The following is a 130707-nucleotide window of genomic DNA, read 5'->3' as shown; positions in this document are numbered from 1 at the left end:
TGTGTCTTTACATTTTAAAAGAAATGTTCTCATTAATTTCATTAATTACAGTCTAGTGGCCATTACAGGAACTGCACAAGGCAACTCCACATCAAGTTTGTATATTTTCAAACACGTTTTTGAATCTGCCCACCGAGATTTTAACCCATACAAGTATTATTGCCGGTGGAGAAAAAAAAGTGTGTATAGGTGAAAGTCTCTGCTCTCAGCCGGAGCTGAGGACAACACTGTAGCTACCAGTGAAAACACCACGACTCACTCCTTATGTTCAACAGAGCTCTATACCTTTCAGCAAGCAAACATTTTTTCCAGCATCTGCTGTGACGATACATACTCCATAAAGCATTTTACATAAACATGAACAAAGGGTGATCTGTCCACTGGACTGGTGACTCCCCTGCTGGGATGTATACTGTATATGTGTAGCCTGTTTTTTCTAGGGAAGATTTGCTGAGCATCTTCTTCTGCAACAATCTACTTTAGTTAGAAAGTTTCACACCTGAGAGCTGCCCAGTACAACCAGTAGCCATTAGGCAGCTCTCAACTGACTAACGTGTCTTGTTGGCTGTGATGTGATCCACTCACTTCTACTGCCCAGACTGTCCCAGCAGGGAACTGAACCGACAACCCACACCCTTTTCGGTCAAAACCAGTCTTTGAGGATTTCTGCCGCCCGACTTTAATATTCAACAACAGGGAAAATGCCAAAAGAGATGAGACAGACACATGTCCCTGCTGCTTGTTACTCAATCAGGACACAAAAAATGGATGGCCATGTGATCTAGTATACAATCTGTAAGTTAACCATTAAAGTCACATAAAACTGCAAGAAAAGCTGCAAAAGCAATTATGCAGGGAAATTTATTTGCTGTCTGAAGGCGGGGAACACAACAAACAGGATGCAGATACGTTTGATGAGGAGACTATTAAAAACGCCCATGCTGTGTGAGGGGTGCGTTGTCAAAACCAATGAGCTGTGAACATCAGGAGGAGCACACACACTCATCCACCACTAATGTTATAATAGAGTTCCTACCTACAGGCACACTGAATGGATGAGCTGTTGAGCTGTTTATTTACCCTTTGAATAATTTGTCGCTTCATATCGCCCAAAGCACATATTTATGGAGCCCCAAAGAGTTCAATATTAAATAAATACACACATTAAGAAATAATATTATGAGTGTGAGAACTGTGTGAAATATTTAAATGAACCAATAGATTGTGAAATTATTTAAGAAATCATGAAAACTCAGTGTCATTCTCTTAAGAAAGCAAGATCGACATTTGGTAGCAATTAAAGGCAGTTACCTCCTGCAATGTCAACGTAATTCTGACTCAACTAAGAGGCTGCTGCCGTAAATAAAAACAGCACACAGACACAGTGAGCTCACCCCTCCTTTTATTTAGCTTAACAAGATAGTGTGGTTGCTCATTCTTCAAAAAGACAGATCCATTGTGTCACACAAACAGAAACAAATCACGTGGTTCATTTTTATTACCAGTAGAGACAGGTGGTTTGTTGTGCTTTTGCTAAATGTTTGTTCCATCTACTGTTTCAACTGGATCACACTCTCACATGAGGAGGTTAATAAATGTCTCACTCTCTTTGTGCTACATGATCTGTGGCACAAGAGGCATAAAAGGAACTGGGCAATGACGTCCGTTGCATGTACTAAACAAGTGTGTGTTTCAGGCCACTTTTTGAAAAATATCTTCGTCATGTGTAGAATCCCAAGCCGAGAACATACAGTAGTCAGAGACGATTTGTATGTTATGTAGATAAATAGGAATCAGTATGTGTTACAGTTAATTTTGCAGACATATTATTTGGCAAACAAACAGAGAAGAATGCCTTTAGTGGTGAAAAGTCTTTGTCGCTGTGTTTTTGGATTCCTCTGGCACAACAGGAGGGTAAAAAATACCTAAATGATGTTATTGGCTGGACAGACAGAAGGGATTCTGTCATTTAAAAAAAACATACCAAACATGTACACGACACACACTTCCGTGTAGTTTGGGTGACTTTGAGGAAAATGCTGCTGAAGTGGTCAATCTGGGAGAGTAAACCGCAAAGCCCAGATAGCATGAATTACCTGGAGAACAGCTCCATCTAGTGGCCTCTTTGTGTTACTATAACTCCTACCAGAAAGCCATGATCACAAGCTTGTGTTCAGCTACTGTAATATCCAGTGTCAACACGGTGATGTCAATGCCAAGGAGGACAACTGGGTACTTGTATCTGCTCCTTTCTGTGTTAGAGGTCAACAATAGACATTTCGTACACATTTTATTTTTATTTAGAAATAAAATTTATTTTCATTTCTAATTTGTTTTCACTCATCCCAAGTTCGACTGTTGCTGTTGTTTTTTCACACATCAAGTTAATGCTGTAATCCGGCCTTACATGTTTTTTGTTCTTAAGTTGAAATCATACGACTACCTAACACACTGATTCCACGTTGTTTCATCCAAACTCAGATCATATTATGTGGAGACACTTGTTGTACATTTAAAACTTTTGTAGATTTTTAACATTCTTTTTAGCTCCAGAACTTCACATTCTCGAAAATATCAAGCAGCAACAGTCACAGCTAGCTGCAAGTGTCAACGTTCTGATGACGAGAGCGGGAACCACCCCTCCGCACTCTCGTGAAATGCCTGAAGAGTTCCAGTTTCCTCTGGACAGCATTGAGGCAGTGGAGGAGTTTGACAATTGGATTCAGAATCCAGAAAATGCACCAAGAAAGCAGAATGCTGTAAGCATTTGCATTTTGGGGATAGCATTTGATAACATATCAGTTGTAGTAGACACATATTCACTTTTCTTTGTTTTGAGGTCCCCCACCCCCCACTCTTTTTGCCTAGGTTTCTGCATTGTCATCTGTTGAGGGTCAAGACACAAAGAATGAGAGTCACATGGACTGACTGTCCTGGCACGCCTCTCCTCCTGCAGCGCTTTTATGGGTCTGTGTTTGTCTGTAGCTGTCCCAGCTCTGCAGGAGCAACAGACACAGAAATATCGCAGCACGCCATCTGGTGGTTCACCGCGCCAACAACCGTGTCTGCCTTCCTGTCCAAAGTCTTCAGTCCTGAGGCTGGTCACAGGGTCATAGAGCACTAGGAACCCACCAACAGCTGGGGGTCTCCTCAATTTTACAGAAATTTAAATTGGAGGTGGAGCCACTATTTTGAGAACATTTGATCTGTGATTGGTTTGCCATGTTCAGTTGGCAAAATGGTTAAACCTAAATTTTAACATCTGCTATGAATTTAAACAAGAGAGTATTTTGCCATTTTATCTTGTTCCAAACCAAAAAAAAAGTCCTATTTAAGCATGATTGAAGGGAATTCTTGTATCCTTATACTTTGTCCTGTACTTATTACTTATCAATTGTCAACAATAATTGACTTTCTACTTACAGACCAAATGTGCTTTTTTTTTTTTTACAAAGAGTTTACAAAAAATCTGGAGCACCTTTGGACCAGATGAGAAGACTAACTCATGAATCTGTGCCAGCAGGTGGCCGTGTCAGGTATGGATCTGCAGTATGGACTCATGGCGCTAAGGTAACGTTAGGCTATAAACGAACTACACCACGGTCGCATGACTTCAGCGTCACCACCACTAAGCTTCCAACTTGTAATTTGAATTAGATTTTTTTCAATGAAAGCCTTTCCTCTTAGCATGACCTGATCTAGCTAGTGGTCATGGCTGTAAATCGCTGTAATTTATGTAAAACCTTAATCTGTAAAGTAACTAGTAACTACACTATATCTGTTGCCAGTGCAGGAGAATCTTTTTCCTGAAGGCAAACTGAGTGAGATGAAGTAACATCGCTGCTCACCTGAACTCATCATACAGAGATAAAACATAAACAAGCATCTTATTAGGAGCAGATTAAAGAAACATTATGATTTTGTTTCAGCACTGACAGAATGTGAAGTTATATCACAACAGGTCACCAATCAAACATCTCACTACTCTGTTTTGTTGATGCTTATTGTTTAGTAGTTATTGAGTAGTAAAACCTCAATGGAAAAATATTCTTATGCAAGTAAAAGTCCTTGATTCAAAATTATGTACATTTATAAAGGTATTATCAGAAAAATACACTTACAGTATCAAAAGTAAAAGTATTCATTATGCACAATAATCCCATATATACGGTGCTCAGCTGTGAATAGGAGACTTGGTGCACACTGACATTGAGAAATCTGTTGATGTTGATTTGAGGTGAATATGTACAGCTGTTGTACAGTGATGAGAGAGAGAAGCAGAAATTTGAATTTGAACATTTTTATTGATTGTTATTACATTTAATATATTATGAAACCAATTTGCTTCTGAGTGACCATTTGCTGCATGGTTTTGAGGAATGTGGGGGGAAACCGGAGCACCCGGAGTAAACCCACGCCACCAAAGTAGGCAACACACAAACTCAGAAAGGCTCAGGACCGGGAATCGAACCCTCGCCTTCTAGCTATGAGGTCACACTCCTGAGGTGGCCCCCAGAGCTCAAGTCCTGCTCCACATCTAGGTAATGTGGATGTGAGGCAGGACTTGAGCTCTCTGTTGGATTCATCTTGAAGGAAAAAAGAAACCCCAGACAATTTTTTCCTTCAAGATGAATAAATATATATATAATATAAAATTGTATTGTTACATTTTATATTATATATATATTGAATTCCACCTAAATAACACAAACCCTAGTTCTGTCTAAAGGGTGCAGTGAAGGGCTTTGAGATGACTGCCCAGGTAGGAGAAGAACCTGCAGGTGGCGCTACGCTTCTTTGGTGGTGTCATCAGGTGATTTTTGAATGAGGACGCAATACATTCTTCAATTACTGTTTTCTCTGATTTCATGGAAGCCAGCACGGTCTCTGCACAGCCCCACTTCTTGCATAGGTCCTTGAAAACAGCCTTGTCGAGGTTTTTAAAAGTGGCTGGGGTGATATGAAAATCTTCACCCTCGACTTCGGCCCATATTTTTTCCAACAAGCGTTTTACGATGGTATCCGCCTTTCCCAAGGTGCAGTTCACCTTTGCTTTGTTGAAGGTCCGCGAAACTAGCTTCTCCACAAGTATCCTCACATACATTTTGTTTATATCTCCCTGTCCTGGTGCATCCTGCACAGGTTCAGACACTGGACCAGTTGCCGAAGGTACACTCTTCTCGGTGACCTCTGGTAACTGTGTCGGTGCCGCTGACTCCGTATCCTGTATGGCGAGCGTCACCTTGTCACTGTGGGTGTCAGCCTGGGTGTTCAGCCACCACCTCATCAGTCCCAGGAAACGCCACACTTTGCCCTGTATGTCACTATAAATGGTAGCACGTGACTCAGCAACGTCTACTGTCTTGCAAGATGCCTTCCTTCCATTTGGTTCTGGGGTAATCTCAGGCGTCATCTCATCGGTGATGTGATTGTAGAGGAGATCACAAAGATCTTTTGTAAATACCACGACTATACCGCTGGAAATATCTTTTTCCAAATTAAGAAACATGCAATCCTTTCCACCTTGTTGTTTCTTACCCTCCTCTTTCGGAAACACAGAGTCAACACCGGCAGCTAGCGACTGCATTGACTGTCTGCTTTCAACTTTGGTGTTGTGGCAGAATTTGGTCTTCAGTTGTGCCACGATGCGATGTATTGATGTTTTGGCAAAGCTCTTTGCAAAAAAGGTCTTTATCTTGTCCCCTACTGCTTTCAAAGTCAGTTGGCTCTTCTGTTCTGGTTTTGGGCTTGTAGCATCTCTCTCTTCTGAACTCTTAACAGCATCAGTAATGGACGCAGCGATGTCACCTGCAATCATTTTAATCTCCAGGGAGATGTCAGATTGCAGCAACTCATACTCAGAGTCTGTCATGTCATCTAAATGAGGTTCTATGATTTTACGGACCTCTTCGCTAATTATTTTCTGGACAGCTTTAGTTGTTGCACTCGTAAAGCTGTTCTCTGAGCCTCCTGAGACCTTCTCTGGGGTTTCTGGTTCCACAGATGTGGTTGTTGGCTGACAGCGGTCATCACTGTCTGTCACCTTCGGATCTTCCATCTCTAGTTGTCCGTCAATGTCCCCCTGTATGGGGGTAGTCTCACTTTCCCTCTGCCTACGTGGTCGAAGTATGCACAAATCTTTCATCTTGCCTATGAATGCTTTTAACATTTTGCAGGCATGACAAACCATGATATTAAGTCTGTGCGGGGGAGTGATGCGCGGAGTCATCACAGGCTCCAGAGTGTCAGCACTAGCGCAGAGGGCAGAGTTCACACTTTCAGCAACTTCTTTACTGATTAAGCGCGTCAAGCGTTCTGTGCTGACACATTGGACTTGGTCTTTAACGTCCAGAACCTGAGCAAAACTCTGAGGAAGGGTGTCGCCCAGACTGGACAGAACACACTCCTCAGACATGATTGTATGTATGCTCTTCAGAGCCTTCAACAAGGAATTTGACACTAATGCTATTAAGTCTAAAATCAACTCTGCCAACATAACTTTTGTGGCATCATCAGGAGTACCTATTTTCAATGTATTCCACTGTTCCTCTGTCAACCTTTTAAAAAAGGATTTAATCAGTGGGCGAACGGTTTCTACTCCAACCTCTGGTATCTCCTCTGTCTGTGAACTTACTGTTCTATCCATGGTGACTGTTTTATCTGTATTATGATCGATTATATCCGATGCTTGGCTTAGTTTTCACGTACTGTGAGCTTAACACTTGCAGAAATGAAGACTAAAAGATGAATGCCGGAATGAATGTTCTATTTATATGCTTCTGTATGATTACTTGATTCATACATCAATGGCATTCTAGAACCTGGCATCAAAGATCATTGACTGTCTTCTAAACCCCGCCCCCAAACAGCAGCTGTAGCCTAGCAACCGTTGCTAGGCAGCCAGTTTTCAAATCAACACACTGGCTACTTCTGATAAAATATCACAGAGACAGCTGTCTTTCTAGCTGCAATTAAGCAGAAAAGGAATCGCTTGTTTTGTCTTCTTATGTGTGGAATCCAAGAATAACTGCAACATGCAGTCCTGTCTCCAGTTTTGGTTTTCTCCTCCTCTTGTAGAGAAACATAGCCAATGGCTTCTTGGTCTCAGGACACACCTGCTAATTGATGAAGTGCCAGAGACATGTAAGAGGCTGACAATTAACTGAACATACGCATACTACAGTAACAAAGGAGAACCCCAAGTCTTAAAAATGGCTCTTTAGATTCACCATGTTTCCTTAATTTATCTCAGAATCAGTGAAAGGAGTATTTTAACTTTTTATATGATAACTGCTGTTAATAATCAAGACTTGTAAGGTCACATGTGAACACCATCTGTGTGTGTGTGTTTGTGTAGTTAACCTTTGTAATGTTGGTTTGTGTCAGCAGAGTACAAGCAGCTGGCAGAGGGCCTCTGGTACCTAACTGAACACACTCCATTTCAAGATGCTGGGGCTGTGGAAGATTTCTATATTTAGCAGAATCAAAGAGTGCCTTTTTCCTTTAATGTTTTAAGTCTGAAAATACTATTGTGTTGTCAGGGGGGAAATTACACATATAGCCTAATCCTAAAAATAAGATCCTTTCAAAACCACTGGGTCAGCCTAAAAGCAGAATTCTTCTATTGGAGACTCAAAGCTTTCTGACAGTGTGTATACCTTGGTACTATTTTACTCATATTGTGTAGCCCACCTTATTCAGAAGATGTAGGACTTCTCAAACAGTTTATGTAACATTTTGCTGGCTGATTATTATTTATATTTTTAGTATTTATTTAGTATTTTTAGTATTTATGACCTGTGCTAATGCAATGCTTGTCCCGAGGGGCTAACACATAAATTAAATTTTTTTAAAAATACAGTATAAAAATAAATAAAAACTATAACTTATAATTGCAGTGCCATACAAGTAAATAATATCCAAATGAAAGTAAACATAATCACACAACTACATGTGTGATCATCAAAAAACAGTTTCATCCTGGATTTAAAATGATCCCAGTTATGATCCAGTTTGAGTTGTGTGGACGCAGAGTTCCACATATTGATCTCTGTACAGATTGGTGTAGTTCATGAGGGATCACACTTAGGAATAGGCTCCCATATGTTGTGGTACTTTTCAGGTCAGTTGCCTGCGATCTACCACTTTCCACCTAATGATGCCGCTGACAGACCCACATGCTCCCCTGTGGTTCTCCAAAAATTGTAAGTAGTTCATGTTTGCTGTGTCTCATTAATGGTGAAATAAACACCTGCTTAGTCTGCGGTTGGGGGTTGATGAGGGACAGGTGATGCTACATGTGAGAATGAGGAGCAGTTGTGCAGGAGGGCGTGGTGATCACCCTGGAAAAGGCGGGAAAGACTAAGTAATGTGAAGAGAGTCAATGACTGGAAAGTTTCATTAAAAGAGTACTCCGATTTAGCATTGCACTATAGTCAGACTCACGATGGACAGGTTAAAAACAGGAGCAAAATCAATGCAGCAGAACAGATATAACGTATTTTTGATTCCATTCTTCTTCCTTGTCAAAACCTGCTGCCTACATTCCCCACAATGCAACTTGACTGCAGACAGCTCGGGTGCGTTATGCTAGTAACGGCTAATGTAGCCTCAAGCCGCTAGCCTCAAGGAGAGATGAGGAGCGGGCTTCAGAGGTCTGGTAAGCTCACCAACTGCCGCCGACTCAAGTGACATTGTCAGGACATTTATCACATTTCGTGCAGCTCCCTCTGGAGCCACAAAAGGCTCCGATCCTGAGACTACTGGTAGATACTTGTTTCAATCATCAACCTGCACTGTCTGTATGTTAAAAGCTCACTGAGTAGCTAAACAATTTAAAGTTTGAAGAGTGGCGCTAGCAGGAAGAGAGGAGGATATTTTAGTCAGGCTGACAGTTTCTGCCTGTTTATGTCCGAATGGCTTATTTAGACAAAAACAAACCAGGCAGTTTTTTCATTTAATAGCTGTGTTCAGTGGACAAAGCAAGCCGTTTTAAACCACAAATTGATTGTTCTAAGCTGTCTGTCAAAAAATGACATTCCTCAGGGGGAAAAAAACATAGAAGGAAAAACTAAATTTTAATTGCACCAGCTTTAATATTGAAATTTTAGTCAAGACTCACATTCAATATTGGGCTTTCACTGACGTTGTTTTATGAGATACAAAGGGCAGTGATTATTTTGATACATAGATACATCCCTAAATGAAACCTTGAAAAGCATCACATTGTTTGTGAGTAAATGTCAGGATGTTTGATTTCAGGTTTTATCAAGCAGTTCTTCATGAAACCAAGCAATCGGAAAAAACCTGATGCCATCCTTGGTCCCTGTAACATGTGTTCAACTCCAGCAACATGACACTGAAACTGACTTTGAATTGACCTCTTTCCAACCTCAACCCCTGAAGTCCTCTGATTTCCTCTGTGTACTGTAGTCAGAGGTCATGGCTTTAGTTCCTGTTTGGTGGTATGTGTGGGTGGGGCCAGTTCCTAGACTGGAAGTAGCCCCTGAGCCCTTCCAGGTCCACGGGAGGGAAGTAGGCCCCGATGCGTTTTCTCAGCCACCACCTCCCCTGCGCTGCGCTGGCGCTGCCCGGCTGGCTGAACTTGTACCTGAAATGTTCCCCTCGAACCCACCTGAGAAGGAGGAGGACACGGAAAGGAGTGTAGTCGCATGAAACAAAGACATTTCAAATCTCAGCATCTTGTCTCCAAAAGCCTAAATCAGCCAGATGTGATGCACTTCACAACTCTTTGTCATGGTTTTGGAACAGTTCATGTACTATATACAGACAGAAGTTCAGGTTAATCACAGCTTTTTTAATTGTTAATAACGTTCACTAGCAGTCAAATTTTTTTTCTCTTCTCCACTGACGAGATTGCAGACAGCTGAGATCATGAGTGAAATCATGTGCATATAAACTCTTCTAATCTAATTATTAGATTAATAATTAATTAGTGTTATATATTATCCTAACAAACGCATTGTGAGACACCACACAACCTCTACATATTTCAGTTTTTGTATTTTAGTGAAAGAAAGCCATTATGTGCTCATTGGTTCACCAGAGGGGGCTATAGCACAGTGAATAATTATTCAGAGGAGTATGGGGTTGTCATTTGATTGAGCTCTGCCAACACACATTTAATGACTCGATCATTAAAAAGGACAAATATGTTCTATTTCAGGACACAAAAGCTGAAAACAAAATGTAGAGAGGAATTTTTTTAAGTTAAAGATAGGAGCGTTTTGGTGAGGTAGGTGCCGACATAAAGCGTTTTATGCTAGTAAAAGTTCATCATACACTAAGATGCACTGCCCGGACCTTTGCTGCGACTGCGTGCTCTGTGTTTACCTGGGAGTTTCTCTGCCTTGGAAGGGGTTTTGGTCGAGCAGGGAGAGGACAGTGCTGTCATTGGACAGCAGTCGTCCTGCTATGTGGATCACCCACTCACTCTGCTCGTAGGTCTGTGTGAAAACATGGAGACGGGGTGTTGGAAACGAATAAAAAAAATGAGAGAAAGAAAAGGAGAAAAAAAAATAACACAGACAGAGACGTAAATGTGGAGGATTTACAGAGGCAGAGAGACACAGAAAAGGAGAAAAAATGTGAAGTGTAGTAAGAGGCTCTGAGACAGAATAATAAAGACTAAGGCAAAGAGACAAGAGTGTGTGTGGCATAAAAAGGGAACAGGTATGCAGACAATGAGACAAGAAGGGCAAGTGAACACCAAAGGACTGACAGAGAGACAGACTATACCAAAAGTCATCCTATTTAATCGAGGTAAGTAAATGGAAATACTGCCTCCTAGTGCCCAGACACAGTAGGTGAATACTTGCGGCATTAAACAGCACACAACTAATGTTTGGCACACAAGCCCTAAAAATGAAGTGGTTTCTGCTGATAAACCAGCTACAAGGGGGGCAGCAGTGAATTCTTACACCATTTACTGCGTAAATGTATTTGTGTATTTGTGTTTTAGCCTAGTTAACTTCATATTATCTAAAGTGACAGATGAATGAAGATCTTCCACCTAAAGATACTGAAACTAAATCAGTTTTGGCACCAATATCAGGCAAATCCTATATCCACACACAAAAATTCAGTTATGGTGAAGTCAAGTTAACATGTGTCTAGGCTGGTAGTGTACTTCACACCATACATCATCTCCTGCTGTTGTTGAGTATCTCACCTGGAAGGCAGCAAACCACATGAGCCAGTCCAGCCGGTAGTGGTACGGTGATATGAGGCACGGTCGTCTGTAAACGTCCCCTGGCTTACACAGGAACTGGTACTCCTCCCAAACCGCCTCGGGGTCCTTGGGATCCTGATTTAGAGTGCCCTGGAAAATCACCTCGGTACGCTCCTTGGTAATGCTGGACAGAGAGGGAGGTGTGTGTGTGTGTTGGGGGGGGCGTTAAGGTATTGTGTGTACGATGATTTGTAAAACACGACCAAATGTTCTGTTCACCTAAATCAGAAAAAACAGATTAAATGTTTAAAAATATGATTTATTATGTTTTTTTAGTATGAAATTTCCTCTTTGTGTTGCTATTCTTCCACTGCAGCTCAGCAAGGAAACACTGTCTGGCAAAGGGAATATGGTGATAAAAATACTGTAACTTTGGAAGACACCCACTCGATTGAATTGAACTCAGACTGCTGAAGCCCCATATCAGCTTATGTTGAACTTTGGAATGCACTTTTACTCTGAACGAGGACTCGAGGACTGTGGATTTTGTCCCCCATCACTTACACTGACATCACTTTGGGAAGGGACCTCCTCACAGCCAGGAAGGATTACAGTGACCAATAACTTTTTCAATGTACATATGGACATGTGAGTATTGTTTTAAGATAGACTTTAAAGAAAAAATAAAAAGTGAACCTGTCCCTTTAAGTGCATTTTGAACATCTTAAGACCTTAAATTTAGGCATCATGTTTTTATGGATCCACAGATACCTAGCCTGTACTGTACCTGCCAAAGGCCCCGTAGGTGTTGACAATGCGCAGTGGGTCGAAGGAGGTGTTCATCACCTGCCTGGAACTAAACAGGTTCATCACCACGGGAATGCTCAGGTAGCCAATCAGAACGCCCAAAGAAATGTTCACCACCCGACGTATAAACATACCTGTACACACACACACATAATTAGAAAGAGTAGAATGGCATGAAAAGCAGCACAGCAGTGGAAAACTACTACATCAGTCTTCATTATGGGTTAATTTTTTGACTAAAAGGGATGTGGTTTTTTGTTTTGTTTTTAACGACTAAACAAACAGAACCCTGGACCAGCTTCGATCAGATCTATCTATCCATCCGTTACACACTCCATCTAGACACTGCTCTTAGCCAAATTTGATGAAATTAGAGGGAGAAACACAGTAATTTGCTCTTGTTTGGCTTAAAGGAGCTGCGTTTGTTTACTGGTTACATTTTGTTGACTTTTAGAGGAATTATGCACCTCACGGCTCCATTCCAGGATTTCAAAATGAAAGTGAGTGGCCCAGGGAAAAACTGTAATTACAGCTTAAATCAAGCTAACATATTTCTTAGTGTCTGGACTAGAAGGGGAGTCACCATTTGCGGGGGGTGACATGTTTACCAGTTCATATGTGTGTACAGAGTTAGTGCTATTAAGCGTGTAAGTGTATGTGTGTATATGTGTGTGTGATGACTTTAACACTTCCTCAGTGGAAAAGGTTTGACCTGTTAGATCATGGGGCGGCTGGTATTGACAAATGTTGGCTGAGTCCACATCAGTTCCTTCCTACCTGTGTCTGCCTGCTTATCCCACGCATGTTAAAGACATCAACATAAGCCAACTAAACCTTTTCACACTAAGACAGACTTTCTGGGTCTGTTCAAATGATTAAAACATGCTCACACTCCAGGTAGAAGCCAATTTCATATTCAACATCCCATAATAAAGCAAAGACACTAATGGGTCCGATGAGACCAATTAGAGAAGGGCCACTCTTGCTTTTACCACATTTGAACCAGTCTGTATTGTAAAAATGTAAGCGACATCACATTAAATTCCAATAAACCATATGTCATACTTTCCCCAGCCACTCAGCTGTCCAAGTGCTAATCCCTTTTCTTCCCATAATTCCCTCTCCAATATGACCAGACCCACTACTTACCGAGGCCAGTTGTACCCATTAGCGAGAGTCTCTGGACTCACTGTGTGTATTAAAGTTTAATTCCAAAAAGAGATAACAACCATTTGAAATTAAAAAAAAAAGAGTGAAAAAAGGTCAAAAACACTAGGTGAACATATATATTATATTGCAATACCACAGAGAGTGTATATGACCATGACTCATGACGACTTGTAAGTTTTTCTGATTCACAAAGGATCTTATCTTACCACTAGGAGTCCTCTTAAATGGCGCTAAAGGTTCCTAGCTAAAAGTTTCCTCTTGAGATCTATTCAGAAAGCCGCTGAGAGACATTTTCGGTAAGGAACTGAGAGAACTTCTGACCTGAGAGAAGGGCCGGGGTTGACCCCGTGACATCATGTTTCAGGAATTAAACTACTTGATATGCCTACAGTGATTGGTTGACAGGTCTGCATTAGTGAATGTGAACTAAAATATTCATCAATACACAGGAGCACAAGGAACAACTTCAATTTAGATAGACTTCATTAAAAATACTTTATATATTTTATAAACCCTCAAAGAGTTCATACATGAAAAAAATAAAATATCACCTTTATTATATCTGGCATCAAATACCATCAGCATGTGATATTTTTTCCAGCGGACAAGTAGCAGAGAGTTGTTTCGACTTGAGCCGGCTGAATCGTTAAATAGCTGCCATCAAAATATGGCTTTAAAAGTTCATTATTGATGTATTTTTACAAAACACTAACATGATGAGACGCATTACCTTCAGCACAGCATAGGCCTCTAACATCTCTCAGACTCAGGAGCCACTTTTAGTGCTGAAATGCTTTGTGAATTACTCTTAGACGCTGAAAACTAAGGAGTTCTAAAGTTAGGACCGACAAGCTCTTTATTTTTAGGAGTTTCTCCTAACTCAGCAAGATAGCTACTTTTAGGATTTTTTGTGAATACAGCCTCATAAATACCTTTGGTGGGTTTGGGGGTGCGTCCAGCTGCATCCTCATTCTGTACCTCGAGCACTGCCTTCTTGGCTCCACATCCAGAGTGAAACAGAAAGCCCAGCGATGCATCGTCAAAACAGGCCAGGCTGGGGACAATGGTCAGCCAGTTAAGGAAACTGAGGTTCCCGCTCACTATCAGAACCACCTATAGCACAAGAGAGAAAAGACACACAGGTGGTACAGAAAATGTTATCATTAAACAAGTGCTGGACTGTTTGTATTCCATCACTTTAGTAAAATGAGGCATTTAAACCAACATGTGGACGGTGAGTACTGATTTAGTTTGAGCCAGGGTAAATTGACATACAGTAATGTGAGCTCTGACATCCACTGCACATGATTTACAGTGAACATTAACACAGAATAAAACAGATAAAACAAATAACAATATTCTGACTGGTCTCTACTAAACGGAGTCAAATTTAACTCCTGCCTCACTCACATTACTGCCTGTACTGTGTTTCACTTAGTGTTGCTGTCCAGTGAAAACCATGTGTCTCTGAATTTTTGGAATTTTGAATGCAGCAGCGGCCCTTTGCTGCGTGTCATCCCCTGTCTCTCTCCTGTCTTTCTTCGGCTGTTCCTATTAGGTGAAGGCAAAAAAAAATATCTTTATAAAAAAACAAAAATAACAACCCCCCTTTTGAGAAACAATGTCCTGTCCTATTGCCGTTTTTATTGGAACTACTTTCTTCTTCTTTCCAAAGAAAACTGCTGTGTGTTCTGTGGATTATATATTATTTAATGTTCAATTTTATTTAATACATTATTTCATTATCATTTATAGTACTATTATTGTTCTGTGGATATCTCAAAACCTGGGTAAATAAAACCAAAACTATCTGCATGGCTACCTACCACAGGTGAGTGAGAACATGTAATGCTATGACTGGTCCAAAACCAATTCTACAACTAAGACGTCCAGGCTGCTTGAAGCATCCGATCAACATGGTGGCACCACGACAGCCAGAAGAGAAAAACTCTCAAGTGTGAGTCATCATCAGGTCCTGTGAGTTGGTAAACAGTGAGACTTACCTGGAACAGGATCTGGATTGCTCCGTTGACTTTGCACATCCGCCTGCCCAAGAAGGTGAAGAACGGGAAGATGAGCTCGATGAGGTGGTTGGACAACGTCTCGAAGCGATGAAACCACCACGGAGAGCGATGCATGTAGTAGGACATGGGGTTAGGAACTGGCTGGGTCTGGGAAGAGATGGAGGGGCAGAGAGTGAAAAGGAGAACAGACAGAGGTGGAAATGTGAAACCCAGACTTAAACCCAGTCTGGTGATGACAGAGACAGTGATTTGTGGCAGCAAACATGTCAGAAAAGAGGGGTAATCCAATCATGATCTTTAAAAAAATAGATTTTTGTTCCATGAATTTGTGCATTAACAAGTTTAATACGTGTACAACACATTTCTAAACATAGACTTCTTCTACTGCTTAAAATGCAGCTGCTTTACTTTGGCGCTAAATTCTTGTTTGTAGAGAGAGTGATTTATGGTGCCACACCTTGGGGGGGAAACATTTCCATGTCTAAATAAAGATGGAACTTTATTCAAATGAAGGCAACCCCACCTACACACAAAAAAAATAACACTCAGAGGGTTCATACAGAGCTATGCAGTGTTTGTATATGCATGATCAAGTGTGTGTGTGTGTGTGTATGAGGTGGTCACATGCAAACCGTGTAATAGCTGAACATGCAAACAGTGTCAGGTGAGGTGGTGAAAAGTTAATATAGCACAAAAATAGGTGGGTTGAAAAAAGACACTGCCACACTAGTCTGTACTCTTGTTTTTATGGAATGGAAGGGGAAAAAATGGGGTTATTTAACCTGTAGCTTACCAAAATACCTGGAAATCCAAAGAGCCTGCAACCTCAGACAACCAAACAACCCCACCTGGCAAGCAAACTAGCTGCATTACAACAAACAGACCGAAGCAAACAAAACACCAACTATGCCGAAACACACCCACACAGCCCCCTGAGAGTCAGGACAGGAGGAGATCTGCAGTTCCTCTGCAGGTTTGAAAGAGAGCAGTGTGTCAGAGGGGGTTAATAAGGCTTCACCTGGCGCCAGTGGCTTCCGGTACTGTGTGTGTTTGTGTGTGTATGTAAAGGTACAATACCCCTAAGGCTGTTGACAGTTGAGGTTAAAGCCGTTCAGGGAAGCTGACCCAGCATGGAATAATATCATATCATATCCATATTGTAATATAATTTGTCAAGTGACAACACGTTTTCTAATACACTCCATTTAATTACATTTTAAACAGCCCAATATGCCTGTCAGCATGTAACTAGAAGAATCCCCTTTGCAAGCATTTATTTCTCCCATTTCAGGGTTTAAATCTGGGTTTAGTCAAAACAAGACTATAATAAAAAAAACAATAATAATAATAATAATAATAATAATAAACTTTATTTATATATTTTTCAAAAACAAAGTTACAAAGTGCTTTACATGGTAGAACCAGGATTAAAACATTTCAGGACTGAGGCAAATAAAATCAGGCAATCAAAATAATACAGCAATACAATGAAATAAAACAAAAGACTAGGTAGCTTTTGTTAGCGACTGTGGCCACACACAGCAAGTCCAGGATAATGGTAAATGTAGTGTAACAGTTAGTGAACTAACGTAGTTCAATTCAATTCAATTGTATTTATATAGCGCCAATTCATAACAGAAGTTATCTCATTGCACTTTTCCTATAGAGCAGGTCTAGATCATACTCTTTATAATATTATTTACAGAGACCCAACAAATCCCACCATGAGCAAGCATTTGGCGACAGTGGCAAGGAAAAACTTCCTTTAAGAGGCAGAAACCTTGGACCGAACCAGACTCAAAGACTCTACTACTTTGTAGTGTCAGTTACACAATATCTATCTAAAGTTTGCTAACATTAGCAGACATTAGCTAGCCACCTCAAGCTAGTGGTCATACCAGACCAAGTACGTAAGCCTGTAGCTGCAAAAACCCCTGTGTGTATTGAACTGCTCAGTCTTACCTCTCTCATCAACCTCGTTTCCGGCTGCAGCAGGAAGCTGTTTCCAGCTAAAAAAGCTCTGATAAACCTACTGTACACTACCTGCCCAGCACCAAACAGCACACAGCTTAACTTAGAGACTAGCTGGTGAACAAAATGGAGCATTTAGCAGCTAAAGAGCCAAATATTTCCCTCAGGAGTTGGTGAAAAGCAAAACAGAGCTATAAGGAGAGTGAATATTTGACTTACGTTTGTCAGGTGGACAGACAAACGACTCCAAATAAATGCTAATGTTGCTATGTGTCTGCTGAATGTGTAATTAGGCAAATGTTTGCTAGTTTGTCCACACAAAACCTTCTAGACACCTACGGTTATATAAAAATAGAACAGAAAAGCACAAGGAAACAATGAAGGACCGCATAGAAAGAATTGATTTCAACCGTAGAGGGCACACACACAAGCATAAGTAAGACCGTCACAAGATACAGATATATATAAACCACAGTTGAGTAAATTTGAAGCCACACCATGCTGGTTTACATGTGAGCTGACATTTTGATGTTACAGATGATACTCCTCGTTAAAGTTCATCAAGTACACGTGCTGCCACTGTAGAAGGTCCACATTTTCCTTCAATTTTGTTTAACTACTGCTGTTGCTCCTGTGCTCCATTTCAAATAAGAAACGGTATAAGCAATATAATTAAGTCTTTGCTCCTTTTAGACATTGGATTTTGGAATCAATGCATCGGTGAACTGCTCAATCAGATTTTGCTTTTGTGTAAATTGTCACTGGTTCAATGTACCCCAGAGTTTCCTTTACCACTGCATAATTATAGTGGGTCACTCTGCCTTTAAGAATTACAGTCATTTAGCCTGGTTTCAGAGAGGAGTTTTAATGTCATCTGCTGTTTGCTATTTTTACCTTCAGAAGAAGAAATGTATTTATTCTACTGACTTTGATGATCCCCCCCACTTTTCCTTCAGCGCCACCATAAGGCTGCAAATGTTGACTGTCGCTGTTTGGTGATCCTAAGACGTTTTTTCTAGCACCACCATGAGGCTGACATTTTTATTTTTATTGACATATCTCGACAACTATTGGCTAGATCGCCGTAAAATTTAGTGCAGACATTCATGGTCCCCAGAGGATCATTTGTAAAAACTTTGATCCCCTGACCTTTCATCTAGCGTTTATGACCAAATACCTGCAAAACTGGACATTCCCATCAGCCACAGCTGTGTTTACTGCTAATTAACACTGCAAATGTTGGCATGCCATCACACTAAATTAAGATGGTAAAAATTTGACCTGCTAAACATTAACATGCTAGCATCATCATTGTGTGCATGTTAGCATAGCTCAAAGTACCACTGTGCTTAAGTACAGCCTCACAGAGACACTAGCATTGCTGTAGACTCTTTTTATTTTCGGTCTGAACGTGGCCCAACACTGCAGAGCCTTAGAAAATGTTTGCGGAAATTATCTGGAACGTTTCTGTAGAATTCATGGCCTAAAGCAAGGCTTATAATCCCTTAAAACAAAAGTACTGTACTCACTAACATAATCTACATAATGCAAAGTGGGGAATCTTCACAGATGAGTGGTTCAACCAAAGAATGATTTCCCTGTTCAGCGTGTCTCATTTGATTAATTATCAGAGAGGACAGACACTCTGAAACTGTTTAATATTTTACAAGAAACAGAGATAATAAATTAGAGTAGTGGATAAAATATCCTGTTCCATATTTCGGCTTACCACCCCCTGGGTTGACAATCACTGGCTTAGTGATTTCCATGGCATTAGTAATGCTAAAACTGTTCTAATACTGGGAACTGTAAATTCGGGGGATAAATTAAAGTAGATTTACAATGCAATGTAACAGAAAACCAAATAAAAATTTAAAAAAAACAATTTTTCAAAATGAAAAATGAAAAACCTAACAGCTACAGTTCACATATGAGGTATATCATTCCTGATTCACTTCTGAACTCTAACGGTGCATTATAGTCTATTCTCCATCCCCATTGTATTTCAGACTGAGTGAGTATCTATATTGTATTATTAAAATGTGTGTGAGCATCATCTCCAGTCATCCAGTCCCATAGGAGCCAGTGTATTCCTGTCTATGTTAATTACAGAAGACGGCCCTCCTCCCTCTGCGGCTTGGTAACACAGAGCAGTGTGGGTCAGAGCGGTTGAGCGTCCCACAGGGGAAAAACAAACATAGGATTTGCACAACCTCACGATCTGTATAAGAGGCTGATTTATTGAATCCCCATGACAGCAGTGACTGTAATGTGTTGCCCTGGTGTGGTTAGCCTGATGTGAGTTCATTGCCGTCTTGTCATCATTCAGGAGACAAAGCCAAGGCACAATGTTTTTGTATATCTGGATCAGTCTTTGACGTTCAGATAGTCAAAGAAACAGGCCTTTGGGAAATTTAGAAACTAGCGTTTCAGAGAATGATTTAGGCTTTTTCTTAAATTATGCTGGCCATCCGCCCGCAGGAATAATTCAAAATAACACTGCGTTGCAACAAGTGTCATCTTAACTGGTGGTGCTCAGGGCTCATTGCTGTGGTGTTTTCTGCACTGCACTTCCCAGAAGTCAGCAAACAGCCTTGGGATTTTATGTTGAGAAGTTTTCCTTTGTCATTCATGATAACCACCCTGTTTCACTGTTGTTACGTCTGGAGACGTCAAAAGCTTCATTTATCATGCACAAGCAGATTTTTCCCATGAAAGAACAACCAAGTCCCGAGTGTTCTGCACCGAAAACGTGAAAGCTTTCATGAACTAAGTATATCTTAAAGCTGCTCTAATTAATATTTGTATATTATCAATTAGTTGGATGACTATGTTTATTGTGAAAGGTGTTACTCGTAGTGATGAACCCAAAGAAAATTATGACACAACTCAGCAGTTCCTCTCAGCTCTGGAGCATTTTAACATCTTTTAGCTCATGAGATTGTAAAGCCCCCTGAGGAAAATTTGTGATTGGTGATATTGGGCTATATAAATAAAATTGACTTGACTAATCAGTGTAATTTCCAGCAGCAACAGGTTGCTGATTTCAGCAAAAAAGCTTTGATAAACCCACTCTACACTAACTGCCTAACTGCTAAGTCAGTGACTAGCTAATGAATATAGTTCTCCAGCTTCTCAAATGTGAGGATTTCTGATTTTCTCTGTTTTATATCATTCAAAATTGAATATCTTTGGGTTTTGGACTGTTGGTCAGACAAAACAAAGAATATGTCTCTAAAAAACTAAAATGAGCATATATCACTGTTTTCTTTCTAGAAAAAAACTTTAAAATCGATAAATTAATCGATGAAAACTATCAAAAGTTGCAGCCCTTGTGCAAAAGATGGTTTCCTTTTCCGTGGAAAGCAGGGAAGTAGTAGTAAGTAATGGACTGCTTGATAACTTTTCCTTGTTGCATCAGACTTTTCATATGAAATTTGAAGTCTGAATTCATGAAAGCTTTAAAAAGAGAGCTGAAAAAACTCCAAATGTCAAGGAAGACAGAAAGCAAAGCTCAGCGGCTGATGAAAAGGTTAGTCAGTTTAATCAACTTATACTGTAGATGCAGAGCAGGAGATCGAGAATGATGCTGCTTTATGTGCTGTAACAGGCTAACTCAGTAGCATAACAGCGCAGGGAAACACAATGCACTGGAAACGCACGCACGCACGCACGCACACACACACACACACACACACAGTGCACTAAATACATTCTGTACACACACCTCGTAGTGGTAGTCCATGCAGGTGAGGTCTCTCCAGCATTTGTCGCCTCTGATTTTAATGAGACCCTGAAAAAGACAGAAAACATGCAAACCTGTTACAGAATTATGATGCACACTTGCACTGTACTCAACAAGCAGTGCTGCTGTAAATCAGGTCAAATAAGCAACCATCAACAGCCCATTACAAAATCTGATTACAGACCGTGGTCATTTGAAACCCATATTTAGCAGAAACGGCCCAAAAGGAATAAAACCTGATTAGGATTTACCCTCGTCCAGGTGCATGCATGAATGGAACACATTTTGTCAAAAGCACATGAATGCAAGAAATGTTTCACTAGTAAAAAGAGATATAACTCTTGTTTAAAGAGAGAAGAGGAGTGATCATTTGTAGATAATAATCTAATCCATATAGATAACCACATCAAAGATGAACAGATTAAGTCCCTTTGGAGTAAACGAGAGGGATGGAGAAAACAAGGGAAAAAAGAGATGGAATGAGCATGATGATGGCATAAGAGGACATAAGAAACAAGAAGGCTGTGTCTGAAATCACTCCCTATTTACTACGTAGTGCACCATATTTACTGTGCACCTTTTTTTTTGTGTGTGTAAATGTGTGTAAATTTCTCCACTACAAAGTGCCCTCAAAATTAAAACAATGGAATGAAAGAAGTAGTGTTCAAGGTCTGTGTACTTTGTGCTAACAATCCCACATTGAAATGAATTGCATTGTACAAGTGTAAAAATAGCAGTCGTGCAACACTACACCTGTGAACGATGACACAAAATGATGATGATTCATTAGTGTCCGAAATCTCAATTTACTGCTCACTATGAACTAAATGACTGAGTGTCTAGATAGATAGATAGATAGATAGATAGATAGATAGATAGATAGATAGATAGATAGATAGATAGATAGATAGATAGATAGATAGATAGATAGATAGATAGATAGATAGATAGATAGATAGATAGATAGATAGATAGATAGATGAAGTGATGAACGAGTAAATGAGGGAGTGATTTTGGACACAGCCTAAGACTTGGTCCAGGGGACCTGTGATGAAGGTCAGGGCCAATTCATGTGCAACTGAAACTATTTATCAGTCACCATTCTTGTATTTATAAATTATACATAATCTAATAACAGATAAACAAATATGATTCTGCTAATGCTAAATGTCTGCTCGTTCTCTCGTCAGTAACAGCTGACAGATGTGTAGCTCTGTGTCCCACTAACAGAGAGCTACACATACAAATTGCCAATAAGCAAATGAGGAAGTACTCTGCTCTAGAACACACAAGGCTGGCATTACTTGGTGATAATTATGCACTTTTTTGCCCATCTTTGATTGAAAGCAAGCACTCTCTCGAGTTGTCCAAAGGCATTTTGGGAAATGAAGGAAATCACTAACAGAGATAAATGAGGCAGGTAATAAAAAAATACTATTCTAACATTTATCACAAAACTAGCTCACAGAATGCATTGGGTATCACAAAGCATTTTAAAAAGACTAAAAGCGTCTGAGAGAGGATTTTCCCCAGAGAAATAGGGAATAAAACTCAAGCTTGACCAGAAACAGTGAGAAAAATGTGGCCTCTGCTCCAAGCCTGTTTTTCACCAAATGAACTAAGTAAATACTGCGCTATCCAGGACACGAGACTGTCAATATTGACACATCAGCCCGCCATGTGGTTGGCATGGAATGTGGAATAAATCGGCCGCTAACCTCTCTAACCAGATTTAGAAAAAACAGGACATTTCATTTTGATTATGAGCTTGGCTGCTGGCTGCAGCTGCTGGCTGTTGATGATGATGAGATGATGTGGCCGAAGACGTTGCTGATAATCCAATTCAGTCATGAGATCCTGAAATGTCATTAATTACAACCCGTTATACAGACCTCTGACATTAACAGAGCAGTCTGCCAGTCTGAGAGTTTTAACGAATACTTTTCTACGCTATTTCAATACTTTCAAAATGTACATAAACTCCAAAGACATCGCAATGGTTTGCTAGAAAGATGTAATTTGTGGATAAGTTCCTACTCTTTCAAAAGAAGTGGAAAACTGGTGGGTTCTCCGTCACTAAAAGAGACCATGAAAAATTCTGGCAGCATGTAATACCAATAAGTCATAGTGAGAAGTGACTCGACTTGCTAAAAAAGGAACTTCTAAAACAGCTGAGGTAAAGACCACAAGTTCTGTCTTCCAGGTACACTGAAACTGACAAAAATGCATATGACATGAGGTAAACCACACCATTTCAACGTAAGAGACAGGCAAAGCAAAGGTTTGCTCTGGATCCCAACAATGAAAACAGAGTTTAAAAAAGAAAGCAACAGGAACCATGGTGGCAGCACCATAGCGGGGCCTCATTGCTCTTGGATTCACTACTTTGACAGACACGGTTATGGCATTTTTCCAGCAGATCCTCCATTCAAAAGAATTCATATCAACCCATACTGTATATTCAACTAAATATTTCTTGGGATATAAACCACTCATTGTCAAAAGTAAAGTAATACGTAACTTATATCCTGTTTTTAACTAAAAGAGAAACAAAAGCACTACCAGTTCCTCTCACCTTTAAATATATGTCAGTGAATTGGTCATAATCTGCTTCCTTTAAGAACAACCTGTGTTACCTCAACACAACCAGCAGAAAATTTACTGTTTCTAGTGTAAAATTTAGATACAGATAAGATTGTTGCTGCTTAAAGCTGTGATAAACTCAATGTACGCTACCTATCCAGCACTAAACAGCAGTTAGCGACTAGCTGATGAGCGTAGTGGAGCATTAGCTTCTACACAGACGGATATTTTCAACAGGAGTTAGTGGAGAGTCAAACAGAGCTAAAAGGAGAGTGAATATTGGACTTCAATTCATCAGGCGGACAGAAACATGACTCCAAATGAATGCTAATGTTGCTCCATGTCTGCTGGATGTGTAAATAAGCAGAACATGTTCCCATATCATTTTAGAAGGTGATAATATGTCAGGGTTGTGTTTACAGCTTGTTTCTGCTGCCCCCGCGTGGCCGACAAATGACTTAATGTAGGTTGTAATTGTTACTTCATATTAAATGTAATCAATTCTTTTATAAAGTGGCTCCAGGTTTAGGAAGCCAAGTCAGGTTTTTAGGGTCCCCACGGTCATGGAAAACCTGGAAACACTAACCACGTCCTGGACCTATCTCTGTATTAGATGAACAAAGATTAAAATAATATTTGTCTTCTTATGTAAAAAAAACTAGCATACAAACTCATTTCCTAAAATGTTTTTTTTAAAGCAGGTGTTTTCTCTTGGTCCCAGCAAATGCAATGCAATCAGAAAACAGCTAGCATGTGAAGATGGGTGATCTATTATCAATTAAAAAAAATACTTCTACATTGATATTTTGTTTGGGCCTTACTGGAAACCATTAATCTGCTGTAGCACCAAGCCACATTGACTAGACTGAGCCGTCAGAGCTGAGGCACCTGTAAACGAGCACTCTTAAATGTATCACCCTGACACAGTAATCAAACAATATAACCAGATCATACAGGGCTATGACTAAACTGAGGTCCACTGAAACCTCAAGCTAATTTATTTGTAAGGAAAAGAAAAGGATAAATGACTATAAGGCTGCATATCAATAAGCACTAAAAACTACTGCTTTTTAATCTCTGCCCTTATATAAACATGGCTAATTGTATTTCAGAGTATTTACTGTATTTCACAGTTTATGAGCCAACATGGTCCTATCAGATCACATTAGCTGATTACGCACACAGGCTGCTGATGTAAACAAGCTGCTGCAGCGCAAATCAAGAGGCACACTAGCTACTTAATGTCCCAACATAATTTTGATGATATATTAAACATATCCAGCTATGCTAATGAGGACACTAATAAATAGTCTATTAATTTGTACATATATTCTATGTCAACACTCTTGATGACATATCATCTGACAATTCTTTCATTTTTGCAGCCATATGTTGGAACTGATTGTGTTTGGGCAACCTGCTGTGCCATTGCTGTGTGTGTGTGTGTGTGTGTGTGTGTGTGTGTGTGTGTGTGTGTGTGTGTGTTGGAAGTTCTGTTTGTTCTAGTGAGCCAGTTACATCCCACATGAGGTTCTGCTTTATCTAGCTTAGCAGATTCTGTTCTTATCAAAAGGTAACCAAGGAGACATATTTGATCTCTCTTTTAATCTTCAACAGACAGAAAAAGGGGCATCACTTTACATCACGGATTAAAGCATGTAAACAGTGTAAACAGCGTGTGACAATTTGGGACATATCTTAGTCATGCTGGGCTCATACACTCTCTTCCACTCATTTCCTACAACTGAGGGGCCCTTTGAAGTGTGTGCTAAGCCATGTCGTCCTCTATGTAGTGTATTTGAGAGAACATCATAGCCTCTGTGACAGTTTGTTTCCTTTGTTTATTGTTTGACGTCTGGATTTGATTTCCTTACAAAATAGCATGTGAATGCTAAATTGTGGATGTCAGACATTCTTACCAGCACTCAAATGCAGCATTGTTATAAAATTACAAAAAAATGAAAATCTCATTGTGAAAATCCCAGATGTGGATTATCACCAAAATCTAATCAGCTGATCCAGTTGAATCAGGGTAACACCAACACCTTCTGCTAATGCCACTGGAGGAAATTAACCCATTCAAAAATAAAAATTAAACACAAGCAGAACTTACACAGTAATGCAATATCTATTCAACAATGAAGTATAATGTTGGGTTTAACAATTATCGATTATTCAATTAGTCACAGATTCATTTTCTGTCGACCAAACAGTTGATGGATTACTGCTGCCCAGCAGATAGAGAAGTAACCTAACCTATTAAGTGTTAATGTCTACTTGAATTTCTAAGCTTCTAACTAAATAAATACACCAGATACATGCATTAATACATATACTCGTGGTGTCAAGAGTTCTGTGATGAATATTTCTGTTAAAAATACTGTCATGGGCCAAAAATTATAAACTTACTCAAAAATCATTAAATTCGTAATTTTTGTTCTTTTGTTCTTCTACCCCTTGGAACATACCATAATTTAATGGTAAAATTACATTTCTGCCATCAACAATTCTGTAACAATTTGTGCAGAAGAGTCGTTTTCAAATAGATGCTATCTAACTTTGCAGCAAAACTGAAACGTGACTTTACATATTGCTGAATGAAATGAGGTCTTTACAGTCAAACAGGGCTGAGGTGGTTCCCCTGGTGTTTCAGCTCTCTTCATGGTTCTAATAGGAAAAACCCAGCTGGATTTGTGGTAACTGCAGTAACTGGCAGATAAAACCGAGCCGGTGGTCTAAAATTCACCATGGAAACTGTCAAACAACCAGACATGTTGTTTAGCCAACCATATATTTGGGTTGGATTTCCAAATACTGGCAGTGTTTTATAGCAAAGCACTGCTCCAAAAGTAGCGATCTAAAATCAGGAGGACAAACACTGGAATATCCCAGGGAATTATACTGTTGCAAAATGGTTTTATTTCTCCATGTTGGCTTGCTGGATGTATTCAGGTGTGTGTATGTACTGTACATGCCTTTCTGCTTGAATTTACAACATCTGCTTCCTCCTAGAGAGGAATATCAGTGTCTGTGCAGGATCTCCTGACAGGAAATGTGGTAGTCAAGGTTCTGGTGGCAGTGAATGGGTTTTAGGAATAAGACGTTCTGAGTAAACTCCAGTCAATTTGTTTTTATTGTGTTTGACAAGTTAAACAGCCACTACGTTACAAGCAAGAAGTTACAAGCAAAAATTCAATCAAAAATGATCTCGTTGCTATTTTTTGGTGTTTCTGTCAAAACAGTTCTCTAGTTTCGGTGGCCAGAGGCATGCAGCAAGCCCGCCCATGTATTTATAAAGTGTTTTACTCACAGCTCCCAGCATGATGCGAACAATGAGCCATCTGAAGGTCCAGATGCAGATAAGGGAGGGGGGACAGTGGCTGGGGACCTGGGACAGAGTCCACATCGGACACAGGAAAATGGCCAGAAACCCTGTCTCCAACAGCTGACTCTCCCAACCTGGACACATAAAAATATAATTTGTAAAAAGTGTTTCTCCAAGCTAAGAGACAATGTACCACAGAAGAGCAAACGGTGCTTAATGCTATAAGCTGCACACAGTACTCTCAAGCTAAACCACAGACAGTCCGCCGTGCTTTAAAGGACACCAAATTGTTGTTTGGATCTGTGCGGTCAAGGTGATGGTTTTTAATGAGTGGCTGCATGTTTAAAAAAATAGAATGGAACTTGGCCAGAAATAAGAGAGCTATTTATAATAGTCAAAATGGAGGGGCCTATGGTGTTAAATCCTTCTTTCAGGATCCAGTGAGGAGGGTTTTAAATTGGCGACAACTTTGCTTAGGTGGGAGGAGGAGATAGGGTGACAATTATTTAGCGTAGCTGTGTGCACTGGTGAAATTACTACATGGGCACCTCTGGCACATGCTTGAGTTCAGATAGTAAATATCTTACTGACAAAAAAAATTAAGATAACTATCACAGCTCAGTTGGAATATGTTACCGCTGTCATTGTCAGTGGGGTTTATTCAGGCACTTAATGTGTTGACGAGAACCCTTGGTTGTGTTTTGCTACCAAATCTGAAAAATATCGTGTTCTTGCGGACTTAACAGCCTCTTTAACTTAAGTCAGTAGGTTTCATCTTCTGGGGACCATGAAATTCTGTGCAAAATTTCATGGTATGGTGAAAAGCTGCAGAGTAAGAAAGTAAGGACATTGTGTGGAGATTGTTTATCAAAAGTGAATATGATCAATAATATCGCAAGATATACCTTTATAAATGTAATTATGGAGTTTTTTTAATTCTTATAAAAGGGACTAAACAATGTCTGCCAGGCATGCTATTCCAAACACTAATGCCCCTAGCAGCAACAACTCATGGTCTCTGGTTTGTAGTCTAGACTTGGGAACCATTGGAGGAGCTTAGTCTGCAGACTTAAAGCTGCACTGTCAGCTACAGGGTGATAATAGGTCCAAAGGAAAATAGGGAGCGAGAGAGAACGACAGTGAGAGTGAGAGAAAAATCAAAAAATGTTTTTAAAAAAGAGAAATGGAAGCCACAACTCCCAACCACAGACATTGGCCTGGCGTCTCTGACTACAAAGTGTCATTAACCAATCACAGAGCTGCCACTGACCTCGCCACTTATCTGGGCCGGAGCCCTACATGCAACCTCCTATTTAAACTTTCTTATTTCTTTCCTTTCGGTCCTCCCTCTTTACTATTACATTCATGGCAGTTTACTGGGTTCACCAAGTAAGGAGGCAATGTACTGTACATCAGTAAATCATAATTCTGTCAGTGACTGTGTTTTAACCCAAAAACTGGCTGTAAACTATGTGGGAAACAAGCATGAGAAAGCTGGTAGTGAGACTCAGAAGCATGAGCGTAAAAGTAGATTTATGTATGTATGTATGGTTATGATCCATGACTCTACAGATGTGTCAAAAGAGGTCAGTGTCACACAAGTTTGGTTTGTGAGACTTTACCAAGTTGGTTTCACTGAAAACAAACTTAAATGACATCCAAACCTGAGTGTCTCACATAAAAGCTTTGCCTCAAATTCACTTCTTCTATTTGATGTGGAGGAACAAAGGAAGCAGTCCCGGATTTTGTGTTAAGGTTGAAAACTGTGAGGGATTTGGTGTGGGCCTTGGAGTTCACTTACCGAAGGAGTACCTAGAAAGAGAGAAAACAAAAAGGATACTGCAGTATAAACAATTTGATGCATTCTTTAACATTTAAACTAAGGGTATAAAAAGAAAGCTAAGTTGACAAATTTGAAGATTCTATAATTTTTTTAAAGCTGCAATAATTTATTTTTGCCTCTCGGGGGCAGCAGAACAAACATTTTATACACACACATGGTTTACCAACACAGTTGTTATGGTAAACCAGTCCACTCAAGAATATTCTCATTTATTTATAGCAATTAAGGCAACTTATTATGCTACTTTCGATATGATGTATGTTCACAATTTCTAGCAAATTCAGTGTGGACAGAAGACTCCGACAAGGGTGTGCGTAGTCACCTTTTAATATTTCTGGTCAGGATATCAATGCAAAGCTGAGGTCTTAAGAGTGTCTGGTATGAATAAACATTTTGACGCATTTCTTGATAGACTAAACTACGGGACTAAAATGAAATAGCTTGAATGAACTAAATTTGACAAAACTGGAGATTCTTTTCTTTATTTACAGCTGCAATAATTAATCATTTTTGGCCACTTGGAGACAGAGAAACAGCCTAAAACGCCTATTTACACATCCAGCAGACACAGAGACAAAATTATCATTAATTTGGAGTCGTGTCTCTGGCCACCTGATGAATGTAAGTCCAAAATTCACTCTCCTTTTAGCTCTGTTTTTGGTCTCCACCAACTCCAGCTCTTCAGCTGCTAAATGCTATGCTACTATGTCCACCAGCTAGTTGCTAACTTTGTCTGTTTTTGGTGCTGGGCAATTAGTGGACAGCGGGCCAGGAAACCAAAAGAATGATCCCAAATGATCCTAAAATTCTCCTCGGGTGATAATGCTCTGTGGGTTCGTAAAAACGAGCAATGCCTTTCCCTTTTGTTAATGTATAAAATATTGATTAGTGGAGCTTTAAAAGAAACACTATGATATAAGGCAATAAAAGCACAAAATGTAAAGATAGTATGGAGAAACTGAATCTGATCCTTTTATTTTGCAAAACTGTATACATCGGGTTCTTGTAATACAGTTTGTCATTTACATATAATGTAAGTATTTATGTATGTGTATATCCCAGACTCACCACAGCTGTCCCACGCTGACCAGGGAGTGGTAAAGCACCCACAGTGTAACCATGATCACCATATTGGCCATTCCCGTCACTAGGACAAATGCAGACAGTGCCATGCCCCCCAGGGCAATGCCATCCAGGTTGGCATCCATGTCGCTCCAGTCTAACAACCAGAGGATGGAGGGTGTGTACGCGAAGGCGGCCATGCCTATCTTTCCCCCCACATAGCGCTTAACGCTGTTGAGGTAGCTCTTGCAGGGCATTAGTCCGTGCTCGCCTATCAGCTGCTTGTTCTGGTTGTAAGCAACGCTGAATGCCACAACTAGAGAAGAGAGAGGAGACAAAAGGGGAGAAAGGCACAAACACAAATATGATTCAGTGCTCATTTGCTCAATGCACACTTTATTTTAAATTAAAAGTGACATAAAAAAGTGGATATTGTATCTTTTCCCCTTACTTTGTAAGGTCTTTTTTGCATCAGCAAGTAAGGGGGATTTTAATTAACAATACCACGAGTGTGACATAAGTCTTCTCAAGAATATCCTCACTTATAAATTTAAACGAAGTAAGAGGTGTGTTCACATTTTCTGCACTAAGTCAACATGTTCAGCCAGGGCAGAGGACTCCTACAAGGTGGTCAGGATATCAAGGCAAAGCTGAGGTCTGAGGAGTGTCCAATTTGGAGAAATTAAGCTGCTGCTGGGGTGTGACTTCTGATTGTGCACTGTAACAGTTTGCTGCTGAGTGAGTGAGTCCGATGTGTGGTTGGGTGGAAGATGAGCTACAGCAAGTCTGAAATCATGGCTCTACCAATGCAAAAACGTACACTGTTCCATCTAGGTCATGGAAACAGAAAGCTGAGATTAGGTTCCTGAACAGGTTGGATAGAGTCAATGTAAGTGAAGTTCATTTACATTGAGAGTTGAGGTGGTTTGCCCACAAAGGTAAGACACCTCCAGGCAGCCTATTTTATAGGTGCCTCTGGCATTACTGACTGGGAGGAGACCCCGGGACAAACCTAGGACACTGTGGAGGGATTGCATCTTCCAGCTGGCCAGGGAGCACAGGAATACCCGAAGAGACGGTATCACAGAACTGAGACTGCCCTGCTCAAGGTTACCAATGGCCTTTTAATGGCTGCTGCTGATGGCATGTGCTCAGTCCTTGTACTCCTGGACCTTAGCGCAGCCTTTGACACAATCACAGCATCCTGTGGGGTGGGGATATCGGGCACAGCCTTAGAATGCTCGCACCATGAATAGTACACTATAACTGTGAAATTGGTCATTCTGCTTCCTAATGAGTACTTTTACTTTTGATAATCTTAGTATATTCAGCTGCCAAGAGTTCTGTACTTCTACTGAAGTAAACATTTGAATGCAGGGTTTTTACACTGAGGTAGCCAATTACTGCTGCCCCTAAATAAAGATCTCAATACTGCAAAAACATTTAATTGCGAAAGCTAATCAGATCAGATCAGAAATACTTTATTGATCCCCGAGGGGAAACTCTTTTGTTACAGCAGCTCACTGTCACCTCAGTGCACACAGGGATAGAAGTACTAAGCAAAAAAATATAATACACTATAATACAGGTCAGATAAATTAAGTACCAAGTGGGTATAAGTATAAAATTAAAATAAGTGTGAAGTACAGAGTGGATTACCGGTTGATGATAAGTATGTACGGTATAATACTTATATTTATTATACATATTAAATGGTGCATTGTTTTCCTGTCATTGCAGAACATGGATACACGCAAATCTTCCACCAGTGAGTTACACCAACTTAAAAGGCAAAAAGTCAACGTTAAGGCTAACAATTAGCCACATTTTCAACACTAGGACACTAAAAAGAGAATATGAACAAGAAAGCTGCCCTTTCAGACGTCGCCGCAGCTAGCTATGAACACAGTCCTGACTCGTGAGTGGCGAGGACTCGCTGAGAATGAAAACCTGACCTGTAAATGTCAACAAGCTTACAGTAAATAAAGGCGACGGAGCGCAGCAGCACGATACGAGTGAGCCAGTAAGTCCCAGTCCGTAACGACTGAAGGCTCTTTTCTTTCTCGGTGTCTTTGCTGGCGTCTGCTCCATTTTCTTCACTGCTGTCAGCACACTTTGTCTCTGTCTTACTTCTGTCGGCACGTCTTTTCCTCACAGAGCTTTCCGAACCGTCTCCGGTGGCCGCCATGTTGACAGACTTCACGGCCACGTGACTAAACAGACGCGGAAGTGCATTAAAATAATAATAATAATTATTATTATTATTATTATTATTAAAGTGTTTGGAATGAAGATAATAGCTGAATAAATAAGATAAAGAATAAAAGAATAATTGAAAAACAAATGTGAAATGTTATCTCTAACTTGGGGATATAGGTCTAATTATAATTATTGTTATTATTATAACAAGGAAAAACGTGGACAGTGGTGGAACAGGTTTTCAGATCTGTGTATCAAAACTAAAAAACACTCATTAGAGAATGCAGAATGGCCCCTTTGTGCAGTGTAATATTATATTATTGGATTATTATTACTACATCTGCATTAATGTGTAAGCAGCATTTTAATGTGTAACTTGCCCAAGGTGGATCTAATTTGAAGTACTTTTTCGGCAGTTTAGTGTGAGCTCATCTTTTGTAGGCTTATATTAAAAATCAAAATAGTCACTAGCGTCAGATAAATAGGAGTAGAAAAGTATATAATTTGTCTCTGAAATGTTGTGAAGTAGAAATAATAATATTAATAATAATAATAATAAGTTTATTTATGTAACATTTCAAGAAAAAGCGTCACAAAGTGCTTCACAACAAAAAAAAAAGCAAATAAACGTTACTAAAGTAGCATCATATTGAAATACTCAAGTATTTCGTTTCTGCCTCTGAACTTGGACAAATCAAATCCAACAGGTCTAACTTTTATTGGGCAGACTACTATTGACTATTAACAATTCTCTGCCTCCTCCTGCTTCTTTTTGCCAAAGTAGGAGGAACTCTGCTTGTAACACTTTGCAAAAGCCAATAGGAAACGAGAGGTGGAGAAATGCAAGTAGGCCTAGTTAGTTAAAAGTTAAAGTGCTAAAAAGAAAATAGAGGCTGGTCAAACTTTGCCTGGCTGTGGAGGGGGATATGGAAAAGAATGTCAAGTTCGAAACAAGAAATTTTGGATTTTACTTGATTTCTGGGTGAAACAGTCTTCCTACAGAGGCGTGCGCATTTACGCACTTGAAGAGTTGTTTGGGAATCTGGGCGACACGAGATCTAGCAACTTTTAATCCGCCAAGAATGACAGAAAAGAACAAGTCCTTGACGGACCATCCGCGCAGTCCGGCGGGCAGCGACAGCTCCATGTCTCAGCATGGATCGGATTCAGAGTCCCCGACCTCTCCAGCAGGGTCCGACGCGCAGGAGGCAGCGCGTCCGCCCGGGAATACGCGCAAACCGGAGAGCAGCGTGGAGGATGAGCGCTTCCCCGCCTGCATCCGTGACGCCGTGTCTCAAGTGCTCAAAGGTTATGACTGGTCGCTGGTACCGATGCCTTCTCAAGGGGAGAGAGGGCTTAAGAGCAAACCTCACGTGAAACGGCCGATGAACGCGTTCATGGTTTGGGCGCAGGCAGCGCGGAAGAAACTGGCGGACCAGTACCCTCATCTGCACAACGCTGAGCTCAGCAAGACTCTGGGCAGACTGTGGCGGTGGGTACCGGAGCTCACCTAGAGAGTCTTAACTTCAAACAATGAGCAGTTAGTATCGCATGCACCTAAATCTGAGGACAGTTTGTGTTTCCAAGCCCAAATCCTGGTCTCTCCGCAGTGAATTTCATTCCAAAATGAGAATTTTAGCTTTTTGAAAATGTGACAATTATTCTGATACAATTACAGCTGACCACCAATAAAACATTATTACTGAAGTTATTAAGCATAAATACAAGTAAAAAGATTGACCTAATAGTAAAAAGTGATGCAGAATTAGAAGGCATACAGAGGAGAGGGTTAATAGTGGGTTTTCTGCATGTGCAATACTAAGACATTGTTAAATAAACGGCCAAGTTATAGAAATAGCCTAACTCTTATATACTCAGCTAACTGGTGTTTCACTGTCAGTGGAGCCACAGCTGGTCAATTTCTAAGGCAGTCTAATTCAATTTAAAAGGCAGCCAGTGATGGAGGAAGTATTCAGATCCTTTACTAAGGAAAAGTTAAATTATTGCGATATAAAAATACTCCATTACAAGTTAAAGTCCTGCACTGTCACTTAAGTAAAAGTATGTGAGTATTATTAGCAACATGTACTTAAAATATCAAAACTAACAGTACAGAAGATAGCCCCTGTGTGTTGTACTGTATTACATTGTCGGATTATTATCACTGTGCAAATAGCACTTTACTGTTGTCGAGCTGGGACTAATTCTAACCATTTTATACACTGTTGGGTGGTTTAACTGTAACAGTGCATCATATTTTTTTTTAGCTCATTATATGTTTTGTGTGTAAAGCCTTAATCTGTAAAGTTTAGCTGTCAGATAGTGGAGTAAAAAGTACAATATCCTTCTGAATTGTAGCGGAGTAGAAGTATAAAGAAGCACAGCATGGAAATACTTGGGTAAAGTACAAGTACCTCAAATGTGTACTTAAGTACAGGACTTGAGTAAATGTACTTAGTTGCTTTCCACCACAGCATGAGGCAAAACATTATTCTTACAGTGAAATTATTAACCCTTAAATGCATACCTCGGGTCTTTAGCGAGCCAGCACTGTATTACACCCTGTCTAATTCATTCATTTCATTCAATTAAGCACTCAACTCCCTGGTATTCCTCAAAACATTTATTTTAGCAATGCTCTGGTGTCAAAATGAAAAAAAGCATAGTTTTTCTAATGTTTTTCCCTAAAAAGTTAATTGGGTCGCTAGAGAGGCGAGGTATGTAAGAGTGTTACAGTTTTTATTCATGCAAGGGATAGCAGCTAAGGTTGTGTTTAACTGTTTGGCCTCATTAAGGCACCGTTTTCTGTGGTGGAGTGGTGCGCACCACCATGTTGCAGTGACCACAAGCAAGCACTGTGCTGACTAATTTGGGTTTGGTGGGTCAATGAGACGTTGCAGTAGCCTATGTGTAAGATAGTACAATAAACATGAAATATAACAGGCCACTCTGAAATTTTTAGAGAATACTAAGACTTTTTAAAAAATTCTGAACACAGAACATATGGCAACATGTGTATCCATTTTGGAATTAACATATATTGTACAGCCAATGTGCTTGCTGGTATTTAAAAGGACCGTCATTGATCCAACAGCTCTATCCCCTCTTCCTCAGACTTCTCTCTGAAGCAGAGAAGCGTCCCTTCATTGAAGAGGCCGAGAGGCTGAGGCTGCAGCACAAGAAAGACTACCCAGACTACAAGTACCAGCCTCGGAGACGCAAGAGCACCAAACCGGGACAGGGGGACTGTAAACCTGGACTGGTCCAGCAGCAGCATCAGCAGGGCTTGTATAGGACAGAACCAGGGGTGGCCAGGCTGGCTTGTGCAGGGGAAGTGCACCATCATTACCATCCAGACAGGACAGGTGAGATGATACCATCCAGATCTTCAGTTTTAATACACTTAAAAGCATGTATTGCAATTAGCCTCTTTTACCTTTTTTGCTTCAACATGGAAATACTGATTGGTGTTTCCTTGCTTTTGGTTTTCAGGTCAGTCTCATGGACCTCCAACACCACCCACTACCCCTAAAACCGACCCTCACATGGGGAACAAACATGAGGGCCACCGGCCTGCGGACAGCAGCACCGGCTCTGTTCCTCCTGCCAGCCGTCAGAACATTGACTTCAGTAACGTGGACATCTCAGAGCTGAGCACTGACGTCATCAGCAGCATCGACGGATTCGACGTCCACGAGTTCGACCAGTACCTCCCGCCCAACAGCTACGGCTCCACTGTTCTAACCCCACCAGATACCAGCCACGGACATAACAGCCCTTCTGGATCCTTCATCCTACCCAGCATCCACTCTCACTCCCAAAGCATTCCCACTTGGACACCCAAAAGTGGGACTTCCACTGGAATGCCACCATCCTCTTCCAGTCGTGTCACGCCTGGGCTCCACCAGGACACTATCCAAAAACCTCAGATTAAAATTGAACAGCTTAGCCCGGGTCACTACAGCAGCTCCTCCACTCCTCCACCACCACAACCTGAGTACACCTCCCTTGGTTCCGGGGTCTGCCCGTCCTCCACAAACCAATCTGACTACACTGACCTTCAAAGCTCCAGTTTCTACAGCGCCTTCTCTGGGTACCCTGCCAGTCTGTATCAATACCCGTACTTTCACTCCTCTCGCAGGCCTTATGCCACACCGCTTATCAACAGCTTGGCCTTGGGACCGCCTCCGCACAGTCCTCCCTCTGGCTGGGAGCAGCCTATCTACACAACACTCACCAGGCCTTGAAATGGAGGAAACCCCCTCAAAAGTTTGGCCATATGGTCAAAAACTTTAATGACTACTCAGACTGGAACAGAACATTGGCTTACTTTTATGACTTATAAGACAATGTTTGGAGATTTGATGACTTAAGAGTTAATTCGTAAGGTTTTGACCAGTATGGACTTCTCAAGGACACTGATGATATCTGTTGGCCAAAGCTTCAAATGGCGTATGTTGTGCATCAGTATATTGTTAGATTTGTTCATTTTCATGGAAAACATTTTTTAAGATTAACAAAGATTCAGTGTTTTGACTCTTAAAGGTAAAAAAAGTATAAAAAAAGGACTGAGAAATTACATTTAAACTTGTATTGGACGCTAAAATGTTCCATTAAAACTCCACACTAATGAAATGTTGGTATGTGAGTAGCACCTATTTAAGACAGAGAGTTTCAGGTTTAATAGCAGTTTTTCCACTCTTAATCTGGCTGAGTAAAATAGTTTCTTTACCTTCACCTTCACATCGATGGGTTCCAAAGTCAACTGTGTTGCATTTTCATTAAAACTGAAGGTATTTAATTTTTTTCCTTTTATAGGGCAGCATTAAGGGAAGGCTCTACATTATTATGTAAGGATTTTTCAGCCAGCAATAAACAGTGTGTTTTGAACCATAGGGAGAGAGAGATTGTCTCTGTCTTCTTCAGCCTGATAAAAAAAAGATTGTGTCTGTTAAAGCAATAGTTTGAAATTTTGGCGAATACACTTTTTCGCTTTTTTGCAGAGGGTTAGATGAGAAAATTGATACCACTCTCATGTCTATGAAGCTGCAGCCAGCAGACTGTTAGCTTAGCTTAGCATAAAGACTAGAAGCAGGGGGAAACAGCTAACCTGGCTCTCAGTCCAGAAGTAACAAAACCCACCTACCAGCTAATCAATTATAGTCTTAAGTCGTTTAAGTTGATATGGTGAACTTGTTAGCAAAGAGTTGCTTGTTACACATCCAACAGTTACAGAGCAACGTTATCATTCATTTGGAGTCATGTTTCTGGACACCTGATGAAGTTCAGTATTCACTCTCTTTTAGCTTTGTTTTTGGTCTCTACCAACTCCTGAGGGAATATGTGGCTCTTGCTCCACTATGTTCACCAGCTAGTTGCTAACTGTGTCTGTCTGCTGTTTGGTGCTGAGCAGGTGGTGTACAATCAGCTTTTAGAGCTTTTTCATTGAAAACAGCTGCCTGAAGCAGCTGAAATCGAGCTATGAGAGCGGTGAGAGTGAACCAAAACACTTAACGTTGCAGGTTGGAAAGCTAAACAACATCAGGTGATAATTCTCTGTAGGTTCATCACTACGAGCCAGACTAGCTGTTTCCCTTGTTTCCAGTTGTTATGCTAGCTAATCAAAACCATCTCCTGGCTGAAAGCTTCATATTTAATGGACAGATTTGAGAGTGGTGTCAATCATGTCATTTAACTCTGGGCATGAATGCAAATAAGTGTATTTCCAAAAATGTCAAACTACTCAGAATGACATATTTACATAAATCTGAGTCCTCTCGGAGGGTAAAATGGAACTCATGTACAACCGCTTGAGCACTTTATCATCTTGCAATTACTATGTGACTTAGTGTTCAAAATGTATCACTTCTGTATCTAGGAGAAACAGCATCAAAATGTCACATACTGTGACTATGTGTGGTTTAACCACCCCAGTTATTTCACAATACATTTCTCACACATTTAGGTGACATTAGGTGCACAGTCGCACCTTGTCGGACCAACTATAGAATAATGTGAAAACTCTAGATCACAACATTACAGGACGCTAAAAGAAAGGAATGTAAGTGTCAGCGTCACAGCACTCAGCTGACACGATAGATTCAAATCTGGTATCACAGAGGCCATTTTCTCCCTCTTGCTCTTACTGCTGACCTGTTCCTCTCTGCTTCATTTCCAGTTTGTTTCCAGTCCAACAGCTGTTTCTGCTGGGTTTCCTGTGAGGAGATTAGCTAATTTCACAGTCCCAGCTCTGGCTGGAGTGTCGGCTGCAGGCCCTGATGGACAGGACAGCTGGATTGGGTTTTCCAGACACTAAATAACTACAAGACATGCTCCATTGACTTATGACACAGAAAAAGGCTTTGACTTATTGACATGAATCAAGTCTGACTTTAATGTGCTTTTAAAATTAGCATTAAAAAGTCCCACACTCAAAGAACTCTAAACTCATAAGAACATGTAATCCCCAAATGCTTAGAACATAAAAATAACCAAAAACTACTATGTACTGAAGCAGCAGCTTTACATTTAATAAATGTTTGCTACACGTGCCAGCACCTCACTGAGCATATTATCTTCAGGACAAACATGGTGGCTGCTGAGTCGAGGTCCCACCCGTTTTTAAACACTTCCTGTGTGGGTACAACCTGCCCGCTGCAGCTCAGTGGCTCGCTGTCTGAGCAGTTTACCATGACAACCTGGTTGCCAACGACAACAAGACGGCCAGACAGAAGCAACATTGATTTACCTATAATTCCATAAAGCCCTGGAGCCAGTGTGTGTATGTGGAAGCTTGTGTAAGAGTGGCGAGATCATCAGGTGACATTTACACCACCAAACCAGTTTACACTTTGTCCTGCTGTGAGTGTGCAACTTTACACATGGTGATCTCCTTTTACAAGTGACTGATGACCGCCATCTACTGTATTATAAAATAAGTAAACAGTATAAGGCCTTTACAGTACAAATAGGAAAATACGGAACTACTTGTGCAATTACCTCCATACATATGGGTGGCAAATTAAAGGAAAAACCATCACAAAAGTGTCTTTGTAAGGTGTTGGGGCACCATGTGTCTGCAGAACAGCTTCAGCGTTCCTTGGCATAGATTCTTCAAGTCTCTGGAACTCTACTGAATGGATGAACACCAATCCTCCAAAACATATTACCTCATTCGATGTTTTAATGATGGTGGTGAAGCTCACTGTCTAACACGTTGCTCCAAAATCTCCCATAGGTGTTCAGTGGGGTTGAGATCTAGTGAATCTGAAAGTATACAGCACCTCCAAAGCTCATTAATTAACACGTCTTGTTTCTTTAATCTGTAAACAAACAGAAATGTAGATATTATAGGTTGTGGTTTGAAGGAGTTTCTAACTTCTGTAAAGAACCAGGGTAGCTTTTCCCCCATGCATCCAGTCTTTATGCAAAGCTAAGCTAATCACCTCCTGGCACAAACTTTATACTTACAGTGTGCACATCAAAATCTGTTTACAGGTCTTGGGTAGTACTACAGCATATGTGAAAAAAGTTAGCCTTTTGTGGCTCCAGAGGAAGCTGTGTGAAAGCTGATAAATTGCCTCATGTGATGTCACTTGAGTCGGCGTCAGTTGAGAATGAAGACTACGAGTTTAAAAATGAAAAAAATATGGGGGTGTGGAGTTGGAAAGAAGTGAGCTTACCAGACGTCTGTAGCCCGCTCATCTCTGCTTGAGGCTAGCAGCTCGAGGCTACAGTTCATTAGCCACTACTAGCATAACATAAATCTCTGAACGAAATGTTGGTGGTTGAGTTGCATTGTGGGTAATGTAGGTGCCAGGTTTTGACAGTGAAGAAGACTGCGCCGAATAAACGATAACTCTGGTTCTGCTGCATCGATTTTGATCGGCTTTTGTTTTTATTGTCCCTCGTATGTCCGACAATGTTATAGGAGAGCAATGCTAAATCAGTGTAGTACTCTGTTAATGCACAGACATGAGAGTGGTATCTACTGCTCATCTAACCTTGGGCATGAAAGTGAAGTGTTTCCCAAAATGTCTGCATCACTTTTGTCCAGTGAAATAAATCTCAAAACTCTGATTCTGGTGATTTTAATCTCTTCTTTCTGGTTCAAGGATGACATGTTCCTCTATGGCAGTGGTTCTCAAACTTTTTCTGTCACAACAGCCTTCAGAAGCCGAAAAAGGTTCATGGCCCCCCACCTCTGCAAATGTGGATTTAATTTTTATCAGTCATCCGGGTGACTGAAATAAACAAAAGATTCAGGTTAGCAAAACAGCCTTGACACCATCAGAGCACTTTTGCTGTTTATGTCACCAGATGAATCAATCATATTCATGCAACTTAAGGTCTGTTCAACATCCACGCCCCCCAAGATTGAGAACCACTGCTCTTTGGGATGACAAAATGTTACCTTCCTTTCATGAGCATTTCACCATATGAAGATTTCACCTTACAGAGACAATATGTGATCTCCATTATAAAATTAACAGAACAGCTCCATCTGTTGGATAAATGGATGTAACTGCACATTCATAATAGCAATGCCTTTAAAGTACACATGCTCAAAAAGAATGGGACGTTTACCGTGTCTTAGAAGGATAATTCTGGTTTATTTCAACTTGGGTGTTCGTTTTATAGTTAACCAAATTAATTGCTGGGATCTGGGAATGTCATCACTAAATCAAAGTCTGACAAGGCAAGAAACACAAGGCTAACCCGGGGGTTTGGTTAAAATTAAATTAAGTGTTTGTGTTTTGTGCATTGTTTGTGCTATAAATGCTGTGGTATGTTAGCCTGGGAACCAGACGATTCTGCCGAGCTCATGTTTCATTTGCTCTGGCAGATAGGTCTGGCTCCTCTCCCATTCAAACAGATTTCCACCCGGCCTGGAAAGTATGAAAATAAGACCCAAGTTGTGATAAACCAGAATAATCCTTTAATCAACCTACCTTGAGTTTAAGAGCATCAGATTTGTACAGTATGTAGTACTAAAAGGAGACACAGACATACTGAAATGTCTTAAACACTGAGGACAAATCAAACGCTGTCACTTGATTTCAGGTTCATCTGTATTAATGTTAAGATTTTTATAATGAAACAAACTATCACTGTGATTTCAGGGTCAACACAACGTGTCTTTAAAACAAGATGCAAAATGTAAATAAAACAGCTGTAGAAGTGTTATATAAATTACAATCCTGTCACATTACAATCCTTTAAAGCAGCAATAACTGTCTATAATGACTCATTATGTTCAACAGTACAAATAAATAAGAGAACAGCTGTCAGATTGAGGTTTTAAAAGAACCCTGTCTGGATGCAGATCAGCCACCTCCAGCTACGTTAACAGCGACGGTGATCACTGAGAGTTTGTGTGTTTTTATGCATATTTGTTGTTAACAGCACTTTGTAGGTTCAGGTTTAAACAGGGTTTCAGTGCCAGAGGTTCAACCTCACAGCGTCCTCAACGAAAACATCACAATTCCACACACACAGTAAGCCACTGTCATCAAAACTGTACATTCAATAAATTAGCAATGCATTGTCTTTGTTAAGCAACCAGTGAAATGACTCTAGATTACATAATTACATTAGATTACAGGTAGAATGAACCATTCACAAGGTGAAATCCGAGAAAGGGGAGGTTGTTGCAGGAAAAGGGTCCACATGGCTGAGGAAAGGAAGGATGATAATGTATAGCACAAGGTTGGTAGGCGCAATAGTGATGACATCATCTACCCTTTGGCCTCTGATTACCAACGTTTCGCCCCATGATGGGCCTTTAGTCCCATTAGAGTTCAAGTTTTCTTCACATAGATAGACTTGAGTCCCTCCATCTCTTTCTCTTCTTTTCTTCATCATCTCCCCCCCGCCCAAAATCCCCCAACCCCACCCCACCACCTCCAGCCATGATCTGTGGTCACACATTGGGATTGTCTCTGATCTAAATGAGACTGGGCCGGTCTAGCTGAGTTGAGGCTTCCTGCAGTCTTCAAGGCTTGTGTTTAAAATGGGCCTCCACTGCAAAGAGACACAAAAAGGTTAAGTTATAGAAAACAATAGACAAATAGTTCTGCTTTAATATAATACGGTTTCAAACAATATGTGTTGTTTGATGACCAACACTAATGCTTTAGAATTAAAGCTGCAAAGAGCCAGTATTTTGTGTTAAGAGTCAAAGTCGTCTCAAAGTATAATACACATTCCCACACTTTATTTCCTCCAAAATAATTTGACAAACATTACATTATCACAACTAATAATAACTTTTATATATCATTTATATAGCACACGTAATTCAAACAGATGCCATTCAAGATGCTTTACAAGAGATTCATTTAAAGGTATCCTGTGAAGTTTTTTGTGAATAAAGTTACATTTACAAACTTTGTTTCTCACCAAAATGCATTAATGTGTATCTTAATTGAGGCCTAATACTATGCATATCCTTCCACAATTTTTTTTTTCCAGAGCTGATTTTTGAAAGACTCTGAAACAAGTTGTTTACATTAATGCTTGCTGATAACAGTCTTATTCTTTCTTGCCTTTGATGGTGCATTGCTACATTTCTTGGCACGTTATCCCCACTATCATCAAAATAGCATGAAACCACTGGAAGGACTGTGTATCGTGTCAACTGCGTGCATGCATGCATGGTTGAAAAAAAGAAAACAAAAACTTTGATTGGTTTGAATTGTGTGAAACACTGGGTAAAGTCATGGTAGCTGTTTTCACAAAGTTATCGTTGTTTAACTGTTAAAATCACAAATGTTTCTATTTCTAACATCCAGTGCTGTAGTGGATGCAGATTTCCCTTGGAATATGGACATTTATTTTTTAACAGCTGATAACCAGCTTCCCATGTCACTGGGTAAAGTCAAAAAGCTGTGGAAGAAACCGCCCAGCTGCCAGTAAAACACTGTTAGCAGAGGATGGTTTGATGCATCGACCTCTGGGGTAGACACAGTAAAATCCTGACAGAATAGAGAACTAGAGACAAAAACTGTGACATAGTGCCAAAATGTGAGCCAGTTGATAACCAGCTTTGTGATACCGGTTATCCAGGATAACAAAGGTTACGCTCAGGGAAGTCAGGTAACTCAAAGAGAGAAAGACTAAATTGAAGTCGCTTCGTGATACAGGGTGGAGGACGAGGATCATTAACTATGCTAATAGATTACGCTGCTAATCCATTCAGAGTGACTACAGACGTGGTTTTACCCACGTCATTGTGTCAGTCGCAAAGCGGTGGAAGAGACCGCCCAGTTGCGAGTAAAACACTGTTAGCAGAGGATGGTTTCGATCCATCGACCTCTGGGTTATGGGCCCAGCACGCTTCCGCTGCGCCACTCTGCTGTAAATCACCCCAGATGGGACTCGAACCCACAATCCCTGGCTTAGGAGGCCAGTGCCTTATCCATTAGGCCACTGGGGCTTCACGTCCCGTACGTTGGCCAGTTCTGAGGAAACCCAGTGACGTCCACTATGACGCAACACTATGGGAAGCACAATGTTGGGTATTATACAACATAACAATGGCAGGGTAGATCACCATGGTAACCTATGCTGCATTGCTAACCTGCTCCAGATCACCTTCAAAGTATTAGAGCAGAGCCAGCTGATAACCAGCTTCCCATGTCACTGGGTAAAGTCAAAAAGCCGTGGAAGAAACCGCCCAGCTGCCAGTAAAACACTGTTAGCAGAGGATGGTTTCGATGCATCGACCTCTGGGGTAGACACAGTAAAATCCTGACAGAATAGAGAACTAGAGACAAAAACTGTGACATAGTGCCAAAATGTGTCCAGAAGAACAGCGAAAAACTACAACTATAACAAACAACCGTTTCTGAAGAAATCTTTAGCGTGCTGACTTTAGCTCAAAGATGGTACTTCAAAACATTCCTGAAGTAAGCGCACTAATGACTAGGACACTGGCACAAGTTGTTCAACCATGTCCTGAAAACCCAGAGTTAACAGAACCAGAGCAGGTCACTTCAAAGTATTAGGTCAAAACCTGTTAGAATCCCGACCACTGACCAATCACATCACTGGAAAGTCATCATTAGTACCCGCGCTGCTGCTGCGCTTGTAGTTTTGTCATGGTTGCTGTTTTCACAAAGTTATCGTTGTTTAACTGTTAAAATCACAAATGTTTCTATTTCTAACATCCAGTGCTGTAGTGGATGCAGATTTCCCTTGGAATATGGACATTTATTTTTTTAACAGCTGATAACCAGCTTCCCATGTCACTGGGTAAAGTCAAAAAGCTGTGGAAGAAACCGCCCAGCTGCCAGTAAAACACTGTTAGCAGAGGATGGTTTCGATGCATCGACCTCTGGGGTAGACACAGTAAAATCCTGACAGAATAGAGAACTAGAGACAAAAACTGTGACATAGTGCCAAAATGTGAGCCAGTTGATAACCAGCTTTGTGATACCGGTTATCCAGGATAACAAAGGTTACGCTCAGGGAAGTCAGGTAACTCAAAGAGAGAAAGACTAAATTGAAGTTGCTTCGTGATACAGGGTGGAGGACGAGGATCATTAACTATGCTAATAGATTACGCTGCTAATCCATTCAGAGTGACATTCAACTGTGACATAGTGCCAAAATGTGTCCAGAAGAACAGCGAAAAACTACAACTATAACAAACAACCGTTTCTGAAGAAATCTTTAGCGTGCTGACTTTAGCTCAAAGATGGTACTTCAAAACATTCCTGAAGTAAGCGCACTAATGACTAGGACACTGGCACAAGTTGTTCAACCATGTCCTGAAAACCCAGAGTTAACAGAACCAGAGCAGGTCACTTCAAAGTATTAGGTCAAAACCTGTTAGAATCCCGACCACTGACCAATCACATCACTGGAAAGTCATCATTAGTACCCGCGCTGCTGCTGCGCTTGTAGTTTTGTCATGGTAGCTGTTTTCACAAAGTTATCGTTGTTTAACTGTTAAAATCACAAATGTTTCTAAAAATCACAAATGTTCAAGAGGCCAGTGCCTTATCCATTAGGCCACTGGGGCTTCACGCCCCACACGTTGGCCAGTTCTGAGGAAACCCAGTGACGTCCACTATGACGCAACACTATGGGAAGCACAATGTTGGGTATTATACAACATAACAATCGTTGTTTAACTGTTAAAATCACAAATGTTTCTATTTCTAACATCCAGTGCTGTAGTGGATGCAGATTTCCCTTGGAATATGGACATTTATTTTTTTAACTAGAGAACTAGAGACAAAAACTGTGACATAGTGCCAAAATGTGAGCCAGTTGATAACCAGCTTTGTGATACCGGTTATCCAGGATAATAGATATACGCTGCTAATCCATTCAGAGTGACTACTACTCCATTCAGAGTGGTTTTACCCACGTCATTGTGTCAGTCGCAAAGCAGTGGAAGAGACCGCCCAGTTGCGAGTAAAACACTGTTAGCAGAGGATGGTTTCGATCCATCGACCTCTGGGTTATGGGCCCAGCACGCTTCCGCTGCGCCACTCTGCTGTAAATCACCCCAGATGGGACTCGAACCCACAATCCCTGGCTTAGGAGGCCAGTGCCTTATCCATTAGGCCACTGGGGCTTCACGTCCCATACGTTGGCCAGTTCTGAGGAAACCCAGTGACGTCCACTATGACGCAACACTATGGGAAGCACAATGTTGGGTATTATACAACATAACAATGGCAGGGGTAGATCACCATGGTAACCTATGCTGCATTGCTAACCTGCTCCAGATCACCTTCAAAGTATTAGAGCAGAGCCAGCTGATAACCAGCTTCCCATGTCACTGGGTAAAGTCAAAAAGCTGTGGAAGAAACCGCCCAGCTGCCAGTAAAACACTGTTAGCAGAGGATGGTTTCGATGCATCGACCTCTGGGGTAGACACAGTAAAATCCTGACAGAATAGAGAACTAGAGACAAAAACTGTGACATAGTGCCAAAATGTGAGCCAGTTGATAACCAGCTTTGTGATACCGGTTATCCAGGATAACAAAGGTTACGCTCAGGGAAGTCAGGTAACTCAAAGAGAGAAAGACTAAATTGAAGTTGCTTCGTGATACAGGGTGGAGGACGAGGATCATTAACTATGCTAATAGATTACGCTGCTAATCCATTCAGAGTGACTACAGACGTGGTTTTACCCACGTCATTGTGTCAGTCGCAAAGCGGTGGAAGAGACCGCCCAGCTGCCAGTAAAACACTGTTAGCAGAGGATGGTTTCGATGCATCGACCTCTGGGGTAGACACAGTAAAATCCTGACAGAATAGAGAACTAGAGACAAAAACTGTGACATAGTGCCAAAATGTGAGCCAGTTGATAACCAGCTTTGTGATACCGGTTATCCAGGATAACAAAGGTTACGCTCAGGGAAGTCAGGTAACTCAAAGAGAGAAAGACTAAATTGAAGTTGCTTCGTGATACAGGGTGGAGGACGAGGATCATTAACTATGCTAATAGATTACGCTGCTAATCCATTCAGAGTGACATTCAACTGTGACATAGTGCCAAAATGTGTCCAGAAGAACAGCGAAAAACTACAACTATAACAAACAACCGTTTCTGAAGAAATCTTTAGCGTGCTGACTTTAGCTCAAAGATGGTACTTCAAAACATTCCTGAAGTAAGCGCACTAATGACTAGGACACTGGCACAAGTTGTTCAACCATGTCCTGAAAACCCAGAGTTAACAGAACCAGAGCAGGTCACTTCAAAGTATTAGGTCAAAACCTGTTAGAATCCCGACCACTGACCAATCACATCACTGGAAAGTCATCATTAGTACCAGCGCTGCTGCTGCGCTTTGTAGTTTTGTCATGGTAGCTGTTTTCACAAAGTTATCGTTGTTTAACTGTTAAAATCACAAATGTTTCTAAAAATCACAAATGTTCAAGAGGCCAGTGCCTTATCCATTAGGCCACTGGGGCTTCACGTCCCGCACGTTGGCCAGTTCTGAGGAAACCCAGTGACGCCCACTATGACGCAACACTATGGGAAGCACAATGTTGGGTATTATACAACATAACAATCGTTGTTTAACTGTTAAAATCACAAATGTTTCTATTTCTAACATCCAGTGCTGTAGTGGATGCAGATTTCCCCCTGGAATATGGACATTTATTTTTTTAACTAGAGAACTAGAGACAAAAACTGTGACATAGTGCCAAAATGTGAGCCAGTTGATAACCAGCTTTGTGATAGCGGTTATCCAGGATAATAGATATACGCTCCATTCAGAGTGGTTTTACCCACGTCATTGTGTTAGTCGCAAAGCGGTGGAAGAGACCGCCCAGTTGCGAGTAAAACACTGTTAGCAGAGGATGGTTTCGATCCATCGACCTCTGGGTTATGGGCCCAGCACGCTTCCGCTGCGCCACTCTGCTGTAAATCACCCCAGATGGGACTCGAACCCACAATCCCTGGCTTAGGAGGCCAGTGCCTTATCCATTAGGCCACTGGGGCTTCACGTCCCGTACGTTGGCCAGTTCTGAGGAAACCCAGTGACGTCCACTATGACGCAACACTATGGGAAGCACAATGTTGGGTATTATACAACATAACAATGGCAGGGTAGATCACCATGGTAACCTATGCTGCATTGCTAACCTGCTCCAGATCACCTTCAAAGTATTAGAGCAGAGCCAGCTGATAACCAGCTTCCCATGTCACTGGGTAAAGTCAAAAAGCCGTGGAAGAAACCGCCCAGCTGCCAGTAAAACACTGTTAGCAGAGGATGGTTTCGATGCATCGACCTCTGGGGTAGACACAGTAAAATCCTGACAGAATAGAGAACTAGAGACAAAAACTGTGACATAGCGCCAAAATGTGTCCAGAAGAACAGCGAAAAACTACAACTATAACAAACAACCGTTTCTGAAGAAATCTTTAGCGTGCTGACTTTAGCTCAAAGATGGTACTTCAAAACATTCCTGAAGTAAGCGCACTAATGACTAGGACACTGGCACAAGTTGTTCAACCATGTCCTGAAAACCCAGAGTTAACAGAACCAGAGCAGGTCACTTCAAAGTATTAGGTCAAAACCTGTTAGAATCCCGACCACTGACCAATCACATCACTGGAAAGTCATCATTAGTACAGCGCGCTGCTGCTGCGCTTTGTAGTTTTGTCATGGTAGCTGTTTTCACAAAGTTATCGTTGTTTAACTGTTAAAATCACAAATGTTTCTAAAAATCACAAATGTTCAAGAGGCCAGTGCCTTATCCATTAGGCCACTGGGGCTTCACGTCCCGTACGTTGGCCAGTTCTGAGGAAACCCAGTGACGTCCACTATGACGCAACACTATGGGAAGCACAATGTTGGGTATTATACAACATAACAATCGTTGTTTAACTGTTAAAATCACAAATGTTTCTATTTCTAACATCCAGTGCTGTAGTGGATGCAGATTTCCCTTGGAATATGGACATTTATTTTTTTAACTAGAGAACTAGAGACAAAAACTGTGACATAGTGCCAAAATGTGAGCCAGTTGATAACCAGCTTTGTGATACCGGTTATCCAGGATAATAGATATACGCTGCTAATCCATTCAGAGTGACTACTACTCCATTCAGAGTGGTTTTACCCACGTCATTGTGTCAGTCGCAAAGCGGTGGAAGAGACCGCCCAGTTGCGAGTAAAACACTGTTAGCAGAGGATGGTTTCGATCCATCGACCTCTGGGTTATGGGCCCAGCACGCTTCCGCTGCGCCACTCTGCTGTAAATCACCCCAGATGGGACTCGAACCCACAATCCCTGGCTTAGGAGGCCAGTGCCTTATCCATTAGGCCACTGGGGCTTCACGTCCCGTGCACGTTGGCCAGTTCTGAGGAAACCCAGTGACGTCCACTATGACGCAACACTATGGGAAGCACAATGTTGGGTATTATACAACATAACAATGGCAGGGTAGATCACCATGGTAACCTATGCTGCATGGCTAACCTGCTCCAGAGCAGATCACCTTCAAAGTATTAGAGCAGAGCCAGCTGATAACCAGCTTCCCATGTCACTGGGTAAAGTCAAAAGCTGTGGAAGAAACCGCCCAGCTGCCAGTAAAACACTGTTAGCAGAGGATGGTTTCGATGCATCGACCTCTGGGGTAGACACAGTAAAATCCTGACAGAATAGAGAACTAGAGACAAAAACTGTGACATAGTGCCAAATGTGAGCCAGTTGATAACCAGCTTTGTGATACCGGTTATCCAGGATAACAAAGGTTACGCTCAGGGAAGTCAGGTAACTCAAAGAGAGAAAGACTAAATTGAAGTCGCTTCGTGATACAGGGTGGAGGACGAGGATCATTAACTATGCTAATAGATTACGCTGCTAATCCATTCAGAGTGACTACAGACGTGGTTTTACCCACGTCATTGTGTCAGTCGCAAAGCGGTGGAAGAGACCGCCCAGTTGCGAGTAAAACACTGTTAGCAGAGGATGGTTTCGATCCATCGACCTCTGGGTTATGGGCCCAGCACGCTTCCGCTGCGCCACTCTGCTGTAAATCACCCCAGATGGGACTCGAACCCACAATCCCTGGCTTAGGAGGCCAGTGCCTTATCCATTAGGCCACTGGGGCTTCACGTCCCGTCACGTTGGCCAGTTCTGAGGAAACCCAGTGACGTCCACTATGACGCAACACTATGGGAAGCACAATGTTGGGTATTATACAACATAACAATGGCAGGGGTAGATCACCATGGTAACCTATGCTGCATTGCTAACCTGCTCCAGATCACCTTCAAAGTATTAGAGCAGAGCCAGCTGATAACCAGCTTCCCATGTCACTGGGTAAAGTCAAAAAGCCGTGGAAGAAACCGCCCAGCTGCCAGTAAAACACTGTTAGCAGAGGATGGTTTCGATGCATCGACCTCTGGGGTAGACACAGTAAAATCCTGACAGAATAGAGAACTAGACACAAAAACTGTGACATAGTGCCAAAATGTGAGCCAGTTGATAACCAGCTTTGTGATACCGGTTATCCAGGATAACAAAGGTTACGCTCAGGAAGTCAGGTAACTCAAAGAGAGAAAGACTAAATTGAAGTTGCTTCGTGATACAGGGTGGAGGACGAGGATCATTAACTATGCTAATAGATTACGCTGCTAATCCATTCAGAGTGACATTCAACTGTGACATAGTGCCAAAATGTGTCCAGAAGAACAGCGAAAAACTACAACTATAACAAACAACCGTTTCTGAAGAAATCTTTAGCGTGCTGACTTTAGCTCAAAGATGGTACTTCAAAACATTCCTGAAGTAAGCGCACTAATGACTAGGACACTGGCACAAGTTGTTCAACCATGTCCTGAAAACCCAGAGTTAACAGAACCAGAGCAGGTCACTTCAAAGTATTAGGTCAAAACCTGTTAGAATCCCGACCACTGACCAATCACATCACTGGAAAGTCATCATTAGTACCCGCGCTGCTGCTGCGCTTTGTAGTTTTGTCATGGTAGCTGTTTTCACAAAGTTATCGTTGTTTAACTGTTAAAATCACAAATGTTTCTAAAAATCACAAATGTTCAAGAGGCCAGTGCCTTATCCATTAGGCCACTGGGGCTTCACGTCCCGTACGTTGGCCAGTTCTGAGGAAACCCAGTGACGTCCACTATGACGCAACACTATGGGAAGCACAATGTTGGGTATTATACAACATAACAATCGTTGTTTAACTGTTAAAATCACAAATGTTTCTATTTCTAACATCCAGTGCTGTAGTGGATGCAGATTTCCCTTGGAATATGGACATTTATTTTTTTAACTAGAGAACTAGAGACAAAAACTGTGACATAGTGCCAAAATGTGAGCCAGTTGATAACCAGCTTTGTGATACCGGTTATCCAGGATAATAGATATACGCTCCATTCAGAGTGGTTTTACCCACGTCATTGTGTTAGTCGCAAAGCGGTGGAAGAGACCGCCCAGTTGCGAGTAAAACACTGTTAGCAGAGGATGGTTTCGATCCATCGACCTCTGGGTTATGGGCCCAGCACGCTTCCGCTGCGCCACTCTGCTGTAAATCACCCCAGATGGGACTCGAACCCACAATCCCTGGCTTAGGAGGCCAGTGCCTTATCCATTAGGCCACTGGGGCTTCACGTCCCGTACGTTGGCCAGTTCTGAGGAAACCCAGTGACGTCCACTATGACGCAACACTATGGGAAGCACAATGTTGGGTATTATACAACATAACAATGGCAGGGGTAGATCACCATGGTAACCTATGCTGCATTGCTAACCTGCTCCAGATCACCTTCAAAGTATTAGAGCAGAGCCAGCTGATAACCAGCTTCCCATGTCACTGGGTAAAGTCAAAAAGCCGTGGAAGAAACCGCCCAGCTGCCAGTAAAACACTGTTAGCAGAGGATGGTTTCGATGCATCGACCTCTGGGGTAGACACAGTAAAATCCTGACAGAATAGAGAACTAGAGACAAAAACTGTGACATAGCGCCAAAATGTGTCCAGAAGAACAGCGAAAAACTACAACTATAACAAACAACCGTTTCTGAAGAAATCTTTAGCGTGCTGACTTTAGCTCAAAGATGGTACTTCAAAACATTCCTGAAGTAAGCGCACTAATGACTAGGACACTGGCACAAGTTGTTCAACCATGTCCTGAAAACCCAGAGTTAACAGAACCAGAGCAGGTCACTTCAAAGTATTAGGTCAAAACCTGTTAGAATCCCGACCACTGACCAATCACATCACTGGAAAGTCATCATTAGTACCCGCGCTGCTGCTGCGCTTTGTAGTTTTGTCATGGTAGCTGTTTTCACAAAGTTATCGTTGTTTAACTGTTAAAATCACAAATGTTTCTAAAAATCACAAATGTTCAAGAGGCCAGTGCCTTATCCATTAGGCCACTGGGGCTTCACGTCCCCGCACGTTGGCCAGTTCTGAGGAAACCCAGTGACGTCCACTATGACGCAACACTATGGGAAGCACAATGTTGGGTATTATACAACATAACAATCGTTGTTTAACTGTTAAAATCACAAATGTTTCTATTTCTAACATCCAGTGCTGTAGTGGATGCAGATTTCCCTTGGAATATGGACATTTATTTTTTTAACTAGAGAACTAGAGACAAAAACTGTGACATAGTGCCAAAATGTGAGCCAGTTGATAACCAGCTTTGTGATACCGGTTATCCAGGATAATAGATATACGCTGCTAATCCATTCAGAGTGACTACTACTCCATTCAGAGTGGTTTTACCCACGTCATTGTGTCAGTCGCAAAGCGGTGGAAGAGACCGCCCAGTTGCGAGTAAAACACTGTTAGCAGAGGATGGTTTCGATCCATCGACCTCTGGGTTATGGGCCCAGCACGCTTCGCTGCGCCACTCTGCTGTAAATCACCCCAGATGGGACTCGAACCCACAATCCCTGGCTTAGGAGGCCAGTGCCTTATCCATTAGGCCACTGGGGCTTCACGTCCCGTACGTTGGCCAGTTCTGAGGAAACCCAGTGACGTCCACTATGACGCAACACTATGGGAAGCACAATGTTGGGTATTATACAACATAACAATGGCAGGGGTAGATCACCATGGTAACCTATGCTGCATGGCTAACCTGCTCCAGAGCAGATCACCTTCAAAGTATTAGAGCAGAGCCAGCTGATAACCAGCTTCCCATGTCACTGGGTAAAGTCAAAAAGCCGTGGAAGAAACCGCCCAGCTGCCTCGCAGTAAAACACTGTTAGCAGAGGATGGTTTCGATGCATCGACCTCTGGGGTAGACACAGTAAAATCCTGACAGAATAGAGAACTAGAGACAAAAACTGTGACATAGTGCCAAAATGTGAGCCAGTTGATAACCAGCTTTGTGATACCGGTTATCCAGGATAACAAAGGTTACGCTCAGGGAAGTCAGGTAACTCAAAGAGAGAAAGACTAAATTGAAGTCGCCGTGATACAGGGTGGAGGATGAGGATCATTAACTATGCTAATAGATTACGCTGCTAATCCATTCAGAGTGACTACAGACGTGGTTTTACCCACGTCATTGTGTCAGTCGCAAAGCGGTGTGGAAGAGACCGCCCAGTTGCGAGTAAAACACTGTTAGCAGAGGATGGTTTCGATCCATCGACCTCTGGGTTATGGGCCCAGCACGCTTCGCTGCGCCACTCTGCTGTAAATCACCCCAGATGGGACTCGAACCCACAATCCCTGGCTTAGGAGGCCAGTGCCTTATCCATTAGGCCACTGGGGCTTCACGTCCCGCACGTTGGCCAGTTCTGAGGAAACCCAGTGACGTCCACTATGACGCAACACTATGGGAAGCACAATGTTGGGTATTATACAACATAACAATGGCAGGGTAGATCACCATGGTAACCTATGCTGCATTGCTAACCTGCTCCAGATCACCTTCAAAGTATTAGAGCAGAGCCAGCTGATAACCAGCTTCCCATGTCACTGGGTAAAGTCAAAAAGCCGTGGAAGAAACCGCCCAGCTGCCAGTAAAACACTGTTAGCAGAGGATGGTTTCGATGCATCGACCTCTGGGGTAGACACAGTAAAATCCTGACAGAATAGAGAACTAGACACAAAAACTGTGACATAGTGCCAAAATGTGAGCCAGTTGATAACCAGCTTTGTGATACCGGTTATCCAGGATAACAAAGGTTACGCTCAGGGAAGTCAGGTAACTCAAAGAGAGAAAGACTAAATTGAAGTTGCTTCGTGATACAGGGTGGAGGACGAGGATCATTAACTATGCTAATAGATTACGCTGCTAATCCATTCAGAGTGACATTCAACTGTGACATAGTGCCAAAATGTGTCCAGAAGAACAGCGAAAAACTACAACTATAACAAACAACCGTTTCTGAAGAAATCTTTAGCGTGCTGACTTTAGCTCAAAGATGGTACTTCAAAACATTCCTGAAGTAAGCGCACTAATGACTAGGACACTGGCACAAGTTGTTCAACCATGTCCTGAAAACCCAGAGTTAACAGAACCAGAGCAGGTCACTTCAAAGTATTAGGTCAAAACCTGTTAGAATCCCGACCACTGACCAATCACATCACTGGAAAGTCATCATTAGTACCCCGCGCTGCTGCTGCGCTTTGTAGTTTTGTCATGGTAGCTGTTTTCACAAAGTTATCGTTGTTTAACTGTTAAAATCACAAATGTTTCTAAAAATCACAAATGTTCAAGAGGCCAGTGCCTTATCCATTAGGCCACTGGGGCTTCACGTCCCGTGACGTTGGCCAGTTCTGAGGAAACCCAGTGACGCCCACTATGACGCAACACTATGGGAAGCACAATGTTGGGTATTATACAACATAACAATCGTTGTTTAACTGTTAAAATCACAAATGTTTCTATTTCTAACATCCAGTGCTGTAGTGGATGCAGATTTCCCTTGGAATATGGACATTTATTTTTTAACTAGAGAACTAGAGACAAAAACTGTGACATAGTGCCAAAATGTGAGCCAGTTGATAACCAGCTTTGTGATACCGGTTATCCAGGATAATAGATATACGCTGCTAATCCATTCAGAGTGACTACTACTCCATTCAGAGTGGTTTTACCCACGTCATTGTGTCAGTCGCAAAGCGGTGGAAGAGACCGCCCAGTTGCGAGTAAAACACTGTTAGCAGAGGATGGTTTCGATCCATCGACCTCTGGGTTATGGGCCCAGCACGCTTCCGCTGCGCCACTCTGCTGTAAATCACCCCAGATGGGACTCGAACCCACAATCCCTGGCTTAGGAGGCCAGTGCCTTATCCATTAGGCCACTGGGGCTTCACGTCCCGTACGTTGGCCAGTTCTGAGGAAACCCAGTGACGTCCACTATGACGCAACACTATGGGAAGCACAATGTTGGGTATTATACAACATAACAAAGGCAGGGGTAGATCACCATGGTAACCTATGCTGCATGGCTAACCTGCTCCAGAGCAGATCACCTTCAAAGTATTAGAGCAGAGCCAGCTGATAACCAGCTTCCCATGTCACTGGGTAAAGTCAAAAAGCTGTGGAAGAAACCGCCCAGCTGCCAGTAAAACACTGTTAGCAGAGGATGGTTTCGATGCATCGACCTCTGGGGTAGACACAGTAAAATCCTGACAGAATAGAGAACTAGAGACAAAAACTGTGACATAGTGCCAAAATGTGAGCCAGTTGATAACCAGCTTTGTGATACCGGTTATCCAGGATAACAAAGGTTACGCTCAGGGAAGTCAGGTAACTCAAAGAGAGAAAGACTAAATTGAAGTCGCTTCGTGATACAGGGTGGAGGACGAGGATCATTAACTATGCTAATAGATTACGCTGCTAATCCATTCAGAGTGACTACGGACGTGGTTTTACCCACGTCATTGTGTCAGTCGCAAAGCGGTGGAAGAGACCGCCCAGTTGCGAGTAAAACACTGTTAGCAGAGGATGGTTTCGATCCATCGACCTCTGGGTTATGGGCCCAGCACGCTTCCGCTGCGCCACTCTGCTGTAAATCACCCCAGATGGGACTCGAACCCACAATCCCTGGCTTAGGAGGCCAGTGCCTTATCCATTAGGCCACTGGGGCTTCACGTCCCCGCACGTTGGCCAGTTCTGAGGAAACCCAGTGACGTCCACTATGACGCAACACTATGGGAAGCACAATGTTGGGTATTATACAACATAACAATGGCAGGGGTAGATCACCATGGTAACCTATGCTGCATTGCTAACCTGCTCCAGATCACCTTCAAAGTATTAGAGCAGAGCCAGCTGATAACCAGCTTCCCATGTCACTGGGTAAAGTCAAAAGCCGTGGAAGAAACCGCCCAGCTGCCAGTAAAACACTGTTAGCAGAGGATGGTTTCGATGCATCGACCTCTGGGGTAGACACAGTAAAATCCTGACAGAATAGAGAACTAGACACAAAAACTGTGACATAGTGCCAAAATGTGAGCCAGTTGATAACCAGCTTTGTGATACCGGTTATCCAGGATAACAAAGGTTACGCTCAGGAAGTCAGGTAACTCAAAGAGAGAAAGACTAAATTGAAGTTGCTTCGTGATACAGGGTGGAGGACGAGGATCATTAACTATGCTAATAGATTACGCTGCTAATCCATTCAGAGTGACATTCAACTGTGACATAGTGCCAAAATGTGTCCAGAAGAACAGCGAAAAACTACAACTATAACAAACAACCGTTTCTGAAGAAATCTTTAGCGTGCTGACTTTAGCTCAAAGATGGTACTTCAAAACATTCCTGAAGTAAGCGCACTAATGACTAGGACACTGGCACAAGTTGTTCAACCATGTCCTGAAAACCCAGAGTTAACAGAACCAGAGCAGGTCACTTCAAAGTATTAGGTCAAAACCTGTTAGAATCCCGACCACTGACCAATCACATCACTGGAAAGTCATCATTAGTACCCGCGCTGCTGCTGCGCTTGTAGTTTTGTCATGGTAGCTGTTTTCACAAAGTTATCGTTGTTTAACTGTTAAAATCACAAATGTTTCTAAAAATCACAAATGTTCAAGAGGCCAGTGCCTTATCCATTAGGCCACTGGGGCTTCACGTCCCGTACGTTGGCCAGTTCTGAGGAAACCCAGTGACGTCCACTATGACGCAACACTATGGGAAGCACAATGTTGGGTATTATACAACATAACAATCGTTGTTTAACTGTTAAAATCACAGATGTTTCTATTTCTAACATCCAGTGCTGTAGTGGATGCAGATTTCCCTTGGAATATGGACATTTATTTTTTTAACTAGAGAACTAGAGACAAAAACTGTGACATAGTGCCAAAATGTGAGCCAGTTGATAACCAGCTTTGTGATACCGGTTATCCAGGATAATAGATATACGCTCCATTCAGAGTGGTTTTACCCACGTCATTGTGTTAGTCGCAAAGCGGTGGAAGAGACCGCCCAGTTGCGAGTAAAACACTGTTAGCAGAGGATGGTTTCGATCCATCGACCTCTGGGTTATGGGCCCAGCACGCCTTCCGCTGCGCCACTCTGCTGTAAATCACCCCAGATGGGACTCGAACCCACAATCCCTGGCTTAGGAGGCCAGTGCCTTATCCATTAGGCCACTGGGGCTTCACGTCCCGTACGTTGGCCAGTTCTGAGGAAACCCAGTGACGTCCACTATGACGCAACACTATGGGAAGCACAATGTTGGGTATTATACAACATAACAATGGCAGGGGTAGATCACCATGGTAACCTATGCTGCATTGCTAACCTGCTCCAGATCACCTTCAAAGTATTAGAGCAGAGCCAGCTGATAACCAGCTTCCCATGTCACTGGGTAAAGTCAAAAAGCCGTGGAAGAAACCGCCCAGCTGCCAGTAAAACACTGTTAGCAGAGGATGGTTTCGATGCATCGACCTCTGGGGTAGACACAGTAAAATCCTGACAGAATAGAGAACTAGAGACAAAAACTGTGACATAGCGCCAAAATGTGTCCAGAAGAACAGCGAAAAACTACAACTATAACAAACAACCGTTTCTGAAGAAATCTTTAGCGTGCTGACTTTAGCTCAAAGATGGTACTTCAAAACATTCCTGAAGTAAGCGCACTAATGACTAGGACACTGGCACAAGTTGTTCAACCATGTCCTGAAAACCCAGAGTTAACAGAACCAGAGCAGGTCACTTCAAAGTATTAGGTCAAAACCTGTTAGAATCCCGACCACTGACCAATCACATCACTGGAAAGTCATCATTAGTACCCCGCGCTGCTGCTGCGCTTGTAGTTTTGTCATGGTAGCTGTTTTCACAAAGTTATCGTTGTTTAACTGTTAAAATCACAAATGTTTCTATTTCTAACATCCAGTGCTGTAGTGGATGCAGATTTCCCTTGGAATATGGACATTTATTTTTTTAACAGCTGATAACCAGCTTCCCATGTCACTGGGTAAAGTCAAAAAGCCGTGGAAGAAACCGCCCAGCTGCCAGTAAAACACTGTTAGCAGAGGATGGTTTCGATGCATCGACCTCTGGGGTAGACACAGTAAAATCCTGACAGAATAGAGAACTAGACACAAAAACTGTGACATAGTGCCAAAATGTGAGCCAGTTGATAACCAGCTTTGTGATACCGGTTATCCAGGATAACAAAGGTTACGCTCAGGAAGTCAGGTAACTCAAAGAGAGAAAGACTAAATTGAAGTTGCTTCGTGATACAGGGTGGAGGACGAGGATCATTAACTATGCTAATAGATTACGCTGCTAATCCATTCAGAGTGACATTCAACTGTGACATAGTGCCAAAATGTGTCCAGAAGAACAGCGAAAAACTACAACTATAACAAACAACCGTTTCTGAAGAAATCTTTAGTGTGCTGACTTTAGCTCAAAGATGGTACTTCAAAACATTCCTGAAGTAAGCGCACTAATGACTAGGACACTGGCACAAGTTGTTCAACCATGTCCTGAAAACCCAGAGTTAACAGAACCAGAGCAGGTCACTTCAAAGTATTAGGTCAAAACCTGTTAGAATCCCGACCACTGACCAATCACATCACTGGAAAGTCATCATTAGTACCGCGCTGCTGCTGCGCTTGCTGTGTAGTTTTGTCATGGTAGCTGTTTTCACAAAGTTATCGTTGTTTAACTGTTAAAATCACAAATGTTTCTAAAAATCACAAATGTTCAAGAGGCCAGTGCCTTATCCATTAGGCCACTGGGGCTTCACGTCCCGTACGTTGGCCAGTTCTGAGGAAACCCAGTGACGTCCACTATGACGCAACACTATGGGAAGCACAATGTTGGGTATTATACAACATAACAATCGTTGTTTAACTGTTAAAATCACAAATGTTTCTATTTCTAACATCCAGTGCTGTAGTGGATGCAGATTTCCCTTGGAATATGGACATTTATTTTTTTAACAGCTGATAACCAGCTTCCCATGTCACTGGGTAAAGTCAAAAAGCCGTGGAAGAAACCGCCCAGCTGCCAGTAAAACACTGTTAGCAGAGGATGGTTTCGATGCATCGACCTCTGGGGTAGACACAGTAATGTGAGAGTCTTTTTGTCAGCGACACGAGTCATAACACATGTAGTCATAATCATACTTGCAGCAGAATCAGTACAACGTAATCAATCGAATCACATTAGAAGCTATTGACTAGATGGCATCACTCTAATATCTGTACAAGAATGACAAAGTATCAGTCAGCTACTGCTAGACAGCTTACGAGTACCTACGATAGTGTAAATCAGGTCAATCGACGAACTCAGAACTACATGTGATGCATAATCGAGACTGATCATGAATCAGTAATTCAGATACATACATGTACTACATACAAGTTCATAACAGCAATAATACGGAACCTTGTCATGACGAAGCTAAGCCTCAGTAGCAACTCACTGAATACAGCTGACACTGACAATCCATGCCTAATCTGACAGTACCATCAGAGTAAGATGGTAATATCGAAATGACATCAAAGTAACTACATGTACTGACCAGTCACATGAGCTATATAGCATGGACATGAGTAAAGTCAGTTAAACAGTACAATCAGGACAGTACACTGTGTAATACGGAAGCTGATCAGTAAGCTGAAGTAACAAAGACTATGATATAGTAATGCATTTAGTGAAGTATAGAATTAGCTAATGCACGAAATAGTTAGCATGTACAGTATCAGTAAGTGAAACTGTAAGCCAGCATATCAGTCTAGACGTCGTGCTAACATACATATCGAATCTACAGTGAACAGTCAGTCAGCTAGTATAACATGACGACGTGACCTGCAGCAGTCATGGACAATGAGTCACATGACTACGATATAAATCATGAACACATAAATGTAATCTACATCGTACAAATAGCAGAGCAACGATGTCTGTCATGAATATCTGAAGCATTAGCAAGAACTGTCAGTATATAATCATGTACGTAACGCAGTAGATCAGAGAACCATGCAACAGCAATGTAACAGGTTAAAGATCAATCTAGAAACTACACTCGATACATTCAAGTATATAAGTGCAAGAAGTGACATCTAATAAAAGTTATAATTCCGGTATTATTTTGTAATAAAATTCAGACCAACAACAGCTCATAAAAACATCTTAACAGAGTACTATAATAGTCACTTTAACGTTAAGCAACATACTAATACATAAATACATAAGGTAGATCAAAACTTGAAATGCATGTTGCAAAGTTGGATCACAGTGAGTTGACAACCAAACTGCAGAAAACACAATAAAGCAGGTGTGTATCATCCTCGGGGTATCCAATATAAGATAAATCAGAATGTCAAGTCAAGGGAGACAGTATATACATAGAACGTTCATATCAAAGTTAAATGTAGTTGAAACAGTAGAAATCAATATCAATGTGCATATGTGAATATAACTAAAAAATGTAATATTTAACGTGTACTTAAACGGTAAGTAAAATTCCGAAAAATAATCTACAACACTTATGAAAAATCTACTTGGCATATGCACACAGACGTCAAAAAATAAAGTAACCATTAAAATGTACATGTTAACATGCAAAAACATTCCTGAAGTAAGCGCACTAATGACTAGGACACTGGCACAAGTTGTTCAACCATGTCCTGAAAACCCAGAGTTAAAAGAACCAGAGCAGGTCACTTCAAAGTATTAGGTCAAAACCTGTTAGAATCCCGACCACTGACCAATCACATCACTGGAAAGTCATCATTAGTACCCGCGCTGCTGCTGCGCTTGTAGTTTTGTCATGGTAGCTGTTTTCACAAAGTTATCGTTGTTTAACTGTTAAAATCACAAATGTTTCTATTTCTAACATCCAGTGCTGTGGTGGATGCAGATTTCCCTTGGAATATGGACAGTGAAGCCCAGGAACACGTTTTCACATCACTGGAAAGTCGTCATTAGTACCCGCGCTGCTGCTGCGCTTGTAGTTTTGTCATGGTAGCTGTTTTCACAAAGTTATCGTTGTTTAACTGTTAAAATCACAAATGTTTCTATTTCTAACATCCAGTGCTGTAGTGGATGCAGATTTCCCTTGGAATATGGACATTTATTTTTTTAACAGCTGATAACCAGCTTCCCATGTCACTGGGTAAAGTCAAAAAGCCGTGGAAGAAACCGCCCAGCTGCCAGTAAAACACTGTTAGCAGAGGATGGTTTCGATGCATCGACCTCTGGGGTAGACACAGTAAAATCCTGACAGAATAGAGAACTAGAGACAAAAACTGTGACATAGTGCCAAAATGTGAGCCAGTTGATAACCAGCTTTGTGATACCGGTTATCCAGGATAACAAAGGTTACGCTCAGGGAAGTCAGGTAACTCAAAGAGAGAAAGACTAAATTGAAGTTGCTTCGTGATACAGGGTGGAGGACGAGGATCATTAACTATGGTTGGATTACGCTGCTAATCCATTCAGAGTGACTACAGATGTGGTTTTACCTATGTCATTGTGTCAGTCGCAAAAAGCCGTGGAAGAAACTGCCCAGTTGCAAATAAATCCCTTCAGTATTCAAACTTTTGGAATTTTCCGAACCTGCATATTCTTGCGGCCTCATTGGTCGATTGATGACCCTCTGGAAGGCAGCTATCCAATCCCGCTGCTCGGCCTCAGTCTCACAGGCAAATAGGAACTTCCTGTCTGGCGTTACGATGGTGATACCGTTGTTCCAGTGGTAGCCCTGTGTGGAGGGGGGCAAGCCGGCCAGAACAGTGTAGCTGTTCTCCTTACTGCCAATGAACACCTCACCACGGGCGTAGGCATCCTGGGAGACAGAATAAGAGAGAGAGGAAGTCTTGTGAACAGTGATCAGTCAGAACAATAGGAAAGGTCATGAGCGCACAGGTCTCTTCTTACCAGAGGATCTTTGAAGTACATGAGTCTCCTGTCATCCATAGTAAACCACCTCTTCTTGAAGCCCTCTGTGTGCTGTGGTAGAGCAAGAGAAACAATTCAATTTTGAAGAAAAAAAAAACAAAAGGGAGTCAGTGACTTGTCATAATAGGTCTACAGGGTGTCTGCAAGAGTCAACAAACTGAATCCGTACCTTTTTGTTAGGTTAGGTAAGAATTAAACCTAAGAACGCTTGGCCACTAAAATGAGCATTAAAATAAAATAAAGACATAAAGGCTTTAGCTAGCATATAATATACTAGCTATAGTATATAGTATACTATATAGCAATGGTTACCAAACTGGGGGTTGGTCACAAGATAAATCTGAGGGGTTATGATAAACAATGTATCTGATATAATTTGGAATTTTTTTGTGACTAATGCCTTTGTGCATTTTCTTGTGAAATATCAGATTGTTTTACGTTTATAGGCCTCAACTACTCACATTAATTTATCTAAAATTATTCAAATAAAGACGGAGAAATCACTCAATGCAATGTGTTGAGGGGTTGCAAGTAGACATTGCTTCATTTTAAGTGATCACAAGGCAAAAAGAGTTGGAAACCATTGTACTATACTTAACCTGCAGACACTTTGGTCGGATTTGGGCAAATGTAACTGTAACTGATTTCACTTTAGAGGGATGGTAAGATCCAGTGAGTATAACCACATCACAAACCTTTGGACCTGTTTTCTCCATAAAGCCTTCCTTCATGAAGTTTCGGGTCAGTTTGGGCACCAGCTGGAGAAGACAAGACAATAGAGAATCCCATGAAATAAAAGCATGAATGTAATATTAATAATAATACTTGTCACATAAAGTACTACAATTAAGATTACTTTTACTAGTTTTTTTTCAATTTGAAGTGACAAAAAAATTCAAAGGTCAACCCCTAAAAGTCATATGTCTTACAGCAACTGAATAATTCATAAAATCTGGTGACAATCAATAGCTGCACTACACACAAACACTGAAAATTGCATAATTCCTGATGTTACATTCTTGGTTTAAGAATGCATCGTGATAGACACCTTTGACAATAATTTTCTCGACAACAAGCTCCATAACAGTGTGTTGTGTGATTAAATCAGTCATCCTCACCTCCTCGTCACTTGCTCCAGGGAAGGCCACCTGTAGGTAGTGGAACCTGGCCGCTCTGATAGCATTGAACCAGTCGACCATCTCCTGTAAAAAACAAACACCCTCAGTGACAACATGTCCTGCTGGAATTCACACAGTATCTATTCACAGTATGTATTTCGGGTTCTGATAGAATAATGTGGTGTTTGAACAGTTTTTTCTCTCATGCCAGTGAAGGTATCTTTACACAGTAAGGTGCAGTCAAAGGCATCTGCGCTGTGTGGATGCTGCAGTGCTGTCGATAACTCCCTCATAGAATAAGAGTGACAGTGACACTGAATGAACCCAATGAACTCTTTCTGTCACAGCCTTCAGTAACAGCACTCAGCCAGCAGAGGGAGCAGCGCTATTTCTGTCTCAGGGTCCACTCACTCTCCTGAATGACTATTAGTAGCTGCCTCTTTCTTCTAGATAATCTTCTCATTTCTGATGGACTCTCTCTCTCTCTCTCTCTCTCTCTTTCTGGAGAGACGGAGAGCGCGCGCGCACACACACACACACACACACACACACACACACACACACACATAGAGGTGAGAGTTGGCGAGAGTTTAAATGGAAAATCAGGGCAAAGTCCGATAGTTCTCGTAATAGTCCTACAGTTTCCTTGAAAGGAAATTATTTTTAGGAAGGTTCCTGGAAACGACTGTCATTTGGTGATACTTAAAGGAAATGTTTATGAATTACAGTTGCTGGTGTAACCTGCTTTAAGTCAGTTGAACATGCAAAAATGTAAAATGATTCTACAGGCAGGTATAAAATTCAGCAAATACAGAGAATAAAGTTTACAATAATAAATGGTTAATTATCTAGATTTACATGGATCTCTGTCAGTTTTTTTCCAGTCAAGAGGATTCAAGCACTTGTTTAAAGAAAAGTCTCTATAAATGAATAACTGTTTATAAAATCTACTATGCAATTAATATTAATTCCTTGCTCTTTCTTAAAAACTAAAATAAATTACTGGGTACTTATTGTATTGGCTCAAAACAGCTGTCTCTATTTCCTTAGTACCAAATTACATAGTTTCTTCCACGAAAATTCATAGGAAATTATATGGAAATTATGGGACCCATAAAATGAAATGTTACCATAGCATTTATGAATAATTTCCTAAAGGTCTGCTGTTGACCTTACGAACTAAACAACATAAAATACTTTAACCACTGCTTTACTATAGATACAAGGATAAAACAAAGAATAAAAGATGGATTTATCTGTATTTCAGTCAGCGAACTCATGTGGAATAGATTCATATGTGAATGTAGAATCGTTGACATTTGGTGTCTAAGCTCTGACCTCATGGCTCCCCACAAAGAAGCACCATGGTCAGTACAGCAGGGAGTGGGGAGTGACGATAATATCCCCCCTGCCACCTTTGAATTAACGCTAAAAGTCAGCACTTTACCCTCATAATCATTGTCTCTGAGCGAAAACAACACAAAATGTGTCACTATCCAAATGCTTTCTGACTGAACTATAGCTACTGAAGCCACTGATACTACAAATGAGTACAGAAAAAAGCCCAAAGGAAATGAATTGAAGGGACACTTCCAAGTCCAAGTGTGTTTAGTAAAGCAGACAGCATGCATATTATACTACTAAGCCTGTATTAGTGCCCTATATTACTGTAATATAAGACTTCACATGAAGCATTGCATTGCAGGAAACACTTAAGAATTTTTTTTTTTAAAGAGCAATGTATGCATTAATAGAATTCATGTGTGCAAATAAGTGTTTGACAGTGTACCTTAGCATCACTGTGGTAGACAAAGATGTTCCTTGTGCTGTTGTCTTTCAGGTAGGTGATCTGCAGGCCGCAGGGGTTGCCAATTTTGGCCGGTTGGAAGGTGGCATTTAGGGTCTCAATTTTCATCACCGCTTTGGGATCCCTGGCCTTGGTGGAGGAAGACATGAACAACAAATTGGACATAGTCAAGGTCTCATATTCCTGAGTATTGCTGGCTTTTACCAAAGTGAAATGTTACTATGGTAAACCCTTTAAAATCAGCTGCATCATCTTGCTTACATCCTGCTTGTTGAAGTATTTTAGCGCTCCCTCCCTCTCCGACAGGATGAACTTTCGGCTGAGAAACTGACCGTTGTCTCTTCCTCGTTTCCATAGAAACCCCTCTCTGTACCCTGGGCAGAGAGAAGAAAAAAAAAGTGTGTGTGGTGGGAGGCTGGTATCAAAAAGCCATCAGAGCAGATGAGAGATTAAACGGAGGAGGCATATATATCAGTAATGGTGAGATGTTGTAACTGGTTGGTGTAAGACGATACTTCAGTTAAGCAGAAATCAAAGATCGTTTAAAATCTCATTTAGATGAGGAGGAAAGAAAAGGAGACGGAGAGAGAGAAAACATAACATCCAAGAGGCAAACAGACAGAGGGAAGGAGGGAAGGATTTAGAAGGAAATACAGCATGAGACAGCACACAGAGAGATTTTGTTGTCTCTGTACCAAAGAACATCCTTTTGATCCTTAATGATATGCTGTTCTATTTATAGCCTGTAAAGTCTTCTTCTTCTTAAGTCTATTTTGGTAAAACGGTCCGTCTACACTGCCTACATTTCTCTCTTTTCTCCTCTATTTTGGTCATGCTGTGAAGTGTTTTCTTTTTAATCTGAATCTATTTTTGTGGCTTAATGGGAGGAAGGTGTCTAAGCATAATCAGGTGGCACTCCAAAGGAAGGGCTCATTTACATTTCAGCCATTTGACTGATGATGTTATCCAGAGTGTTTTATATTGAGCACCAGTTTTGGAATAAACTTACACTGAAAATGACAAGTAAGGGATGAAAGAGGAGTTAGTTTGCCTTGCATGATTACATAGAAATGTACAGAATAAAATGAATTCAATAATAACATTTAGAAGAAAGATTTCTCATGTGTATAAAAGGGGAAGAAAGGGATTAGAGGGGAGATCAATTAAGTAACAGGATATTAAAGGGTTGGTTCACCCAAAATACAACACCTTAAGTGGTATCCAACCATGTTGATAGTTTTTGTTTCATTTTCTCAGGTTTTGAGACATCTGCTTCTTTGTTAACAGACCTGACTATTTTGTACAGTTTTTTTTAGGTACTATTTCTATGGTGGAAAGTAGCTCTACTGAAAACTATTCACTGTGAGGTCCATGGATTATCCATCCAGTAATTCGGATATTGTTCCAGGAAAGATATATATACATTTTTTTAATATACATTTTCAATGCTGTGAGTACCACAAACAAAACTGTATTCACCTCCATTGTATTGGTGTGAAGGCAGAAATCTCACAGACAGATTTCTCAAAACCTGGACAAATAAAACAAAAACTCCTGTATTTGCAAGGCTAATTACCACTAACTAGGACTTAACACAGTATTACTTTTTTATGTTCTTGCCACTTGGGGGTATCAGAACAAGCTGTAAACACACTGACATGTTATAACCTTGTAAAGCTAGCATGTTAGCAAACAGTTGCCTATTTACACATACAGCAGACACATAGCAACATTAGCATTTATTTGAAGTTGTGTCTCTGGCCACTTGGTGAATGTAAGTCCTTTTTAGCTCTCTTTTAACTCCTGAGGGCGATTTATGGCCTTTTAGCTGCTAAATGCTTTGCTGTGTTCACCAGATAATCGCTAACTTTGTCTGTGTGCTGTTTGGTGCTGGGCAGGTAGTGCACAGTGGATTTATCTGAGGTTTCTTCGCTGAAAACACCGGCCTGCCGCAGCTAGAATGAGAGACACTAATGAGAGCAGTGAGAGTCAATCAAAACAGTTAACTGTGGGCCCTAAAACCAAAACAATAAGCTAAAAGACATTAAAGTGCTCTGTAGGGTTAATGGGAACTGCAGAGTTAGGTGATAATTCTCTAAGTTTGTCACTAAGAGCGACCCCTTTGACATGTAGTCATTTGAACCATTGTTAATAAGAAAATATTTATTAGTGCAGCTTTAAAGTAAAATTATGTTTGCTCAGTGCTCGTTGATACAACGTGAGTTTGTACTGATGGACCTCCTAAGCAGTCTACAGGGCTGATGTGGTTAAAGAGCATCAAAAGCCAAAATCTCCTGTACAGTATGTACATAATATTCCTTGTATCACAATTTAATCCTTCACATGCCTAATTTTCATGTTCATACACAACTTCTTCACCCTTCTGCTCTCTTTCACATTCTCCTTATTCAATGCCCCCTGCCATTGATTACCTCTCTTCTGTCTTTGTGTCCTCTGTACTCATTCTGCTCCATCTTTGTGTGTGTGTGTGTGTGTCTTTGTGGCTGCGACTTTCTGACATGAAACATTCACCTACACTGGCATTACCTCATCGATCAATAGACCTCCTTGTCCCCACCCTCGCCTCCTTCCCTGACACTCTTTTTCTTCCTCCTATCCTTTGCATACTGGATCAATAATAACGTCGGCCGCTGTGGAGGCCAGGTTACTGCCAATAGTCAATTTCAGCCAACACACACACACCACACATATACAGCAGGTAAAATAAGTATTGAACACGTCATCATTTTTCTCAGTAAATATATTTCTAAAGGTGCTAAAGGTGCATGAAATTTTCACCAGATGTTGGTAACAACCCATGCAATCCACACATGCAAAGAAATCTAACCATAGATGTCTGTAGATTATGTATAATATTGTTAAATGACACAGGGAAAAAGTTCAATACTTATTTTACCTGCTGTATATATGCAGATGTCATGCAATGAGAGCATGAATGCACGACTGGAGATTGAATGACTCATATTGTTACACTCCGTGTGCATGTGTGTGCGCGTATGGTTCTCTACTGTAACAATAAACGGATGAAGTCACTGCAAGCCAATCACAAAGCTCCATCTTCAACAAGACATGAAACGTATATGAGTAGACACACATGTCCCCTACACACAAATACTGTGCACTCATCCTCCCCCCTTCCCACACACACACTCGAAACCAACCAAATACACACTGTTTTAATGTCAGCTCTATTCACAGGCAGTGACAATTGTGCCCCTGCTTAAATATAACGGAAGTGGTTTCAATCAATCAATCCAACTTTATTTATATAGCACCTTTCAGACAAATCGAATGCAATATGCAATGCAGTATGCAAAATGTATAATGAAAACACTGCTATGTGCTAGCAATGTTTTTAGCATAAAAACTGAACTGCCCAGTTGCCCACATATTGGTGGAAGTTGCAGTTTTTTAGTAATAAGGCAAGTGGTGGAGATGAAAGGATGAGTGAGGATATTTTGCTGGTCTTCACTCGATAAGGTTAGCTTAGACTTCAGTGTCGCAGAGGTGTTTTTAAGGCTTTCTCTGAATGCTGAGCATTAACATGACATTTTAACATTTTTCTTTCAAAGCTGCCTTTCACATTTTGGGAAATAGATCTATTCTCTTTATTGCCCAGAGTTAGATGAGAAGATTGATACCACTCTATCCAGTCAATATGAAGCTACATCCATGAGATGGTTAGCTTACCTTTGCTAAGCATGAAGACTGAAAGCAGGGGGATACAGCTAGCCTGGCACTGGACCATATTTTGGCCGGGGACAGTGACTTCCTGGAGTCTTGTCATCACTGTGATGTTTCAAGGCAACCAGCGGAGACTCCAAGAAGTCACTGCCCCACTCAAAAAATAGTTCAACACATAACCCCCCATATAACCACAACTTTTTAACACTTCTGTGTTTACAAGGATTCAATGTAGAAGATATTATGTTAATTAGTGAGCTTTAGTGGTGCTGGTAGGCACTGTCCCCTGGCTGTAGCTTCATATTTACCGTACAAACATGAGAGTGGAATCTTCTCGTCTAGCTCTCGGCAAAGAAAGTGAATACGTGTATTTACAAAAATGGCAAACTATTTCTTTAATAGTGTTTTTTACATAGCTGAGACCAAGTATGTCTATGTACAGGTCATCACTAAACATTCAAGTTGTGTGGCCATGTCTTATTTCAGTCAGAGGGGGTACTAATCAGTTTAAGCGTGAAAAACAATCAGCTTGGATGAGGGTCTTCACAAGCATAACACAAACATGTCAGCATGCACGCACCTGCAGAGTAAGGCTCCTGTTTTTCGATAAACTCAAACTCATTCCTCTCGTACTTGGCTCTGATCCACTGCTCTCTCAGCAGCCTGGAGACATGGAAAAACACACCAGTTAGTTTTCACATCACTTACATATTCTCTAACTGCCCTGATCTACACACATACAGTATGAAACCTTTTCTACATGGTATGACTTTTCACTACACAAAAATAATAATACAGCATCAATAAACATTTATATTTTGACCTACAGTAAGTACCCTGACCAAATAGTAGTTGTGAGTGTATCAATTTCATTTGTACCATTTGTAGAAGTACAAATGCACTTTTGACCACAGACTGATGATGACCATGAGCAAGTCTCAGCTGCTGGTAGTCTAAATAAAAAAAACACAATTTATTGCAATTTTTGTAAGCAACTACAAAGAACATGTGACGATTAAATCACACCTAATTATGTATACATATAAGAATGTATTGATTTATTAGCTTATCTATATAAAGGAATAGAGAAACACACGTTTTCGCTTTCTTACCAAGAGTTAGATGAGAAGATCAATCCCCCTGTTTCCAGTCTTTACGCTAAGCTAAGCTAAGCTAAGCTATCCTTATACTGTATTTACTGGACAGATATGAGAGTGGTAAACAGCTAGCCCGGCTCTGTCCAAATGTGGCCAGGGGCAATAACTTCCTGAAGTCTTGTCGCCACCGTGAGGCAACCAACAGAGACTCCAGGAAGTTACTGCTCCTGGCCAAGAATTAGTCTGGCACATGATTCCCTTGTAAAACCACAAAGGGTAGGTTTTTGTATGGATTAAACAATATATAACGGGCTAATTAGTGGGTTTTAGCAGTGCTTTTGATGGATGTTTTTACCTTTGAACAGCGTCAGGCTAGCTATTTCAAACTGTTTCCAGTCTTTAGGCTAGGCTAAGCTAAGTGGCTGCTGGCTGTAACTTCATATTTAACACACACATATGTGAGTGGTATCGATCTTCTCATCAACTCTCAGCCAGAAAGCAAAAAAGTGTATTTCCAAAAATGATGAACTATTAAAATTACAGTGGCAGAGCATTAAACATGCTTTTTTAATTTTGAACACTATTCCTGTTGTTACTTTAAGTTTCTTACCTAACCTTGATTAAAATGAATAATGGAATAGCCCATTAGCTTATGTTCTACAACACTCACATATACTGTGTGTATCGCATTGAAACATAAAGCATTCAGTGTCGAACACGATCACGCCTTTGTTTCTGCAGTTTCTACCAAAAGCTTTATATAAAGGAAGCAATCTCAAGTTTAGACTTTATTCCTCTTCTGTGTGAGGAGAAACAAATGGCAACAGTCAGCACATCACCATGCCAACAATCTCTCTCATCGTGTTTCCTTCTCTACCTTTCTCAACCTTTCAGTCCCCCCTTCAGGCTCCAAACTGCTTTCATCCTCTCCTTCTCTCCTTTCTCCCTTTATTTGTTCCTCTTCTTTCTTGAGTTGAAATAAAACAGCCGTTCTATCAGCATCAAGAGGTAAGATGTCGTACTCTTTTTCTTCGAATGACACCTTCTATAGTGACACTGAATCTTAAACACTAAACCCTGTGGTTCTCAGGGGAATAGAGTGAGTGAACACAGATACCATGGCACAGACACTGAGAAAGTCCCTTCTCTCTCATCTGAGCTTTCTCTCGCTCTACCTTTCATAGTGTCTATTTTAATCAAATTCTGTTGGAGGGAGGCAGACACAGAGAGAGATGGATGGACAAGCCTAAAATGTCCAAGACAAACAGAAGTGTCACTAACTCAGCTTATAAAACCAAGTATGAAGTAGGAAAAGGTAGAAAAGAAGAAAAAATTGAAGTATTCTCTGAGATTCAAAAATATATGTTTGCTGGTACAAACAAACATATTCAAATGTATGCTTACAGAACTTTGATGTTGTCAAAAAAGCTGAAGCTTAATTAATCCACGGTGATTCATAGTTCTAAAACAACACAAATAGGAAGAGGAAGTGATATTTAAGTGATATTGGCCTACACAGTCAGAGGTGTGAAACAGTGTACTATATTCATTTACAGTAACAACGTCCCACTGCACAACATGGTGTTTGCATCACTTTAACACTTCTTAGCATGCAGTGTAACTGCCTCTGCATTCAGCATTTTCTTATCACATTCAGTTGCAGGCAGTGTGGGTAGAGGACTGTGGAGCTCAACAAGGCCCAGGAACCAAACCTCCAAGTGAATGATAATTTTGCTCTGTGTGTGCTGGATGTGTAATCAGGCAACTGTTTGAGAACACGTCCGCCAAAAATTATAATTTCCGCATGTTGGTAAAGTAAAGACAATAAACAAAGTTAAAGATGAATTTGATTGCATTATTTATTTTTTATTTTCAAATTTTACATATATATATACAGTGGTGTGAAAAAGTGTTTGCCCCCTTCCTGATTTCTTATATTTTTGCATGTTTGTCACACTTAAATGTTTCAGATCATCAAACTAATTTAAATATTATAATATTATAGTCAAAGATAACACGAGTAAACACAAAATGCAGTTTTTAAATAAAGGTTGTTATTATTAAGGGAAAACAAAATTCAAACCTACATGGCCCTCTGTGAAATAGTGATTGCCCCCTAAACCTAATAACTGGTTGGGCCACCCTTAGCAGCAACAACTGCAATCAAGCGTTTGCGATAACTTGTAATCAGTCTTTCACAGCGCTGTGGAGGAATTTTGGCCCAATCATCTTTGCAGAATTGTTGTAATTCAGCCACATTGGAGGGTTTTCGAGCATGAACTGCCTTTTAAGGTCATGCCACAGCATCTCAATAGGATTCAGGTCAGGACTTTGACTGAAACATTTAAGTGGGACAAACATGCAAAAAAATAAGAAATCAGGAAGGGGGCAAACACTTTTTCACACCACTGAATATTGCGATAATATCGTTATTGTGAATTATTTTGGCAACGATAATCGTGTAGTAAAAATTTGATGTCGTGACAGCCCTAATATAAATAAAATAAAGTCAGAAAAATCAACAACTTCAACAAACAAACAACAAATTCAGCAAATTATAAAAGTCAACTCACTATCATGAAATTTATTTTCATAGTTTTACGTACTTTTGGAGCACCACTCCCATCCCATTTGCCACTCAGACAAGTTGTGAAGTGGTGGTCTGGTAAAATGCTTTTTGAGCCGCAGGGGATTTTTGTTGCAGTACCGTGGGTTGATCACTGGAACAAACTGGCAGCAAGACTGAGACAACGCCATAGTCAGCTGTCTTGCAACTATGCTCTATAGACCTTTTTCACAGCAGACATTTTGACTAGTCAGAGTAGGAAAAGCACAGTTGTTACTTATAATATTAACAATGGCTTTGTTCTATTCAGCCATCATTCATTTTATTATTTACACCTGTGCTCATACCATGAAATACATGGTAAAATGTCTTCCATGAAAAAGGCAGTCATGCAGCCTAGCTGTAGCCAGCTAGCTCCTGTTAGCCATAACGCCCAAAAAGGACACACCACTCTCTATATTTTTTACTATTTATAAAGGAGGTAACAGTTGTCAAAATATAACTTGAAAGTCACCTCTGCTATTTTGGTCAATAAAGGTTATATTACACAATAACACACAAACACTGACCTTTAACACTAAGTGATATCGGTGCCATTATGGAAGTTCAGTAGAGAACTGCCAAAATATTTAATAACCATGGGGGAAAAAAGGAGATAGTTGTGAAGTGAATACTGTTATGAGGTAGGTTTGGCACTAAATTGATTGTACTATAAGTTACTATCTCTAACACTAGTCTGTGCTTCAAAATACTAGTAGTACGGGGAGTCAGCTCAGATAGCCTAAGCAAAGTGTTGTCTGTTAGCTCACTAGCAAGTAGGCTGATTCAGTTAGCACATATTTTCTCTTTTCAGACAACAGACATAAACTGCTTGTATAAAAATCATACTGGGACTGAGTTACATATGATACAGGGCTGCACCTCCAGTAGGCTATTTGTGTTTTGAAAGTCACAACTGAAAGAACTGAGTACTTACTTGCAGTCAGTGTGTGTTGGTCTGTAGTAGAAAGCAGGAACCTTCTGCTCATATTTGGCCTTGGCTGCATTGTTTCCCATAGCAGCCATCAACTGAGAGGGAGACAGGACAACACAACCTGGTCATCTAAATACTGTTCACAGTTGAATATTCATTTCAATAGAATAGATAGAACAGATCCAAATAACAGCAGCCATGACATTTCAAGGAAATAAGACCTAGAGATGACAACAAAACTACAATGGGAAAAAGAAAATAACATTAAACTTTAAATGAGACAACAACAGCTGAAAATCTTATGTATGACAGAACTTCTTCAGTTGACAATGAGGCCCCGGCATTGCTATGGGATTAATTTGCCTTCTGCCCTCGTTCCCTCAATTGTGCGTTTCATCCAAGGATAATCCCTGAGTCCAATCCAGCTGGCTGAATCCCTCAACACGCCTCTCTTATCCTCTGAGGGGCTCTTGAAGGGATGCAGCACTGTGTCGTTTTATTGTGACAGTCAATAAAATTCAACCGAATCACGGAAATTAACGTGACATAACTGCTGCCAAAATGTGATGCATTTGACACCTCGGAAGTGACATTTAGAACATGATATCAGTATCATCAATGCAAAAGATCTGGAACATTTTGCATAACCACCTCTGCTCAGTATCCATTTTATTAGGTATGCCTTCCCTTTATGTAAAGTGCTCACTATTCCAGTCAGTGAGTTGCAAGCATCTGCATAGCATGACATTCAGTTACTGTTCAATAAAATAACCAAATCTTCATGATAACATGATTTACATGGCAACAGCAAATGAGACCACATAAGTCTGATTTTTGGCAACTGTGCACAATTGGTTAAGCTCTCCCTACCATACAATGACATGGTTTTGCTTGCTAATTTATAATGTCACATTTTCTCTCTATTAACTTCTCATAGCTGTGAACCCAACATTTCCACAAAATCAAATCAATTAAAATGACTGCTACCCAAATATGTCATTAACAGATCCTCTGGACCTCATTTAAGAAGCCTCAGGTGCTCAGTGGTGCAAGAAACAAGACTAAATACAGGCATTAATGGCATCATTTCACTGGATTACTTTGTTTTCCAAATAAAAACAAGACAATCAATTCTGCTTTCACAGTTGACAGTAAAGTTGGGGATTGTCTGTCTGTAATTTAGGAATTGGTTTCCCTGCGATTACACCTGTGTACCACTAGGCGGTTGTTGGTGTGCAAGTCAGGGGTGGTTCTAAATGTACACACATTCTTAAGCAAATCAGATGTTGTGTGTCGAAGTGAGTATATGCATGGTTTAAGCACAAAAGCTTGATAAATGAGGTCCTTGATTTTAAGGTTTTTTTTGTGTTTAAAGTATATACCATCTTTTCAGAAATGTACCCTTGACTGATTTTTTGTTTTATTATTTTATTGTTCTTAGTTTGTCTGATAATACCCTTTCAACACTTGTCATTTTATATTGTTTTTACTTCTCGAAACTGCTCCTTTCCAGGCTACTTAAGGCTCTAAATTGCTTTCACAAGCCATAAAGCTATTCTTCAGAATAAAATGCTTATTTATTTTAAGAAAAGTTCATCTCAAGATAGTTCCAAGGACTTGACAATGACTTTCCTTCGGTCTTCACATCCCAGAGACCTTTGGGATGAGAGGGAAATATCAGAAATACCAGTAGGAGCTTAGGGGCGTTATCACTGTAAGTCAACATGAAGAAAGACCCCTGTGGGACATTTGTGGCACCTTGTTAAACTCAAGACAATCCTATCCAGTATTAGCTAGGTGCGGCTAATAAAGTGAATATCGTTGTGGCTGTTAGACAAAAGTGGCTCCTCGGATTGTGGCTGTTTTATTGGAGTGGGACCATGACAGCTCCAGAAGTCTCAACAATAAACTCTAGCATCTCAAAATCACCCCTAAACTCTCCCAGTACTGCAATTACAGAAGATTTAACACAGACAACACAAAGCGCTCACTACCCTTTTTTCCTACACTGCAATCAAATCCAGTCATCCAATCATCTAATACTCTTACTTGCAATTTGCCTCATACCATCTCCCCACGCTCCACTGAAGTCAAATCCCCATTACATCCCAATTATTATCTACTCACACCTCCAACCTCCCGTTTTTCCTCATGACTCATATCAGCATCACCTCCCCCAAAGGCCTTTTTGTCACCCAGTGGTGGTGTTAAAGCACTGACATGGTCCATTCAAGGGACAACTTCACTCTTTGCTCAGCAGAGCAAAAGCACATATTTGACTATTTCTTACAAATGACAACCTCAAACTATGCATTTCTGTGTTTACAATTTTGCACAGAACTCAGAAAAGTGTAAACAGTCTCACTAATGGAATAATACTTTATTGATCGCTGTGAGGAAATGATCGGGGTCAGGGTCTTGCACAAGGACTAAAGATGTCTTGAGACGCTGGTATCACAGCCAATCAAAGCATTTTTTTTAACTGACTGATATTGGCTATATTAAGCCAGATAAAACTCTGATCCTTTGTTTCTGTTGTAACCTACTGTTCTCTCCCATCACTGACCTACAAGTACAGTGCAAAAAATAAACAGCAGCCAGCAGTTTGAGTTAATGAGACCTGCACCTACAGAATGTGTCAGCAAGCAGAGCTGCTTCGGGTTTCAAAAATCCATCACGTCGCCTTTCTTTCAGTGACATGTTTCCTTCATCCTGCTTTATTTTCTGTCATATTGTTATGAAAATGCCCCCTGACTGGGTTGTTTCATAGCAACAAAAAAATAATAGTACAGTTTTAGACTCTGTAGTTACCATGGGCTCAATATTAATATTTTTTGTCTGCATTGTATGCACATTCATACCATTCACATACTAATTATGCAAACTAAATGCAGTTTATGTCATTATATTTGGCCTCATGCAAGAACCACTTGTGTGAATGGATTTGTTCTTAAAGGAATAGTTCGACATTTTGGGAAATACGCTTATTCACATGTTGAGAGTTAAATGAGAAGATCGATACCAGTAACCTCCTGGAGTCTCTGCTGGTTGCCTGGCAACTGGTCTAACCCAAGAAATAATAAAATCACATGTCGTTTTTACACACTTTTTTGTACGGATTAAACAAATGAGATACAACGTGTCAATTAGTGAGCTTTACCTCTAAAGGTGGTAGGCAGATTTTGTTACCATTGCACAGAGCTAGGCTTGCTATTTCTAATCTTTATGCTAAGCTAAGCTAACAGGCTGCTGGCTGTAGCTTTATACTTACCAAACAGATATGAGAGTGGTATCAATCTTTTCATCTAATTTTTTTAGCAAGAAAGTGAGTTCAGCATACTTCCCAGAAATGTCCATCTATTCCTTTAAGTGGAATGTGCGAGTGATTTAAGAAAAGGTGACGCATTCACCAATTTTCTTGTGCTTAACATTTTCTCTTAGGTGTGAATGAAAATCCTGAGTGGTCCAGGTCTGTCTCCAGGTCAAAACCACTTTTAACTAGAGAATTAATGCCTTAATCTGAGCTGGAGTTGATATATGTTACTAAAAATAAAATAAATAAGTATAATAAACTTAATGCAAAGTTAATACTTGTTCGCCATACCATCATATGATTTTATTGACAAATTTCAGCACAGCAACTTATACAGTTCAGTTGTTAGGAAAATTCTCTCACTCCATCAGCTGCTACGGTGTTTCTCTGCATGTCACTGTCCAGGCGATCCTCTGTTGCACCTACTGTATTATATTCTCTACTCCTTCTCCATCTCTCCATTATTTTTTAGCATCTAAGGTGGGTAAAGTCAAATATCAAATGTCAGCAGTCCACTGAGAGAAGGGGGAAGTGCTGTTTTATTTAGGATGCATACACGTTTTTGATATATTTCAGTGGGGATTTTGCAATGCGAGTACGATCTGTGTTTGCTGTTACTGCCCTACCTCCACCTCGCTGGCATCCCACGTGTCCTGGACAGACTTGACCCGGCTGATGTGGGGGATGCTCCGGTGAAGGAGCGAGCAGGCCTGGCAAACAAACACACCCAAAGTCAGCGACGCCCAGTCTGGCTCTGCAGGAGGGAGAGAGAGAGAGAGAGAGAGAGAGAGAACGAAAGAGAGGGAGGGAGAGCCGGGAGAGATGACGTAGGGAGAACAAGCACGGAGGTGAAAGGAGGGGAAGTGAGTTTGGGGAGAAAGAGAGAAGGGAGGAAATGAAATTGGGCAAAGCAGTGCAGGAGGGTGACAGAGAGTGGTGGTAGAGATAGAGGAGAGATAAAGGAGGAGGGGTGAGAAAATCTCCATAAAAGTCATAAAAGCGCTGCAACAAAGAGAACACCAGCTTAAGGTTCAGGCAATAAATACTGAAAGTGCTGATGCTGGCGCTGTTAAGAGGTAATAGGAGCAAAGTAAATGAAGCAAATATTACAAGGGACTCTGGTTGAGTGTGTCCCCGCTCATAAAGGAGAGCAGGCCAGCAAAATACGATTGTGGGGAAATCCTATTTAGCTTACTGACAGGAAACAGACCGCCTGAGATCTGATCAGAACTCAGCCGAGGTAGTTATGAGGTTAGTTACATCACCAGACTCCAAAATACGCAAACATCCATGCACACACGTAAAAAGACATGCTCACATTTGTATGCCCATGCAATATTTTATACTTTAAAAAGACAAGACAAACAGAAAAGAACAAAAACACACATCCTGGCATGCATGCACACACACACACAAACCTGTGCATCATCTCTAAACAGACCATATGCTGCTTTTTGCCAACATGAGCATCTGACTGAACACACACACTTCGACTACAGCGCTAGAAAAACTAACAGCCTCATCAGCAGTCAGACAGAATGTGCAAAAAAGGTTTAAAAAAAAAAAGAAGAAGAAGTTTTTCTCTCTGCATCGTGATTCAGCAGCAGCATCCGTGGGTGTTCGGCAAAGGTACATTTGAGTCACTGTATCACACGTAGACTTTGATTCTGTCCATGCAAATGAAGTTGTCAAAGTCGGAAATGCTGTGTGCCAGAGACGGTGACAAAGTGTAGTGTCAGAAAATGAGGGAGAGAGAGAGATGAACATGCAGTTTTGCACTGAAGGCAGAAATAATCTGATTGGTGGAAATTTAAGCTCAGTGCTAGTGCTACTAGTGCTGAAACTATTTGTCAATTAGTCGATTAATAGCGCTGTGGCTCTAGGGATGGCAATATCAGTCGGTCAGTCAGTCCACCACTTTGGTCCAGACTGAAATATCTCAACAACTATTGGATGGATTGCCACGAAATTTGGTAGAAGCTTACTGACTTTGGTGATCTCCTGACTTTTCCTCTAATACCACCAGCAGGTCAAAGTTTTCATTTATCCAGTGAAATATCTACAAGATGGATGGCACAAAATGTGGTACACACATTCATGTTCCACTCAGAATTAAATGTAATCATTTTGGTGATCCCCTGACGTTTCATCTAGCACCATAATCAGGTCAAAATGTTATTTTTTCCAAAACGTTGGTTTAATTCCTTAATGAATCCCATCAGCCTCAGCTGTACTTTGTGTTTAGTGCTAATTAGCATATGTTAGCATGCTAACATGCTAAGCTAAGATGGTAAACATGGTAAATATTATACCTGCTAAGCATCAGCATCTTAGCATTATCACTGTGAGCATGTTAGCATGCTGAAATTAGCAAGCAGCTCAAAGCACCACCTAAGTGCAGCCTCACAGAGCTGCTAGCGTCACTATTAGACTCTTACGGCCGAAATAAAATGGGGCACGGACGCAACGTGACACGTCTGCCGCAGCACGCAGAGCGCATCCAGTATAATCAACTGAAGCTGCTACACTGGCCACGGAAGCTGCGTGCACCCGCGCTGCTCATCTCTACTTTTACACGGCTGGTCTATTTTTTTTTTCTCTACGCGTGGCTTTGCAGCCCTCCAACAGGTAAAAACTACATAGAACTGTGTAAAAAAAACTGTGTTTAACTCTGTTTAAAAAGGATTAAAATAAATACCACATTGTACCAGAGGCAATGCAACGCAGCAGTGCAACCTTGCCGGTGTTTTTACACTTCACATTAAAATAAATCAATCAAATTCTAAGGATTTTCACTTGGCAAAACTCTATATGCACACAGTGAAGCTGGCACGCAACCACACGCTCCAAAGACAGAGTCTGTGTAGCAGGAAAAAACCCACTCCGCCCCGCCTACATAACAGAAACTAGAAATTTAAGCTACTCTGTGTCACATAAGCCCTGCCCTCAGGAAGGAATCTGCCTGAGTATCTGTTAATAGCTAGTTTCACCTGAAACTGACCTAATAGTTCCCAAGATGGCCCAGTAATCAGTAATCAGGCCTATTGTTTTCTGGCTGCATCTACTTCATCACTGTTAAGTACCTGATTAGCATGTGATTGGCGTGACCAAGGTGATAATACACTCTGATAGACTTTGGGCAGATTGAATCTCAGACCACCATTTCTGTTCAAAGAGGGGTTCTCTTTTTTCACAAAAATGGCTTCCTTGACACCCCGTTCAAACCAACTCTTCTCTCTACTTAGAATCTTCACCTCGCGAATGACTGCACCTTGAGAATGACTTCCGGATGGGAGCCGAAACGTCTTGATTCTGAAAACAGTGTCCAGATGACTACGACTGAAACCTTTTCTACGATAGAACACTCCTGGACGAATGAGGGACTACATCGTCATAAACAGCTAATATAAACATTTTTGATAAGGATCCCTTTAATGTGGTTATTTAAGAGTTGTGACAAATATATGTACTTTTACAGTTGAGAATTAAACTCTAAACAATACCTCAAACAGATCTTTGGCACTTCTGCCGATATACAGTACTGTATAAGCCAATGTAACTTTGATAAGCTAAAATCAGCCTATAACATCAGCCAGGGCATTAGTCAGGCTCTGTTCATGATGTTGGAATATGTGTGTGTATATTGTACGACGTATGTGCACACGTGTTAACATGCAAAGCGTGTGCGTGGCCACGAGCGACTGGGAGTACCATGTCCTCAACGGGCAACACTCCAAAGTCACCACATTCTCTCTCCATCTCACTCTCTCTCTTCCATTTCTCACACAAGGAGGCCCTCAGCGTGGTGCACCGCAGCCATGTGAACACACACACACATGCACACACAGTGAGAGTGTGTAGTACTCAAGGGAGTCGTATGGGAGCCAGCGGAGAAACAGAAGGGGGGGGGAGAGAAGCAAAAAAACCCAAAACACTATTCTTGCATTTCTCTGTCCTCTTGAGGCTGGAGAAAGCATGGATGGAGATGCCACAGAGCCTGAGCAGCAGAGGAGAGGTGATGGAGGAGGAGAGGTAGGAGGGATACAGTAGGAAGGGAAGGAAGGAAGAGTGGGGATTCTTTATCATGCAGAGAGATGATGTGAGCTCCCTGAGTGTGTTGCTGGCATCTACGATAATCTCCCTTCGATTTATCTCTTTTAACCCATGGCGAATGATGAAGTAGGCAATATTTTTTTATAAATGTCAACTCATCTTTTAATCATTCTGGATTGTGATCGAGCAACAAAGCACTAGAGACGGCGCTTTGATGCGAAGAAATCAAACCTCCTGCTTTTTTAAAAATCCGTTACATGTCCTTTTTGCCAGCAACACACGCGCAAATACACGCCTACACTGCTGACACACAAACACACAACCAGCCACTCGGCGGTGAGGTCATCGCTGTCTGAGTCAGGCCTTACAGAGAAGCAGACAGCACTCACAGAGATTACTGTGGCCGCATGACTAACTAACCACACACACACACAGACACACACGCACAGGGCTTCTTCCTCTACATGTACGTGGAAGATGTTTCTCAACAGGATTACTGTGAGCAGCCGATGCACAGCGAATGTCGTAGCGAACAGGAGGTGGAAAACTCCTGATGTAGTGTGACTCTGCTGTTTTGTTTTGTTTTCTTCACAGTGCTTATGCTGTTTGAGGCGTGTTTGTTAAAGAGCTGCAGCACCTTGGCTCTGTCTCCGAGGAATTGTTGAGAGAAAAGTCAAGTTTTGCAGGAGTTACGGGGCTCGTTTGGTGGAGAGACAACAGAGCTTGCTTGATTCGACTGCACACAGTTGAAGAAAGAAGTGCCTGTGGCGCTACTGCAGGGCAGATGCACGAGAAATGAATGCGGGGGCATTTATACAATGGCAGCCCCTGTGCCCGGGAGCATTCGCAGGCACTTTTCTGCATCTGCAGCAGTTAATTTTGTGTGTCTGGACGTATACACATCAGTCTGTCAGTGGCTGCCTCATGGTGGGGGTTAATGACTAGACAGCTGAGGTTGTGACCCTCTCATGTCTCAGCTAAACCCCTGAGGCACTAGCACAGGCTTTTATTTGTACAGCAGTAGTTACAGTCTTAGATTTGGCTTAACTTGTGATTGACTTCAGCCTTTGTAAAAAAAAAAAAAAAAAGGCTTTTATAAGAAAATCATCAAGGTTTTCTTCATTTCTAAAGGCTGACTTTTAATGATAGAATGTATTTGCAAGAGCGAACATTAAATAGAGTATACACATCAAGGAATCCACTTGAATCTGTTGAGTTGAATCTGAGAATTGTGTCTGTGTATAGCTGCATTTTGGAGAGAAATCGGTAATCATCACTGAGTGTGCTAGTGACATGTGTTCATGCTTTCCTCCTGATTCCCATTCAAACACTTGAAATGTCTCTTTAACTCTCTTGTATTTTATCTTGCACCCTGACACAGACCCTGCTGTCTGCCACTGTACAGACTTACATTTCCTTTTCTTTTTTTTTGCATATTATGCCTGTAACCACTGACCCCAAACAGCATGTTGTTTGTTGAGTGTCATTTAAAAAAAAAAGGTTTGTAAAGCAAAGCCACACTCCCTTTCTTTGATACATTAAGTATATTTGAATAATAAATCATTTGAGTCCTATCATACAGTCTCCAAGAGTGTAGTATGCTTAAATGGAGCATTGCATTAGTTTAGGCAGAGCACTGAAGTCGCGCTTGCATTAGCTGATTGGCATCAGCTGCTTCATGCTTTACCCTCAGTGGCTCATTCATCAGCTGCTTGGCTACCAGCTGACTAAAGTCATATTCATAGAGGTGTACAGCACAGTCATTATAAGCTACTACTCTCGTCCTCCCATCCCCCTGTAGTAGAAGGCAGAGGTATGATCACAGCATCGTGTTTAAGGTGTTACAGGCTGTGATTCCTACATTATTTATGTCCTAAAAAAGCTCTAAGAAAAGGGAAGACGCCTGTAGCATACTGCTAACTCTTGCAGGCGCTGGTTCAGTGAAAGGAGCAACCGGAAGTCGCACCCAGGATTCACGGAAGGTATCACAGGGATAGGAATAAAGTGGACAGCAATGGTATAAAATGCTAGCTTTAAGCATGACGTGTATCTGTCCATTTACCGCATGGGGAGGTCACAAAGGTTGAATGCTGCAGGTGTGCTCTGGCTGGGAGACGTATGCCTACAAATGAAAGTTTACATAGAATTTTCTTAATAAATGGCATATGAAAAAACCTAAACCATATGTGTAAAGGTAGGACCCTCAGAATAAAAAGCCTCAGTTTTCACAGCAAACACATTACCAATGCTTTAATTGGCTAGGGCTATATCTCACTTATTCACACCAGTTTTTATCATGACACTGAGTTGCAACGAGAAATGCAGAGAAGTTTTTGTTTTCTCCAACTTTCCCTAAAAAAAACCAACCCATTGAAAAATAGTCTGGAAAGCCATGAGCGGGCTGCCATAGGAGTCTAAACCCCCTCCTATCTCATCATAGTTCCTGCTGTTTTTGCTGTTCAACAAACACCTTCCTCACACCTCAGAGGCCTGCTGAGGCTTCTCTCTGGGGGGGGAATAACTCGTTTGTGTGTCCTTAGCGAAGGGCAGAAGCACAGCGCTGCTGAGCTACAGAGGACCCTGCCGTATAAGCTCCCAGCTCAGCCTCGCAGCGGTCTCATCTGAGCAGAGAAAAGATAGGAGGGGAAAAGGTAAGGAAGGGCAGAGTAAGAATGACTAAGCATAAAAAATGCACACGCAGTGCTGCCGCTTTTTCAGACCAATTACAGCAGGATTTCTGTCTGCTTAGTGGATGCTGTATTTGTGATGGGGAGATCAGACAGGGGTGAGGGAGGACTGCCAGGTCACTGTTGTGTTTACTCTGTCAGCCTGCAAATACAATAGAGGGATTTCATGTGATATATTGGAGGTCCTCAGCTTTCCATTGCTTTTCTAGCTATGCAAAACGTCTGTGATGCTTTTGACTGGGAAGTAAACATTTTATAATTGATGTATCTGACTGAATTTGGGCTGTGTGGCAGCGAAGTTACGTTCTGTCGCCTCTAACTTTCACTCATGGAACTGGAATCGACTGCTGGTTAACAGGTGGTGTCTATGGGCTGCAATTAAATCATTATTTCATACTCGTTCAGTTGTATGACACTAGAAACAGAAGAATATGTAAAAGGGAACAACTAAATTGTGAATTCAGTCGTATTACAACACAGTATACAGTAGGTGACCACAGAGAACTGGAGGGTACTGAAAGTAAATTTAAATGCCAATATAGTCGATCACACAGCTTTTCTCATTAAACTGTATTTATATTGATTTAGTCAGATGATGTCGTGATCATAAAATAACAGTTTGGTCAGCCAGTCTCTCCTTTCCAGATGTTGGCTGTGAAGCGCAGTTTGGTTGTTGAAGAAAAAGAGACTGAGCCGTTTTTCTGTTGTTCAGGTATTTCACTGTGGGTGGAGTTCTTTATGAAAACGACCTGGAAAGGCTCACAGGAAAACCGAGTTTTACAAATTAGAGGGTTTAATGTAGGTGTAGTCTTAGTAGTCTTTTAGTAGAGACAGGACTACGGCTGTGGTTCCAAACCTTTTGCTTGTAAAACCTTAATACAAAGCCATGAAACAGGTTGCATGTCTATGAGTTGTGAGCGCCTCAAAAAGAGGCAAATAAAAGTATAAAGTATAATACATAGTATGTAATAATAGTATGAAAAAAGCAAAGGTACAGGGGGAAAAAAACATAGTTTTGTCTGGAAGAATTTAGTTTTTTCTCTGTTTGCGACGCCGTTAATCATCTATAGACCCAGAACAGTTGACTTGTATACAGACATTTTATGGTGTTTTTATATTATATTGGCCAATAAAGCTGATTCGGATTCTGATTTAGCAATCATTTGCACACAGTCACTTTAAATAATGAACCTCCATGATTTGATTAACAAAGTAGGGCAGTAACTGATTACATGTAATTTGGGTAATGTAATCAGATTACAAGCAACAGTAACTGGCATTAGCCTCAATTAAAGGCAACTAGAAGACTTGTATAAACTGACATTTGGAAATGCCCAATAAATAAGTAATCCAAGAGTAAGTGAAAAGACATGACAATGCTAACATCCATTATTTATCAATCATTTATCTAGTTGGCTTATCTATCAGCCTAGGGTATATATCTATAGGGCTACACTACCTGTTACATCCTACTTAACTATCCTCCTTACGTCCTCAGTATTAGCTCACATCGACTCCAGTACACTACATGTCTGTTTTCTTTGCTCTGTTGAGATGATTTGTGGTGTTTTGAGCTGTAATGAAACTGTGATGTTTTTCTGAAAAAGCCACTGAGATAAGATCCCGTCCCCATCTGGGAAGGAGCCGCCGAACCAGCATCAATAATTCATATCTTGACCATTATGAGATATGAATTATGAGCCTGGGAATGCCTGATCTGGTAGCAAAGGAGGGGGAGAAAGATAACGGTTTGGCTGATGGATGGCTATCCTAACGCTTTTCATCTGTGCTGTTCGAATGCAAAATATGGGAAAAAAAGCAGTTGTTGGATTCAACCAAAGTTACACTGCTGACCACTAAGTAGCATCACTAGCAGCTGTGTTTGAAGTGCCTTGTTCGAGGGAATCTCAGCACTTGTTGAGGGATAACAGAGCATATATGTGTCACTTCACCAGCTGAGATTTTCCTAACTGTGATCAATCAGTCACCCTGCAATTACCAGCTTCTCTGACTATTCGGCAACTGCTGCACAACAAAGAACATCTGTACAAACTTCGCTTCACTAAGGCTAAATTTGATTATGTAATGATTGCGAAGGTGAATGTGGCATATCTGCCACGCAAAACTCAGCAGGGGAACAATCAGAGCCAATGTTTCCTCCCGGCATTATGAATCATTGCCAAACTGTTTGGGGAAACTACATCAAAAAATGTATCCCAAGGGTCAAATAAGGCTACATGTGTATCAGTAATTGTGCCAATTTTCCCGAAACAAGACTAAGAGCCTGCATGCCTGTGAGGCTGTACTTGCACAGTAGTGGCTAATTAGCACTAAAAACAAAGTACAGCTGAGGCTGATGGGAATGTAATTAGGTTTGCAGGTATTTTTTTTTTTTTTTTGACCTGATGATGCAGTAGAGCAAACATGAAGGGATTACAATTCATCCTGTCGGGAAGATGAATATCTGTACCAAAGTTCATAGCAATCCATCCAATTGTTGTGGAGACACTTCACTCGTCAGTCATTAGGATTCATCCTCTGGGAACCATGAATGTCAATATTTTGTGCCAAGCCATGATGTAGACGTTGAGATATTTCACAGGATAGGTAAAAACATTAACCTACACGTGGCCCTAGAGGAAAAGTGAGGGGATCACCAAAGTCAGCGGGAATCATGAACGTCTTTAACAGATTTCATGGCAATCCATCCAGTAGCTGTTGAGATATTTCAGCCTGGACCAAAGTGGCGGACAGACTGACCGACAGACTGACATCGCCGTCGCTAGAGCTATGCATGGCTGAAAATCAGCAGATAAAACCATGCTTTAGACAGAGCGTTTACACCAGATTACGTACAAGCTTTTATGAGCTAGCTATAGGCTGGGTGGCGTTATGTAAGTTGGTGGTACTGAAATGCAAAAGGCCACATAAGAATTTCAGATACTTTAAAGTCAACACACACATACAACACCAACCCCAACGAGAGCCATTTCTCTGCTTATATCACTGCAAGATAACACCCTCTGGTCAAAATGAAAGCCCTCTTCAAGTGTCCACCGCTCAGACAAAGCTATCTAAATTTGCAAGAGCGCCTCTCTGGCTCCAAAAGCTGCTCCACTACAGCCAGTCCTCAGAGGAGCCGTATCCAGGGCCAAGGAACAGGCATCCTGAGCGGGCTGGCCTCCAAACACTGGGCGTACAGCCCGTACTGGAGCCTCTGTGGCCACTCACTGGTTTGCTGCCATTTCAGTGAGAGGAAAGGAGGGGGAGGAGGAAGAGAGCGGCTTAAAGGGGGAATGCATGGGGAGAGGATGGAGAGGGAGAGGATGGAGAGATGAAGAAAGGGATGAGGCTGCTTCATAGAGAATAACAGGTGAAACGAGTGCCGCCTAAATGGAGAAACAAACATGTGAGGCAAAAAAAAAACGCACACACCAGTAATTACTGAGCAAGCTGTGTGGAGGTTGCTGACAGTGGAGAACATGAGGACACCACACCAGCACACACACACACACACACACACACATCAGTAACAACAGTAATAGCTATGGAGGGGACAGTTGACATGTCTTTACACCCTCACACACCATGACAGCCACACACAGGAGTGTTTTATGTGTTTATGGCTCAGACAAAGTCCAGAGTACAGTCTGTTAGGCCTTATTATAGCCTACCTGCAAAAAAGGGTGTATTCAGGTGCATGTGTCCTGCCAGGCCTTTGCCATCTGGACCCAATTCACTCAGACTTGTTGGGTTTTGAAGCACCCCTTGGCTCGTTTCCCCACCTCGTGCACAGCAGTTTACGGTAGACTACATGCACTGCCTGCACCAGAAACCCGGCTTACCTGGATTGCCGCAGTCCGCGCACGTTTCGTTGCCCGGTCTCGCCAGCACGTCTTGCAGGAGCCGGTTGTTCCCCTCCGGTTCTAGCGCCATGGTGAGTTTATCCGTCCAGCCTCGCCGCGGTGGGAAGAAGCCTGCCCAAGAACATCCGACAGACACGCAGACGGACTGCCCGGTCACCTGTCACCTCCAATCTGAAGTGGAGAAGAGAGACTGGACGGTCCGAGCCGATGCTAGAGGAAACCTCTCTCTCTCTCTCTCTCTCTCTCTCTCTCTCTCCCTCTCTATCTCCCTCTCTCTCTCCCTCCCTCTCTCTCTCTCTCTGATAGCTCTGTTACCGAGTCTCACTGCATAACAATCAAGCCTATATGTTACCATCACCACCTCCTCCTCCTCCACCCTCGCTGTCTTCTCTCCCCTCCATATATTTTATGAAAGTGAGACATCCAGCGGTGGACAACCAGAACACATTTAATTGCGCATCGTGCTAAAACTTCTAAGTGGTGTTAATTTGTAGGCCGTAGCCTGGACCAAAACATATCAGTAGTGTAATATTGTTCTTGTATGTTGTTGTTTTTGTTATTTTCCTGCATTACTACTTTTATTTTGTGCTTTTCAACTATAGGGTTGCATTTCACAGTAAGCATTTTCATAATATGATATTCCCAGAGTATTATATTATATAGTATTATATTAGGTTATATTGTGCATATATAAAGAACAAAATGAAACCCGACTGAACTGTTGCGATGCATTTTTGATGGCGATTTGTGGTTTCTTTGTAAAATTATTGGGATTTAATCGCTAATCCCATCGATCATCAATGCGATTCAATCGACTACTAATGTCTGTTCGCGAAACAAAAACGTCATATTTACGCGACAGCAGGGTCACCACGGTGGCTGTTGCTGTTGTTTTCGTATTGCACAGAGGAGTCCCAGATTTTTTAAAACAGGCCCTTTAACCTGAGACAAACATGTCCACTGCTATGAACTTCGGGTCGAAGACTTTTAAACCCCGGCCTCCTGACAAAGGCTCGTTCCCTCTGGATCATTTCGGTAAGATAACACACACACGGTGGAATAACACTGTAGTTTACACGCATTCTGAGCTCACGACACACCGCCTGTATGTTTCGCGACATTTATATGTTCGAGTTATTTATTTTTTTAACTTTGTGAGTTGAAGCAGGGGCAGACACTGCAGTCTGCTGTCTCTGGAAACATCCCGCTGTTCTTCGACGAGAGAATACAGGACAACTAAGGACACTGAGCGATAAAAACTGACCCTCTCGACTTCCTGTAGCTCGCTACATCTAGAGAAATTAACGCGATTTCTTATTGGTTCAGTCCGTTCGAATTGGTGGTATTTTATACTTTTATATGTTCGTGCAAAATAATGTGTGTTCGATGCAGGGAGACAAACCTTGACAGGAAACACGTCAGAAATCTTTTGTATCATGCAGCAGACAGAATATATATTTTTCATCCAGATGGTTCGAAGAGTGTTTGAGGATTCTGGAAATACCAGAACAGCAGGACGTGTTTTTATTGTTTGGAAAAACGGATGCTCAGCTCTGTGACTCGACATGCTACTGTTTCCTAACTTGACAACCTGTGTGAAGTCACACATAGTCCAACAAACTACAACTGTCAATTGCATCTCCCAAAGGACTCCCAACACTGCTCCTGTTATTACATTAAGTAAAGCACAATATTAGGAGCTCGAAGTGGGTCAGACTGACTCGGGTGTGTCTTCGTCTTGTGTGGTTACAACCAAGATAATACCAATAATAGAACAAATTAGTATCATATACACGTAGGGAATAATCAATGACCATTGCAATAGTAACAAATACATTGGACATTTTCAAATATATGACAAGCTGTGACAGATCTGAGCATAAACCTCTGTGGCTGGTTTTGCCTTATTATAATTTCAGGAGAGTGTAAAGCCTTCAAGGAGACGTTTATGAAATGCCTAAGAGACAACAGCTTCGACAACTCCAAGTGCCGACTGCAGTCCAAAGGCTACCTGGAGTGCCGCATGGACCAGTAAGAAACGTGATTTAAAAACTCAGCCTACACTTCTCATGATCCTTACATCTGGTGACCTGTAGATGTACTTTTAAACAAGAATTGTCATTTTTCATCAGCGCTGCTGGATCATTTCCTCGTTATCTTGTGTTTTCCAGTCAGCTGATGGCCAAGGAGCCTCTGGAGAAACTGGGATTCAAGGACCTGATGGATCCTCCTCCCAGCCAGGCAGACAGAGAAACTAAACCCTGACAACACAAGTCCCCCAGAAGCATATGTGAGTGTGAAGCTGAGGAGAATGGCCTCAAGGACTTTCAGAATGCGGGCCTGCAAGAGGACATTATGGTTTGCATTGTGGCCTTAGTTTGAGGTTACAGAGTACAAACTAATTTATCAACCCTTCGTGTACATAACATAAAATGTATAATATATGGAGATGCTGTTTTGGCACGTCAATAAATCTTTTTTATTAAAGTAAATGGCGTGTGTAAATTGACTTTAGATTGATTTATTGTTCTCAGCTGCTGGAAGCTCAACACTAAGCATGCATTTGCTTTTCTTATTTTGAAGGATTGAGAGAGTAGATGCAGTAGGGCTCTAGCTCCTGAGGAACAGCGACCTGAAACACTGAATCACTATGAAGCAGTTGTGTTGCAAATGTGTTCATTATTTCAAAGCAGTTTATAGTCAAATGGCGACATCTGCTGGCCAATTATTGGTATTGCATTTCACTTTTATTATTTTGTTCATCAAAGACAGTGAAATGAAAATTACATTTTCTTGTCGTAAAACGTTACAATATTTTTGATGACTCATCTTGAACTCGGAGGCGTTTACTAACCCGCCTATCATATAAATAACTCCAGGACACCACACAGGATCTTCCAATGACTTGAAAGGTCCAAGGTCTCAGGACTGTGTGTGTGTGTGGACTCAAAATAAACCACAATGCCTGTGTTGTAATGTAATGAAGGAACATGGCACCCAGTGCAACGGTGTGTCTCACTTACGTGTTTTAAATAATTTAAACAGTAACGTCAGAGCTCTACAGCACAGAGGCGTATGCCATTTCAGGTTTTGGCTGCACAGAAAATACTTGTTAGTAGGATCAATTCACTGTTGGTTTAGGTCTTTTCATGGGATTTACTCATCATAAGAAAAATATAGAATATCACCAGACCTATGCTTCAAGGCATGATACAGCAAAAAAGACTTTGAAAATGTTAAAACTGCTAGTAAATTAAGGGTCTAGACATTTATTTTTCTAATCATTAAGGCTTTATTATATTTTTCTTCATGTGAAAATCCTGCGCAGATTTGCAAGGTTTGTGTAAATGTATGTCTATGTACCAATGGCACCAAGACTGCATATGTAAGACTTGGTCAAAATTCTTATTTTAGTTTAAAGAGTCCTACAAAGACATAGTTAATATTGTTAATATTGTATATGTATTAAAAACAAAGTAAACAGACAATTTAGTTGAAAATTAAAAATCTGAGTTGTAAAGTAAGAATTTTAAAGCAAAAACCATGTGTAAATGTGAGGATTTCGGCTTGGAGGATCATGATGCATCATCTTCATCTTCATTTTGGCTCTCAGAGGCGGTAAATCCCTCATCCCACAAATCCCTCTGTGGAGAAAAACAAGTTAGGTTCATCTGTGGAAAATTAAAGGTCCCACGTCAAAGGAATTCACATTTCCCCATTCAAGGCTGCGGAACAAGCTGTAAACACAAAATTGTTAGATCATTATTGTAACGTTGTTGTGGTGAATATGTTAGCAAACAGGTGCCTATTTACACATCCAGCAGACATTTCATTTAGCATTCATTTTGAGTTGTGTTTCTGGATCCCTCATTCACTCTCCTTTTAGCTCTGTTTTGGTCTCACACTCCGGAGGAAAATATTGCACTCTTTAGCTGCTGAATGCTCAGCTATGTTGTCTGTGTGCTGTTTGGGCAGGTAATGTACTGTGAGTTTATCTGCTGTTTTCTCTGAAAACAGCAGCTGCGGCTGGAAACAAGGTTGATGAGAGCGCTGAGACTAAACCAAAACAGTTAAGTTACGGGCCAGAAAACCAAAACAATGAGCTAAAAGAAGCTATAAAGCTCTGCAGAGCTGAGGGGAACTGTACAGCGAGGTGATAATTCTCTCTCAAAACATGAGTTCATCACAATGATTTGATCGATTGTTAATGTAAAATGCAGCTTTAAGTTTATGCTACTTAACCTAAAAAGTTTAGGCAGCTATAAACTGCTTCATATTCATAGTTAATGTTAAAAGAAACCAACTTCTCTTTAATCTGTTTAAATAACAGTTGCTGCAGTGTTTGTGCCGAAGCTCTCTCTCCTTCACGTTATTCCTGGTTTGTCTGCTCATGATTAGCTTTGCATGACACGTTGTCTGACACGCCACACCCCGAACACAGACAAAGAATGAGGCTTGTGTTAGAGTTAATCGGTAGTGGAAGAAGTACTCAGATCTTGTACTTAAGTAAAAGTAGAAATACCGCAGTGTAAAAAATACACGGTTACAAGTGAAAGTCCTGCATTCAAAGTCTTACTTAAGTAAAAGTACAAAAATATTAGCATCAAAATATACTTAAAGTACAAAAAGTAAAATACTCATTATGCAGAATGGCCCTTTTCACTGGATTGTAATTAGTGATGCATTAATGTGCAAATGTCACCAGTGTTGTAGCTGGTAAAGGTGGGGCTAATTTCAACTACTTTATATACTGCTGGGTAGCTTAATCCATAATCTGAATCTGAATATGCAAGGTAACTAGGAACTAATGTCAAATAAATGTAGCGCAGTAAAAAGTACAATATTGGCTTCAAAATGTATGGGAGTAGAAGTATAAAGAAGCATAAAATGGAAATACTCATGTAAAGTACAAGTACCTCAAAAATGTACTTAAGTACAGTAACTTGCTTGAGTAAATGTACTTAGTCACATTCCACCACTGAAGTTAATACTTTTCCTTACACAATTGTATTTTACAATGTGGAAATGTGGTTTCATTCTGTTCAAAGCAGGAAACAATGGGTTCTTCAGTGTGGGCCTTTAAGGCTGTCATACAGCAGGGGGAATGATAGGCCCTGGACCGCTGGGCGTCAGCCTGGGACACTGAGGATGCCCTAAAATGCAGCACAAACACACAGACTAACATTAGTTACATTACTGAGACTGCATGAGGGAAAATATCCGTCAAGTGGAGGCAGAAACGTTTTGGTTTAGTGGATCAAAGTTTTTCAGAACCCAACTCTGGAAAGTGATTGAAAAGTGTTGCATTGCAGGAGGAACAGCGGTGATGAATTACTTCAAAGTTCAAATCAGTTTTCATGATATGTTTGCATTTTTGACTACCCCAGTACATCCCCATGCACTAGTGTGTTCAGACAGAAACTGAAGCAAAGTTTCACCTTGTGTTTATTTGCGTGAATTTGACCACTGGGCCGTGTTTATTTGCCCCAAGCGATAGACATTAACTCTATTTCAGCTCACCAGAAGGTCAGGTTTGTACTTATATTTCCCTCCAGTCTCTCTTCTTTTTTCCTCACATCTCTCTACATTTATGAAGCAGATTCGTAAAGCCCAGGATAAGCACAAGCTGAAATATTTTCAACTCACACAGACACGTCTTCGCATCACACTCTTCCAAAAGTCCAACGGCCAAGTACACCTGTACTTAGGCACAGCGGGGCTTTAAGCTGAATGCTAATGTCAGAATGCTAAGATGCTCAAAGTGACAATGTTTACATGCTGATGTTTAGCAGGTATAATGTTTACCATGTTTAACACCTCAGTTTAGAGTGTTAGCGTGCTAACATTTGCTAATTAACACTAAACACAAAGTACAGCTGAGGCTGATGGGAATGTTATTAGTTTTGCGGTATTTGTAGTAAAGTAAAGCTTTAGACAAATTGAAATTTTGACCTGATGATGGCGCTGGATGTAAAGATAAGGATCCAAAAAAGTAATTACAATTCATCCTGTGGGGGGGGGCATGAACGTGTGGACAAATTTCATGGCAATCCGTCCAATAGTGGTTGAGACATTTCACTCAAACCCACAAATGTAAAACTCATGGCGGCTCTGAAGGAAAAGTCAGGGGAGCACCCAAGTCATTAGGATTCATCCTCTGCGGACCATGAATATCTATAGCAAATTTAATGGCAATCCATCCAATATATTGTATTGATGTTGATATTTCACTAAAAAACAAAAATGACAACCTCATGATGGGGCTAGAGGAAAAGCCATAGCTTTACCAAACTCAGTAGTCGTCCTCTCCTGGGGATCTTAAATGTATGTACAACATTTCATGGCAGTCCATCCCATAGTTGTTGAGATATTGCTGTCTGGACCAAAATGGTGGCCTGACCGACATTGCCATCTCTAGAGCCACGCTGCTAATAAAAAGCAAATATGGACATTGTGAAAAGGATGCAACGTGGTAGTTTATTGAATTGGCTGTCTCTCAACGCTCAGATGTCACTCAAAAACTGGAAGTATTTTTCTTTGCAGATTTTCAAGGCTCCATGTCCTCTGATACAAACTGTAAATACAGTATATCATGCACCAACGGCACCAAGACAACAATGTTCAAAACTATCTTTATTAGGTTAGAAGACAATACAGATTCTTACAAAGACATTACTAACATCTTTAAATGTGCACAAACAGAGAAAATTGATAATTTGATTTAAATTATTAGAAAGAAAGAATGAAAAGAAAACAGTGTCAGTGTAAAGATTTCTGCAGAGGATGTCATGAGGCATCATCGTCATCTTGGCTGTTGAAGGACTTTCACAGGATTTTGCAAATTATTCCTTTCTGTGGAGAGAAACAGGAATTTAAATGTCCTCCATTTAATCTGCAAAATAAAACTTTCAAAAATTCAGAGTTCCTAGTTGGGAGGTTGGGTATGTTCTCTTTAACCGCACCTCATAATATGTTATTATCATTAAAAGTATTGTCCTTGGGCAGAGAAAACATGAATATAAAACCACAAAAAACATCACAAGCAAGATTCCCTTGATACGTTTCTTTCAGCTTTAAATTTCAGTGTAAGAGCGTGTTCTCTAGACTTACTTTCTCTAACTTCCGGAGTCTTTCAGGGAGCCAGCTGGCAGTTGGGTCCACACAAAACTGTTTGTCACTCTCAGTGATAAAACTATAGGGTGGAAAAGACAGATAAGAGACCAAAAATTTAAAAACAAAAAAACTTTTTTTTTTTTTTTCATATATAACTAATGTGCCCTAAGCTGTAAAAACAGCTACAGTAGCATTAAAAGAATGGTAGGACATTTTGGGAAACATGTACATTAACAGAAATAGAAACAACATTTTGCGATTTTAGGGGAAGTTAGGCAGTGTCACAATTGTTGAAGAACAACACGGTGACGACAAAACTTTGGGATGTCGATGCTCTGGTGTCGTTCGTCAAGAAATTGTTACAGCGCGTAACTCCCCGTAAACACCTCGACTTGGTGTTTTTCCATTTTGATTTTTGTATGGTTTAAACAAATGAGATATAACATGAGCATCAGAGGTGCTGGAAGTTTGCCCTTGCCACTGTCGCCACGGTGCTTGCTCTTGCTGGGTCTCTGTAAATAATATTATAAAGAGTACAGGAAAAGTGCAATGAGATAACTTCTGTTATAAACTGGCACTATATAAATAAAATTGAAACTGAATGTAATAAGTTACTGGATAATACAGATGTTTTATTTGGTTTGTGCCAAAGGTCCAGACGGCTGCTTTCTCCACATTATTGCTGGTTTGTCTGCTCCTGATTAGCTTTGCAGTGGCCACTATCTGACACACCACAACACGAACGCAGACAGAAAATGAAGCTTGTGTGTGAGCTTTTACTTACATGTATGCGTGTACTTTACAATTACCAAATCTGTCCTCCTTCTGTTCAAAGCATTTACAGACAGTTTCCTCAATGTGGGCCATTGAGACTTTCACACAGCAGGAGGGAGCGACTGGCATTAACATCGGGGTTTTCTGCGTGGCATTCTGAAGTTGCCCTACAATGGAAAACACATAGACAGTAATAGACTTGGAGTGATTAAGACTCCCATCAGCTGTGTTTACTGCAGCAGTTTGTTTTGAATTCAATGTGTTCTTTAACACAGTAATACAGTATTTGCCATGTCACTTAGACTTGTATTCAAAGCCACACTCACCTTGTACAGGAAGGAAAAGCAGCACGGTTACACACATAACAGACATTTCAAAGATAATGGAGAAATGCATCCTGGGTCCGCGATCGACAGTGTGTCCTCTGCACAGTAGAGATCTGGTGATAGTAAATGTTGGTGTCTGATTCTGAACACAAACTGCTCCAACACTCGTCAGTCACAGAGGAGGCTCTGACTTCCCAGAGGAAAAATCTTTGGTACAAATGCAGCCAATATGAGGAGACACCCCCCCTCTCAGTGCTCATTCTACAGAAAGAGCAACACCAGATGTGACACCCTGTGACTGGTTGTTCCTCCCTAATACTTGAATAATAATGTAATATATTTGAATCACTGACAGACAAAAATGTGTTTTACAGTTCAAACCATTAACTTTATTGTCAAGCCATAAGTTGAACCACACACAGCCAGCTATACAAAATAAGATTTGTGGAAAAAAAAACAAAAAAAAAACCAAAAAAACACACACACACAAAGTTGAGCAGGTTGCATCAGTCCACCGTTGAGGAGAACAAGGGGACTCCCGCTTGCAAAACTAAAACCACAATTGTCTGGATTAGATGATCACAGTGTGACACATAACAATCAGGTGGAAAAGATGAACAGAAATTCCTGACACATCAGTAATTCTCGTAATAACCCTCTGACCTCTATGTACAGACAATGTAATAATGACTGTCATTTTCAGACTTCGGTTGAAGCAGACACATACTGTTAACTGGTATTGCAGATATTGTGACTCACTTGTATAGCTGCCTGTGTATTTGATTTACTGTAACAAATGAAGAGGAGGGTTACAGAAGAGATGGTTTTAAAACACAGTACTGATTTAAACCTAAATTATGACCAGTAGCACCATTTAAAATCTGTAACTCATTAATAATAACTGATTACACTGGACAGCGCTAAAAATGGATTTCAGAGAACATTGATTGCCATATTGAACTGTAGGATTATTTTAAAGTCATTAGGCAACTTACTGGTTCAGTGATGAGAACACAGACACTACAATCAATCATGTGATCTATGCTAACGTGACGTAAATATATGATGGCAGGTGACTGTAACACATTTAAGTGCATTTCCATTCACCTGTTTTTATGCACATGTTCAATTTGCGCATATGAAAACATATGTAACGCCCAAATTTTGAAAAAGGTCAAAATATCGCAAAAAAGTTTTTACGTTTGGCTGAGACGTATTGATAAAAGCAAAATGCGATAAAGTCCAACGGAAACAGATTTAGTGGCTTAATCATGACGTACATTAAGAATGAGACTTAAACATCCACTAAAATAGTGGCAGACGAAAACATCCGATCTGTCTGGACCGATAAGGAGACTATAGCCTTCCTCAAATGAACATGAAACAAACATAAATATGTATTTCTATCATGTTTTCTACATCGTGTTTTCGTTTATTTGCCGTTTAACTGCTACTCTTTTAATTGCCTCAGCTCGTTGCGCCCTCTTCTTCTGCAATGGTTTAATGGAACCGGACTAGAGAATTAGCTGTTTATCTCGATGAACCAACTCCTGATATTCGCAACAGTAGCAGATGGATATGTGCATTCATTCTTTGCTGATTATCTGGGAATTTGTTTACATACATTAGGATTGAAACTTGGCAACTGTCTATGGGGTTTATTACATGGCTTCTGGAGCAATACATTTTTTAAGAATTAAATATCGACTCCATATTAGTGTTGCAGCCAAATGGCCTGGGTGTACATGAAACACAGATGCATCCTAAACATGAGTGGACCAATAGCAGTGCCAAAGCAGTTTTTCGGTTGCCAGTTTCCTGAAGTCATAACCTTAATTATTCTCAACAAAGAACCTCTACCCCTCATTGAAAGTGGGTGTAGGAAGTTTCAGAACTGCATTGTGTAGTAAAGTAGGAAAGGTTGTGAAACTTCATATTCATCCACTACACAGTAATGTCTCCATTACTTTCACTTTCTTATGGCAACATGTAAAATAGTTCTAGCTAGTTACAAACAGTCATTTGCTATGATTTTAAATCAGTTTCCACCACAAAACTGCTATAGTCACATAGTGTTTAGGAGAACTTACCATTTAGCTTTAGAGCTGCTTTAGCTCATTTCCTCAGTTTTAACATAATGCTCTTGTCTTGTTTAATATCGTGCATGCTATAATGTTAACATAAAACATAATAATTCACTCAGGGATACAGTAAAGATTTTGGTGTCTATGTTCTCATCACTCAAGTGCTGTGTTAATATTTCTTTCACGTTTGTTTGGTCACACTGATGATCACAAGGACACAGCAGAGGAGCAGATCCACTGGGGAGGGGGAGGGGCGTCTTCATCACTAGCGGGAGGAGTTGGAACTAGAGCGCGACCGGTGACGGCGGCGGCCGGGCGATCGAGACCTGCGACGTACTGGAGAGCGTCGCCGTGGAGACCGAGACCTAGAAGAGAAAGAAAGAACGAAAGCAAGATTGAGTAAGAAAAAAAGGCAGAAAAAGAGTGACGGTGAAAGACAGAAAATGATCAGAAAATCAAGAGTAAAAAACAAAAACAAAAATAGCTATGGCGTTCAAATATATATATATATCTATAATATAGAAAATGTGTAAGAGACTGTAGTGCAGAATAAAGTATCAGGCATAATCTGCATTATTTGTTTCCCAAACCAAGCATTGCTGCACCATTTCCAGCACCGGTACTCGTCACATGCTGCTTACCTTCTCCTCATTCGAGGTGGAGTACGTCGCCACATTGGTGGTGGAGGAGGCATCCTGCGGGGAGGGGACAGCCTGCGGGGGGGAGGGCGCACTGTGGGAGTCAGCACAGCTGTGACTGTGATCTCCTGACCGTCGATCTGACCTGAAAGAAAAAAAAGCCCAGGCAATCAAGGATATTGAATAAGGTTTGGCATTGTAACATAATTAAAAACGAGTACATTAATTTGAGACATTAGTATAAGTGCCACAAACATGCTCATCACTGAGCAGTCTGTCAGCCTCAAGTCTCATCTACATTGCATTATACAATCATGCATCCATCTTATTAATCGCGCTAACACAATATGGCTGTTAAGCAATCTGTTCCACGTTCATGTTCCTCCACATCCTCTTACCTCCGTCCATGTGTTTCAGGGCCTTCTCTGCCTCCTCGGGTGTCTCAAACTCCACGTAGGCGTAGCCTTTGGACAGGTGAGGGTGGACGCGGTTCATGGGCATGTCAATCATCTTGATCTTACCATAGGTGGAGAAGATCTCCTGAATGTGTTCCTTCAAGAAGGTACAACGGAGAGCATTTTGAAATTTACCACTACATCTAGACACATTTATATGAAGGGGGGATCCTTATTCTGTCTCTTTTTACTGTAAGTGGAATACATTTCAGCTACTAGTATAATGGGAATTTATACCATATGAGAACAGCTTCAGGTAGATTTCCAGTGTAAAGCCAAACTTCAAACCTTTTCAATTTCATACACTAAATTCAAATACTATAATGGGGAAATAATGGGGAAGTGAGGTTACTGCAAGCAATGAAAGCATCTTATTCAAAGTATTACCTTAATTTCGGGTATTGTTTTTTTGTAACAAGTCGTCATTGTTCAAGATATGCGGAGCAAGATTTTGGGCTGCCAAGACAAAACAGGCTTTGAGGGCATAAAAGACTGCTCATAGTGTATTCTGACACAATGTCATAATCTTATTCTGGACTGGTCAGTTACTGGTGGTGCACTGTCATTTTCAAATATTCTAGTCAAATCTGCACTACAAACAATCTCCTAGCAAAACTGCAAACAGTTCTGTGCTGTGCCTGAGAAGTTGGTCTATTACTTTTCATTATGTTAAATATACTTTACATGTTATGATGTTCCTGAATATATGTGATCCCAACATAATAATAATTTAAAAAAAAAAGTGGAGGTATATAGTGTGGTTAAACATTCACCTTGATGACATTTCTAGTCAGCCGGCCCAGGTAGACCTTGGTGGGTTTGGGTGTGGGGCTCCTACGTCGTCTGTCCCTGTCATCCTTCTTTGCTGATTTTGACCTAGAGTGACATTTGCATTTTAGTTTTTATATTTTAGTCCTGAATGAGTGGACTAGTGTTCCATGAGTGCGGTGTAAGAGATTCAGACATTCCTCAGTTATACATAAAAAATAAGATTCACTGCTTGCTTAATTTAATACAAAATTTCGCAGTGACTTCCGTACTTTGAGCGTGAGCGTCGTCTGTTGTTGTGGCGCTGGCGGCTGGGGCTCGGCGAGGAGGATGAGGAGGAGGACGATGAGGAGCGGGAGCTCGATGAGCCCGAGTGGCTGGAGGCAGAGGAGCTGGAGCCACTGGAGGAGCCTGAGCTGGAGCCTGAGCTGCTGCTGGAGCTGGAGCTGGACCTAAACAAGAGCAGATTTTAGGATGGAAAGAAGAGGCTGAACCAGTTTGTAGCGTGAACTTGTAACTGTTTATCTTCCACTACCCAAAGTAAATGAGAAGGATAAACACTCCTGTGACTATGTCAAAGTCAGAACATACAACACAGTACAGAGCAGCTGGATATTGACAAACAGAGAACAATTGTTGCAATTGCTTAACATTTCCTTTTCATCCAATGAAAAATGTATCGATATGCAGGGGACAGGGAACAAGGAAGTTGGAACATGACAGCATGTAGTGTTATTTTATGAGAGCGGCCTCTGACCTGCTGCTCCCACTGGAAGCATTGCGTCGCGTGCGGTTCTTGTCTCTGCCCCGGCCTTTGTCAGCTCCTTCTTTCGAGGCTCCTGACTTCTCCTTACCTCGCTGTTTACTCTTGTCATCCTCCTTCCTCTTTGTTGGGGAAGGCGCCCTGTTGGAGGAGAAGAAAGCATTTAAAAGTCAGGATTTAAGGCACTGGACGACACTTTTACAGTTTTTACACTTTTACAACATGGAAAAATAGATGTGTAGTTATCTATTGTATCTGCTGTTTGCAAACAGTAACATCAAAACTTCCAAACTGACTGTTGACTAGGTAAACTTGCATGTTGCTATCTAAGATATAAATACATAGGTATCTGTGTGCGATAGTGATAATGCAAAAATACCAGCATTTATGAAGTGAGCAATAAATAAAATGTCAGATGTACATTTTTTGGGTTTAATTTTTTTAAATGATCGTGTATGAAGACTGTCACTGAAGAAGACTCATTTCAGTGTCCACTGAAACTGAAAATAACTAATCCATAACTAAAAATAAAAAGGAGAGATGAAACGAAAATCACTTCGCACTGAAAATACACTGCTGTCATAACTTATTTCGACTATACAGCTATACATTTTATTCAAGTGGTTCCTCAACACACAAATGATGTGAGTGACTACAGTCGATCCATTTGGAGCGGCATAAATACGTTTAAAGAGTAATATTAACGTTAGTTAGCTCGCACACTTGCCCTTGTTAGCATTAGCTAGTGAGCTAATATTGGCTTATTGTGTTGTGCTGATATTTAAATACGTGTTTAAAAACAAGATACTGTACTTATTACGACTCCAACGTTATTGCGTTGCTATTTATTGGTCATACATAGATATTTTTCAGTTAAGAAACGCTAATGAAAATGGTAGCGTTTACTTACATCTTTCCAACTTGCGACAATAATGGTCGCACAGAGATGACGTAATGTTTTAGCTTGACGTAAACCAATCATCTGCCTGTGCGTACACAGGCGGAGACATGCGGTAGAATTGGACATCTTATTCCCTTAGCCAGGGCTGCCAGGGTGATTTTTCCTATTTCGGCTAGTTAGGTAGAAGCTTAATGATAATAGTTGAACGCAGAGACACTGTAGCAGTGTACAATTATATTACCTTTCGAACTTTTCTGTTGGCTTAGGACGACCATGTGATGCAGTTTGCTTGGTTGTTGTGGCTGCTGGGTCAATGAAGCAAAATTCATGAATGGCAGGCATTTGCCTGACAGTTTAAACTAAGGAAATTACTAATACGGAAGTGAAAACGGTTTTAACAGTATAATATCATTTTACCTTCTTTTCAAAGCAAGGACATTAGCGTGGTTACAGAAGACCAAAGACACATATGCCATATTTTATGAAACGAGAAAGTTATCTCTTTAGCTAAATCTAGCTAGAGCTAACTGTAGTGTTTAGTAAGGATTTAAGTGCTGTAGGACACAGAGGGAAGGACACACACTTTGCTTTTCCTCTGGGACAGCTGGGCTTCAAATGAACTCCACAGACGATACTGAGCCAGAAGAAACCAGCAAACCCTCAGGAAGTGCCCTGACCCTTGCTTTGACTGTATGCTCTGCTGCCATTGGAGGCACCTTCCAGTATGGCTACAACATCTCAATCATCAACGCTCCTACCAGCTACATCCAGGGCTTCATTAATGATACCTACATGGAGCGCTGGGGGATCGGCTTGGACACCCCTCAGGTGACCCTAGTGTGGACTCTTATCGTGTCAGCCTTCTCACTGGGCGGTTTGCTAGGAGCCCTGCTAGCAGGGCCTCTGGCAGTCTGCTTTGGTAGGAAGAACTCGCTGCTTCTGAACAATTCCTTCCTGTTTGCTGGTGCTGTGATTGTGCTAACGTGCAGGGTGGCGAAATCATTTGAGATGATCATCTTTGCTCGCTTTCTGGTGGGGGTGAACTCAGGAGTCAGCATGAACGTCCAGCCTATGTACTTTGGGGAAAGCGCCCCCAAACACCTTCGAGGTGCTGTGGCTTTTTCTTCTGCTGTTTTCACTGCATTTGGGATCTTCTTGGGTCAGGTTGTGGGACTCACTGGGCTGCTGGGCACAGAGCCTCTTTGGCCCTACTTACTAGCTAGTAACGCTTTGCCGGGGTTGATCCAGCTCCTTACCTTACCCTGGTTCCCCGAAAGCCCCAGATACCTTCTCATTGACCGGGGAGACCAGGAAGCATGTGTCCGGGCGCTTGGAAGGCTTCGTGGTGGGGAGGCTCCTGTCTTGGAGATGGAGGAGATGCTTCAGGAGCAGCAGCAGCAAGAATCCACAGCCTTAAAATCTGGATCTGCAGCTTCTGCCCAGACACCCTGTTCCCTGTTTAAGGATCCTGACCTACGATCCCAGCTCAGAACAGTCATGGCTGCCAGTAGTGCTATGATGCTCTGCGGCAATGACTCCATCTACTTCTATGCGTCCTACATCTTTCTCAAAGCAGGGATCCCTCCAGAGAAAATCCAGTACGTCACCATCGGCACGGGGGCATCTGAGCTAACTGCTTCTATACTGAGCAATCTTCTGATTGAACGTGTGGGCCGCAGGTACCTTCTCGTGGTAGGGTACAGTCTCATGTCTTGCTGGTCTGTAGTCTTCACTGTAACTCTCACCCTCCAGAGCCGTGGGGTGGCTGGGATGCCCTACCTCAGCATGGCATGTGTGTTCGCCTACATCCTCAGCTTCGGTTTGGGCCCAGCAGGGGTGACGGGGATCTTACCAGCTGAGATCTTTGACCAGGCGGCTCGGCCGGCAGCGTACATGGTCGCTGGCTCGCTTATGTGGATCAACCTGTTCTTGGTGGGAATGCTGTTCCCCTTCATCGTCAGCAGCCTGGGGAACTTCTGCTTCCTTCCGTTCTTGGCCGTGTGTTTGGTGTCCGCTGTGTTTTTGGGGCTCACCTTACCAGAGACTAAGGGTAAGACGCTGGCTGAGATTACTGCAGAGTTTGATCGAATGAATGGAGTGAAGGAGAGGCCAGACATGCAGGTGGATGAGCCCATTAAGGAGCACTACCAGCCTGCTCCTTCACTACCCTAACGCAAGATCCTGACCCTGACCATAAGAATGGGGACTGAAATTTGGCATCGTCCAGTACAAGTGGAAATTAAACAGGCACTGCCTTTGTGGCCTCTTTATGTGCTTTCAGTGTTAGATAGATTACTCCATAGGTGAATCCAAGGCGTTGTCATCAGTGCCGAACAGTGATGATCTTTTGTCTACAAGAAGGCTCTCTCGTAGCATAACTGTAAGCTGATTATGAAGTTGCCTTTCCGCATGCTGCATACAAATGTCCACTTAATCTCCAGTGACGGTAGAATACTGGGAGGACTACTGTGCAACACTTTTAAATCTGTCCCATTTCCCTTTCATTCAGTACACCCTGCTTAATCAGAAAAAAAAGCAGTGTTTTTGGCATTACCATTATCAGTTGAAGAGAAACATTCCCAGATCTTCAGAAAACAATTCACTTTTATTAACTCAATCAGCTGTTTTTGCTTATCGTTATTCTATTTATTTATTTTTTATCATAAACATGACCTAATGCCACAGTTTTGATTATTTTGAATTACTGTACCTTTATGGATTTAAGATAAGACTTTACTGATCCCAGAGGCAGTCAAGTACAGCAGCGCAAGAAAGAGTCTGAAGAGGTGGTTAACAGATAAAAAGCGTGTACTCTTCCTGACTGAAGCGTGGTTTAGCCCTTCAGTGTGAGACCTGTGCTAAGTTCACGTGTTAAACCCTAATGTGTGGTTCCAATATCAAGGAAGCAGTCAAGGGGATCATTTTCCTCAAATGTAGCCGCGTAACTCGAATTCATATCCGCTCAAACTCTCTGAAGGTTTGACAATAATAGAGGTGTTTGCAGTGGAGTGGGTAATCATTTGTATTGCATGTAAGGATTACCCACAATAATTCAACACCTCTGCACTGGATAGATAACAGTGCTTGTTTATTGTGTAATCTGATTATATTCTCTGTTTCGTTGACATGTCTATCCAGTCTGGTGACCCATGCTTGGGCACATTTTCCTGTTCAGTGATCCAAGTGGGACTCTGGCAGGTTTAGTGTTTAATTTCACGGAAAAAACAAGCTTCTGTCATTTATTTATTTATTTTTGTTATTTATGCATCAACTGGACTGTATGTATATTAGTTGGACTCCCACCAAAGGTATCTTTCCTACAAGTGCTACTAACAGCATGATTCGATGATTAATCACCATTTGAAAAGTTTACTGTGTGTACTCGTGCACTGAATTAATGACTGCAGCTCTCCAACACAGCCAGTAGATGTCGTCATTGTCATTGTCCCTGGCTTGCCCTCCTTTCTGTATAATATCAAACTGAGTCATAGGTGTAACACCCAGGCGAAGATGACGCTTTTAAATTTCAACAGCTGTCAGCTCACAGCCCTTGAAAGCCTTCTGTCAAAGCCTCTGTATGTTCCCTTTTCAGATTATTTCTTGGAGTGAATCAAGAGACAGCAGATATTTATTATTTTATATTTATATTTATTTGCTGAAGATAACATTTAAAAAAAAAAAAAAAATCCAAATAACCCTCTTATTCCCTGAAAACATCTCTTTTCTTGCTGGATTTCAGGTAAAACTGTTATGTAGCATGTCAAAGGTGCTGTGCACTGACTGAATGAAGTATTGTTATTGTGTGACGCTGTTTTTCCAGAGCATGTTAAGACAATCCTTGATGATATAAGGCTTCTGTAAAAATCTCACTGTATGATGCTCAGGCCTTATTTTTTAGGTAATTAATGTATATTTTGCACATTGCAATTATTTATTCAATGAGAAATACTGTATGTACAACAATAAAAAAAATAAAAAAAAGTGCTGACCAACACCAACATCTTTGTGATTTGGTTAGTTTGACTGATTGCTTGTCTGATCCAACTACTTTCTTAATTGCATTTAATCACATTACTTTGGCTCCCTTCGCCCCTCTGCACTTTAATCCAACTGCTCCTGCCCACTCCTATTAAAACTGTTGGCGTAATATTGTTTATTTATGGAAGTGCTGTTTGAGGACATCTCACTCCAAAGTAGGGGTAAGGTTTAAGTGTGCAGTTTCATTGGACTCTATTACATCATTTCAGCATAATTGAGTAATGTCTCCTGGCCTTGAACTGCAAATAGATGACAGAAAGATGGGATTTATATTTAAGTGTGTGCATCCGACAAGTAGGTTTTGTGTGTGTGTATGAGAGAGAACTGCTGTAAAAACACTAGAAATCCAAGTTGGAACTGTTACTGTTAAGATCACAACAGGAAACAGAATTTTTCTGCTCTTGCTCGTCTTCAATTTGGCCTCCAAAATCCATTGGCCTTTTCGAGAAAAGCAAACTAAACTGCTAAAAATAACATTTCTGTTAAAGTGCTAGAGCGATTTAGAGATAAAGGCGTCAAAAGAGATTCTCTACTAGCAAAAGCAGCTTACGTATGTTACACTTCAGAGATACAGAAAGTCTATTCCTAAGAGACGGACGAGACAAAGATGGTAGGATGTTCAAACACATTCATCGGCACTATTTAAATTTAAAAGACAAAGTGGTGTGTTTTGGGGGCTGGCTAATGATTTCAGGGATTTTGTATGTTAATCAGAGTTTAGGGCTATAGTCAAAGACCTCTGAAGGACATCCAGGGTTTCAAATACAGTGAACACAATGACTCACATTAACTGGGGGAAAGACAGCATTTTAATTTCTTTGGGTATGGGAAAACTTTGAACCCAGTGGCGGAGTGGGTCTCACTTTCAGGAATAGTTGGACATTGTGGGAAATCCAGTTATTCGCTTTCTTTTGGAGTTATCAGAATCAGAATCAGAAATACTTTATTGATCCCCGAGGGGAAACTCTTACGTTAAAGCTGCTCACTATCATGTCAAAGCACATTATAGTGCAATAATGAGTACTGTCAAGTTAAGTGTAGCTTATTAAGAGGATTTTGAGACGGTGGATATTGCACAGCAGCAAAAGAAGTATGAATAAATATCAATAAATAGGGAATTTTAAACTGAAAACAGAGTATATTGCACAGGAGTATTAAACAGAGAATATTGCACAATTATTTCAAGTATTGCAGTGATGTTAATGATCCAGTGTCCATTTTAGTGACTTAGGCTCATACAGACTGACACTTAGAGGGGAGAGTTAAAGAGTTTGATGGCCACAGGCAGGAAGGACTTCCTGTGGCGCTCTGTGGTGCATTTTGGGGGGATGAGTCTTTCGCTGAAGGTACTCCTTTGTTTGACCAGCATGTCATGGAGTGGGTGGGAGACACTGTCCAAGATGGCATGTAGTTTGGCCAGCATCCTCCTCTCTGACACCACTGACTGAGAGTCCAGCTCCACCAGTTTGTTGAGCCTGTTAGCGTCCGCTACCCTTAACCTGCTGCCCCAGCATGCAACAGCATACAGGATAGCACTGGCCACCACAGACTCATAAAACATCCTCAGCGTTGGGTGTAGATGCGGTTCAGCAGGAAGATGATGGCGTCCTCAACTCCCAGCCGGGGCTGGTAGGCGAACTGAAGGGGGTCCAGGAGGGGTCTGACCATGGGCCGCAGCTGTTCCAGCACCAGTCTCTCCAGGGTCTTCATTATGTGGGAGGTCAGTGCCACCGGTCTGTAGTCCTTGGAGCCACTGGGACGCGGCGTCTTCGGCACAGGAACGAGGCAAGATGTCTTCCACAGAACAGGGACCCTTTGAAGACTCAGGCTCAGGTTGAAGACATGTTGAAGGACTCCACATAGCTGGGGGGCACAGGCTTTTAGCACCCCGTGGCAAACGGCATCAGGGCCTGCAGCCTTGTTTGAGTGGAGTTTCATCAGCTGTCCTCTCACCTGGTCAGCAGTCAGGCACACAGCAGAGGTTACAAGTTAGATGAGAAGATCGATACCACTCTCATTGTTGTCCGTTCAATATGAAGCTACAGCAGACGGTTAGCTTATCCTAGCATAAAGACTAAAAATGAATGTAGAGACAGTGTGAGCACCCAGGGTCTGTCAGCTGAGCTTGCAGCAAGGCTCAGTATTGTCAGTGCTGGCTTAAAATGGTAGCAGTCCACTGGGATTTTACCAAATCCATCTAATTGCCACTCCGCCACTGTCTAAGCCAATACTCTACAAAAAAACTGTGCCTCTTTGAATGTCACTTCCTATCAGTGAACTTAACTGATCCAGAAATCAGTATCCAAAGTTCCTCTAAGACTTGACAAAAATTGGAAAAGTAGTGTTCAAGATATGACATTAGAGGTTTAAATTTGGACATTTAATAGGACATTGGCCTAGGCTCTGTCATTTCTTTTAAATGGATGAATGGTTTTGTCATAGTGTTGGAGATGGCAGACGATACTGTATTATGTTTGAGAGACAGCTCGATCTGAGTTTCATACATTTTTACATGAAAGAGGTACGTCACATTCAGCTTTTTAAATGTACTCTTAGCGCACCTGTTCAAGGATGTGCACCTGTTCATTTCTCTCTGCTCTGAACCTTTATGGTACCAAGTGGTGCTTCAGTGTCTTTGGTCTTTTCCAGGAGAAAGTGGGCTCAGAGAAGTGGTTGGTAAAAGGAAGGAAAGGGTGTGTTTCAGCCTGCTGCGTTTGTTTACATCTTCCTCCTCGACTGAAGAGTGCTGGTTTCCTTAGGCAACCAGAAGTGAAGTGCAGGAAATACTTGAGGAGTTAAGAGCCTTACCTTTAATTGCACTTCCTGTTGGTTTCTATGAAGACATGAGAAGATATAGCCAAGCACTTCAGAAACTATAAAGCAAGGAAATTGAGCTGTAACATGATTTCATGGGCCCAAAAGAAGAAGAAGAAACCTGCAGAAAGACAGAAAACAATATCAGATGCTTTTGTGTCACCGCCTTTTGAGTGTTGTGTATGTGCCTACACACGTATGCCATGGACAAGAATAGTTTGTATAATAAAAGCTGTCTAAGAGGTGTAGACTCTGTATGCCCCTTTGCAACAAAACAGGCTGATGATGCTATTATGGAGCAGACAGCGGGTCACAGTGGACCTGCCAGAGAGCCTCACCATCATCACCACTCACCATCATCACCACTGTCTTCGACGCAGGCTGACCTGTACAGTACTTCCGATATGAGCAGATAGCATGGAGAAATGGAGTCGTTATTACTGTTTGAGCTTTTGTCTTGGGAAGAGGGAAACAGGGAGAGATGCGCACTTTGGCGTCATATTTATTAAACAGGGCTGAGAACACACAACACTGTAGCAGACCATCAGCCTTTTATTAAAAACTGGACATGGTTCGGTCAGCGATGTCCACCTCATGTATGATGGACAACCTCTAATTTATTACACTTTTATTGTATAACAATTTCCATGAGTGTGTTATTACTTTAATTGTCAGTGTATCCTTGATCTGAAGGCTGAGATTTAGTGCCATATGATGGTGTGCTATTGCCTTTCCAGCATGATAAAAGATACTTATGCATTTTTATGATGGACAAGTCTGAAGGTTTGAAGGGAAAATACACCCTGAAAAAGAATTTCATCATTTAAAGGAAAAACTCAACAGGAAATGTGTTTGATTTCTGTCCAAGAGTGAAATAAGAAGATAGAAATCAATCTCATGTCTGTGCTTTAAAGCTGAACTAAAAAAAATGTAATAACAATGGATAAAATAATTAAGTGAAATGTAAAAGGGGGCGCTTGTAGTGACAAACCCACTGAGAATTATCACCTGCCGCTGCAGTTTCTCTCAGCTCTACGGAGCGTTTTAGCCTCTTTCAGCTCATGTTTTTGGTTTTATGTTTTTTTATGGGTGTAGTGTTTTGGTTCACTCTCACAGCATTATTCAACTTTTAAGCTGCAGCTGTTTTCAGTAAAAAAGACTAAAAATGAAAATATAAACCACTGTACTACCTGCACAGCACCCAACGGCAGACAGACAAAGTTAGCAGCTAAATAGCCAGAGATTTTCCTCAGGAGTTAATGGGAACCCATACAGAGTGAGGAAAGTAAATGTTGGACTTACATTTGTTAGTTGGGCAGAATAAATGCTAATGTTGCTTTGTGTCTGCTAGGATGTGTAACTAGCAAGTTTTGCTAATATGTCTAATATGTCATAACAAGTGTATTGGCAGCTATGCCTTTTCACTTTTGGACAGAGCCATGATAGCTGTTTCCTCCTGCTTCCCGTCTTTATGCTAAGCTAGGCTAACTACATCTTGACTCCAGCCCCGTAGTGAATGCACAGACGGAGTTTGACAGAGATCGTCTAATTTCAGTCTCGGTAAGAAACCAAATAAGCATATTTCCCAGAATGCTGAGCTATTCCTTTAATCACTAAGACAACCTAGGGAGCTAATTTTGTCCATTAATAAAAACGTAAAGAAATGTGGATTTGAAAACCATCCAACAATGCAACCCAAAATTATTATCATTCCAAAATATACAATGTGAGTTGGACAAGTGTTGTAGGGGTGGGGATTCTGTAAGGTGTGGCTCTGCTGCTCTTCTATTGGTCAGTCACATCCTGCCTTAAACATGAAAAGTATTGTGCAGATTGTTAATCAGGTAGTCCTGACAATAATGCAAATTGAGTTTGTGCCTATAAACATTTATAAAATAAAATATAATGAATCTCACAAAAGTAGTTCAATTGTTAAGATAAAATCATGACATATTTGGTATATTGACAAATTCTTTTGCAGTCGGTGGCAAACGACAGAGGTCCATCCTGTAAAGGCACCACAAAGAGCTGCCATGGAAGCAGTTCTACTTGTTGTTCCAGTATAGCCCTGTGCATCAGGTGGAAATACCCGAACAATTCAAATATATATATACATCTGGAGTCCACTAGAAGCTAACATCTATTATTTGAGCTAGATAACACACCTGGTGCTTTCTTTAACACCCATCCACTCTGTAAATTTACCATTTTGGAGTGCCAAGCTGAGAGTAGCTTGTGAACTGTAGCGCAATCATCAAATAAAAGCAACACAGAGAGTCACAGAGGGACAAGATTTGGGCTGTAGATTGTGAAAAATATTTCAACCAGTACTGTGTGCTACCTCAATCAGTTCTCACACTCAGTTGCTGAGTGTGAGACAAGGGGTTATGTTACAGTCCAACACATTGCATACTTTAGATAAAAATATGAAATGAATATCCTCCTCTCAATATACAGCATAGAATAGTTTTTTACCTTGATGAGCCACATGATTTTTTCAATTATTTATTTGTTCAATCATTTATTTATAGTCTTGCTTTAACTTAATAAAATATACAACATATCTTTGATGAGACCAATTAAGATTTTAACCTACAAGTATGTGTCTTGATTGTGAATGTTAAATCCGATTTTTCCCCTACCACTCAGCCTTTTTTGGAAGCATTACTTATTTTAACTGTTGTAGTGGTGGGACGGTGTAGTCCCTCTACATTTAAGCTACTCTGTGTATCTTAAATTTCTCAGACCATTTTCTCAATTGAGAATGACTTCCGGATGGGACCCGAAACGTCTTGATTCTGAAAACAGTGTCCAGATGACTACGACTGAAACTTTTTCTACGATGTTGTAGTGGTGCTATATGCTGCTTCCTGATTGTGTGTGTGTGTGTGTGTGTGAGAGAGAGAGAAAGCATAGCATTATGTCAAACGATTGCTAGTTAATAACCTTGATAGCTACAGACTACAATAATTATCTGCAGTTCTTTGATGTTAACGTTAGCTTTTTTAGAGTTAAGATAGCCTAACCCACAAGGTACGTAATGTAATGTCAATGCTAGCATTAGCTCTAAAATAGCGCACTGTAAACAAAATGCCCACATTTAGCTCATGGGTCTTTAGGAAAAAAAGAAAACTGCTACATAACATGTTTTTACTGAACTGTAAAACAACAAAACAAAAACCTGTGATATGTTTTTTTTTATATATAAAAAGTCTGTTTGACTGGCAGAGTGAGTATCTTTGTTTTAAGTGTCAGTTCCTTTAATAATGTAGTACGCTGGGCTGCCATGAGTGCAGATTTAGAGTGGTTTTAAAACTGACTGGAGCTATGTTTGAGATGTCTTGATGAATGCTTTTAGTGGACACCTGCCAGCCAATCAGAAGCAAGTGTTTTCCATGGCCATAGTATAATACAGACGTACAAATGTGAATTCTGTTCTAGGGGGAATTTTCCACCCTGAATTGAAAGCCACACTGCTATTTGGCTCCATCTAGTGGCAACAGGACTTTTGTGAATGTTCGAAGACTTCATCACCCACAAACCATGAAACATCAGGTCAACACACATTAAACCAAATTTTTTTTTCTCAGCAGCTGGCGGGTTGCAGTTTAAAAATATTTTTGCATCAGGTCCAGTTGTTGTGAAGTCCAGCAGCAGCAAGATAAGCATTTTGCTGCGGAGTTTTGAGTCGTAGCTTCCTGTGAGGACTGGCGAGATCCTCCCGATTGCTGTTGTAATGTGTGATTTAGACCGATACACTTTGACACAAAATCTTGCTTAGCACAGCTTCTCCTTAAATACCAACAACTACTATCAATACCTTTCATGACATTTTTTATTGTGTATAAATCTGTGAGAGAAAATATTTGACAACATATTATTTATTTATTATTTATAAAAAATCAGTGCTGCTTTATCAAATAAGTATGCGTAAAGTTTGACACTTCACATCACCACCACAAAACTGCCTGTGTGTGTGTGTGTGTGTGTGTGTGTGTGTGTAAGTGAGAGAGAGAGAGAGAGTTAGACTTTCATCAACAGCTCTCTTCCCTCATGGCCCTGATTTGTGTATCGGACATCTGTGTTGTCAGCAGGTATCACTCAGGAACTTTAAGGAAAATGTAATCTTATTTAACCAGAACATCGATTTCCTGATGGCCTTATTGACCTCTGATAAGAATAAGATAAAAACAGATCAATAGTGGAAGAGAAAATGAAGATGAAGGAGGAAATAGACTGACACAAAACCCCATAAAAAGGCCATTTTCTGAAATGTCACCTGTAGATGAATACTTTGGAGGGCCATCAGGTAAATCAATGCTTACTCACTCTCACAACATGACTGACACCCAGGGGAGGTCCATGGCATTTCAGGGGACATGACTGATATTGTTCAGCCATGGGAAGGACAGTTACAGCAGGAATGCAGCTTCTAGGACAGCCCCTCCTGCGGGTTCCTCTGGATATCATGACAGGATGATGGAGAAAAATCGCCTCATCTCTCGCCCTCATCATCCCTCACCGGGAGAGAATGCATTTAGCAATGAATGGGAGCCACTGCCAATATAATGAGGCACCTGGCAAGCACTCCAACAGCAGATTTACAACCAATTTAGCCATAGCTGTCATCAGCCCAACATAATGGAGAGTTGGTTGGCTGTACAGAGTGAGAAAGTTGTTGGCTAAGTGGCCCAAATGTGTTTTTCTCTGTTTTGGTATTGTAAATGCGGAGAGGTGATATTTTGCATTTACACTTTTTTGTCATGTAGCTGATGTTCTAAACCAGAACCCTGTAGCAAAAAAGCTTCAGCCCCTGAGGAGCTACGTTAGCATTAATGATGGTTGCGTCCAGTTACCTAACTTAATGTTGTAGTTCCCTTAAACAATGTAACGTTATAACGAAGGCCTGGGGCTAGTACAAGTTTATGCAGGGCAAGTTGATTGACCAGTCACTGGTCCATCATTTGTTTTCAGCAAGAAAACCTTTCAACTAATGTCAGGTCAACACTACGCTAACACTAACACTAGCTAACGTCAACTTTTACTGTAGCTGTCTAATGTCGAGCGCTGTGGGTTTTAATAGCATCCCTACAATGTATTGTACTCTTTGATTGGATTAAAATGTAAATATTTACCTAATATCTTATAGTGTAAGGATGATAGAAATGTCATTGTTCAGTAAGTGTTGCAATATATAGCCCCTATAATTATTAAATGATGGGGGAAAAAGGGTTATTTAAATGTTTTGGCTGCCGGGCCAGTGGAAATATACAAGGGGCCAGAAAAACTCTGATCTACTGGCCAAGTGGGCCAGTGGGGAAAAAATGTTGGACACTGAGTGGACACTTTGATGACAAGCTAAATGTTACCTAAAGCTAGCTAACCATATCCTTAGAATACCATAGATAACGTTACATGAAACACCACCGCACAACCTAAATCTATAGCTAATGTATAGCTAGTTATATGTTGCAAAATGAATTCATTACTTTATCACGAAAGATTCATCACTTGACATGACTGAGTCTGTCTGAGTCTCACTCCACTCGACCATGAAATATGCAGGCTGTGCAACGAAATGGCAACCACTGGAATGTAATGGAAGGGGGGAGGGGGAGTGCGTCATCTAGTGGCTAAATGTTATCAGTGTTATCAATAGCACCTTTAAATATTCCTACATGGGATGAGCAAATTATATGAAAAATTTGCTTTCTTAGTTTATGAAAAAAGTACATGGCTTTTATAGGACAGTGACGATATAGGAAAAGGGTATTGAGATTTAGTACAGACAAGCTGTAAATGAATTAATTTAGGCTACAGTACAACGGCATTTTTCAATGTGAAGCCTCAATCTAGGTTTTGCCAGAAGGATTTTTTGTAATCTGCTTTTCTGTGGCCTTCACCGTCAACATTTCCATAACAGAAATTGATCCACGATGAGGAATAAATTGGATGTTTGGTTGTTCATTTATAATTTAATACAGAACCTCGGCAGCCGAACTATCCCTAACCCTATCTATTTCATCTGTTAGTCTCTACCAGCTGCGATACAGAGGAGTTACTCTTCAGCATCCTGGCAGTCTCACGACTGCAAAGGAGACCAAGGTATAACATTTGTGTGTATTGTAATTTGGCTCCAGTTATTGGGTTATTGACCTGATGTTTTAAGTTTCTTTCTTCCTGCTAAAACTGCCTTCTCCTAAATAACCCTTTTTCGCACATCAGTGCAGTCTAGGCCCAAATGACTAACAGTGTCTGAAACCTTTCAAAATTGGAGGCGCTGCATTTGACAGTTTTTTTACCCTCTTATTTCTTGTTGATGGCGAGAGAGACAGACAGACAGAGGGAGAGAAACAGAAAGTGTGCACATGCCTGGGAAGCAAGAGAGAGGGAGCGTGCATATGGACAGAAGAAGAAGACAAGTAATGGAAGTAAAAGACTTCAAGTCACCACCTCTAATAACAAACACTTAGAGATACGAAATTAAACTCACCACTTAGCCTTGTGAGAAATTTGAGTTTCTTCACAACTAATGTGTCATGAAGTGCATTTCCATCCACCTGTTTTAAACACCCGAGTAGAAATGCTGCAAATTCAAGAAAAGTCGAAATATCACAAAAACCAAAAGGTTTTTACGCTTGGCTGAGGTGGCAAAGTTGAGCAAGATTGATTTTTTCACGTCTGTTTCTCTCTTCCTTATTTTGTGCTGACGTACCAGAAGACTTGCTGTGAGGATAAATAGTTTCAGATTGAACTCTCTACCCAGAATTCCACTAAAACGTTTAAATAAACTTTTTTCACCATGAGTACATTGATGATTGTAGCCTGGATGTCAAATTGCTGTCTTGCTGCGTGTATCTATAATTGTCTTATAAATGAAATAATCAAATCTATGCAAAACATCTAACCAGAAATAAATGAAATGCGTAGGAGCATGCAAAATAGTTAATCACTGCTCATTGAGAGTGACAGAAAATAGTATTTTTTTACAGGGCATTTTGGTTTCTATGTAATACTGAGTGTCTTGGAGAGGGAGAAAGAAATAGTTGTGATTAGTTTTCTAGCTGTACTGGCTCACTGCTCAGCTCCTCTTAATTTTCATTGATTGAAATATGCAGAGGAGAAGGCAGGTGGCTTGTTAAAAGTTACAGTGGCTGACAAACTTTTATTACTTGTTATGAACTGCTACTGAGGTAATAATAGTACAAAAGCTGTTTTCAACACTCCCAAGTTTTTGGGTGTGTTTTGGAATAACATGGTGTTTCGCCCTTATTTTGGCTTGCCGGTCTGGCAGTCTATGATGTGGACAAGCAAGCTAGCCAAGCGTGCATAATAGAGGCAGGGAGCACAGACTGCAGAGATTCCTTTTATTTTTTTATTCACACCAGCTAGCCACAACGCTCTTAAGTCAGTGGAGATGGTTGTGGATTACTGGAAGAACCCAGCCCCACCCGCCCCCATCACCCTGTGTGACTCCCCTGTTGACACTGTGGAGTCCTTCCGCTTCCTGGGCACCATCATCACCCAGGACCTCAAGTCACCAAGAAGGCCCAGCAGAGGATGTACTTCCTGCGGCAGCTGAAGAAATTCAACCTGCCGAAGACAACAATGGTGCACTTCTACACCGCCATCATTGAGTCCCTCCTCACCTCCTCCCTCACCATCTGGTATGCTGCTGCCACTGCCAAGGACAAGGACAGACTGCAGCGTACTTTATCATTCGCTCTGCAGAGAAGGTGATTGGCTGTAATCTACCTTCCCTCCAGGACCTGTACGCCTCCAGGACTCTGAGGTGCGCAGGAAAGATTGTGGCTGACCCCCTCCCACCCCGGACACCAACTGTTTCTGCGGTCCTCAAAACCTCACGCCACAAAAACTTTCTTTCCGTCTACAACTGGCCTCATCAACAAGGCCCGGGACCCCCACTGACAATGACTCTTATACCCACCCAACCCCCCACTTATAGTACAGCATACTCATACTGTAAACTTTCCCATGTAAATATTTTGCACATCCCTGCACAAACTGTATATTGTACACATTCTTTATTATTTTCTTAGAATATTCTTTATATTCTTTATTATCTTATTGTTAATTTTATATTTTATATGTATGATTCTTGACCTGCAGTACTTGCTTCATATTTCATGTTTATTGTTTTGCACCAAAATATCAAAGCAAATTCCTTGTACGTGTGTGTTAACCTACTTGGCAATAAAGCTGATTCTGTGGTACATAAACTAGTAAAAAAATGTTTTGTGTGAAAACCTTGTATCTCCTAAATGCGAACTTTTCAGGAAATAGACCTCATTTCACACACTCTTTTTTTCAATTCAGTGGGTTATAAACATAAAGTGTTTTTTCAATTCATAGCAGTTGTATTTACAGTATTTTTATTTCAACTTTGCTCTTTTAAAGCCCATGTTGCTCTTTCCTCTCTCTCTACCCTCACTGACTGCAGGAAAAGCAAGGCTGTCTACTGGTTTCGTGTAATGCTGTTGCCCTTGTGTCATCCTCCCCTGCCCAGACACCGGCCATCTGGCCCCACTACCATTTGTATGCATTAACAGTAACATCCAGGAGAAACATGTGCTGAGACATTCTGCACCATTTGAAAGCATTTATCCTGGGTAGACAGACCACCAAACTTGGGGAGGATATGGTAAAAGAGGGAGCTTGACAGAGCAGACGAGGATGAGGGGAGGCTGGGGAGAAGACGGAGGGAGTGGGGGGTAGAGGGAAAAAGAGTGATGTGGGGAGATACAAGGAATGACTAGGGAAGACTGGGGAAGAGAAATTAACATCGATGTAGAAACCAGGGAGTGGATGAGACAGCGGAGGGGGCGGGGGGTGCACACTGGGATGAGTCACCAGAAAGCCCTTCGTTATCTTTAATCTCCACTGTCATCCTTTAGCTGCACTGTGAAAAGGGAATACTTCTGATGTGTGAAAAAAAGCACAGCTGTCAGGTATAGTATAACTGAGGAAAACAGCAATGTTTCACTAATATACTACTGCAAAGCAAACAAACAGAATTGAGCAGGAAGACAAAAAAATGTGTGGAAAAGGACTTTTCTGAATAACTTCATTACAATTGTGAACACTATTATACAGGTGTGGCAAATTAGGTTGAATTACCAATTAGCAGCATTTGTCAGTTGAGTCAGAGACACTTGCGTCAAGGAAGTGACCAATTATAGCAAATGGTTACGCAATTAGATCTGACAGAAAAGGCTCTGCTCTTTGAGGTAGCTCTTGAAGAATCTAAGCAGCAACAGGGATTCTGCTGAGAGAGCTAATAGTTAAGAATGACGTACATAAATAGTAAATCTTAGCTAAATCAACAATACCAAAAAACCTAGCACATAAGGAGCTGTGTGTGGTGGTGAATGGAGCTGTGGCAAGAATGTACTGGCAAAGTAGTACTTAGAAAGATCAGGTTTTAATGGCCACGTTGGACACCTGTATGAATATGATTGGACGTTACTAGTCAGCTGGTAGCCAAACAGCTGGTGAATGAGCCACTGATAGTGAAGCATGAATGAAGCAGCTGATACCAAACAGCCAGTCCAGTATCCTAGGTATTATGTCCATATTTATTTATCCAGTGCTAACGGTTCATGCCAACGCAGGAAGTGCGCAGGAAGTAGTATGTCCTGTATATAGCGAGGAGGAAAGTAAGGGTGTGGAAGTCGGGTGGTGGATGGGCGTGTAGCATGTTAGACTTCCACGCAGGTGATCAGAGTTAGCATCCCATCACAGACTTGCAGGTAACGTTCATGTGTTTTGACACTGTTACAGGGTTGAATCAGCCAATGCAAGCGCGACTTCAGTGCTCTGCCTAAACTAACACTATGCTCCACATATAAATTGATAAGAAGAGAATGGAAAGAAAGAGATTTGTGATTTAAAGTAACTTACAGCTCAAAAGAGATCAATATATCTGTGTCCAAACTGCAGGTGTATCCATTAATAATAAAAGTAAAAGAAAAGTTATTTCTAACGTGTTGGGGGAACACGCTGTTTATTTTGATGTGTGGAAATAGAAACATGTCTCGTCCAGCGTGACAGTATTGCCAACCAGGCAATAAATAACACTTCTTAAAAGCAGCAAATAGAGAGTGTCTCCAACCATGGTGTGTGTGTTTACTGAGACTCCAACAAAGAGGTAAATGTAGTGACAATATAGAAACTAAAAACACGACAGGTAACAACTTTAAAATTCGGATTATTTTTGCAGTACCTTTGTTGACGATTATATTCTGATAAAGTAGACAAACTGGATTCATTATCCAGTTCAGTTGCATCAATCCTATCTGTGGTATAATTAGCTGAATTATTTGAATTGCCTTTGCAAGATGAAAAAGAGCAAGAGTGGGCAGGAGGGGAGGAGAGGGAGAAGACAGACCATTTATGCATTACTAAATCAATAACACACTGGCAAGCTTTCATAGGGAGACTGATTCAAACACTATATATTTTGAAAGAGCAGGTCCTTCAGATTTGTTGGCCTTCTATCTGACATACCGAACAGAGCAATGCTTGTAAGGCTCTTTACAAATGATCTCTGTTACTGTGGTTCAGTCAGTGAGGTTCAAGACGGCAACGCACTGAAGCAAATCGTAAAGTCCCTTAAAGACAGAAAGTAGTAACCTGACAGTATTTTAAGAGTCAGTAATCTCACCTGGTATTGACACTACAGTTACCTCTCTCCCCAGTGTATAACTGTTCATGCTGCTTTACTATAAAGCATGTTAAGTCATCGTAAGATACTAGCTTTATCCTAAAAACCAAATAATGAGAATTCTTTAAAAAATTCTAAGGGACTGAAGTCTTAATATTGTATACAAATCTGTTAGGGTTAAGAGACTGGGTTAAATTGACATAAAACCCACAATTAGTTCTTGTAACTGGAATAATATTCAGTGGCTGAAGATCTCTTCTTTTGAGACACCAAATGCAGTAACTAATATGGAAAATTAACTTGAAAATGAAGTTAGCTGATAGATTAAACCTGCAGTAATTGATTTTTCTGGCCACTTGGGAGCAGTGCAACAAGCTGTAAAAACAACATTGACATATTACCATCTTATAAAGTTGTTATAGTCAGCGTTTTAGCAAACAGTTGCACAGAATGCTAATGTTAGGGAGCAACATTAGCATTCATTTGGAGTCGTGTTTGTGGCCACCTCGCGTAGAAGGCTAATTTCTAGCTGTCTCTGGCCAGATATTAGTTCGATTTATTGGTTGATTTACACTGTACAGTATGTGGACACCCCTGTTTTAACATGACAATGTCCCCTGCGCACAAAGCCATAAAGAAATGGTCTTCTCAGCTTGGTGTGGCTTGACTGGCCTGCACACAGCCCTGACCTCAACCCCATCTAACAACTTTGGGATGAATTTTTACCAAATTTCCATCCCTGACCTCATTAATGCTCTTGGGGTGAATGGGAGCAAATCCCTGTGATGGCTAGAGCCAACATACTAACTCGAATCTGATGCTGGAAAAATTAACGCCACTAGCAATTATTAATAAAAACGATTGACCTTTTAAAAAATGTTGTTGTGATGCACAAAATAAAAATTCCTACATGGGCTTATACAGTATATTATATTAATTGAATATACCAATGATATTTACTGGGGCAGTATTAGTGTTTCTCCGCACAGAATACATACAGTATTTCCCTCAAACTTTGTTGCTTCCTTTTGCAAAAAGGCAATGGAAGAAAATGTTGCTCTTTCTACAGATTTCATGCTTTGAAAAAAAAAAAGCACTTTGCAATAATGCACATTCTCGTGGCCAGACAACCATGATGGGTGCTTTCATCTGAGCCACAGCACAAATGACATTTTTTGGATGGGTGGTTGGGTGGACAGCCTTTTACTACAAAGGTTGCTGTTTCATGAATTCAGCAAATGCATGTCTGTTGCCGTTACCAACAAAGGACTTTCTTTGTGTCTCCTATGAATGAAAAGCCTTTGCCATATATTGCCCTCTTTCCATTTTAATGCCTCATAGTTCACATAGAATGGCCTAGAGAGAAACCCAACAAGTAGCACATATATCACTATATCAAGTGAAATGGCTTCAAGAACAGATAAAAAATGTAACAAGGATTTTCTGGGAACAAACAACACACTGTATCTATGTATTTCTTTGGACATCCCTGTTGAGAGGTCAGGTAGATTGTAAATGCTGCCTGGCAGTTATTTTGCTCACACCTGTTGTGACTGTGCCTACAAACAGTGTTTTCCAGTCGGACAGATGAACACAAACATGAAGAGGCAGTGAAATCTGTCAGTGCTCACCTGCAGCTACGACTGCAGGCACTTAACAGAGAGGGCAGCATATTCCCGTGTAAAGCAGAGTGATGTTCCTTATCACATCCTGTGCACGTGCACACAACACGACACGATGACTATCTCCAGTCCTGTGGCTGATTTCACACTTTCACAAGACATTACATTGAGAAGGGTGAGGTGAACAGATATATGCAGCTATTTCCCTTTTCTCTCTTTCAGCACAACATTTCTGTGAATGAGAAAAAAAACATGCAGCCCATTTGTCCATCAGCTGGTGAGTCATCAATCATCGCATATTGCGGAAACTCTTTCCTATCTCTGTCTCTCTCTCTCTCTCTCTCTCTGTAACACACACACACACGGACAAAATCACACAGATTGTGTATTTTTCACCTTTATTTGCTTTGTGTCTATCTAGGAGAAACCTATTCCCAAAACCAATTCTTGCCACAGAAAAAATGAGGAAGTTAATAATAGTGAGAAGCTGTGGTGTGACCAGTAAAAAAACACCTGCGACTGTTTGTGGATGTTTCTGTGTGTGTGTGTGTGTGTGTGCTCTTGTGTGTCCTCACAAGGATAGAAACATAAATATATAGACATTTTTCAGGCTGTAACTGTTCAGATCGTCTAGCTAAACATCAAGACCAGGGTTTAAGGTTAAAGGACACGTATGTCATATGTGCTGTTACTGTTTTAAGTCACTGCAACTCATTGTACAGCTTTTATAATACTAGTTTTGTTATTTTCTCCCCTCATATTGGGCCTAGTCACTTTTCAAAGAACAAAACAAATACAGTTTCAATATTACTCGTAATAGCTTGATTTTATGCAATACCAGATAATACAAAAGATATTGTTTTGCACTTGCGTATAAACATCTTGAGTGACTGGTGCAACATAGGACAAATGATAAAGATGGGATCCTATACTAGAACATTCAGGTATCATAGCTTGAATATGATGAGGCTGAGAGAGTTATAAATCAAGAAAACTTACCAAAGGCGGAAACAAGTTGTACTCAAGTGTTGATGGAGTTTTATTGCTTCAAGACTTTCCCCCTTGTACACACTTTTAGTAAGTGAGGTTTTGCCAGAACCACTGCTCTAATTACGAAATTAGACCCCCAAACAGTGCCCATCCCTGAGTGTTCATATCCTTTTCATTAACACTAGAACTGCCAATGGGTAAAATTTACCAGCAGCTTTGTTTCAATACATTATTCAAGTCCCCCAGTCTTTGACTTTTCCTAAAAGGGTGTTCTGTAGCACCCCCTATTCTTAAAATTTGTCAAGATAAAGCCAGATTTAAAAAAAATGGGAATTTATATCTGTAAGTGCCAGCGGGTAAAATTGACCCTGATAGAGAATGCAGTCATTTTCCCTCTATTAATTATGCGTGTTTATATAAACATTCTATTGGGACCTTTTGTCTACTACCGTATGTGATAGAGCTGTGTCAAGTCATGGACTAACCTTCAATTTGGATAAGAGAAAAAGAGTTATGAATGCAAAACAGGCATTAGACTTGCTCTATGCACTAAATTGTATGCTGCATTTAAATTCAGACTGTGTTTAGAATATAACTACAACAGCGCGTGGACATGACCTTCACAGGTGCAGAGGAGCGCAGGAGAAAATGACCTGTGAAGGTGGAAGGCAAACACAATAAAACATTCTGTAAATGCCTGAAATGCTGTTTGTGGGAAGTGCACACCCAAAGTGCTGAGTGTCTACTCAAAGTGTGTTTGAGCAACATGTATCAGAAATAATCACAATATCAATGCATTCTAATAGCGGGTAAATTTTACCCGTTGGCAGTTTAAGGTATACAGCAACTCCTGGCGGTTCTAGTGTTAAACAGTAATTGTCAAATTTCCGTTTTATGAAGTGAATTTAGCTAGTGATAAACTTGCACAAAACAATATATCATCTTTGTATTGTCAGTTTTCTTGGAGATGACCATTACAGAGAACAGAGTCAACACAATTCTTCACAAGTATAATAATACAAACCTGTGCATGCATTTCTCCCCATAAGTGAGAGCCTGGGTCAACGACTACCTTGTGTGCTAAGTGAAAGTGGGCCTCATGGATGAAACATGAGGGCGGGTGAGAGAGGGAGAGAGAGAGTGGGAGAGATGGTGCTTCAGACAGAAAAGGGCCGGAGATGATGGAGAGAGGAGAAGCAGCCTGAAGAGTTGCTGAACCTGGCTGCATCCATCTTACTGACAAGGAGGTGTGATTAACAAGGCCACTCGCTTTCTCTCTGTCTTTAGCTGCGTTTTCACTGCAGGAACTTTCCCCAGGGACTAGAAACCTTTGGAGGAACTCAGTGCATTTCCACCGCAGGGACCAGGGTCTGAATTATTTTACCCCCCAAAAGGTCCCTGCTCGGGGGGTAGTACTTTTCAGAAGTACCGGAACTTTTGGGATGGGGCTTGCAGCACTGAAAATTTCTGATTGGTTGAAAGTGCTTGATAAATGCTATAACGCTAACTGTTATCTTGCTATTGCTACCCCAGCCAAAAGCTAACTTTAGCTACATGCTAATGCCAACCTCTAATGGTGTAGAATCATGGTGTTCCTTAAGACAAGGGTTGGCTAAATCAATCGTATAAAATGATATCTTGTTAATGTCGTCGCAGTGAGACACATATTTTTTTTCTCAACGTGTTTTTCAGATGAAACAGAAAACACTGAACTGCAGGCTGCAGAGACTAGTGTGTTTACTCCTGCGACCAGTATCCCTCATCCCATGACTCCTGCTGAAGCACACAAACGCTGTATTTTGCACATTTGTTAGTTTGCAGATAAATAAATAGTTATGGAAACAAATGTGTGTATAGTGGCTGTTCTTATATCTGATGCTTGTGGTGTTATTTATCTAATGTTCATGTATGTCATTGATATGTGGATAAATTACTTCTCCCGGCAGAATCCTTGTTGCTGCTTGGATATTTTGCGAGCTCCCTCAGAGTCTTTTTTCCCCACCAAATCTGAGTAACCATTTGCAATAACTGGTGAGTTCTTTGACACAAAACTCTGAATGAACATATTATGTTAGTTGCACCTGCTAACAATTGTTTTTAGAGGTCTAATAGCTTAAATCAAGCCACTAGCTAACCAATTAAACTGTCAAGGAAGTCTACAGATACATTAGCCTTGTGCTAATACTTATAAAGTCCAAAGACTAGTTTGTCAGTTTTTGTGTAAAAAGATACCCTAATTTGCATCTTAGTAGCTAATATATGATGAGCATCGCAGTCTTAGCAAACAAGGGAGCATTATGCACTATGGGAAGTACTGCAATTCAAAAGCTTGCTAGAATAGAATGAATGAATGCAGTTTGACATCAATGGTGCCTGGGGGCAAAGGTCAATTCCCACTCAGACCACTCTTGTTTACATCTTGTAAATCACTGGATAAAAGTGTACATTATATGGCACACAGGTACCTTTGATTCCTAGCTAGCTGAATGAAAAGCGACAGTGAAAACGACGAGGACTGAATATGAGATATGAAACCACAGAATAATGTCAATGTTTCAATACTCTTGACCATTTACAAAAGTGATCTTGCTTGGCACTGTTTATGAGAGCTACTTGAAGTATCACAAAGAACAGAGGGAGTAGGTGGGGAAGAGGCAGTTATGAGACAGAGATGGTAGCTGGAAGACACAGAGATTGCCAAAGGCTAAACTGAACAGCATCAGTGCATAGCGACTGAAAAAGAACATGTGTACACAGAACAAAAAATTAAATAAATACAGGTAAAAGGGTCATAAAAATCAGCATTAAAGAAGAACTGTCTGAATTAATACTCACTGAAGCAAGTTTGTATTATGATACATAAGCAGTGTTGGGCAAGTGTTGTCATTACATATTACTCAATGAAACACATATTACATTTACAATTACTCGATATCAAAAATAATTAGTTACATTACTTGTTAGCCTACATATTTTTATTACTCAGCACAGCTCCATATGTGACTCCAAAGCCTCTACACACGTCTCACATTATCTGTATTAAACACGTGTTGAAATGTAAAATGAGACATTGTGGTTTAACAAGCAGCCAGCCTATGTTTTGGAAGTATTTACTGACCATCAGCAGCTAGCTTAACATTAGCTCCGGTTCTGCATGCAGCAACTCAGCTGATTCATAAATGTAGGCTTACCACGTTAGCAAGCCAGCTAAGACACGAGACACAACATATAAATACGACAATTTTGGAGATACCGGGAGGCAAATTTCTCCTCCTTTGGTGGAGGCTAACAACCCCCCACTCCTCCAACCCATGCAGGGACACCAAACTGATATCCAATGTCCATAACTCCTATTGCTCGTCATCGCTAACAAGTAATCACATTACTAATGCATTACTGCCCAAAACTGCTCATTTCATAACTGAGCCTATCTCTTTCAAAGGTGCCTTTAAACAACTCCTGAAATGTCACATCTTCTGTATTTAAGAAACAGTACTGCCAGCCTACATTTTGAAAGCATTTACTGACCATCAACAGCTATGTTAACATTAGCCCGGTGACTGCACTCAGTATTCCAGAATTCCCACCTCACAAACTGCGGGGTTCACACACCTTCCAACTCTGAACAAAGCCAGATGATTCCTTAATGTAGAGCTTACCAGTGGCTAAGATGACATAACATGTAACATCTAAGACGCTAATTGCCTCCGCACACTGCGCCAAGCTAACATGTTCCACACCCCTCTCTCAATGAAAGACCAAACTGATAATAATCCTCCATCAAATAAGCTGATAAAAAAGCGGGAAAAAAACTGAAATTGAGTAACGCAGCACTGGGATTAGTAACTATAATGTATTCACTGAGTTTTAAATTGTAATGCCTAACACTACGCATTACCAAAACGTGTTATCACATAGTAATGCATTAATGCCAAGCATTGTACATAAGCGTGTCTCATAAGCTGAAAACAAGTTGTATTTTATTAGTTTAACGTGCCAATAAACATTTGTATTATCAAGTCACTATCGAAATCATCAATGAATTAGGGTTTTGTTGATTCATTGATAATATTTAATTGGGATTAATCCTTAAATGAAATTAAAACATATAGTATTTCCTTTCTTTTAAATATTTGTTGTATTTGGGACTTTTTGATACAAAGTTCATCGGTCAACAGTTGGGTATCACGCTGGTTTCCAGTGGGTTCCCCCAGCTTAGCTTCACCTTACTATTCAGATGTTCTTCCTGTGAATGGTAAAGCCAGCTCCAGATTATAAAACATACCCTTTATCAACCTATGGGTGATATTGCAGGCACGATATTCATATCCTTCTACAGTTTATGGTTGGGAACTGTTCATATTAACTCTGGTGTTTCCTCGGTTAAGCCCCTTCCACACATGCATTGCAACCCTGAACTCATCTAGACATTACCCGGAGGAGCTGTATGTGAGAACGCAAATGTCCGAATCAGTTGTACTGGACATTAAATGTCCGATTGAGCCCATGTATGAATAAAGCAGGTCATTGTCTGCAGAATTCACAACGAGCGAGTGGGCGTGTTGATGACGTTTCAATCATGCGACTGCCGCAAAACTTCATAAAAATGCAACTTTTTAAACCATATATCCCACGTCCATCATTGCCACACCATAATGAGACAACCACCATGTTTCACAAACAACTTTTCCACCAATTTTGCTCACACTGTGCATATGGAGGCACCATCTGACACATATGCTGGCCAGGCAAATAGGACTAGAGTGGTAATGACTGTTGTGGTAATGACACCTTGCTCTCTGCGGCTGTGGGTGGACCGCTGAAGAAGCTAAGAGTGCTGTAGGACCATGAGCGGAGCCATTCCCTCTGCTGCATGAGATGATGCAGAGAGAGTGTAGGTGCAAAAAAGAGAAGGGTACTTCATGACAGACAAAGAAAGGAGGAGATTTGTTCTACTTGAGTTTTTTTTTTGTCTTTTTTTAAAGTGATCTCATTACACAACTCACACAGCACCTTCCTCCGCACATGTATGAGATGGAGCCTACACAAACTCTGTCGTGTTAATAAGCAACAGTGGTTTATTTAGCTGGGAAGCCAATGACCTGTACAGTTCTCTCTTTGGTTTACCAATCAATTTCTCTTTTTAGATCAATATATGGAATGGTCCAATGAGTTTTTGCGGTGAAGTAAGCTCACTGATATTTTCGTAAATTCCCGTTAAATATAGTGAGGCTATTGACTTTTGTCTTCTTTATTTTCTAGCAAACATTAAGGTCACGCACATCCATTTTTTAAAATTACCACAGTACCCACTAGTCTTGCATTCCCAAACCAAGACTGAAAGTGAAAAAGATAGCTAGCCATGTGGGTAAGCCAATTTCCGGAGAAGATGGAGCACAGCCACAGTATAAGCTCACAGGGGACACTTGAGATGATTAAAAAAAGCATCTCAAAGCAAAGTGGATAAATACTGTGCTACAAATCAGGTTAAACGCTCACACACGTACAAGCACAATGGGTGCACAAAGAAACGTACAAGAACACACACCTCAGGACACGCAGACGTGTGCACACCCACACTCGCACACGCCCTGTTGCAAATGAATGAGTCATGCAATATGCATCAGTATAAAAGGAAGATCAATGTCAACCCCAGTGCTGTTTCCTCCTCTCCATTTCTCTTTCGGTCTCCTGTGACATTTTCCCAGATAATCCAGGAATGCACACCCAACCCACCCACACACGAGCTTGAGTATGTAAGGGAATCTACGACAAAGCAAAAGTGCAATTAAAGTAATAAAGTGTGACATTTTCATAGAAATAAAATATCTGTTTTGCTTCTTCTTGTCATATGAGCCGCCATCAGATATGTAGCACTGGGGAGTTATTTAGAAAAACTGCCCGTAATGAAGCTGGATAAGATAATAGAAACCCTCTGAACATAAAAATGGATGTCTGTAAACACACAGCTTTGTGTGTGAGAATGGAGAACATCCACTCTAATTAACAACGACTTCACTCACTAAATATACAGGCTGAAAAGGAGGTTTTCTAAAATGCTACTTTGGGTGTTTCCTCTTTTTATGCTCAACTTTTCATTCATTCAAATATAAGAACAGTGACACATCGGAGACTGGAGGAAGTTAAAGCCCTCAGTCTACAAACATTGAAACAAGATGTTCTTTTCTACCACATAGTGTTAGTTACTGTTAGTGATTAAAGACATCTGTCCCTTTACAACATTTAACATTTGGGAGGACCATTGTGCTGTTAAAGGTCCAGAGGTCCAATAAAAGACTTTTATTCTAAATTAGTTTATCTCCTCCACCCTCCCAGATTTCCTGGTCCTCACTGAGACTTGGTTGGAGTCTGGTGAATATAGCCAGCTTTTAGAATTATGTCCCCCAGATTAGGACTTTTTTAGCTCACCCAGGTTTATTGGATGTGGATGTATCGCAGTCATTTAAAAAAAAATGTCACTGGTGCACTTCCATTGGTACTAGTGTTTACACCAGTTTTGAGGTTTTTATGTTTAAAACAGGTGGCACATATCCTGTCCTATGTATAACTATGTATTGCCCGCCCAAACAGAATGCCATCTTCTTAACTGAATTCTCTGAGTTTTTATCATCAGTTGTTTTGAACTTTAAAAACCAGAGATTATTTTTTAATCTCTGGGGATTTTTATTTTCATGTGGACATTCAATCGAATGCCAGCACTGCTGAATTTCTTGGGACTCTGGACTCTTAACTTTACTCAGCATGTTGCCAGCCCAACTCACAACCGTGGCCATACTTTGGACCTAGTATTTACGCTTGGTCTGACCATTGCCTCTCTGGATGTGGAGAATTTAGGTGTCTCAGACCATCAGTGTACCAGGTTCTCCACCTTGTTTCACATCGTCCCCAATACTCAATTACCTGTTCGTTACTCCCGCTCTATAAATACATCCACTGCAAGTAATTTCTCCTATGCCGTCAGAGCCTCCTCTCAATTCCCGCTGTATTAAGGCCCAACCCCTTCAGCTCAACACAGACCAATTAATCACAAAGTTTAATTCAATCTGTGGAGACATCTTGCCCCTATGACAGTCAGAAAATCTGAGCCAAATCTGAGCCATGGCTGAATAGTGACACCCGTGCTCTTAGGCAACTATGTTGCATGGCAGAACGTAAATGGAAAAAAGGCTGCATTTATGACACAATCTCTCACACAAAGTCCACCACCTGCCCCCTGGACATTGTTCCTACATACTTTTTAAAGGTAGGTCGCACAATTTCCCTTATTATAAATAACAGTCTTGCAAATGGAACCATCCCGTCCTGTTTTAAACATGCAATAGTCCGACCTCTTATTGAAAAGCCTAACCTTGACAAATCAGAACTAAACAATTTCCATCACAGCTCCCATTCTTGTCCAAAGTACTACACACAGCTTCTGTCTCATTTAGACAACAATAACATCATGGAGAAATTCCAGGCTTCAGGGCTCGTCACAGAACAGAATCTGCCCTTCTCAAAGTCTCAAATGACCTACTGTTGTCTTTAGACAGTGGTAAATGTGCCATTTTCTTTTAGACCTCAGCATGGCTTTTGACACGGTTGATCACTTTATTTTATTAAACCATCTTAAGGACCAAGTTGGCATCCAGGGCACTGCCCTTAAGTGGTTTGCCTGCTAGATAACTGACAGGACTTTATCTGTTCAGATTGGCAGCCTCTCCTCCTCTACTGCTCCTATAACTTTTGGACTACTTCAAGGTTCCATTTTAGGGCCTATTTTATTTGCTCTGTACATGCTCCCTTTAGGCTCTGTCTTTCACTGGAATATACCTTCCATTGAATCTGGGGGATTCCAACTTCATCACATCTATCCTTAGCCTCCAGGATGTGAAATTCTGGATGGCAAAAAAACTGCCTTCAGTTAAATGATAACAAGACAGAACTGATTGTTTTTTTTGTCAGATCATACCTTTGCAGTGGCAGCTCCAAAGCTTTGGAAGAGCCTTCCCCTCTCGATCAAATGTTCACCCTCCATTGACAAATCTCAAGATGTACATATTTTCAATGGCTTTTGGATGCTCATAATGGTTTAGGTATTTTATAATAATTTAGTTTTAGAAATTGATCTTACAAGTTTTACTCTGTTTCTGTTTTACATTTGTGCACATATTTTGATATTGCCTCGTATTCTATTATTGTTATTTATTATTATTGTGCCTTATCACTATTTGTGCCTTTTTGCTACTGATGTCATTCTACTTGCTATTATTGTGTTGTGCGTTGACTGTAATTTGTACAGCACTTTGGTCAACTCCGGTTGTTTTTAAACATGCCAGGTAAATAAATTTGATTTGATTTTAAATGATATCAACAGAGGGAGTGGATCCCCTCCCATGGGTCGCCATGTTGCACCACCATTTCCACAGTAGCCCAGAACATACAAACCCTGGCTCTAGATAGGGCCTTTCGTGTTTTTTCCGAATTTCACGGCCACGATAGTTTCTCCTACACGCTTGGGAGGGTGAGGCGAGCAGTATTCAAATGGTTGCAATCTGCAATTTCACCGCTAGATGCCACTAAATATTACCCACTGCTCCTTCAGGTTTGTATTTCACTCGCAAAGTGAAAGCTAGCAAGCTAGGCTAACTAGTTTCCACTCTGAAGGATGAAGCTACTGTAGTTAGCTTAGCTTGCTAATGTTAGGACTGATTTCCCACAAGACATTACTTTCCGTTCATGTTGTTTCAATACCTGCTGAGTCATTAGCAGCTCCTGCACACTCATCCCACATTAGAGGGGGGCAAGCTAACATTAGCTGTCTCTGTTATATGGAACCAGTACTCTGTATGTATCCGTACGTAACTTGCTGAGCCACGGAGTAATGTAGGGAGTGCTAGAATCACAGTGTGGCTAAAGGAATGGCTAAATGGCTAACAACATCAGTCCCAAGCTGGTTAACTGCCCATTTGGTGTTGGAATTGTAGTGATATTACCAAGTTTTATTAATGCCCACCCACAAAGATATTGTACCAATCAAAAATTTGTAAAACTTAAATTTCTTCTTTTTGGTAATTACAATTTTGACCAAATAAGTACACAAGTCAAAACAAATACCACAGATGATTTCTTAGCAAACATTTATTTTAATTTCAGTTTAACTTTAAAGGTAATAACTGCATATGCTTGAATAATTGCGTGATTGGCTCCCCTTTAATCCCACAGCTACGCTGTCATACAAACTCAATGTTATGAATGCATGTGTTGTGTTATTTACAGACCGTGTAGGCCAGCCTAATAGACAATACACTGTCAAAACCACGCGGTGACCATATGCCAAGATGTGTGTGTGTGTGTGTGTGTGTGTCACACAACACAGATGGCAGCTACCAGGTGCTGACCCACTGGGTAAGCTCATGGGTAAGCTGTGATCTCTGAGAAGAAGAAGAAGCAGAAGTTGGAAATGGATGTGAGAGGAAGGACACAGGAGAGGAGTGTGTCAGAATCACAGGAAGAAAAGGGAAGAGGAAGTGACCAAAAACAGAGAAAGGCATCCTAGCTAGGCAGGGTGATATATTTTTGTGAATCAGAGGAAGATATAAAGTGAGAAGAAGTGGGGGAGAGAAGTCTGGATATACAGACACTATCTTCAGCCACTGAAAGATCCATGGCAACCTTACCACTTCAGCCTTTTGAACATCTCTTAAAACAGAAAGGCAGCAGATGGTCTACATAGGAATAATATTTGACACAAGCAGGCAGTTATATTTCAGAATTTCTTTCGACAGTGTGAAATTACGT

General features: G+C 41.0%; 7 protein-coding genes, 2 long non-coding RNA genes and 12 other non-coding genes across 27 annotated transcripts; 3 read left to right on the top strand and 18 right to left on the bottom strand.

Annotated features, from left to right (window-relative positions):
- Nucleotides 1–9071: 9071 nt before the first annotated feature.
- On the bottom strand, nucleotides 9072–31922 carry lmf1 (lipase maturation factor 1). Of its 3 annotated transcripts, none has more exons than XM_044178898.1 (11): nucleotides 31699–31922; nucleotides 29728–30037; nucleotides 28618–28628; nucleotides 26802–26950; nucleotides 20891–20956; nucleotides 15172–15339; nucleotides 14101–14281; nucleotides 11979–12132; nucleotides 11192–11375; nucleotides 10354–10466; nucleotides 9072–9634 (listed from the first exon to the last, which is right to left on the bottom strand). In XM_044178898.1, exons 1-11 carry the CDS (start codon nucleotides 31907–31909, stop codon nucleotides 9448–9450), a joined length of 1734 nt encoding a protein of 577 aa, XP_044034833.1. In that variant the 5' UTR covers nucleotides 31910–31922; the 3' UTR covers nucleotides 9072–9447. The 3 variants fall into 3 exon arrangements, with proteins under 3 accessions (XP_044034833.1, XP_044034834.1, XP_044034835.1); XM_044178899.1 differs by having other exon boundaries at nucleotides 31852–31920; XM_044178900.1 differs by lacking the exons at nucleotides 29728–30037; nucleotides 31699–31922 and having other exon boundaries at nucleotides 28494–28618.
- A 698-nt stretch (nucleotides 31923–32620) lies between these two features.
- Nucleotides 32621–36815, top strand: LOC122867737 (transcription factor Sox-8-like). Its single transcript, XM_044178901.1, has 3 exons — nucleotides 32621–33412; nucleotides 35035–35285; nucleotides 35413–36815. The coding sequence occupies exons 1-3, from the start codon at nucleotides 33003–33005 to the stop codon at nucleotides 36165–36167; spliced, it is 1416 nt and encodes a 471-aa protein (XP_044034836.1). The 5' UTR covers nucleotides 32621–33002; the 3' UTR covers nucleotides 36168–36815.
- A 3179-nt stretch (nucleotides 36816–39994) lies between these two features.
- Nucleotides 39995–87567, bottom strand: LOC122867387 (arf-GAP with dual PH domain-containing protein 1-like). Of its 3 annotated transcripts, none has more exons than XM_044178110.1 (11): nucleotides 86916–87567; nucleotides 76957–77084; nucleotides 73021–73112; nucleotides 68962–69044; nucleotides 64938–65050; nucleotides 64659–64805; nucleotides 62870–62953; nucleotides 62447–62509; nucleotides 61731–61802; nucleotides 61410–61638; nucleotides 39995–41943 (listed from the first exon to the last, which is right to left on the bottom strand). In XM_044178110.1, exons 1-11 carry the CDS (start codon nucleotides 87004–87006, stop codon nucleotides 41915–41917), a joined length of 1131 nt encoding a protein of 376 aa, XP_044034045.1. In that variant the 5' UTR covers nucleotides 87007–87567; the 3' UTR covers nucleotides 39995–41914. The 3 variants fall into 3 exon arrangements, with proteins under 3 accessions (XP_044034045.1, XP_044034046.1, XP_044034047.1); XM_044178111.1 differs by lacking the exon at nucleotides 86916–87567 and adding an exon at nucleotides 76694–76805 and having other exon boundaries at nucleotides 76957–77090; XM_044178112.1 differs by lacking the exons at nucleotides 76957–77084; nucleotides 86916–87567 and adding an exon at nucleotides 69261–69334.
- trnam-cau lies at nucleotides 43207–43278 on the bottom strand. The gene has a single exon. It is a non-coding gene; the product is annotated as a tRNA-Met (tRNA).
- trnar-ccu lies at nucleotides 43285–43357 on the bottom strand. The gene has a single exon. It is a non-coding gene; the product is annotated as a tRNA-Arg (tRNA).
- On the bottom strand, nucleotides 45436–45508 carry trnar-ccu. Its single transcript has one exon. It is a non-coding gene; the product is annotated as a tRNA-Arg (tRNA).
- trnar-ccu lies at nucleotides 47317–47389 on the bottom strand. The gene has a single exon. It is a non-coding gene; the product is annotated as a tRNA-Arg (tRNA).
- trnar-ccu lies at nucleotides 48655–48727 on the bottom strand. Its single transcript has one exon. It is a non-coding gene; the product is annotated as a tRNA-Arg (tRNA).
- Nucleotides 49435–49507, bottom strand: trnar-ccu. Its single transcript has one exon. It is a non-coding gene; the product is annotated as a tRNA-Arg (tRNA).
- trnar-ccu lies at nucleotides 50953–51025 on the bottom strand. Its single transcript has one exon. It is a non-coding gene; the product is annotated as a tRNA-Arg (tRNA).
- On the bottom strand, nucleotides 52291–52363 carry trnar-ccu. The gene has a single exon. It is a non-coding gene; the product is annotated as a tRNA-Arg (tRNA).
- trnar-ccu lies at nucleotides 53075–53147 on the bottom strand. Its single transcript has one exon. It is a non-coding gene; the product is annotated as a tRNA-Arg (tRNA).
- On the bottom strand, nucleotides 54620–54692 carry trnar-ccu. The gene has a single exon. It is a non-coding gene; the product is annotated as a tRNA-Arg (tRNA).
- trnar-ccu lies at nucleotides 55401–55473 on the bottom strand. The gene has a single exon. It is a non-coding gene; the product is annotated as a tRNA-Arg (tRNA).
- On the bottom strand, nucleotides 56918–56990 carry trnar-ccu. The gene has a single exon. It is a non-coding gene; the product is annotated as a tRNA-Arg (tRNA).
- On the bottom strand, nucleotides 58586–61398 carry LOC122867392. Its single transcript, XR_006375910.1, has 2 exons — nucleotides 61047–61398; nucleotides 58586–58896 (listed from the first exon to the last, which is right to left on the bottom strand). It is a non-coding gene; the product is annotated as an uncharacterized LOC122867392 (long non-coding RNA).
- A 202-nt stretch (nucleotides 87568–87769) lies between the features above and the next one.
- On the top strand, nucleotides 87770–89428 carry LOC122867389 (cytochrome c oxidase assembly protein COX19). The gene is made up of 3 exons (XM_044178116.1): nucleotides 87770–87971; nucleotides 88856–88967; nucleotides 89108–89428. Exons 1-3 carry the CDS (start codon nucleotides 87890–87892, stop codon nucleotides 89199–89201), a joined length of 288 nt encoding a protein of 95 aa, XP_044034051.1. The 5' UTR covers nucleotides 87770–87889; the 3' UTR covers nucleotides 89202–89428.
- A 138-nt stretch (nucleotides 89429–89566) lies between these two features.
- Nucleotides 89567–92774, bottom strand: LOC122867391. Of its 2 annotated transcripts, none has more exons than XR_006375909.1 (3): nucleotides 92457–92774; nucleotides 91938–92089; nucleotides 89567–90580 (listed from the first exon to the last, which is right to left on the bottom strand). It is a non-coding gene; the product is annotated as an uncharacterized LOC122867391 (long non-coding RNA). The 2 variants fall into 2 exon arrangements; XR_006375908.1 differs by having other exon boundaries at nucleotides 92583–92767.
- Nucleotides 92775–93236: 462 nt separating this feature from the next.
- LOC122867390 (C-C motif chemokine 4-like) lies at nucleotides 93237–95417 on the bottom strand. The gene is made up of 4 exons (XM_044178117.1): nucleotides 95150–95417; nucleotides 94834–94990; nucleotides 94047–94128; nucleotides 93237–93788 (listed from the first exon to the last, which is right to left on the bottom strand). Exons 1-4 carry the CDS (start codon nucleotides 95217–95219, stop codon nucleotides 93762–93764), a joined length of 336 nt encoding a protein of 111 aa, XP_044034052.1. The 5' UTR covers nucleotides 95220–95417; the 3' UTR covers nucleotides 93237–93761.
- Nucleotides 95418–95515: 98 nt separating this feature from the next.
- Nucleotides 95516–101570, bottom strand: LOC122867388 (RNA-binding protein with serine-rich domain 1-B-like). 2 transcript variants are annotated; one of them, XM_044178115.1, is made up of 7 exons: nucleotides 101551–101570; nucleotides 99852–99998; nucleotides 99367–99546; nucleotides 99100–99202; nucleotides 98270–98423; nucleotides 97875–98016; nucleotides 95516–97598 (listed from the first exon to the last, which is right to left on the bottom strand). In XM_044178115.1, coding segments are annotated over exons 1-7 (828 nt in total). In that variant the 5' UTR covers nucleotides 101553–101570; the 3' UTR covers nucleotides 95516–97498. The 2 variants fall into 2 exon arrangements, with proteins under 2 accessions (XP_044034050.1, XP_044034048.1); XM_044178113.1 differs by lacking the exon at nucleotides 101551–101570 and adding an exon at nucleotides 100768–100882.
- On the top strand, nucleotides 100879–103850 carry LOC122867385 (solute carrier family 2, facilitated glucose transporter member 11-like). The gene is given in 2 exon segments (XM_044178109.1): nucleotides 100879–102907; nucleotides 102910–103850. Coding segments are annotated over 2 exon segments (1593 nt in total). The 5' UTR covers nucleotides 100879–101373; the 3' UTR covers nucleotides 102969–103850.
- The last annotated feature ends 26857 nt before the right edge of the window (nucleotides 103851–130707 follow it).

Source organism: Siniperca chuatsi, linkage group LG20 (genome assembly GCF_020085105.1).
Source record: "Siniperca chuatsi isolate FFG_IHB_CAS linkage group LG20, ASM2008510v1, whole genome shotgun sequence".
In the NCBI taxonomy this organism is placed as follows: domain Eukaryota; kingdom Metazoa; phylum Chordata; class Actinopteri; order Centrarchiformes; family Sinipercidae; genus Siniperca; species Siniperca chuatsi.
The sequence above is the reverse complement of the archived record's forward strand: the minus strand, read 5'-3'. Positions and strand labels throughout refer to the sequence as shown.

Coding starts and splice junctions, on each gene's coding strand:
- LOC122867388 (XM_044178115.1), bottom strand. Junction 99,547..99,851: donor GCTTCCAGTGGGAGCAGCAG/GTCAGAGGCCGC, acceptor GCTCTTGTTTAG/GTCCAGCTCCAGCTCCAGCA. Junction 98,424..99,099: donor TGACTAGAAATGTCATCAAG/GTGAATGTTTAA, acceptor ACCTTCTTGAAG/GAACACATTCAGGAGATCTT.
- LOC122867389 (XM_044178116.1), top strand. CDS start 87,890: ATGTCCACTGCTATGAACTTCGGGTCGAAGACTTTTAAACCCCGGCCT. Junction 87,972..88,855: donor GTTCCCTCTGGATCATTTCG/GTAAGATAACAC, acceptor TTATAATTTCAG/GAGAGTGTAAAGCCTTCAAG. Junction 88,968..89,107: donor CTGGAGTGCCGCATGGACCA/GTAAGAAACGTG, acceptor TGTGTTTTCCAG/TCAGCTGATGGCCAAGGAGC.
- LOC122867390 (XM_044178117.1), bottom strand. CDS start 95,219: ATGCATTTCTCCATTATCTTTGAAATGTCTGTTATGTGTGTAACCGTG. Junction 94,991..95,149: donor GCTTTTCCTTCCTGTACAAG/GTGAGTGTGGCT, acceptor TTTCCATTGTAG/GGCAACTTCAGAATGCCACG. Junction 94,129..94,833: donor TGTAAAGTACACGCATACAT/GTAAGTAAAAGC, acceptor TCCACCCTATAG/TTTTATCACTGAGAGTGACA.
- LOC122867737 (XM_044178901.1), top strand. CDS start 33,003: ATGACAGAAAAGAACAAGTCCTTGACGGACCATCCGCGCAGTCCGGCG. Junction 33,413..35,034: donor ACTCTGGGCAGACTGTGGCG/GTGGGTACCGGA, acceptor CCTCTTCCTCAG/ACTTCTCTCTGAAGCAGAGA. Junction 35,286..35,412: donor TTACCATCCAGACAGGACAG/GTGAGATGATAC, acceptor TTTGGTTTTCAG/GTCAGTCTCATGGACCTCCA.
- LOC122867387 (XM_044178110.1), bottom strand. CDS start 87,006: ATGGCGCTAGAACCGGAGGGGAACAACCGGCTCCTGCAAGACGTGCTG. Junction 77,085..86,915: donor CGCGGACTGCGGCAATCCAG/GTAAGCCGGGTT, acceptor TCCCTCCTGCAG/AGCCAGACTGGGCGTCGCTG. Junction 65,051..68,961: donor ACAGGAGCCTTACTCTGCAG/GTGCGTGCATGC, acceptor CTCTCTGCCCAG/GGTACAGAGAGGGGTTTCTA.
- lmf1 (XM_044178898.1), bottom strand. CDS start 31,909: ATGGCGGCCACCGGAGACGGTTCGGAAAGCTCTGTGAGGAAAAGACGT. Junction 11,376..11,978: donor ACCTACGGGGCCTTTGGCAG/GTACAGTACAGG, acceptor CTCTCTGTCCAG/CATTACCAAGGAGCGTACCG. Junction 10,467..11,191: donor TGTGGTTTGCTGCCTTCCAG/GTGAGATACTCA, acceptor GTTTTCACACAG/ACCTACGAGCAGAGTGAGTG.